Source organism: Camelus bactrianus, chromosome 10 (genome assembly GCF_048773025.1).
Source record: "Camelus bactrianus isolate YW-2024 breed Bactrian camel chromosome 10, ASM4877302v1, whole genome shotgun sequence".
NCBI classification, from domain to species: Eukaryota; Metazoa; Chordata; class Mammalia; order Artiodactyla; family Camelidae; genus Camelus; species Camelus bactrianus.
Genome location: NC_133548.1, coordinates 4,857,464 through 4,963,265, shown reverse-complemented (window position 1 = coordinate 4,963,265; position 105,802 = coordinate 4,857,464). Strand labels below are relative to the sequence as shown.

The following is a 105,802-nucleotide window of genomic DNA, read 5'->3' as shown; positions in this document are numbered from 1 at the left end:
GAGTGCATGCCTAGCATGCATGTGTTCCTGGGTTCAATCCCCAGCACTAAGTAACAAAACTAAAAACAAAGGGGATGATGATCATCACCAGCTGTCGGGGGGTCCCCAGAGCTGGCTCTAAGAGTGACTCCTGGTGGTACCCTCCCAACATCCTCCATCCATCCCCAGCTCTCTGGGACAAGGATGTAACCTCCCAGGCCCCACTGAGCCCCTGTAGCTTGGAAGATCAACAAGGAGCATCCAACCCAGAGAGGGGAGAGGCTGCCCCTGTTCTTCCCCAAGGGCCAGTGCCCCCCAGGGTTAGGACCCCTGGGTCAGGACAGTCCTCTTTGGGGACTTCCCAGGCTATTCCTGAATTCATGACAAGCTCAGAGGATTTCCCAGCCAGGGAGGGGCCCCTCAGGATCCTGCAGTACCCCTCCCAACCACTAGTACCTCCTTAGGTGGGTCCCTGATTTGCTGTGTGGCCTTAGATCAGTGGCTGCCCCTCTCTGGGCCTGGTGCCTGGTTGACGGCTGCCAGGCTCAGCTCCAGCCCGGCCCCGCCTGAAGCTGGCTCTGCCTCTGCCTGGCTCAGCTCCAGACAGCAGGGCAGGGCTGTCACATGCTGAGCCACGTGACAGGCAGCGGCTGGGGGCTCCATCCCACAGAGAGGACGGGGGCCTCTGCAGCCTCTTACCCCTGCCCCAACTGGCTGAAGCCTCCAGGGGCTACCAGAGCGGGTGTGGGCCAGGAGACCTCCCCTGCCCTCCCAGGTAGGCAGGGGCAGCGGGGAGGGCGAGGGCGGTGAGCAGCATCTCCCAGGTGCCCAGTCGGCTCAGAGGCCCTAGGCCGGGATCCCGGGCAGACAGGGCACCAAGATGGGGGGAACAGCAGCAGGCCCAGGGCAACAGGCGTGGAGCAATGGCACAAAGGATATTCCTGTCCCCACACCTGTAACCTAATCGTCTGCTTGTGTGACACCAGACATTGCTCTGGGATCATCCCCCTTTGTGCTGCTCTGACAGGTGTGCCCAGGATGGGGGCTGGGGTGAGGTAGAGGAGCAGGAACACAGGACACTTATCACGTTGGCTGTCCTAGAAGGCAGAGGGTGGCATCCTTCCCCAGGAGGTGAGAGGTGACATCTGGGGATGGACACAGCCCCTGTTCTGGAGTGACAACCTTCTGGGGTGGGTCCCAGCTTGCCACTCATGCCATGTGTGGTCAGGTCCTGTCCCCTCTCTGGACTTCTGTTTCCTCATTGTAAAATGCCAGGTTGCAGGGATGACAGGCGCTGTGAGTGGGGTGCTGGATGGGGCGGGGTTGATGGACACGGACATGCAGGGGGCAGGGAAATGAAGCCTGCAGTGGGCCTGGGCCCTGAGATTGTACTTCTGGACTCCAGCGGTCTTTAGATATGACTTTTTCATCTTGCAGATGGGAAACTGAGGCTCAGAGGGGCTGAGGGAGGGAGGGGGTCAGGCTTTTCATGCTACTCCAGGCCACTCCCCACACCCCACCCCATCTCCCCAGGCCACTGCCCTGGGCTCTCCAGCTCCTCCAGCTGGGCCTGGGCCCCTTCCCATCAGGCCTCAGGATGGACCCCTCTCAGCTCAGAGCTCCCTGGAGACGCACTGTGTGGCCCTGGCCTGGTGCTGGCTCTCTCTCTGTGGTCCAGGAAAGGCTCTAGAGGCCCCTGAGGGAAGTGGCAGTGAGATCCCAGCCTCCCGCCAGCCCAGAGTCAAAGTCTGGCACCAGGCCAAGGAAGCCCCACCCAGGGGCCGGCCCGGTCTTGGACGTTTCATTAAGAAGGGCGGCAGCGAGGCCGGGCAGAGCAGGGACGACCAGGAGGAAGGGCATCTTGGCAGGGTCTCAGGTACGGTGCTCTGCAGAAGCTGGGGATGGAGCAGGGAGCAGTCAGGGCCAGGGGTTGGCTCGGGGACTCCATGCTGTCGTCAGTCCAGGCAGGCCTGGCCACTCGTGGCCACGCGCAGAGAGTAGCTTTGTCTTCAAGGAGCTTCTCTGCCCGCCTGGGGAGAAAGGGGAAGGAAGAAGGGACTTTTCTTTGCCCCAAGCTAAGAAAGCAGAAGAGGGATGGGCCAAGGAGAGGCCTGGGGGGTCCCTGTGGCCAGCCAGCACCCTTATTTCATCTGAGCTGGGTTGTCGTCCCTCCTCTCCCTGAGGTTACTGTACATCCTTTACGGGAGCCACGGGCTCCAGCTGAGGGCCCAGCCGGCCCAGGAGGGAAGGCACCCTCATCCCTGGCGGTGGGGGCTGTCAAGAATCCCCTAGTAGGACCACTTATTTCCTGGGGACCCGCCACACATGCCCACTGCTGGTGCGCGAGTACACAGCAGGTGATTCCAAGCGACTGTGTTCTTGGTCGTGGACTCTGCCAGGGTCCAGGAAGGAGGGACTAGCCAGACCCGCCCTGCCTCATGGAGGAACTGATATCAGAGGTACTTTGCTGGCATCAGGGAGCCAGTGACACAGACTTTCCATGTGGTTGGCTCAGTTCACAGGCCAAGGGTTGGTCCCCAGCTCCCCACAACCCCCATGGAAGAGAGGGAGCTGCTGCTGGGAGTTGGGGAGACCTTGTGGAAGTCCAGAGCAAGGCTACACGGTGGTGGGGAGGGCAGAGTGGGGAGGTCAGATTAGAGACCCTAAGATATTGGGACCTGTGGGGCCTTCGATGTGGCCCTATGACCTCCATCTCCTGACGACCTGATGCAGGGCCCCTGGGCCCTCAGACCACCATGTTCACCTCTGTTACTTTTGCCAGCTCTGCATCCCTGCCCCTACCTGGGTCGCAAGGTGATGTCTCCGCCTCCCTGGTGTCCACATTGGGCAAAGGTCTCCCGGGGCTCCCACCCCAGCGTCTCCTCCCCGAGACCCCCCTGGCACAGCCGTCCTTCACAGTCTTGTCTGAATAACTGGTTCGGAGCCCGCGTCACTGAGCCCTCATAGGTCTCGGCCTTGCGCCAAGCATTGGACACCTGAGTTCTCCCCACAGCACGACAGGGTAGCTCCAGATACCACCCCCATTTCACAGATGGGAAAAGTGAGCCACAGAGAGGCCAAGCAACCTGCCCACGGTCTCCCAGCTAATAAGCAGAGCTGTTGGGATTCAGACCTAGGTCTTTGGGCCCCCCACACATCATACTGGTTGCGTGCTCTTAGAAGGTGGGTGGTACAGGTGGGGAAACCGAGGCAGAAAGAATGAGAGAGTGAGCAGAGGTTGGGGGTGGGAGAAGAGCTGGGGCCTGTATCATCAGGTAGCTCGTCAGCAGGACCGGCCGGGGTGCAGAGGGCGGGGGCTCAGACAGCAGCTGATTCCTGATGATGCTTTGGAGCCAGCGGACCCAAGTGCCCATCCCGTGTGTCACTCTCCTCTGTTCCACACGACCCGGGCCTGGCTGCCTTCCATGCATCCGCATCAGTCCCGGCTGGCACGGTGCCCGGCACAGCACACTGGCCATCATCATCTTCATTATTCGTATTAGAGAATCCCCAGGCTCATGGCCTTGAGGGAAGGTGGCCGGTCCTAGGGGCCAGGGGAAACAGGCCCCTCCCTTGTCACGTCAAGTGACTTAGCGGCTCCTGGGGAGGTGGACGCAGGACCCCCAGACCAACCCGACACAGGAACCCCCTCATCTGTGTGTCCACAGTGGCTGCCCAGCTCCCTTGAGTTCACAGGCCCAGGGCCCCTCCGGACCCCCCAGCGGAAGGCCACCTTGGCTCCTCTGCTTACTTGGGTAGAGTCCAGCTCCCTGACCCCCAGCGGGTATCCCTTGGGGCCTTGGTCTAGAGTGACCACACTGCAGGGGGCGATATTGTGTGATTTGGCCTCAGTGTTGCCAGGAGAGGCTGCTGGAATATTCCAACCAGAACTCCACCCCCGCAGAGCTCCTCACCCCTCACTGTGCCCAGAAGTGCACCATTCAAGTTACATGCCTTACATTTTTGTGGGTTCCGCAGAGACTGTTCAGAAAGTGCAAAGAACCTTGGGGAGGCGGGAGGGGGCGGTGTTGTTTGCCCTCAGCACCCAACAGCAGAGGTCTGGAGGGGAGAGGGGACTGAGGGAGGGAAGAGGGATAAATATTTGTTGAGTACTTGGTAAAAATAACCACAGCTGACCGTTACTGAGCTCTTATTGTGTGTACAATGGCTAATGCGTCACGCAGTACCATGTCATTTAATCCTTGGAACGACACCAAGTGCTACTAGCATCGCCACTTTCCAGGCAAGGAAGCTGAGCAGAGAGAAGGTGAATAACCTGCCCAAGGCCACACAGTCAGAAGAGGCAGAGAAGAGGGTCAAGCTCAGATGGTGGCTCTAGAAGCAGGCAGGGCTCTTGGCTCCTGCGTCTCAACACTGGCCAGTATCCTTCCTCCCCAGAGCGGGGGTCGAGCCTGGGGCTGCAAGGGGCTTTGACAATGTCCTCCTTTGGCTACACTGTCACCCTGTCTGGGGGACATGATGTCCGCCCTGTGCCCAAGACAACTGCCCAGTTTCTCCTGATCAGAGCAGGAGGTCTGTGGGATCAGCTTGGCCCCCATCATGCTTATGGGGACGGTGCAGGGCTCCAGCCAGGCTCTCGGCACAGAGAGCCCATCGGCCTGGGACATCCTGTTGGCTGGAGCAGCTTGGTCCTCAGTGCCGTGGAGCCCTCCAGAGATCTCAGGGCCATGGTGGCAGTAGCCATTTAACAGTAGCTGGCTGTCTTAGGTGCACTGATGCCCAGCCCTGGGCTCAGAACTGGGTGGCATGGTCTCATGCTTTTTAAAAAATTTTTTATTTATATGTTTTTCTTGAAAAAAAAGATTTTTTAATGGAAGTACTGAGGATTGAACCTAGGACCATCGTGCATGCTAAGCACACACTCTACCACTGAGCTATACCCAAGCCCCAACTCCCACCATGGTCTCATTCTCGATAAACATTCTATCAGCTGGTAGGTGGAAGAGCGACCCTAACGGATGAGAAGATCAGTGCACTAAGACCCAAATTATGAGTTAAGTAGGCAAAGAGGGACCCTACTCCCCAGTCTAGTGGGAGAGGAAAGAGAAGGACAAGGCCAGGGAGGTGGACAAAGTGAAACCCAGTATTTATCACAAGATATGACACAGTACGATGGGGAGCAGAGCCAAGGGGCCCCTGTGAGAATGTGTGAGGGAGTAATCAGGGTGGGCTGCCTGAAGGAGGCATCAGCCAAGGAGAGACCTGAAGGGAAGGAGTCAGAGGAGGAGGGAAGGGTCTCCATGGGTCCTTGGCACCAGGCCAAGGAGTGAGTTTGTCAGAGTGCAGCCTCTGATGAGCTTCAAGTAAACAGGCAGGGGTCCGGGGGAACATCAGGGCCTCTATCCTGCCTGCCAGCCCTGGATTCTGACAGCGTGGAGGTCTGACTGCCCCCTCCACCCCTCACCCACAACCGTTCCCTGCTTCTCCAACGCTGTGGCCGGTGGGGCTGGGGCGGGCAGCAGGGCCTCTGGGAGGCTGGCGTTCTTCTTTCCCTGTCTTTCTGGGGAGCTGGGGCACAGGGAGAGCCCTCTGAGCCACCACCACCAGCCTGGCCTTCCTGTGCAGGGCCCCAGGCTCAGGGCCCTGGGAGACAGAGCATTCTGTGTCTGGAATGCCCCAAAGCGGTGGCTGCCGTGGTGGCTGGGGGACTGTCCCTCCACTTGTCGAACTCCCCCTGGTCACTCCGCTCAGGCCTGCCCAGGGAAGGGCTGTCTGTCTCCAGGAGGGGCATTGGAGTAGGGTGGGGGCCATGGCTTAGGGCTAATTTCTGTGTGGCCGGTAAAAGTGTGACCGCCTGGCTGCCTACCCACTCTCAGGGGCCATGGAGTAGCTGTCCCTAAGCCCATACCCAGTCCCGTGGCTGCCTTGGGGTCCAGGGCCCTCCTGCCCACTGGCTAAGAAGAGTGTTCTGTAGGTCTGTCAGTGGGCATCTAAGTGTGTCCCATGTGTGTGTGTGTCTGGGTGGGGCAGCCCTGGTCCCTGAGGTTACATGTGAGTCCCTGTGGGGGTGTCTGTGGGCCCACACGGGTGCAGGCAGGGGTGGGGGTGGGGCCATGGAGCTGGGGGCATCCCAGCCCACCCTTCTCCCGCCCTGCAGGATGGACCCCTTCACGGACACACTGCAGCGGCTGCGGGAAGCCTTTGGCTCGGGGCGGACGCGGCCGGCCGAGTTCCGGGCTGCCCAGCTGAAGGGCCTGGGCCGCTTCCTGCGAGAGAACAAGCAGCTTCTGCAGGAGGCGCTGGCGCAGGACCTGCACAAGGTGGGTGGGGAGGCAGGCAGGGTGGGAGGAGGAGGGCAGAGGTGGGGAGGCTGGGACAGGGGAGATGGGGTCAGCTACATCCTCCATGGAGGGGAACTGAAGTCCATCAAACCCACGTCCTTTCCTGCGCCATAACCCACTCTTCTGCTTTCACCCATTCACGCATTTCCTCATTCATTCCACAACTATTTTTTGAGCACCTACTATGGGCTAAGTACTATTCTAGGTTCTGGGATACAACAAATCAAAGTCTCTGTGCCCAGGGAGCTAGCCTTCTGGGGAGAGGCACAATTCGACGGTAAATATATAATTACAGAGCATGTTGGGTGGTAATAAATGCTGTGGAGAGACACTCCTGGTGTGAAGGTGGTGAGAGAGGGCCAGGATCAGGGTGCTTTATGTGTGGGGATCAGGAAAAGTTTCTTTGAGATGCTGGCATTTGAGCAGAGACATGAAGAAGGAGGGCAAAGGAGACAATGGGGAAAATGGCAGCAGGCACAGAATGTGCAAAGGCCCAGAGGCAGGAGGTGCTTGGCATGTTTGTGCTTGAGGAGCAGCAAGGAGGCCAGTGTGGCTGGAGGGGAGTTGAGGAGGCAGAGATAAACAAAAGTTGTGGTCCAGGGAGGTGAAGCACACCACTAGGGTTTCATGTGTGTGGAGGACTTCCGCTTTACTAGGTACTGTGGGCATCATGGCCTCTGTCCAAACCCTGGAGGCCTGGGGGCTCAGCCCCTCCCATTTCCAGCAGCAGCTATGGCAGGACCCCAAGAAATACACTTCTTTCCCCTGCCCTTCCAGTGGGCCTGCTTGCTCCACCCAGGTCCTGACAGAGCTGCTGGCACTGGCAGGCCCGGGAGTCCCTCTGCAACCAATTTGGGATCCATCTGATTTGCAGGTCCCCTACAAGTGTCCACCTGTCCCGAGAGCAGTCATGGACTTTGAGATTAGTGTCTCATGGCCTCTGGGGTCACGGATCAGGGAACCCCATTCTATGGGGACAGCAAAAGCTGCCTACAAGGACTTGTCCTGAGGACATGGTCTCCTACTGACACCTACTCCCTTTCTCAGCATCCTCAAACCTTCAATTTACCACCACACTCCAGGACTGTAGCTCCAGGGGAGACCAGCCTCCCTCATCAGCCGTTTCTGGAATCATCTGTTGTCCCTTTATGAAACCAGGATGCCAGACCATACTCTCCCTGGCTCTCCCGCACCTAAGGGGCCTGGATTTGCCTCCCTGTGGGGAGTGCCCATTCACTGGGCTTGGTCCAGGACAAAGGAGGCTCACACCCCCTACCCCTGCTCTCGTTGGGCTCCCTGGGGACTGGCACCCCCAGTGAGCCTCTGTCCCACCCAGCAGCTGGCCTGGTTTGCTGGCCTCTATGACATCTGACCCCACTGTTTATCTGGTCCATTTTCTCCCTCCGGCTCAGGTTCCACCTCCTGCCTCCCAACCCTCAAAGAGCCAGGAGGCTGGGCCCCACAAAGGGAGCAGCAGCCCAGAAAATCCAATCCAGTCCCTCTCTCTGCTCTGGTCCCTCCCTCTGGTCTCAGCAACTGCCCTGCCTGACAGGCAAGAGCCCTGTCACTTAACCCCCACCAGCCCTTCCAGGTGGCAGTGGTCACACCCAGTCACCCCCAGAGGAGTCTCAGAGAGGGCACATTCTTGTCTCTGGGTACACAGCCCTGGCTCAAAACAGCCTACTCTTCTAAACTCATGGCATTCAGTGGGGTCCAGATCGTCCCTTAACCAGGCCTAAACCTCACTCAGGTCACAGGAGACCTGGCTGGGCAGGAGTGTAGGCTGTGGACACAGGCACAGTAGAAGGCAAGCCCGGAGCAGGCTCAGCTCCTAGAGGCGCTAGTGGCTGTGGCTTCTTCCCCCAAGGTCCCCAGGCCCTCCCCAGCCAGGGCTCAGCTTGGGCAACCTGGGCCCATCGTCCTCTCCTCTAGCAGGAAGAGCTTGCACTATAATGACTGGGTCTCAGGCATCAGGACAGCCTGGCCCTGGTGTCTCAGGCCATGGGCCTCCAGCTGCCTGCAGTTCACAGGCTGGGTCTCTCCTCCCTCGTGGGGGCGTGGGGGCGGGGCCAGCATGCTGGTCAGGCCGTCAGAGATCAGGACAGTGTCCCTATTGATTTTTGCCTCTTTCTCATTCCTGCCCTTGAAATCTGCCCTGGTTCCCAAGGCTATGGGAATTGATGGCATTTACCCAGTGACACCTGTCCTCAGTGTCCCCAACAGACTGATAGCCACACAGCAGGCCACAGAAGGCCACACAGACAGTCCTGTTAAAACTTAAGTTAGATCCTGTCCCTGCTCTGCTCAACAGTCCTCACCCTGGCTGCTGGGCCTCATCACTTCACCCACTCTTCTCTGTGTTAATCAGGAACATAGCAAGACTGCATCCACCTCAGGGCCTTTGCACATGCCATTCCATCTGCCCTGAATATTCTGCCTCCAAGTATCCACGGGCTCTCTCCCTCTGTTTCTTCACTGCTCAAATGTCACCCCATCCCAGATGCTGGCACTGACCATCTTGTATAAAATGGAGCAAAGACACACATATGTGCACACATGCATAAACACGTGTGCTCACACACATGCACACACACACTCCAGCAGTCTCTATTCCCCTTAGTCTGTTTCATCTTCCCACTGCACTCGTCACGTCCCAATCCAGTAGTCAGTGTTCTCACTATCATGTTAACTGTCCCCTCTACATCAGCTCCACGGGGCAGGTTTTCTGTCCCAGCCCAAGAATGGCACCTGCGCACTGGAAGCACTCAGTAAACGTGGAGTGAATGAATGAGTGAATAAGACAGGCCTTGCCTGGAGGAGGCTATGCTTTCCCCAGGGCTGTGCCATGTGCTGAGCCTGGGTCTCTGAGCCCTGCCCTGCCCGTCCGCCTCCCCTGCAGTCAGTCTTCGAGTCTGAGGTATCTGAGATCAGCATCAGCCAGAGCGAGATTGACTCGGCCCTTAGGAACCTGCGGGCCTGGATGAAGGATGAGAAAGTGTCCAAGAACCTGGTAAGCAGGCCTGGGGCTCAGGGCAGCAGGCAGCCTCTCTGGGTGGCGGGTGGCGCTGAGTGGCTGGGGGTCTTGTCACCTCACCGTTCACCACCGCACTGGCCCCGGCCCAGGCCACGCAGCTGGACTCGGCCTTCATCCGAAAGGAGCCCTTTGGCCTGGTGCTTATTGTCGCCCCCTGGAACTACCCCGTGAACCTGATCCTGGTGCCGCTGGTGGGCGCCCTCGCCGCAGGTGAGAGGGAGCCTCCACCTTTCCACCCCTGCCTGTCCCCCTAGCCTCGAGGGCTCACAGCCGCCCAGAGCCGGGGAGCACGGGTGAGAAGGCCTGGCTCCCATCTGGCCCACTGCCCCTGGGCTGTGTGGCCTTGGGGCCTGAAGGTGGAGTGAGGCTAGCACCTGCTCTGCAGGTGTGAGGACTGGGTGGAGATGGTACTAGCTACACCTGTCCCAGCTCTCGCCCCACCTGGTCCTGCAGGGAACTGCGTGGTGCTGAAGCCCTCGGAAGTCAGCAAGAGCACAGAGAAGGTCCTGGCCGAGGTGCTGCCCCGATACCTGGACCAGGTGAGCAGGGCCAGGCAGGGCCAGGCAGGCCCCCTGGGCCAGGCAGCCCTTCGCATGGTCCTTCGAGCAGGACCTGAGTTCCAACCTCAGTCCTGCCTCCTCTGGGTTGTGTGGCCTTGGCCAGGTCACCGCCCCTCTCAGCCTGTTTCCCTCTGAGTAAAACAGAGGAGTGGAGCCTGTTCCCAGGGGGCCCCTGTCTGTCTCTGGCCAGCCCTCCAGGCCCAGCCCTGAACTCAGCCCCAAACCCAACCCCATTCCCCACCTCTGCCCATACAACCTGGAGGCCTGGCAGGCAGACAGGCAGGCAGGCCGCACGCTGGGTTCTCAGGCTGGGGTCCAGAGGGAGCCCTCCCCTGCCATCTACCTTGCAGAGCTGCTTTGCCGTGGTGCTGGGCGGGCCCCAGGAGATGGGGCAGCTGCTGGAGCACAAGTTCGACTACATCTTCTTCACAGGTGAGGAGCCGGCTGCGGGTGACTGGTTTTGGGGGGCATGTGGGATGCGAGGGGTGAGAGGCCTGAGCCAAGCCCCGCCTTCAGGGGTCTTGTCCCCAACTCTGAGAAAGGCCACCAGCCAGCCAGCCAGCCAAGGGGGACACCAGGCAGTGCTCTCAGGACCCAGGGCCAGCACCCTCCACTCTTCTCAAGCAGCCTGGGTAGCAGCCCCGGTTCCCTGGGGACCCTCGGGAAGGCTAGGTTCCATCCCACCAATCACAATCTCACATGTCATAGCATCTGCCCTTGCTGAGTCCACACTGTGCCAGGACCTCATTCGCCACCCCACTGCCCCACAACCCTATACACAATCCCACAGCCCTTCCGGAAGGCTGCACAGATGGGAGTTCGGAAGCTCAAGTGACAGAGACGTAGTGCCCACCCCTTTAGCCAGGATTGGGGCAGGCTGGATTTCGCTCCCAGGCCCTTGGTCAGAAGGGGTCTCAGAGGTCACCTGCCATCACCCTGGCATGTGCCCATGTGGCCCAGACACCACCTAGCTTTAAGTGACCAGGATGGAGTTTCCAGAGGAGATGAAAGGGTGGAGGAGGCAGACGGCCACTCTACCTGGCCAGGCCCTCGAGGGGAGAGGAGCAGAGACGGCAGACAGCAGCGCTAAGCCCTTCTGTTGACCTGTCTCCTGCGTGGCACACCTCGTCCACGTCAGAGCAGGGGACATGCCATCTCTGCCTTTCTCCTCCCCAGACCCTGCCGTGAACCCAGCACAAGGCCTGCTGGCCGCCACCTTGGCCAGCAGGGAAGGCGACTGTAGGATCAGAGGGGCAGGGTCCTCAGCAGGTGGCAGGGCTGCAAGATTATGTCAGCAAGAGAGATCCAAATGTCACCCAGCCAGAGAGGGACTCTGGCCTTGGGCGATAGGAGTCGCCATCAGAGGCGAGTGGAGGGGAGGAGTACTGAGGGGCATGTTAGAAAGAGTCGCCTGCAGGCCTGAGCCCTGATTAGAAGCCGGAAGACAGGGTAGGAGGCTGGGGCTCCTGGGTCTCCAGCCAGGCGGTCAGGAGAGGGAGCCGGGGCCTGGCCTGCAGCTGTGTGCAGGGCTCCGCGGGATCCTCTCTGTGTGGGGCTGGTCTTGGGGGATGACACGTGGAAGGTCCTGGTGCAGCAGCAATTAGCCAGGAGAGGCCAGGTGAGGGTGACGCCCACCTGGTGGGCAGGGAGTGAACCCCCCTGGAGAGGCCCCAGCCCCAACCCTGAGGCCATCCCCCCTGATTCAAGTGACCTAGGCCCACTCTGGTTTCCTTCCACACCCAGGGAGCCCTCAAGTCGGCAAGACCGTCATGGCTGCTGCCGCCAAGCACCTGACGCCCATCACGCTGGAGCTGGGGGGCAAGAACCCCTGCTATGTGGATGACAACTGCGACCCCCAGACCGTAGCCAACCGCGTGGCCTGGTTCCGCTATTTCAACACTGGCCAGACCTGCGTAGCCCCCGACTACGTCCTGTGCAGCCCTGAAATGCAGGCGAGGCTGCTGCCCGCCCTGCAGAGCTCCATCACCCGTTTCTATGGCGAAGACCCCCAGAACTCCCCTGATCTGGGCCGCATCATCAACCACAAACATTTCCAGCGGCTCCGGGGCCTGCTGAGCTGTGGCCGCGTGGCCATCGGTGGCCAGAGTGATGAGAGCGAGCGCTACATCGGTGAGTCCCGCCCTCCCTGCCACTGTGTCCCCCACCCCAGCTCAGGCCCCTCCACGCTGGAGGCCACAGCCGGGCTTTGAGTCTGGGCCCCACCTGAAGCCTTGGGCCCTGAGGCTCCCTCGACCCCACTGCTGGAGCCCAGCCTGATCCACGGCTCCGGTGCCACAATTCCATGACACTCGTGTTCCGTGTTGCTGTGGTCTGAGCCTGTGACCCGACTCCACACTCTGGCCCAGGCTCTGGATTCTCCAAGCTCAGACCCCAGGGTTCCCAGTTCCCGAGAGCTCACATTCCAATCTTCCACCCATGATCTGCTGCTCCACGGGGCCATGACCCCGGTCCTGTGAGCCCACAATTCCCGGTTCTGAACTCCAACAGCCTGTGCTGAGCATCCTCTACACTGTGAGCAAAGCAGCCCCAGCCTCCCAGGCTGAACGGCTCAGAGGATGATGCTGCTGCCTGACGGGCTGGGACCTGGGACCTCAGACCCCAGGGGTCCAAGATCTGGTCACCCTCTGACTGTAAGACCGAGGCTGAGTGGTTCTTGGGGCCCCACAGACCCTGGTCAGGCTGGGGAACTCTTCACGGTCACTTCTCAGGGCTGTGGGGAGGCTCTCCTCCCTAGAACATCCCCGAGCCTGGAGCCCTGGGTCCCTGGGCCCTGTCTGAAGCCCCACCCCTGGGGCTGAGCCATCCCCTGTGCCCGGGCAGCCCCCACAGTGCTGGTAGACGTGCAGGAGACAGAGCCAGTGATGCAGGAGGAGATCTTCGGGCCCATCCTGCCCATCATGAACGTGAGGGGCCTGGACGAGGCCATCGACTTCATCAACCGTCGGGAGAAGCCCCTGGCCCTGTACGCCTTCTCCAACAGCAACCAGGTGGGCTGGACAGAGGTGGTGGCAGGTGCCAGCAGTGGATGGTGGAGTCAGGTCAGCAGAGGGGAAGGTGGCTTCAAGACCTCCAGGGCCAGAGTGGACCAAAGGGCCTGGCAGGAGGATAGGGGGTCCATGTCCTTTGGGGGCAGTCACAGAGTTCTAGGTGGCACTCCTGGCTCTGTCCCTCTTCTTTCTCCTAGGAACAGCAGGGCCTCCCCTCCAATTGAGGCCACATTCTCCTGGGCCTTTAGTGGGCAGCTCCCCAGGTCTTCTCTGGGGTCCAGCGTCCCCCATATGTCAGCCCCTGTCTCCATTCTTCCTCATCGTCTCGGCCTAGTGCTGCAATGTCCCCTTTCAGTGTCTGGCTCATGGAAGGCACACACAGGTGGGACGCAATGACTAGGGGAGAATGAATGACTGGAACATGCAGGCACAAGAATGAGCCCTGGTCCCCAACCCCTCCCTGGGGGCCCCTGCCCTACTCAAGCCCCTTGGGGGCAGCCTGGGAGACTCACAGGCAGGCGCACTGGCAGGCGTCCCCAGCTCAGGACACCCTCCCCCTCACCCACACTCGAGATCCCTCAGAGCCTGGACAATGCTGTTTTTAAATAAATGTTTTATTTCTGAATAATTTTAGATTTATAGAAAGGTTGCAAAGATAGTCCAGGGAGTTCCCATATACCCGTTTCCCCCACTTAGGGGCCTTTATGTTGGTCAAAACTAGGAAACTGACATTGGTACATTACTGTTAACCACACTCCAGACTTGATCTGGATTTCGCCAGCTTTTCTTTCCGCCACTGGATCCAAGCCAGAGTCCCACGAAGCAGTTAGTTGTCATGGTTTCTCTGGTCTTCTGGTGATCTCTCAGTTTGAGGAGTGCTGGCCAGCTCTGCTGCAGAATGTCCCCGGGCTCAGTGGTCTGCTGTTCCTCTCACAGCACAGGGCCGAGGGCCCGTCTATGCCCACACATCAGGGGTCCATGAGATCCCAAGATCACTGATGAAGTTGACCTTCGTCACTAGCCAAGGTGATGTCTCGCATGCATCTCCATCAAGGAGTGACGATTTCCCCCTTTCCTTATTCTGTTCCTTGGGAAGAAGTCACTAAGTCCAGCCCACTTTCATGGGAGGGGGTGTACTTAAGCTCTTCCTGCTGAAGGGGGACTATGTACATGTATCACCTGGAATCTGGAGGGCTCTTGATTTACTTTATATCAGCATGGACTCTATCTGCTATATCCTCCAGGTTACAAGCCGGTACCACCTTATTTGTTTCCTTGTCAAGTTGTCCCAGCTTCGGGCATGGGAGCTGCTATGTCCCCAATACCTGCCCATCCTTTTGTCTTATTTTTTATTATTATTATTCTATTTGAAGGAGGGTAATTAGGTTTATTTATTTAATGGAGGTACTGGGGATTGAACCCAGGACCTCGTGCTTGCTAATCACACCCTCTACCACTGAGTTACACCCTCCTACCTTTTGTCTTCTGACCACTGCCTTCCTTTCTGGAAGCTACTTGGGGCTCATGTGGGATTTTCCCTACCTCACCCTAGAATCAGCCATTCCTCCAAGGAGCCCTGGTTTATCCGGATAACGTTAACTTTAGAAAATGCTACACAGGTGTTTTGGAAGGGGAGGGGGTCATCAGCAGAGTGGCTTTCAAGCTTTTTGACTGCCCAGCACTGTTCCCAGGACACAGAGTGACACTTGAGACACACGCCTCATCTCACATGACCTGCCCTGACTCCTCACGAAGCACTGATGCCTCCTACTCCATCTTCTGTTGTCGTTACCGCTGGTCTCAAAGGAATTTCTGAGTCTGCTGGTGGCGGGTCCACTCCACCTACTAGTGGACAAACCCTGACCGAGCTGTAACCTGAGGGTCACACTTTGTAACTAACTACAGCCAAAGTTTTGTGCTCCTTGTTTTGGAGACGACTCTTTAGTGTCTACTAATTTTTTTTCCCTCTCATTCTTCAAATACACCTATAGACTGAAGAGGAAGAGCCTTCATTAAGTCAAGCAAGGGCCAAGTTCATGTTTCTAAAATACAAATCTTAACATCCTCCTGTGCTGCACACCACATGGGCCCCCGGCTGTCTCCCTGTCCCTCGGCCTCCCCACCTGCCCATCACTCTGCCTGAACACCTCCTGCCCTCCCACCTGAGACTCAGCAGACACATCACCTCCCTCCCCTGGGACACCTCCCTGACTACACACACCTCACCCAGCACTCTCCATGTCCCCAGGAGGATGCTGGGTTTCCCGCCTCTCCCTCAGGCCTGAGTCTGTGTCCGCAGAAGCCCTGTGCGGGGCCACACCCAAGATGCTCAAGAAACATGTTTGGGTGGGGAGAGCGTGGCTGGCTGCGACAAAACCATGCCCAACCTGTCCCATCACCCCCTTCAGCTCACACAGTGGGGTGGCCTCAGACCCTGCAGTGGGTCCCGAGGGACACCAGGCAGAGCCCTGGGGACCCGGCAGCTGGTGGGCTTCGTGCTGCTCTACCACAAGCTTCATTGCTGCTTCTCCCCCAGGTGGTCAAGCGGGTCCTGGCACAGACCAGCAGCGGGGGCTTCTGTGGAAACGATGGCTTCATGCACATGACCCTCAGCAGCCTGCCTTTCGGAGGAGTAGGTAGGTGCCGCCTCTCACTGTGACCTGACTGAATAGCACCCCAGCTCCTCTACCCTGCTCCTCTCTGCAGGTCTGAAGTGGACCTTCCGTACCTGTCTCTGTGTTTACATACGTAGGTGGACCTACCAATACATAATTTAGGTTTTTAAAAACATCACTGTGAAGTGATCACTGTCCACTGTGCCACTACGGCTTTTCTCCTCGACAGCAGGCCTGTCAGCCTTGCGTGTCCCCTTTCCTCCACAAGGAAGCCACACGCTGCTCCTCTAACCCCTCCTGTGTCCCCTCCGTCCCATGCTTGGCATGTCACACCCCATGGGGATGGGGGCTGCTGCCAGCTCCCCTGATGCTGACGGAGGCCTGGGCAGAAGAGATGCCCCCTCCCCTAGGCCCCAGCAGCCCCGTTACTGCTGCGAAGTCCTGGCCTCTGAGGCTGGTCCCAGCAAGCCCGATGGCTGTGTGATGTGGGCAGCCACCTCCCCTCTCTGAGCCCAGCTCCTCCTCCTCAGGGGATGAGAGGGCCTGAGACTGGATGTCCCACCACCTGCCAAACTTGGCACCAAAGTAAGTGACTAGCAGGTCCCAGCAAGCTTCCGTTGGGCCTGGATGCCCCCTGGGAAGCAGCCAGGGCCACAGGAGCGCACGGCAGGCTGACATCAATGCCGGGGCAGTGCAGGCCCCAAGGGCTGGGCATCGCTGCTGTTCCCGGTTCTGGAACCCCCTTCCTCCGCCCATCTGGTTGCCTCATCTCCAGTCCCAGCCCCTCCTCCTCAGGGTAGTGTGGGGGTCTATCTGGGGCTAGATCTGATCCTGCTACTCTCCTGACAGAAACCTCCCATAGCTGCCAGGCCCCTGACTCAGTCTCCTGAGGTCAGCCCTTCCTGCTGGGAGTCCTGCCCCAGCCTCCTTTCCCACTTTCCTGTCTGCTGCCCCTGCCACACTGAGCCCTGCCTTCCGTGGTCCTGACACACAGATCACCCCCTCCAAGGCTCTCTGAGTTTTCCCCATACATCCACTTTATCTGGTCAGCTCTACATCCCTCAGGCCTCACTCACTCCAGGAAGCCCTCCCTGATTACCCCTGCTTCCACCAGGCTGGGTCCCCTGGAATTCCCAGTGCAGAAGCTGCCTGGTCCTTGACGGCCTCCCCACCGAGACATTATATACTCCTAACAACACAGCACTTACTGTATCCATGGCTCAGAACACTCGCCCAATCCCCACAACTCTAGGAGGTGGGTGCCACTGTCACCCCATGTCGTAGAGGAGACCAAGATGAAGTCACTTGCCTAAGGTGACACAGCTACTTCAGAGCTAGGATTCAACCCTGAGCAGTGGCCCCGGAATCCACTTTTTTTGTTTTCAAACGGAGGTACTGGGTATTGAACCCAGGACCTCGTGCATGCTAAGCATACACTCCACCACTGAGCTCTAACCTCCCCGACCCCCGAATCCACCCTTGACCACTGCCTACCCATCTTGCCCACCACCTGGCATCCCCAAAATTTATTTGAGTGGGTGCCGGTGCCAGACTCGGGGCTAAGCCCTTTACCCACAGCACCTCGTGGTTAGGCCACTTGACAGATGGGGAGACCAAGGTTTGGTGGGTAAAGTAGCCCACTCAGGCCATCCTGTGTGACTGGCAGAGCTCAGGTCTGTCTGACAGCCCCTCAGCTGGCCACCGGGAACCTGACTGCCATGTTCCCTGCCACTGTACAGGTGCCAGTGGGATGGGTAGCTACCATGGCAAGTTCTCTTTCGACACCTTCTCCCACCACCGTGCCTGCTTGCTGCGCCGCCCTGGGCTGGAGAAGATCTACGCCATCCGCTACCCACCCCACTCTCCACGCAACCTGAGGCTGCTGCTCCTGGCCATGGAGGCCCGCGGGTGCAGCTGCACGCTGCTCTGAGCCCACCTCAGGCGCTGGGGCACCGAGTGTCCTTCCCAGCTCACGTCTATGCGTTCTCCGCTGCCGCAGCCACCTGGTGAAGACCTGGCCCGGGGTCCACGACACAGAAGGAAAAGACCAGCCAGGGCTGTAGCCCAGATCAGTGCCTGCCCTCCTCCCTCCTGGGGTTTCTCTTGTCAGGCCCTCAGCTGCCCATCAGCTAGGATGGGCCGAGTTGCGGAAGTGTGGGAAACAGAGCAATAACCTGCCCCCCCCACCCCGCTCCCCCACTGGCCACCGTGTCCTGGGAGAGGAGGGCAGACGTGAGCACCTCTGAGCTACCCCTCTTTCTGTGGAGGGTGCAGAAGGGGCCCTGGCATCTGGTCCATGCCACATTGTGGACCTCTGTGACCTGGGTCGTCCCTGCCCTCTCTAACCCTGTTTCTCTGGCGGTTGTCCGAAGTAGGTGACTGACAATACCTTCTGGGATCACTGTCAGGATTAAATTTCAGAGCTTAATTGCTGACTGCAAGCTCCAGGCGTCCTGTCTCCTCATTTGGGTGGGGAGGGGCTGCCTCCTTCTTTCTTCCCTCCTCTCCCTCCAGGTCAGGTGATGAGATGCCTGCAGTAGGATCTCCCTTCCCTTCAGCTCAGTCCTCTTAGGAACTCTGGACATGCTCCTGTCCCCCAAGTGGCCGACCCTGGGCCCCTTCCCCTGACCATGTCCCATGCTGGACCCATCCTCTTCCCTGTCCTCCTGCTCATTCTCCTGGGCCCTGATGCCATGGAGTGGTCCCCCATCCATTCAGCCGCCAAAACCAAACTCCCAGACCTCCTGGGGACACTCCCTTCTCACCTTCCAAATCCCATTGTGAGCAATTCCTGATAATTCTATAAGGCCACAGACCTTCCCCGATCCACACACTAGCTCTGCCCAAGGCCATCCATCACTACCCTCTTCCCCCAGGCCCAGCCCTTCTCCTCAGCGTACCCGCTGATTTTCCCAAAGCTCATTGGACCATGCCAGCCCTCAGTTGGCTCCGTCTGGCCCACAAGTCTGGATTGGTAACAGTCCTTGGGAGGCTCTGCCACAGTCCTGCCCGCTTCCCCGCACTCAGCCTATCCTCGTCCGCTTCTAAGGCACATGATGTGTCCTCCTTGGATGAACCTCTGCTTACACGCTGGGCATGTATGCCCTCTGGCCCTTCTTGTTCTCACCAACTCCTTCTCGCTGTCTGCTTGGACATCACCTCCTCCAGGGAGCCGTCCCTGATCACCTTCCACTCCCCCCAACACACAGGCGGCCTCAGAGGCCCTTCTCATTGTCCGCAGTCTCCAGGGTCCCTCTCCCACACAATTCACGGGTCTCCTCCGCCCGGGGTACTCGACCCGACCTGGAGCCACTTCCTTAAACGACGCATCGGATGTCCCGCCTCCAGGGGCTCGTGAATCCATACTTACCAGCCTATCCAATCCAACCCGGCGGCGCTCTACCTCGCTAGCCAATCGGAGAAAAGACTGTTTTGATCCCGCCTCTTTCGGCTGCGCCACCAGCCAATCAGACCACAGCATAAAGGGTACGCGAGGAAAAGGCGAAACCAGCCGGCCCAATGGCAGCGTCCCGGAATGTTAGGCTCCGCCTCTCGGCGGACAGACCGCTCCTCACAGGAAGGAACGGCAGCGCTTCAAGGTGGGTGTTCAAGACTCAGCTGTTAAGGCCCGGCCTGGGCAGGGCAGTGTCGGGGGCGAGTGTGGGGCCCTCGCTGGCCCCGCTGGCTCCGCGCCCGGGCTTCCTCTCGGCCCGCTTGGGACCCGCGGCCTCTGTGTCCTTGAGCGTGCAGCGGTTGGACCGAGAAACCGGCACCTTCCGGGCGCATGCGCCGCCTGCGTCCGTAGGGTCAAAGGTGATGAGGAAGGTCGGGGAGGGTGCAGGATTGGGCGCCTGGCACTGAGGTCAGCGGTCAATAGAGATGAGCCCGCTAGAGGTCACAGGTCACGGGAGGGGCACTCGAGCTCTGGCTGAGTGCCAGGCTCTGAGCTAAACCCATGGCATCTTCGAACTCCCTTCATTCTCGTGACCTCCCATTTCACAGATGAAAGAACAGGCCCTAGGTCACCGGCAGGCTGGGAGACAGTTCCCGAAGGGCCTTGATGCTGAGGAAAGGAATTTGATCTTGAGGGTTATTTAAGCCTTTAAAGAGTTCCAGCAGGGGAGGGCTGAAGGTGTAGAGGGAGGGGTCTGGCCTGGGTTCACTTCTTGGTCCCACCCCCTTCGTGTGTGACTTAGGGCAAATCACTTCACATGACCGACCCAGCTGTGGCTTCTCATCTGTGCCTCCCTCGTGGGGTCGTCATGAGGACAAAGCGGCAGTGCATGTGACCCCAGCACAGTGCCTGGCTCAGTGAGCTCTCAGTAAATGCTGGTGGCGGTTGGCAGTGTTATCTGGGTCAGGTTGGAGGCTTTGAGGGGCTGCAGCTAGGAACAGGAAGGCCGTCTGCCCCTCTGACAGGAATGGGGGTGAGCAGGGGACAAGATAACACAGTGACACTGGGATCAAAGTGCTAGAGTTCCTGGGGGTGTCAGTCTGGGACCCACCTGTGCCTGCCTCCCTTTTCATGCCCACAGATGCGCTGCCTGACCACACCCATGCTGCTTCGGGCCCTGGCCCAGGCTGCACGTGCAGGTAGGACCAAGGGAGCCTTTTCTGGGTATGGGCCCAGCCCCCGGCGTGAGGTCACATCTGCACAGCATAACCCCTCTCCTTGCAGGGCATCCCAGTGGCCGAAGCCTCCACAGCAGCGCGGTTGCAGCCACCTACAGTGAGTCCCGGGGCACCTCCAGCCTCCAGCTTTCTGATCATGGTCCTGCTAGAGGCAGGGGAGAAGGCCTGGGTTCTAGTCCTGGCTTTGCTGGGGCTCCCCTTCTCTGAGCCTCAGTTTCTACTCTGTAAAAAGAGGATAGTGATCAAGACTGAATATGATTCTTGGAGGCACATTCTCATTGCAGGGGGCAGGGGGCCTTCTCTGTGGCTACACAGTGTGACCCAGATCCTCCCTGCATGGGATAAAGAGGGACCTGCCAGGTGTGAGCCTTGGGTGCCTTTTCAACAGGATCCCAGCACCCAAGCCTCTTCCCACCCTCCTCAGCTACTGGCTTGGATGGCCACACAGACGCAGGGAGAAGCAGGCAAGGACTGCTCAGGGCCAGAGGGGTGCTTGCTGAGGCAGGGAACATTTGGTGAATGAACAGGCCCATCTGTTGTGCCTGGGAGGGCCAGGCCTCATGTCTCTGAACTGAATCTCTTGGGGAGGTCCTGTGTGGGGTCCCCAACCATGGCCTCTCTGACCACCTTCCCTGCAGAATATGTGAACATGCGGGAGCCCTCGATGGATATGAAGTCAGTGACCGACCGGGCAGCTCAGACCCTGCTGTGGACCGAGCTCATCCGAGGTAGGCCCTGGGGGGAGAGGGGAGGTAGGCTACTGTGGGTACAGATGTGTTAGGGAGGAGGGGCCCTTGCCAACCATGCCCATGCCGCCCACAGGCCTGGGCATGACCCTGAGCTACCTGTTCCGGGAGCCAGCCACCATCAACTACCCATTTGAGAAGGGCCCACTGAGCCCCCGCTTCCGTGGGGAGCACGCACTACGCCGTTACCCGTCAGGGGAGGAGCGCTGCATCGCCTGCAAGCTTTGCGAGGCTGTCTGCCCTGCCCAGGTGAGCCCCTGGCCCTAACTGATTGCCACCCCAGCCCCTGCCATTGGGAGAGGGAGGCCGTAAGCGTGAAGCAGGGCAGACCTGGGCTCAAACTCTGGGCCCCTGCTGGGTGTGTGTCCCTAGGAAAGTCCCTTTCCCACTCTGAGCCACTTCTCTCCGTGAATGGGAACGATGAGGCCTTGTTGCTAGAGCTCACTCAGAGGCGGTGAGTCAGGGGAGTGAAGCTTCCATCCCTGAGCAGGCCACGTGACACGTGAGGGTCCTGCCTTTGGAGGTCTGGTCAGGGGCATGGAACCCAGGCAGTGAGCCACAAGGTGGCACCCGAAGGTCTCCACTTTTACGTAGACATAGTAGCAGTTTCTGGAGCCCTGCCTGTGTGCCCTTCAAGGGGCTGGACCCAAAGACACACGCCACAGCCGAGGCCCTCACTGCCCCTGGTTGCTGCTCCTTTGAGGCCTGGTGTTTGGTTCTGTCTTTATAGATGAGGACACTGAGGCACAAAGAGATGAGGCTACTAGCCAAAAGTCCTACTGTGAGTGGTGGGCATTACACTCCTGGAGACATCTCAGGGCCTTTGCCACCTCCCTTTGAGCTTCCAGCTGTGGGAGACCCCAGGCCACCCATTCCCCAGCTGGTGCAAGGCTGCACCCAGGAACTGAGAGTTAAGGACGAGTCTCTAGTCTCTGCCCCTCACTTACTGTGTGACTTTGGGCAACCCCTCAACCTCTCTTGAGTCTCAGTTTTCTCATTCATTAAATGGGGATAGCTAGATGTAATCGAGAGGGTTGTTCAACTTACAACCAATAGTAATTGAGCATTTTTTATGGGCTGAGACCCCCTTGGGGCAAGTGCTATGGTGAACAAGGCAGGCAACAGCCCTCCCCTCGTGGAGCTTATTCTTGGGCAGAAGATGCCAGCAGTTAACAAACAAGAGAATGTCAGCTAGGGTGTGCCCTTGGAGGCCAACGAAAGCCGTGCCATGTTAGGAGAGGAGTCAGCAAAGGCATGTGCGGGCTGAGAGTGGATGACAGGGTCCGCTCTGTAGGCCCCCGGGGAACCAGTCCCCCAGGAGTGGGAATCTTGTGCCCAGGGGCTATTGTGGCTGGCAGGTGACAGTACCCTGCCCACCTCCCAGGCCATCACCATCGAGGCTGAGCCACGGGCCGATGGCAGCCGCCGGACCACGCGCTACGACATCGACATGACCAAGTGCATCTACTGTGGCTTCTGCCAGGAGGCCTGCCCCGTGGACGCCATCGTTGAGGTGAGTGGGCCCGGCGGTGGGGGAGGCCGGGGCGGGAGCTCCTCGCAGGGGTCCTGACGGGGCAGCTGCACCTGCTCCCCCACTCACAGGGCCCCAACTTCGAGTTCTCCACGGAGACGCACGAGGAACTGCTGTACAACAAGGAGAAGCTGCTCAACAACGGGGACAAGTGGGAGGCCGAGATCGCCGCCAACATCCAGGCTGACTACCTCTACCGCTGACTTGCCCGGCCGGCCGGCCCATGGCCCCTCCTGCCCAATAAAGAAGCTCTGATTCCCCCACTGCCTCTGTCATGAATCTGCTGTCCAGGTCGGGACCGTCCGCAGTCCAATCACGGCCTGTGGGTCCTTCCATGGGGCCAGGTCCTTGGACAGAGTCGCCCCCCGTACATATTCCCCAAGGCTCACCTGCCAGAGGGCAGCTCAAGTCAGCTGTTCTCAAAATTCTAGGTATCCAAGGGGTGGGGTGGGGGCCTCCCCTCTCCCGAGGGCCTCCCACAACTAAGCCCCTAAGGACATAGAGCCTCAGGCGGAAATATATCAAGCAGCAGAAACTCACAAAGGCCAAGGCATTCTCATTAGGGAACAGGGGGAAGCCTACTCTGGGGGGTGACAGTCATGAGGAGGTGACACAGGCCCTGCTGCCCCTGAGCTGGCTTTGCTTCTCCAGCCACATCCCCTTTCCTCCCCAAGTTCCCTAGACCAGGCTGCTGGCTTGGCTTCTGCTGCTCAGGACTTCCTGCTTGTAGTTTCAGCAAAGTGATGTGGTTCCCTCTAGGGCCGCACACAAGCCCAGTGCCAGTAGAAGAGGCCAAAACAGCCTCCTTTAACTTGGCGCTGAGCAGTGTGAGGGGATTTCAGTGATTCTCAGCAAGGAGGAAACTGGCTCAGAGGGGTGAAGCGACTTGCTCAGGATCACACAACATACATCAGGTGAAAAAACTAACTCAAGTCTGAGATCTCCAGGTTCCCTTTCTCTGTCAATTCCAAAAGTGCTTTTTACAAAACAAATCTCCCAAGATTCTTCTTGGAAAGAAGGAGGAAGGGTGCTCTGTGGACCAGTAAGTGTGGGAAATACTCCAAGTGCCCTTTCCCCTCTGAGACAGGCACTGCATGTTAGCACATTCAAGGCTCGGAGAAGGCCTGCAGCAAAGAAGCCTTTGCCCAGTTCATTCCCAGGGAGCCCCTTTTCTCAGATCACCAGCTGATACCTGGGCTTCCTTCCCAGGCCAGGCTGGATCATCTGATGCAGAGGTAGCCCAGGACCTGTGTGGTCCCCACCACTGGCCAAGGTTTTGGGGCCCCTACAAAATGGCACAGAGGTGAGAAGTGTAGGCCCAAAAAGGAAGACTGGAGGCCAGGAAGTGTCCACAAGTCTAACACTGCTGGTCCTGGTGACTGCCAGAGGCAGGAACTCTCCAAAAACAAGGCAGTTGTAAGAGACAGGCTTTAAAATCCTGTATCACCTCATTTTGCTTTTCCCAGACAACTGGTGTTAGATACTTGACATGGAGCCTTTGTAATCAGGTAAATGGAATACTCAAAGTGGGTGAGACTGCAGCTCCTGAGTTGATTCTTCCCCCTACTAACAGGTCAGGGTGCAGCTCTAACACCATTTTATAACACAACAGTTCCAGTTTCCCCTGACCTGAGGCTCCCACTGGTATTCAGTATGGTTGTGTAGAGGTTCCCCCTTGAAAATAGGCCTCCCTGAAGACACTAATCTTGGCTGTGGCTGTTTTCAGCCCCTAGCTGTGGGGTTCCATTTGCCTGCCCTTCCCTGACCCTTCAGTGGCCCTTCCCCTGTGGGGGTTCAGGGATCATCAGAGTTATGATCCCTGTGTTGCTCTGGTCCCCAGTGGGTACAGTCTTGGCCTGTCCAAAGTGCAGGCAGTGGGTCAGTCATGAGTCCCAGGTTTGGGTTGCTGGGATAGGACCAACTGCGTGGAGCTAGTTAGGAGCAAGGTGACTGGGACACACAACAGGGGAGTGACAGCTGGGCAGAGCATTGCCCAGCCCCTGCTGGGTGCGGGGCCTGTGTCCTGGCCCTGTGTCCTGCCATTGAGGAAAGACGCCCAGAAAGGGGCAGCCACCCACCCAAGGGCACAGACAACTGGGCCTGGAGTCCAGGTTCCTGTCCTGGGTGGTCAGAAGCCGGAAGATGTAAGGACCTGTGTAACTGCGGACTCACGCATAAGGGTCCCAGAGGTGGGGACACGTGGGGCTTGGGCCTCAGGCCTGAGCATACTGGGGTCCTATAAGCCATAGGCCCTGTGAGCCCTCTAGATGGTGGAGATCCTATCCCACAGCCGCCGAGCTGGGCCTGGGCTGGACATCTCCCCGCATCCAGGCCGTGTAGATGTGCCCGGTTGGTGTTAGTCACTGTCTCCGCTCCCGTTTCCGGGCCTCTGCCCAGATTAAGCGGCCCACGGCTCCGAATGGTCCCGCAGTCTGAGGCGAGGAAGCGAGGCTGGCGCGAGGTCTTGGAGCTAGGTCTCAGCCCAGGGCCTGCCTCCCACCCTACTTCTGCCGCTGCGCCGCTGCCGCGCTCCTCCGCCCAGGATCCCGCTCCCACCCCGGCTCCCAGGACTCGGTGAGGAGGCTCCGGGAGGGCCAGGGGCGGGGCTTCCCTGGCTCCGCCCCCGGCCCCGCCCGTCGGGGAAAGTGAGTTGCGTGGGCGCCGCGGCGGGGAGTGAAGAGCTCAGAGAGCCGAGCGGAGCAGAGCTGCGAACGGCCGACACCGGGTGAGTGCCCCGGCCGGGGGTGAAGAGCTCCCAGCTCGGCCCGCCACCCTCGCTTCCCTCTGCCCACTCCCCGACCCCGGAAGTGGGTCTTGGCGCCCCCACCCAGCTGGGTTAGTAGTTGCAGTTCAGCCCGCCGGCTCACCGGCCCGATGGGTGTCACGCCGTGCGGGGGCCGCAGAGGCGACTAGGAGGAGGAGGAGTAGAATGAGGTGTTAATAGCCTGTAACAGCAATTATTGAGCTCAGCTGTGCCAGGCTTGAAGGCCCTCAGAACTTTCTCTACTGCATCTTCCAGGGAGGGAGGGACCCATTTTACAGATGAGGAAACTGAGGCCCACCCAACTAGGAAGAGAGAGCTAGAGGAGAATGCAGACACACTCCTCCAACCCCGCTCATCATGACGGGCCAGGGGCTCAGAGGAGAGATCTGGTGGGTTTCTGGAGAATTTGGCCTTAGCCTCCAGCCTCCCAAGGGACCAGGAGGAGGAGAGGGGCACAGAATGTCTAGAGTCTGGACTCTGAAGACCACAGGACTGAGGCATCTTCATTTGCTCCATAAATGTTGCTGGGGTAGCGCTGGGTTCAGACAGGGGCCAGGGAGGATGAGGGGGAGGGGATGAGCAAATGGTCCCTGCACACCGTTGCTGACCACAGTTTGTCTCAGCCGAGGGAGGTGCCCAAGCCCAGGGGCCTGTGAAGCAGGGATTCCAGGCTGGAGTTGCCACAGCTACTGCCCCGGCCTGCTGCCCCACCCAGATTCCCAGACTCAGGTCTCTGCAACCCCCCATTTGGCCAGACCAGCCTTTTGGGGTGTCCAGGGCAGAGAACAGCCATCCCCTGAGCATATATGTGGGCTGAGACTTCCAAACCTGCAACCCAAGGGTGTGGCTCCTTCCTGACTTGGCCATCTACTGATCAATGTATAAAACAAGGCTACGGTGGCGACCATCCCCCCCCCCCAGCCCAGGGACTGCTGTTAGATTTAAATGAGGTAGTATGGGTGAAGGGATTACATGGAGGCCCTGGTTATTTTTACCTTCCCACCAGGTCCTATCTCTGCTTGGGTGGTCAAGTCCCATTCACCCAAAGAGGAAGTGGAGGCCCAGAGAGGGTGAGAGACTCCCTCAGGGTCACACAGCTAATCATAGCTTGGCCAGGGGTTGGAGCCCTTGTCCCTGGCCCTCTTGCCCACCCTTCCCTGTTTAGGGCCCAGTACTCCCATGGCCTCCAGCTGTCTCTCTCCAGCTGTCTCTCGGCATTCTCTCTTCTCTCCTGGGCCCAGGCTGGGGAAGGGGCTGCATTTCCTATTTATACTTAAGTAAATGAGGCCCAGGGGAGGAAGTGACCAGCTAGGTGGGCCCCAGCCAGCCCAGGTAGCAGTTGGGGCACTCTGGCACCAAATGTTCACCCTCAAAGTGGCCCCCTCCCCCTGTGCCTGCCCCCTCCCCCTGTGCCTGTCTCCTCCCACCTCGGTTTGAGAGCTAAGAAAACTGAGTCCCACAGAGGGACGTGGCTGGCAGTGGGCCCCAGAGCAGAAGCCATGGAGTCCTGGCTTGTGGGCTGGGTGTCTACAGCCCGTTGGAGGCCCCTGGCCCTCCCCTGCTGGTGTTTGAGCAAGGCCAGGCCTGGCCCTTCCTGCCCATTTCACAGTTTCCACAGTTTCACTTTTGTTATTTCGACACCTGAAGGGCTCCTCCCGCCCCACCCCTCAGCGGTGGCTTCCAGGCAGTCCAGGCCTCAGGGGAAGGTCCCTCTTCATCAGCGCCCCCTGCCAGTCCTCTCTGCTGGGGTCCTGGGGAGGCCCCCACCCCTCAGCACACACAGATGCCACAGGGAGGGAGGAGGGCTCTGGCTGCCTGTGGAGACAGGCGGACATCAGCCCTGATGTTCCTTGTCACAGATGCTTTGTGGGGTAGAAAGGAGGGCTCCTGGCCGTGGTGGTCAGGAGGCCAGTGCTGGAGGTGACCTTTGTCCTGGGGCCACTGTGGGTGTATAGGATCTCCGGTGAGGGCAGGTCATAGAGGAGGGATAGCAGGAGCAGGGGCCAGATGTGAGAAGAGCCAGTGTTGCCAGGAGCCACCAGGGGTGGGGGGCAGGGGTCTCGGACAGGGCAGAGCCAGCTGGGAAGGAGCTTGGAGCTGGACTGTGGTTCTGGCTGTGGGGTCAGCCAGGCCAGGCTCCACTCCCAGCAGCACTGCTTACTTCCTGTGTGACCTCAGCACCCCATTGAGCCATCCTGGGCCTCAGTTTCCCCATCGGTCAGGTCGGGGTGGTAGCAGTGCCTTCCGGGATTGTGTAAGCACAGAATTCCTACCCGGTAGGGAACTGCCCGTGACCCACCTCAAACTAGACTCCCGCCCCCTGCACACCCCCAGGGCCATGGGCTCCATGTTCCGGAGCGAGGAGGTGGTGCTGGTCCAGCTCTTCCTGCCCACAGCTGCTGCCTACACCTGTGTGAGCCAGCTCGGGGAGCTGGGCCTTGTGGAGTTCAGAGACGTGAGTGGGGCCGGGTTGGGCATGGAGGAGGCCTCGTCCTTAGGTGCCTCAGATGGTGGACCATCTCCCCACTACTGGCCCCTGGCTCTGCTTGAGTCCTGGCAGCGTCTGCCATAGATACTCTGCTCTCAGGAAGGCAGGCTTTACTGCCCTATCCTGGGTTCACCAGGCCTCCTGGGCTCCAGGTGGGGGGCCTCCTTGGCCCCCGGCCTAGAAAACTGACCCCTCTGTGTGGCAATCACAGCTCAATGCCTCCGTAAGTGCCTTCCAGAGACGCTTTGTGGTGGACGTTCGACGCTGTGAAGAGCTGGAGAAGACCTTCAGTGAGTTGACCCCAGGCCCACACCCCAGGTGGGCTTCCTGGAGGAGGTGCCAGTCGAGCTAGGACTGAAAGGAAGCGTCTGGGTCACCCAGATGGAAGGCAGAGATGGGAGGTCCAGGCGAGGCCCTGGAGAGACAGGACAGCTGGGATCTTGGGGTGTTCTTCCATAGGTTTCTAAGCAGGGGAGAGGCATGGACAGGACTCTGCAGCAGATGGACTTGGGTGGGCAGAGGCCCAGGAACTAGGGTCAGGTACCCTCAGGAGCAGCTCCTTCTTGGACCAGGGCAAGAAGGACCCTTGCCCTGGGTCCTGTTCTGGAACCCCCCCCCCCCCGGGAGGACCCTGCAAGGTGGGAAGATGGAGCATGTCTGTTTAATGGTTAGCTTGACTGATAGGCTTTAAGTAGTCAGGCAGGTACTGCATGGACCTCAGTGCAAGCTCTCATCCCAGGCCCTGCAATGCTAGGGCTGGTGCCGGAGACCACTGTGGGACCGAGGCCTGAGGCCTGGAAGTGACCCAGGGACTTGGGACGGAGAGGGACTCGAGCTCAGAGAGAGGGGAGTAGACCTGCAAGTTTGGCCTGGGGTTTTTCTGGTATCTTGGACTCAGTGAGTCAGCTAGCTGGTGGCCAGTGGAGTTTGGGGTAGCATTTGGAATCTCCTAGATGTTAGCTAACCCTTGGCTGACAGTGGCCATTAGCTGGTGGTGGCCCCTGAGCGACCTCCCTCTGCACCCAGCCTTCCTGCAGGAGGAGGTGCGGCGGGCTGGGCTGGCTCTGCCTCCACCCGAGGGGGTGTTGCTGGCGCCCCCGCCCCGCGACCTTCTGCGCATCCAGGAGGAGACGGATCGCCTGGCACAGGAGCTCCGGGATGTGCGGGGCAACCAGCAGGCCCTGCGGGCCCAGCTGCACCAGCTGCAGCTCCACTCAGCCGTGCTGGGCCAGGGCCACGGCTCCCAGGTCAGCCCCAGCCCTGGTTGGGGGCGTGCGGGGAGGGGAGGGGTGCCAGGTCCTATCTGGGCCAGGGCTCACGGTGCCTCTCGGCTTCTAGTTGGCAGCCACCCACACAGACAGTCCCTTGGAAAGGACCCCCCTGCTCCAGTCCCCTGGGGGGCTGCACCAGGACCTGAGGGTCAAGTAAGTGAGGGACAGCTTTGTTTTCTTTCCTGTCAGCACAGGAGTCAGCCCGGGCCCCGCTCTGACTCCTTGTCCAGTGCTCTCCTGCACCCACCCTCAGATTGTCCCCTGCCTCCTCCCTCAGGCCTGGAATTTTCCTTGCCTATGGGGGATTCTCCTCTCCTGGCCCTGTCTGGTGGGCTCCCGCCTGCCCCATGGGGTGAGGGCAGTGTGCCTGGTTGACCCTCCTGGGCCGGGCCTGCCCGGGGAGGAGGCGGGGGAGGTTGGCGCAGCCCCTGCCCAGCCCTGCCTGGACCCGCAGCTTCGTGGCGGGTGCGGTGGAACCCCACAAGGCCGCCGCCCTGGAGCGCCTGCTCTGGAGGGCCTGCCGTGGCTTCCTCATTGCCAGCTTCAGGGAGACGGAGCAACAGCTGGAGGACCCCGTGACGGTGAGCGGCCTGGGGGTTACTGGGGCCAGGGAGGGGCGGGGGTGCATCCTGGGCGTGGCCTGGACGCCAGGGTAAATGAGGCTTTGCTCCCGCAGGGTGAGCCTGCTACCTGGATGACCTTCCTCATCTCCTACTGGGGCGAGCAGATCGGGCAGAAGATCCGCAAGATCACTGACTGGTGAGCCCCCGAGGAGGGCTGGCCACCTGCTGCCCTTGTGCCCAGGCCCCTGCGTGTCACCTCCACTGAGCCCGCCCTGTCCCCCTGCCCTGCCCCATAGCGTCCCCTTAGATTCAGCCTCTGCACAGCCTGGACTCCCCAACCCCGACCCCCAACCTCACAATACCTCCTCCCCACCAGCTTCCACTGCTACGTCTTCCCGTTCGCGGAGCAGGAGGAGGCCCGCCATGGGGCCCTGCAGCAGCTGCAGCAGCAGAGCCATGAGCTCCAGGAGGTGGGCACCTGCAGCCTGGCTGGACCCCGGCCTTCCCCCTGCCCCTCTCCTCCTGACTCCCCCACCACCATGCCCAAGTCCCGCTCCTCGTTCCTCCTGACCACCCACTTTGTGCTCAGGTCCTGGGGGAGACAGAGCGCTTCCTGAGCCAGGTGCTGGGCCGGGTGCAGAGGCTGCTGCCACCCTGGCAGGTGCAGATCCGCAAGATGAAGGCGGTGTACTTGGCCCTCAACCAGTGCAGCGTGAGCACCACACACAAGTGCCTTATCGCAGAGGCCTGGTGTGCCACACAGGACCTGCCCACCCTGCAGCAGGCACTGCAGGACAGCTCGGTGAGCGTCGGGGTCTCCCACCCTCCCTGGCTGTCAGGCCAGGGTCGGTTTTCCCCTCACAGCACATTTCCCATTCCCAGTGCCCAGAGCACCGTGCCTTCATGGGGCTTGCCCTCCTCTAGGAGGTCCCCCATGATGGCCCTGGCCCAGCAAGCCCTCTCCCTGCCCCGACTTCCCAGAGGCCCTGGGGTGGGCCTTCATGCCCTGGAGGCTACACTAGGCATTAAAAGTCGGAAATGGGGTCCAAATCTGGGCTCCGCAGGCACTGGCCCTGTGACCTTGGGCTAAGTGGAGGGGGCCTCGAGCTCATCTGTGAAGTGGGTGTGCTGACCCTGCCTCCAAGGGTCACCTTAGTAGGTGCTTACCTGTGGCGACGGGGCTCCCTCTCCCAGGCCACCTGGATGGGAAGAAGGACACTTCCATTTCCCAAATGACTTCTGGTCCAATCTCTGGCTCTCCCTAAATCCCCTAAATTGGAGCAGGTGGGGCTGGTCAGGTCATTCTGTTTCACAGAGAGAGGTAGGGCTGTCCTGGGTGCCCACGGTGCTCCCACGGTGCTCCACATCTCTAGCTGGGCCTGGCTGGGGGGGTCTGAGGGTCCCTAAAGGCCCCTGCCATCAGTCTCATCTGTCCGTCTGTCCCTCTGCCTGCCGGATGCCCCAGAGCGAGGCGGGCGTGAGCGCCGTGGTTCACCGCATCCCCTGCCGGGACATGCCCCCCACGCTCATCCGGACCAACCGCTTCACGGCCAGCTTCCAGGGCATCGTGGACGCCTACGGTGTGGGCCGCTACCAGGAGGTCAACCCTGGTGAGAGGCACAGTCTGCCACGTCACAGGTCTCCAGGAGGCTCAGCTGCCGCCTTGGGTGGAGACCTGGGAGGGCTGCATCTCTGCCCTGGGCAGGTCCTGTCCTGTGACGAGAGGTTGGGATGCTCCCCATCATGCTCCCGGGGCCCAGCACTGGGACTTCATCTTTGCCCCTAGAACGCCTCCCTTGTTAAGCTTACAAGGGAGCCAGCAGAGTTGTGCAAAGAACAGCCTTGCAGTAGGAATGGCCCAGATTGGAGGTCTTCCTCGCCTACCTTGACAAGTTTCTTAGCTTCTCGGAGCGTCAGTTTACTCGTCTGTGAAATGGGGATACTGGTACAGCCCTCAGAGCAGTGTTGGAAAGATTAACAATCGGCAAAGGCTGCAGATCAGCGCACACTCTACCACTGAGCTAGATCCCCCCACCCACATACACGCATTGAGTTTTTTGAGAGATTAGAATTTGGTGCCATTTTAGGTCAGGTGGTCCCAGAAGCAGGCCCTGAGATGGGCACTCTGTTGCAAGTGGTCTATTAAGGGAGGTGCTCCCAGGAGAAACCAGTAAGGGACCTTGGAATGTGGGAGCAGGTAGCGGGGAGAGCTGAGCAGGGCCAGTCTTAGGTGAAGCTTGGCCTCGGCCTGAGCTCGCAGAGAGCTCTGGAATGTAAAGGACACTCCCCATTTTGCCTGCCCATGATTCTGCGTTAGGAGGTGCCAGTCCAGTTAGAACAAGCCTGATCGCCAGGTACCCATGGGCGCTGATCGCCGTCAGCTCTCAGAGCAGTAGCTTTGGGGAGGTGTTAGTTTGCTGGGGCTGCTGTAACAAACCGCCACAGCAGGTTCCACACTGATGGAAGCTGGAAGTCTGAGATCAAGGTATTGCAGGGTTGGTTCCTGCTAGGAGCTGTGAGGGAGAATCTGTTCCAGGCCTCTTTCCTTGGCTGTAGAGAGCTGTCTTCATGTTTGTGTGGCATTCTCCTGTTGTATTGTCTAGTGTCCAAATTTCCCATTTTTGAAAGGACCCGAGTCGTATTGGATTAGGACCCACCCTAATGGCCTAATTTTCACTTGATTACATCTGTAAAGATTGTACCTCCAAATAAGGTCACTGTCTAAGCTATAGGGGTTAGGACTCCAATGTATCTTTTTTGGGGGGACACAATTCAACCCATAACAGGGATGTACATTGGAATCTTAACACCTACAAGAAATTTTTTCCATTTTAATAAAAGGAAACTGAGACCCTAGAGGTTAAGTGAGCAACTCGGCCTTCTGGAACTTGCGCCACTTGCCAGCTAGACTGCCGCTGGGCTCTCTGTGCTTCTGCATAAAGCTCTTCTTGTAAATAAGAATAGCTAGAACTGGTAACTCTGTATTGAATGTTTATGGTCTGCCAGGTACTGTGCATGGATGAACTCATTTATAATAATGACCCTATACAGTGGTGGTATTGTTATCTTTATTTTGCTGATGGGGAAATGGAGGTTCAGAGAGGTTAAGACACTAGCCCAAGGTTGCACAGCTAGTAAGTGGCTGGCTCTTGAATGCAGGCAAATGGTCTGGCGTCCCTACCTGGCAAACACCACCTTCGCATCTCCTGAGGTCCTGGAGTCTGGGTTGGGGGTCTCTGTGGCATCTTGTGCAGGGATGGGGGTCCTGGCTGACCGCGTGGACCCTCTGCCCACAGCGCCCTACACCATCATCACCTTCCCCTTCCTCTTCGCCGTCATGTTCGGTGATGTGGGCCACGGGCTGCTGATGTTCCTCTTTGCCCTGGCCATGGTGCTGGCTGAGAACCGGCCGGCCGTGAAGACGGCGCAGAATGAGGTGAGGAGCGGCGGAGGCTTAAGAGTCCGGGTGCCGTGGGAGGGGGCCGGGCTGGCTCTCATAGCGCCCACACCCCCAGATCTGGCAGACCTTCTTTGGTGGCCGCTACCTGCTCCTGCTCATGGGCCTGTTCTCTGTCTACACCGGCTTCATCTACAACGAGTGCTTCAGCCGCGCCACGGCCATCTTCCCCTCGGGTTGGAGCGTGGCGGCCATGGCCAACCAGTCGGGCTGGAGGTGAGTCTGGCCCTGTGGCCCTGCCGCTGCGCAGCCCCTGAACCCCTGACCAGCCCGCCCCCTCTTGTCACAGTGACGCGTTCCTGGCCCAGCACCCGCTGCTCGCCCTGGACCCCAACGTCACCGGTGTCTTCCTGGGCCCCTACCCCTTTGGCATCGACCCCGTGAGTCCCGTGCCCACTAGGGGTGGTGCAGGTGGGGACATAGGTCTTGGGCTCCCTCCTCGCCCAGCCCCTCCTGAGCCCCAGGCCCAGGTTGGGTGCAGGAGGCATGGGCCCCACTGACCAGGGCCTGCCTGGCAGGGCCCACACTGTAGCCACCTCAAAAAGTAGAGAAGCGTGTTGTAATAAGGGCAGCATTCTGTAGCCCCCTCTGTGCCAGGATCCCTTGGAGCCCTCACTGAACTGATTTTATGTCTAGTCCTCGTGACAGCACCATGAGGTGCACCAGCATTGCCCCATCTTACAGGTGAGGAGGCGGAGGTTCCGCACCCAAGGTCACCGAGCTAGGAAGAACTGGGGTGGGGCCCAGGGTGTGTTAACCATTCCTCTCTGCTGCCCCCTGGCAGGCGGACAGCAGATTGTGTTGAGGCCCCAGAGGAGGCAAACAGGCTGTTGCAAGCGACTGGGGTTGGGGGGCCCCCTTCATGACACTGCCCCTCCCGCCACCCTAGATCTGGAGCCTGGCTGTCAACCACCTGAGCTTCCTCAACTCTTTCAAGATGAAGATGTCCGTCATCCTGGGGGTCACCCACATGACCTTCGGGGTGGTCCTGGGAGTCTTCAACCACCTGTGAGGGAGGGGGTCCTGGGGGGTGGGGGGCTGAGCAGGGCCAGGGTAGCCTGGTGACCCGGCTCCCCTCCCATCCCAGGCACTTTGGCCAGTGGCACCGGCTGCTGCTGGAGACCCTCCCCGAGCTGGTCTTCCTGCTGGGGCTGTTCGGCTACCTCGTCTTCCTGATCGCCTACAAGTGGCTGCGCATCATGGCCGCCGGCGCTGCCTCCGCCCCCAGCATCCTCATCCACTTTATCAACATGTTTCTCTTCTCCCGCAGCCCCACCAACCAGCCGCTCTTCCCTGGGCAGGTAGGCTGGGGCAGGGCAGCGGGCCCCCACCGCGCCTCAGGGTCCCGGGTCACTGGGCCACTCGGAGCTGCTGTGTCCTTATCTGAGAACCAGATGCAGGCCTGAGGCGGTGAGATGGGGAGGTCCAGGGACTGCATGTAGCTCTCATCAGGGGTGGCCCACCGTGGGTGCTGGAAGCCTGGGTGCCTTCTCCCCCAGAAGACTCCACACGGAGTGGGTTGCAGGCTCCTTGGACCCCATGAATCGTGTGGCCTAAGCTGGCGTTTGGCTCACAAGGGGGGCCCTGACGCTCGCCCCTTCGCCTGCAGGAGGTGGTGCAGTCCACACTGGTGGTCCTGGCCCTGGCCATGGTGCCCGTCTTGCTGCTCGGCACGCCCTTGTTCCTGCGCTGGCAGCACCGCCGCCACTCACGGAGGAGGCGACAGCCGGTAGAGGCTGGGGTGGGGAGGGCACGGGGGTTGGGCAGTAAGGGTGGCATCTGGGGCTGGGGGCCTTCTGATGCTGCTGCCCCCACCTCCAGAATGAGGACAAGACCGGGCTTCTGGACGTGCCTGAAGCATCCATGGCCAGCCAGGGCTCCGATGAGGAGAAGGCAGAAAGCCCTGGGGACCAGGAGGAGGTCGAGGTGGGTGTGGAGCCTTCCCGAGTGGGGGCCGGGGCCGGCCTGGCTCACCTCTCACTGCCACCTGTCCCCACAGCTTGTCCTGTCCGAGGTGTTCATGCACCAGGCCATCCACACCATCGAGTTCTGCCTGGGCTGCATCTCCAACACGGCCTCCTACCTGCGCCTCTGGGCCCTGAGCCTGGCCCATGCCCGTGAGTGACCTGGCCCACACCCGTGAGTGACCAGTGGGTGGGCTGGCCATGGGTGCAGACCTGGATCTGTCCCCCGCTCCACACACACACATGGCTGCTGACCCACACGGCGTGGGCGGGTCACTGCTCTGGGCTTCCGTCTCCTAGTCTGTAAAGGGGTCGTCAGAGGAGGCGCCCTGCCAGCCCACAGGAAAGGAGGGCTTCAGAACCCGGAGGTGGCTGGGTGGGCTCCGCATTGCTCCTGATCCCCAAGGTTGCCTCCTTCACCCACAGAGCTGTCGGAGGTGCTGTGGGCCATGGTGATGCGTATGGGCCTGAGCATGGGCCGCGAGATGGGCGTGGTGGCCGTGGTGCTGGTCCCCATCTTTGCCGCCTTCGCTGTGATGACCGTGGCCATCCTGCTGGTGATGGAGGGGCTCTCCGCCTTCCTGCATGCGCTGCGGCTGCACTGGTGAGTGGTCTGGCTGCTGACCTGGGCAGCACGGTGGGCAGGGGGTGCTTCCCTGACCAGCTCTCCCTTTTCATCCCCAGGGTGGAGTTCCAGAATAAGTTCTACTCGGGCACTGGCTACAAGCTGAGCCCCTTCGCCTTCGCTGTGGAGGATGAATAGTGTCCACCTGTGGCCCCAGCCCTGACCTCACTGAGCAGGAAAGGAATAAAGTGGAGGGAGGCCCAGGAACTGTGTCTTGGTCTTGTCTGGAGGGCCAGTGGCCAGGGAGGCTGGGTGTGAGCTGGTCCTGCCCCTGGGAGCCTCTTGGTTAATGGACACCATGCCAGCCTCTACCCCTGTCTCCCTTATACCTGCCTTTGCAGCTGAAGCTGGTGTGAGGTGTGGGGAGGTGGGAGGCACTGGCTTGGGGTCTGGGGCCTCAAGAAGTCAGGAGAGATCTGCAATGATCTCAGACTCCTGGGGTGAAGGGCAGAACTAGGCCCAGGGAGGGGTGTTCCCAGCATATTCTAGCTCAGAATGAGTGTCTTCTCAGGCTGGGCTGGGGGAGTGAGCTCCCCATACCTGGGGGTATGCAAACTGGCTGTGAGGTAATGTTTGGGATACCCTGGGTGTGGAGGGGGTGCCTGGCATGAATCAGCCAATATGCTCATGTCCTTGTGCTGGCACTGGCCCAGGCACTCAGGATGCTCTGGACCAGAGAGCAGCCTGGGACACCTGAGCCTGACCTGGCACTCCAGTGTGGGGCAGCGGGGTCACACCTGAGGCCACCTCCCTCTGGACAAGGGCAGAGGCTGTCCAGGACAGCCCAGGACAGGCTGATGGTCAGGAAAAGTGCCGAGCCAGGGGCCAGCTTTCCCCCATCCCTCCCTGGGTGGGCAGTCCTGCTCCCCTGAGGCTGGCCTTCTGCAGGTGGGGTGGGAGGTGCCGTCCTGCAGGCCTCTCCAGCTGGGTTTCCCCTGCCCCGGCTGGGAGGCAGAGCCCGTGCTTCTCAGAGGCCTCACTTTCTCCCACAGAGGAGCTGCCAAGTGGTTCTTCCGGCTGGAGGCCCTGGGAACAAAGGCTGCCTTGAAGGCAGAGACACCCTGGGCACAGCAGGCAGAGAGGCCTGGCCCGGCACTGTGGCTCTCACCTGGCAGCTGCTGGGAGGTGCCTGTCCCTCAGGTCCAGGACTGCCCTGCTCAGGGCCCCAGAGGCCGGGTTGGGTTACCAGGGGCTGCATGGCAACCCACGGGCCTGGCAGAGATATGGCTCCGAGAAACGTTGGTCACAGCATCTGGTTAGGAACAGATGAAGCTGTGTGTGTGACTCAGGAGGGCTGTGGATGGGTTGGGACCCAGCCCAGGGCCCCAGGCTGTACCTTCCTGGGGAGTAGAGCTGGGCAGAGAACTGAGGGTGAGGCAGCAGGGAGGCATGGTGACGGAGGAAGCAGACGCTCAGCACCAAGCGTGGCACGGCTTTTGGAGGGAAGCAGGTGTGATCACAGGGAGACACTGGTGGGCCCTACCCTGGTTTTGACACCCGGATGGCTGGCAGCCTGGCTGGACAAGGCTGGTTGCTGGGGAAGCAGCACGTGTAAACACACTGGAGTGGGCACCCTGGGACATGGAGGTCATCAGCAGGAGATACAGGGACAGGGGGACACCTGCAGTGAGGACCAGCCTGATCCCTGCTCATCTCATCCAGGAGGATGAGTGAGTGGTGAAATCCCAGGAGCTCCACACGCAGAGAACCAAAGCGACGGCCAGTGAGCACGTGGGGCAGGTGGCCAAGGGGCAGTGCCACGTCAGAGGGGGAAGGTTTAGAAAGGCCTGAGAGGGGGTTCCGAGCTGACCGTGGAGGGATGTGAGTGAGCCTGTCTTAAGGAAGAGAGGGGCTGGGGCAGAAGATGGGGTGGAGGGCAATGCTGGCTGGGCCGGGTGACCACACGGGCCTCATGGGCACAGGCAGGAATTGGGAGCTTTATTCTAAGTGAGCTACACAGAGTGCAGTATCTTTTATTGCTTGGATATCAAAACACACTCACCTTGCGATGTCTAGAAGGACAAGCAGTGGAAAGTCTCCCTCCAGCCCCGGCCCAGCCATTCAGTTTCCTCCCAGACATCCAGTGCTCCCCTCCACCCTTCCAGAGGTCTCCACATCTGGGGAGCGGCACTGGGAGCCTCGCATAAGCACACTGAGGTAAGTGGAGCCCTTCCTGAGACTCAGGACACATTCAAGGGTGACAGTGAAGGACAGGCTTTTATTTTTTTATTTGTATATGGTACAGTCTTTGTGGTAGCAGAAATGTATGCACAAAAAACAATTCAAATAAGAATTCAGAGTAAAAAAAAAAAAAAAGAATTTATCCCAAAGGACATTTAATATACATGGATTTCACAGCTGTTCTGTGTCCCTGCCCCAACGCTCCACATTCGGGCTGCTGTCTCCCATCAGAACGACCACGGGAGGGACACTGGGGAGCAGCGGCGGCAGGGAGAGCTGGCCTCAGAGCCGAGGCCAGGGTGTCCCTCTCCCCACCTGGCACCAGGGGCCTCAAAAGGCTTCTGAGGGGCCTGGGGCCTGGGGCCTGGGCCGGGCACAGCCGTGTGGCAGAGCCCCCAGCTCCAGGCTGAGTGGAGATGGACAGGGAAGGCTTCAGAGGGCAGGACAGAGCAGCCCGCGCCCCGCCAGGAGAGCAGCCAGGTGGGTGGAGGCCTGTGTGTCCACGTGTCTCCCCGACCCCCCGGCCAACAGTTGGCTCTCTGCGGCCTCGGGGTTAACAAAGCACATTCGGTTAGCAGGCTTGACAGGGGTCGCGTCCAGTTAGGGCAACAAGGAATGGACGGCAGGTACGGAGGAGCCCCATCCACCCTGACCTCTGGGGATGACAGCTCGCACCCCGCATGGCTGGGCAGTCTGCACCCAGCCCTGGACCAGGATGGCGAGGGAACCACATTCAGGGCCTCCAGTCAGGCCGCAGGGCGAGGCCATCTGCCTCTGACCAGCGCTGCCCTCAGGAGTGAGCGGAGTCTATACGCAGTTACCTGCAGGGAGCCTGGTCCATTAACATCCTGCAAAGGCCAACGTTAACCCCAAAAGGCCCCTGCAGGAACACTCTACCTTGCCGTTCGCCACAGCTAACCAAAAGCTTCAGGCCCCGAGTAGAAAGCGCCTTCTCTAGATTAGGAGGAGGCAGGCGCTGCACTATTGCACTACTGTACTCTAATTCTGCTTCCCGGTCTCAGGTCAGGGTCCTAGTGGAGTCGTAAACAAGATATGAAATAAATGTTACTCAATTTTAATACAGTCTTTCGTATCATACACGTGTGTTCGGCAGCGAGATGTCCACGCCTTCTTGCCGCAGGCACAGGAGTCGGAGCACAGCGGGGCCCTCGGGCTCGGCCGCCCACAGCCCAGGGAGGAAGTGTCTGAGGTCCTCCCGCTGTCACACCCCAAGCTTCCTCTTCTGGTCGAAATAGGCGTCGAACCTCGCCTGGGCATACTCCTAGGAGACAGAAGAGAGGGGGCTCACCAGGGGCTCCCGCCCACCCCACGGCACAGAGCAGGGCGGCGCCCAGCTGCTGCGGCTCCCAGGAGCCCTCTCCCGCTGCCGGCGCCGCGTGGGCCTCACCTGCACCTTGAGTGTCTGCAGCCTGTCGGCTGGGCCAGCCCAGCCCTGCCAACCAGGCAGAGCCGGGACTCCTGTCTACGTGTCTGGCACCACCGAGGTTCACGGTCTCACTGACCCTGAACCCTACAGACACTGATGAGAACAAAAGGCTCCTCCTTCAAAGCACAAAGCCCCCGGGGCGTTAGCAAGTGGAGAGAGGAGGTGAAAGAAAGGGACGAGCGCTGGAGGGAAGTGAGACCCTGTCAGGCCACCACATCCCTGGGTCTGCTCCCCGCCTGTCCGTGAGTAGGGGACCACAATCTCTTAAGACCCCTCCAAATTGAAAAGTCTGCAGTGCTGACTGCCCAGAAGATTACATCATCACTTAAAAAAAATGAACGTTGAGGTATAACATATACCACAAAAATGAACTCATATTAAATGCACAGTTCTCGCCAGTGCTCACGGCCGGCTCACCGCCAGCACCGCAATCATGGTCAGCAACACCTCCGGCACCTCGCTGTCCTCTCGGGGCCTCTCTGCAGGCGAGCCACCACCGATCGCAACAACACTGTTATGTAAACATCACCATCCAGTGGGTACCCTTTCGTGTCTGGCTTGTTGCTGGGTTACGTCCGCTCACCGCTGAGCAGGCTCCCATTCTGTGGCTCCAACACTGCGGTCATCCGTTCATCTGCTGTTTGGCATGGGGGCTGTTTTCAGTTTGGGGCTATTAAAAATAAAGCTTCTGTGAGCATGTGAATACAAGTCTTGGTGTGGAAAGATGCTTTCGTTTCTCTTGGATCAATACTAAAGAGAGGGACTGCTGGGCTATACGTAAGTGGTGTTTAACTTTTTAAGAGGCTGTCCAACCGTCCTCCACACTGGCCACCCATTTTCACATTCCCACCAGCAGCATATCCTAGCCAACGTTTGGTACTGGCAGTTTTTAAAGTTTTAGCATCATCATGGGTGTGCAGGGGATCTCGCTGGGCTTTAGTCTGCATTTCTTTTATGACTCCTTATTAAGCAGATGAAAAGATGCTTATTGGCCATGTGTTTACCTTCCGAGCAGTGTCCAGATCTTTGGTCCATTTATAAAGTAGGTTGTTTGGTTTCTTGCTTAGTTGTGAGTTCTTTATATATTCTAAATACAAGTTACCTTTAATCAGGTACAAGTTTGCAGTGTTTTCTCCCAGTCTGTGGCTTGCCTTTTCATTTCCTTATTGGTGTCTTTCAAAGAACAAGTTTTACATTTTAAGTCCAAGTTGCTGTGTTTTTTTCTTTCATGGTTAGCGCTCTAGATAACCTAAGAAATCTTTGCCACAGTCCCGAAGCTTTTCTTGTTTTAGCTTTTACATTAGGTCTATTATCAGCTTCAAGTCAATTTTTGTGTATGGTGTGAGTTCAAGATTCATTGTATTTTCCCATACGGCTTATCCAGTTGTTCCCACATCATTAAAAAAAAAAAAAAAAAAAAAACCTCATCCTTTCCCCAACGAGTTACCTTAGCTCTTCTGTAGAATACCAGTTGCCAGCATGAGTAAGAGTCTATTTCTGGGCACTCTATCCCAGTCCATTTGATTTAGATCTGTCTCTACACCAATACCACATTGTCTTAGCTACTGTGCTTGGTCAGTCTTGAAATCAGCTAGCAGAAGTCTTCCAACTTTGTTCCAGCTTTAGTGTTTCAGTGATTCTTAGGGCCTGTGTGTTTTCACACACAGAATCAGCTTGTGGTTGATTTCTACCAAAAGCCTGCAGGGATGCTGATGGGGATCAGAGAGACTCTACAGATCAGTCTGGGGAGAACAGACAGCTTGATGCTAAGTCTTCTAAATCCACATATGTGGTATCTCCATTTATTTGGGTTCTTTTAGTAATGTTTCATAGTTGTCAGTGTGCAGATCATGCACGTACTTAAAAAACGTTGTCCCTATGTATTTCATAAATATCTTTTAGGCCATTGGAAAGACAAGCTTTTTTTCATTCACAACTGTTTCTAGCACAGAGAAATGCCACTGGTTTTGTATACTGACTTTGTATCCTGTGACCCTGATAAACTCACTCAGTAGTTAAACAGCTTTTCTATTGATTCCTTTGAATTTTTTCATGTACATGATCATGTCACCCATAAAATAAAAGCAGTTTTTCTTCTTCTCTTCCAGTATTTTTGCATTTGATTTCTTCTTCTGGCCTCCTGTGCTGGCGAGCGCCCCAGCAGCCCATGGAGGAGAAGCGAGCGTTCAGCAGGCTCTGAGTTCCCACATGTGCCCTGGACCTGGCTGACGGGGTTCCCCTCTGTCACTAGAGTTTGCTGAGACTCTTTCATAGGCAGTTTCGGCCTTTCTCAGATGCTTCCCCTGCAGTCACTGAGACAACTGTGTGATCCTTCTCCTTTATTCTGCTAATACAGTGAATTACACTGATAGGTTTTCAAATGTAACTATTAATTTTGCATTCCAGGGATAAATGCCACTTGCTCATAAAATATTATCCTTTTATATATGTTGGATTTAATTTCAATATGTTGATGCTGGGTTTTGTGCCATGTTCATGAGGAGCACAGATCTGCAGTTTTCTTGTAATGCCTCGGTCTAGTTTGGAATCATGGCAAAGCTAGCCTCGGAACACGAGCTGAGAAATGATCCCTCCCGCTTTAGTTTCTAAGCGTTTGTGTAGGACTGGTGTTGTTTCGTGAGGGTCACCAGGACCTGAAGTTTCTTCTCTAGGAAGGTTTTTGATTATGAATTCCATTTATTTAATAAATACATGGCCATGTCTTACTTCAGTTTTAGTAATTTGCATCTTCCAAGAAACTCGCACATTTCACGCACGTTGTTGGACCTGCTGGCGTAGTTGTTCACGACACTCTTATCCTGTCAGCGTCTAGAGAGTCTGCAGTGACACCGTCCCTTTGTGTCCCCCTGAAATTGGCAGTGTCTGTCGTCTTTTTTTCTTGTTCAGTACAGCCAGTTTATAAATACTTCTGTTATCATTGATTTTCTCTATTTCTTGTTCATCTTCTATCTCAGTGATTTCTGCTCTTATTTTTTATTCTACTTCTGTTTACTTTGGGTTTAATTGGTTTTTCTCTTTCTAGCTCCTCAAGGTAGAGGTTTGAGAACTTTCCTCTTATCCAATACAAAGCCACACGTTTCCAAACACTGCTTTGGCTCCATCCCACAGATTCTGGTATGCTGTGTTTCCATTACAATTCAGTTCGAAATATTTTCTAATTGCCCTTTTAATTTCTCCCTTGATCCAGGGTTTATTCAGAAATATGCTTTAATTTCCAAATAACTGAGGATTTTCTAGACATCTCTTGTGGTGGTGGTTGCTGACTTCCCCCTGAACTGCGCTGTGCTCAGAGGACTTCCTCTCTGGTAGTTCAGTCCTTTTCAGTCTGAGGCCTGTTTCCTAGCCCAGCATGCGGTCCAGCCTGACCAATGCGCCACGTTCTCAGAGAAGGGTGTCTGCCCAAAGCTGCTGGGGCTCCATCAGTGCCCATCGGGCTGAGCCGGTCCTGGCTACATTCTGATCTTCGTCCTTCCTGCCACAGCGCTTCCTGGGTCCGCTCGACAGGAGGAGTGGTCGGTCTCCTTGGTGACCGTGCCCTCTTCCCTTTCAGTTTTGTCTTACGTCTTTTGAAGGAAGACAAGTGCGCACACATTCAGGACTTCCTGTGTCCTCCAGGGGAACCGATGCCTTTGTTACTCTGAAATGCCATGCATGATCTTTGTAGGACTCCTCTGCTGAAGTCTACTCTGTCTTAGAGTAGCATGTGCCCATGACTCCAGATCTGCTCTAAAGATCCAAACTTCCACTTCTGCCTAATGGCACCTGTGCACTACGAACCTTCTGCCCAGCAGCAGCGATCATCCTCACAGAGGACTGAGCAGGATAAGATGAGCCAGTCACTCTCCACCAACTGTTCTCCCTACACTTCTGTGCACCCCACCCCAGGACACACCCCCCCCCCCATTACAGAGCCGCAGAGGCTTCACTGAAGTTAAAACAGTGTCCGTGTCAAGGATAGTTCTGAGGTTAGAATAAAAAGACAGCCTGGTTTGGTATAAACTTGCTACAACAAACGGGGTGGAATTAGGTCAGCACCAGCTTCCAGCTCTAAGTTGGGTACTGGAGGCCAGAGGATGGAGCGGTGACAGATGAGAGAAACAAGGCACAGCAGGAGCCCCCCACGCTCCTTACTCGGTCTCCCTTGTGTCAGAAGGGACTGAGGTCAGGGGCTGGAGCTCCAGGGCCCGGGTTTCCCCATTCCCCATCAGCACCACAGGACCACACAGCACTTCTCTGGAGCAGAGAAGGCAGGACCGCTGGCCCTGGGAGCGAGGGCCACCTCCAAAGACAGACTCAGCACTACCCACAGCATCAGTGAAGATGACTTAAATGATGCGGCCTTTCTTTCCCCCTCGCTGCCCGGGGGCACCCGCTGTCCTGGTGCTGGTCACCTGGTTCAGGCACTCAGAAGGGAACGAGTGACCCACTGTAACAAACAGTCATTTACTGCCAAGCACTCACATACACTGAAGCATTTTTTTCCCCTGGGAGTAGGAGAGAAAAACCACCCCCAAAACATACCATGTACCCAAATTCAATGGATGAAATCTTGGCCTGTACGATGGACCAAAGTCCCCAGAAGAAATGGGACGCAAGGGCAAACCTGTAATCACAAAAGCAGGAAACGGACATGAGATGTGTGGTACCAGCCAGAGGACCGATGACGGCATCTCCTGCCAGCTGGACATTCTGCCTCCTCTGGGAGCAAGCCTCTTGCCTTAGCCAACTCAGGAGGATGGGAAAGCGGGAGACCACGGCCGTCCGCTCCCCACCTCCGGCCAGCGGCAGGTGGGCCTGCAGGTGTGAACACGCTGTGCCGCCACCGGACTCCGGTGGGGGCACGAAGCCCGGGCTGCACGTGGGTGAGCGCGCGGCGGCCAGCGAGAGGAGGAAAACCGCCTTTCCCAGGAGGCAGGCCCTCACCCCATCCCTCCTCTCTGGGAAGTGAAACACCACCGCAGGGTGTGGGCCAGGTCACCAGATACCTTTGGGCTTCATTCAAATGAAGATTAAGCTCTAATTTAGGAGCACAGGCTTCAGTGCCTGCACCAGACCCGACTTGTTTTCCTCACCATCCCTGACCCACCAGATTCCCCTGGTGCTACACTGTCTGTCTGAGTCTCCTCCACCTCCGTTTTTCTCTCTGCATCTGATCAAGAACCAGAAGGGAAGATCTAGGCTGCAGCGGAGGGAGGGGCCGCCAGGGTGGCCGCGCACTCGGTGAGAGGAGCGTGGGCGCTTCTGGAAACCACGGGGGGTGATCTGTGGTGAGGGAGGCGGGCCACAGTCACCCGAGCTGTCACTGCTACCAAATACTCTCACAGAAGACCCCAAAGACCAGGAATAACCGTCAATAACATTGACTGAAGAGATGAGTGAATGTGTATAAACATGTCTAGACCTTTGAGGAATCTGGAAGTTTCTCAGCCCTGCTTTGAGGGCTGTTGAGAAAACAGTTAGAAGCAAGACTCAGAAGCAATACACACAACTTTAAATTATTTTCTGGGAGAGACCGACCATTCGACAGCACCCCTGCCTCCAGGAGCACCAGGGACAAGACGGCACAGGCCCTGGTGGCAGCAGCCGGGCAGACGAGTCGCACCTCCACCCATGCGCCTGACCCTGAGCACAGGCCCTGGTCTCCTTACATGCTATGTGCTGGAATCTGAAGGATCTGAACTCACTCAGCCACGTGGACAAGAACCCAATGTTCTACTGCTGACAGAACTGCAGACCTGGAGATGCATGGTTACGAGGAAGTTCCGAAAATACTCATATTTGCAAGGAGGCGGCCCAAGCACACTCTAGAAAGAGGTAAGCTATCGTTACAAATCAACAAAGGAAAAAAATTACCTATTGACTTCAAGCAACATTTCTTCTTCTAAAATGGACTTTTCTTCATTACTGAGGTTTTCAAATTCATTTTGGAATGCAGCCAAGTAACTGGAAATAAAATGGAGCTTAAAGAAAAAGTAATTACGTTAGGGTCAATGCCGGTTAAAAACAGACGATGTCAACAGCTGTCATGAGGCACACACACCTACTGTGACTCTTTGGGACGACGCTGGAGAAGCCGGGAGCCCTGGCGGGGCCTGCCCTGCTGCTGGCCCAGGGGCACGGGGCCTAGACGCTCACCCACCTGGCTGGGGTACTAAGGAGTCAACTCCATGCCATACTGTTGGCCAGACAAGTGTGGGAAACCACTACTTCCAGAAAATGTAACTGAGGTAGAATTGTTTTTTCTACTCCAACCCACACCTGTGTTTTCCACTGTCTGACCGCAGGGCGGGGAGCGCCCACGTCAGACCTGCCCCAGCCTGGCCAGCGTTCCACACAGCGCTGCCCCCCGGGCACAGGCATGAGGCCCCAGGGTGTCCCTTGTTCGTCAGGAGATGCTCCCTCCAGGCAGGAGCTGCAGTGCCTTCCACCTCTAAGCTGCCATGACTGTTTATACACTATGTCCACAAATGGGCAATGTCTACCTCCGGTCTGGAGAAGACACAGTTAACCCTAAGGGTCCACAAGGTTGCGCATTTAGTTTACACATGAACTGAGATTTATGAACTCTCTTGTTCTTCAATATTTCATGCTATAGCAAAAGGCAACAGAACACAGCAAACCAGTTTGTTTGCTTTTGTAAATAAGAAAACAACTGTCGGTCGTTCTTCCCTATGAGAAACCTTGCTACCTGGCTCCCTGGTTGGAATGCCAAGACCCCATCCATCTTCCTGCTCTAAAATCGGCTTTCTCTCTGACACCCACTCCACCACCAGAAAGCATCATTCAAGTTCAAGCACTGTCCTAGGTGTGGGCCCTTAGATTCTGAAGTAAACCTGGCACAAAAAAGCTGACTTCTGATACCTATGAAATTCTACAAACAGGCAGCATTCTGAGCACTGGTTTCTGCATAGTAACTCACTCCGCACAACAACAAAATAGTTTTGGCAGATGAGAAAACTGAAGCACAGAAACAGTCAGTAGGTTACAACCTGTAATGGCAGATCTGGGATTCAAATCCAGGCAGATTCGTTTTTAAAACCCATGCTTGAACCATCATACCAGGTAGTTTAATTTCTGGGAGACTAACACCAAATGCTGAAGTTGGCAAGTAAAGACAGAATATCTGGATAGACTGAAATCCTAACAAAATGGTAATTAATGACCCTCCTCCAAAAGTTGTAGGCCCAGATGGTTCTACGGGCAAGGTCTAAGGTCTACCAAACGTTCATATATAACATCACCCTATGTAAATTTGTTCCAGAAAATAAAAAGGGACACTCAACTCATTTTGTAAGACTAGTATAATTTTTATTCCAAAAGCAGATATGAATAATTTTTAAAAATGAACAGTAAAGTACTGTCTCACATACATGCACAGATAAAAAACTGCGTAACTGGACCCAACAGAGCATTGCAAAGTAACACAACTCATTCAAATAGTTTATTTCAGGAATTCCAGGATAGATTAACATTTTAAAACATCTCATGAAGGGACTGAAGAGAGAAAAGCATGAGATGACCCCAGTACAGGCAGACAGGTGTCTGATAAAGACCAACACCTATACTGATTTCTAAAACCTCTCAGAAAACAGGAACGGAATGCCCTACAGTGTAGGGGGTTCCACAGCCCTGCCTTCAACTGACATGACCTCTGCCTTCTTCCTAGAAAGCTCCCCCTTACTGGTTTGAGAGTTCTTGCCTCTAGAGCTGCCCAGTGTTTAGAAAAGTCTGATTTCTTCTGAGCATGGCAGGAACCTGTATGGGTACCTGAGGACGGCTGTGTGTCCTCTTCCCCAGGCTCTCCCACCCTTCCTTCTCACAGAGCATGACCTTGAGGTCCAGAACCTTCCTGGTCACTGCTCAGGATACACGCAAGGTCATCACGGTCAGTCTGAAGATGTGGTCAAGAGAGTTTGGGCCTGTTTGGGCCTATTTGGTCCCCACAGCAAGTCTGCATTGGAAGGAGAGCTGCCCCTGAGCATGGCCCCTGTTGGAGACTCACCCTGTGCTCAGATGGGTGCTCGAGAAGCATCCCCTGAGGGGGCTACAGCAGCAACTGCCCGCATTCCTGTCCTTGCCCCTCTGCCCCTGTGGACGCCTCTGACCGGGTAGGGCTTCCAGGGGAAGAGCCTTCCATGGCAGGGCCGCCGAGCACGGTCGAGCCGCTGCTCCGCAGCACAGGCTTGGGGAGGCAGGCATGGGCCCCTCTCCCTGGCCTGTTGGCTTCTGCAAACTGCCTACTTATCCTCAACCCAAGGCTTCAACGGTGGCTGCAGGACGGACTGGAGGGGTTCCTGGGAGGAGATCCGCGCAGAGTCACTGGACTCCCGTAACCCAGGACGGGGGAGGGAACTGTTAACATCGCCACAGCTACTGAACTGTGGTGCCCAGACCAGCTCTGTCTGCACAGAGCGAAACAGACAGAGGAAAGTTGGTGCTCCCCAAAAAGAAGGCCAGACAGCAGAACAGAGGCTGCGCTTTTGGGAAAAACCTAGGAGGAATTACAAAGGAGGCTGTGCTCCTCTCTGACTGAACACAGGTTATCTCTGGTGCAGGGATTTTAAAAATCTGGACCCAAATATCAGGTCTGTATTTTGACACAAAATAACATTTTAAAGCAAGAGGGTTTGCTTAACCATTTCACAATTTAAAAGGGGCACTTTAAAAATGAAGATGTAATCAACCCTAACTGTAAAACTGACGCATGTAATTCACTCATCAGCAAGTACACAAGCAGGACCACCTACCTGTTGCTTCTTGGTGGGATACTTCAGGATGTTTGCTCTGAAAAAAGGGTACTTCTCATAATTATAATCGTACATCCATTCACAGAAGTGATTCCCAACGTCGAACCCCCTGAAAAGAGCAAGAGGCACAGACGATGAGCCGCGCAGCCCACGGCCTCCCCGAAGGACCAGACGAGCACGACAGCTCTGGTGGCGGGACAGCCAGCTAGGGGCCCCCGGAACCCAGCACCCGAAGCTCCCAGAGTATGCCTGACCCGTGGTCTGGGGCAACTGTTCAGGAGCCCCATCCTGCAGTCAGTGCTTCTGGGAGAGGAAATGACCTCTGAAGCCAAGAAAAGGCCAAATTCTGGATCCTGATGGCTCACACCCCTGCGCCCCGTAAGACAGCCAAGGACAGGCTGGGCTGGGACAGGAAGCGCCAGCTCCAGGGGAGACGCTTCCTGCCTAGGTGGTACTGGGACGTGTTCTCCCCTATCGTTGTTTCATACACACACTGAAAACAATGACAGAATACTGAAATACAAACATTTCACTTTGACGTATTACCTGTAATTGTAACTGCTGTATTCAAAGTCGATGAGCATCAGTTTCTGTTTTTCAGAATTCTCTCTGCCTTCCAGCAATAAGACATTGCCTGCAGAAAGGTTTGGACATCACGACCTTTACTCTGGGCATGCTCTGTCATCAAAGGCGCAGGTCCTCCAATGGCAGGGCCGAGAGTGGTTCTGACCCTCCCAGGAAATCCTAATCACACGGTGAGAGCACGCGGCCCTACGTCCAGGGAGAGGGCGCCCGGAGCAGTGCTGTCCCCCGACGCCCGGCCCAGGAGCCCACTCCCAGCAGCCAGGAACAGCACGGCCCTGGGCTCTGCAGGGAAGGAGGACAGGCTCCCCGTTTTCTGGGGCAGTGCTTCCCACGTTTCCCACGTGGGGCACAGAGGGAAACATCTGCTGGGCGCACAGGGGGCTGGCAGTGGCCCCAAGTGGGAAGCTGTGTCCTGCTGTCTCTGCCATGAGGATGCCAGGGCCGAGCCAGGCAACCACGGGTTCCGGGGCCCACCCCGGGCCCTCCCCACTTTGCCCTCAGTGGGCTCCCCCAAGGACAGCACTCCTATTACCGGATTTCCCCTTGAGGCCGAATTCTGGGCCAGAAGTGGGCTGGCCGGCCTACGTCCCGAGACCCCCATATTCTCGGGGATGTGCAGCCCCTGGGGGCTGGCAGGTGAGCCTGCCTGTGCTAGTTTTTTGGCCCTTCTCTCTCCAGGGTGTCTGTAGGAGGCAATTTCAAGGCCTGTCAGCACATACCTTCCATTGCTGGGAGCCAATAAAGGGAGAGCCAGGGACACAACCAACTTGCAGCCCCCACCTCCCTCTGTCCTTCCCGCTTGCCGCCATCATGGACTGCTGCCCTCCCTCAGCCCCGTCCGTGCCGTCTGCTGTCATCCGCCAACACGCGTGGCTGTGGCCCCCTGGCTACACCCTGTTTAACTCCACCTGCCCAGCAACAGTCCGCTAATTAGCGAAAAGTATTTTGGCTCAAATAACATCTTTATGGATGACAAGTCTTCACCAGGAACTGTTCTCAAAACTAAAAGGAAACTGGAAAGCCTGAGAAGGGCCCACCGGTGGATCTCAGCCGGCTGTGCCGGGCAGGACAAGGACAGCAAGGCAAAGCCAGGCGCTGCGGCAGCATCAGGGGCAGCCGAGCTGGCTGCTATCTCTGATCAAATTGTTACGTTTGAAATCACATCAGGTAAAGTTTGGTTACAGTAAGGGGTACAGGATACTGAGTTGTCTAAAGCAGAGAAACCCGAAGTGATTAGCAGCCCGCAAACCGACGCTGGGAGAGCAGCGAAGCCGCACGTGCGGAGGGCAGGCGCGGAGCCAACGGAGGCGGCCGCCTCACTCTAGCACGCGATCCCAGAACATATATTTACCGAAGGGAGTTAAACGCTGAACAATTACGTGACAGAAAGTTTCAGTCCTTCATCCCAGCTCTCACTTTAGCAAGTATTCTCAGATTTTTTTCTTACAGAAATGGGATGATACTCTACATGATATTCTAAAACTTTCTTTTTCCTCTTAACGTATCCTGGAGCTTGCTCTGTGTAAAACCCTACCCTCCTTCCCTTTCTGGTGCTACAAGCCTCCGTGGCACGGCTGCACCGTGACTGTGTATCTGGTCCTCTCTCTGTGGGCACCCGCATCTGTCACACCCACTGGAAGCGGTGTTCTCAGCAGACACACAAACCCCGGCTTCAGCACAACAGGCACAACTCTTACCTTCCTGACAGTCGTTGTGACAAAACACAACTGGAGATGGAGTGGATTCAAGTAGTGATCTGGGAAAAGAAGGTTTTGCTCTTACTGATGAGACTTATAATTAGATGCTCTCTCCACCGGCCCCGCACTGTATCAGTGCCCCAAACCAACCCATGGCCCAATATGAGGTTTTCCCCGGAACTCTGAAGATGGCCGTGCCGTGGTGACAGCTCCAACCAGGTATACCCAGGCTGGGCACGCCCAGCGCCCTCCTGCCACCAGATCCCCACACACACTCTCCCCTTCCAGAGAGCTCTCCTCAGAGCCGTCTGACTGGGGGCCCCAGGCAGAGTCCCCTGTGGGTCTGTTTCGACCTCTGGTTTCCTTCACAGCTATTGTCACAACTTGTATGATTTTATTTACTTGTTTCCTCTCTCTCCTAACAAAAGAGAAGCTCCTTGAAGAATGTGTTGGTCCCCATTTCCTCAGCACCAATCAGGATGCTGGCACAGCAGACTCAGGTATCTGAGTAATTAAGGGGTAAACTCACTCTGACCTGAATACCCTGTACCCTGGGGACACCAAGGCGTAGCCTCTACTCAGAAACCACTGTCAGATTTCTTACTCCATCCCCCAAAGCTCGGGCTGAATGGCTCCCCTCAGCTGCTGACGCCCCCTCACCCCTGCCTGCCCCCACGGTTTTTGTTTTGCTTTGTTTCAGAAAAAACCTCCCGCCCTAGTCACCGGTGAGTGCTCCGTGGAGCGTGCCTTCCTGGATGACCAGAGAAGAGGCAATGCTGTGTGTGTAAGACTTTAATTCCAGGTGACAGAATAAATCTGTTCAAACTCACCCACAAAGCCAGCGTCAAACACCAGGCCTGAAGCGCAGCCCTGTGATGTGCACTGAGAGCAGCATGGACATTGTGGACAGACGCACTTACTGCGCCAGGAAAGGACGCAAATACTCACCTCAGGTTTCTTAGCTCCAAAGGCAGATTGTAACTGAGGAATTTGTGGAGCTGCTTAACTTTGGATTCCCCAGTAAATTTAATTCTCAGCACTTGATTCAGATATCTTGCAAAAAAAGAGGGGGAAGAGGATCAATGCTTCATCCCCTGGGGCTGGCTCCTGGGGCTCTAGTTCAACGAAATCGCATCAAACCCGCAGGGCCCCCCACCCCCAGATGGAGGCAAGGGGGAGGGCCTGGGGCTCAGCAAACTCTAGGAAGTGGATTTTCTGCCCTTTCAACCTGTTTGGTAACATTTGTACACTCTTGTTTCCTGGTTTAAGAATTGATTTTTACACGCAGGAAAGATTTATTCATGAGACGAACACTGCCAGTGGACAGCCTGCCTGGGCACCAGTGGAAGGGGAAGGCCTCTGGTCAGCACAGTAAACAAGAGCTGCTCTGGCGCCTCTGGGAGCCACTGATGGAAAGCTAGGCAAGGGCCGAGAGGCCCGACCACTTACTTTTCCATGGTTCCAAAAAGCCATTTTGGTTCCTTATTGAATGGCATCTTCATACCATGAAATCTGGCCATTTTCTCAGCTATTTCTGCAGAAATATCTGGCAAACTTAATTCTTCAGTGTCTAATCGCCGGCTCTGGGATAAAAAAGGGAGTTAGAAAGTGCCATTTATCTAGTTAACCCTGAAGTGTGAGATCACATAATCCTAGAGCGAGAAGCCAGGTTTGTAGGGCACCTAAGTCTCGTCCAGAACACAAAATTCCTTCCGGATAGGCACGGGGCCCACAGACTGCTTCTCAGAGAGGGCCAGCCACTTCCCCAGGTCCATTTTGCTTTGCACCCCTTTAACTGCAAGAGAGTCCTTCTCATGTACAATCATAGCATCTACGGTCCTGCCCTCTAGTCTCTCTCCCTGGTACTAAGAGAAGGCTCTCTCCCTGGTGAAAAGCACTGGGTCCTCAGCAGTTTATGATGTGACCGGTGTCCAGCAGGGATACCCCCTTAGACAGACGGCAGGTGAGTGGAGTGCTCAGTGCAGATTCTCACCAGACGGGGACATCTCCCCCCCACCGTCCCCTCGGTGCCGACCCGCACCCAGCCCAGCCTGCAGCAGGCTCTTCGGGCAGAGCTGCACAGAGGACCAGCCTGAGGCCACGTGCATGCTGGCTGCCCTCATAGCCCCCATGGGAGCTCCTACCTCCCTTTTCCAAGCAAACCTCTTCCTTACAGAAACCCCAAGAGACAATCCCAAGCGGTACAGCACAGGGGTTAAGAGTGAGTGTCCCGAGTTAGAGAAACCCCACCTCAATTTCTGCCTTTAATACCCATTTCAGAGCTGCACAGCCAAGGGCTGCCTCCTCTGCACCTCGTGTTCCAGTTTCTGTAAAATGGGAACCAGCATCAAGTCCTCCACGGGGCTCTGCGCTGGGGCAGACGATGCAGGGAGGCCCTGGGCTGTGCCTCACTGGGGGTCCCCACAAAGGCTCACTGCTCCCTTCAACCCCAGAATCCTCCAAGTGTGATGTCCAACCAGGACAGGGAGCTTGGCGTGAGGCAGCGGGACACGGAGGCCTCCTCGGGCAGGTCCCAAGCCCTCACTGGGCTCCGTTACAAAATGCCAGTAACGGGTTTGGCAACGTGGACAATTTAAAGCTAACGTGCCCCAAGATGAACAAATCTTGGACTCCAAGTGCCTTTCTCAGCACAAAGAAACATGAGACTGGCTACCACTCCTGGAGGTCACTGTGCTCATGTGTCCTCTGAAGGATGGCGAAGGGACAAGCGAAGGGGCAGTGCTCGAGCGTAAACTGGGAAATAACACAGGTATTGGGGCCAAGCCAAACGAAATCGCCACTTCTGGCGGGCAAAAACAGCTAAATGTTTGCAGTTTCATATAGTTCGGCCTAGTATTTTAAAAGAATTTTTAAAAAATCTTTACTATGTAGTACACACATATGCGAGAGCACAGAACTTCACACTAGCAGAGGATCAGCTCCACAGACATGATAACCTGCGTGCCATGATCCCAGCTTCCTTATCCACAAGACACCTCCATTATCCTGAGCTGTGTTTGCTGGACCCCTGCCTTTTCTAAAACAGAAGTCTTACCACATGTGTATTTCCTTATTAAACAATTTTTAACTTGTTTTTTATTGGGCTTTATAAAAACAGTGATCCCACTTGCAGTCTTCTGCAGTTTGGTTTTATCACTCAATATTATGTCTCTGAGACGCATCCACGTTATCACTTATAACCACATGAAGTGTTCTGTATTTCCAAAATTCTAAGACCTCACTAACTCATTTGATTCTCAAGCTAAATAGATGTCACTATCTTCACTGGGAAAATTATAAATAAAACTATAGCGAGGTACCAGGGAAGAGACTGGCATACTCTGGTACAGGGAGGTAACACCTATTCGCTTAAACAGACCCCCAGGCTGGTGGCTGGCACAGGTGGTGCCATGTGGGTCCCCCTCCCCCATCCTCCAGCCCCCGCTGGACATAGGGTGGTGAGCAGAGCACCCCACTGGCCAGGTGTCCTTGTGCTCTGCACTGTCTGCACAACTGTGCAGGGTGGCCTTGCACACTGAGGCCGCCTGTGGCCAAGACACCACATGAGGCAAGGCATGAAAAGGAGCTCATAGGGGCTGAGAAGGGAGCCCTTCTGCCAGTGGGAACACAGGCCAGCCAGGCTCAGCATCTCCACCCAGACCAGTGGTCACCAGGCCAAGGCGCCCAACACACACTTTACAGGGAGGGCTTGGGGCTCCAAGCCTTCTCTGGGGCGTGGGGGCCGAGAGGACCATGCACACGTAAGTCTAAACAAGGCACGCTGGGAGACGGCACAGCAACACCAAAAACACCTCCGTACAGCAAGAAGGGACAACAGCCCAACTCTTGGAAACAGGATCTGAGCTGGGCTGTGAAACGTGAGAGGAACCCAATGGGCATATGAGGGGAGGGGAGACTCTGAAGTGAGGGAGGACAGCGGGAGACAAGGGAAAGGACAACGGTGGTCCCCTCAGGACAAAGACCAGAGATGTGGGTGGCACCACGCGGTCAGGGCCGAGGCTCTGCAGCAAGCTCTGTATCGAAGGCCGAGAAGTTGAGAGACAAGGTAAGGGGGAGGTTTCAGGGCACGCAGGTTTAGGGGACAACACAAGTTAGGCTGCACAAACAGGCCCACCCGGAGATGCTGCGGGTTCCATTCTGGACCTCCACAATGAAGCTGGTACCACAACAAAGTGAGTCACACGGATTTGGGGTTTCCCAGTGCATAGGAAAGCTATGTTTACTCTCCTGTAGCCTATGAAGTAGCAATAGCCTTACATCTCAAAGAATAACATACATACCTTAATTAAAAACACCTCATCGCTCAAAAATGCTAACCACCACCTGACAAGGCAGGGCCACCACAAACCTTCAACGTGTAAAGAACGCAGGGTCTGCAAGGTGCAACAGAACGAGGGAGGCCTGTGCGTTTCTGATTTGATCTTTTGCAAGAAAGACAGGCTTTGATGTGAATTCAGTAGAAATTTTCCTTTTACTTCTGTGATACTACAGATCACGTTTCGGACCATGGCATCTCGGGCTCCCGCGGTGACGAGACAAAGCCCCATCCTCTCTCCAGGGCTCCAGTCTCCAATATATCTTACCGGGATAAATTGCTCCAGGCGGCCTTGGGGAAAGATGCCGAAGAGCTTTGGGCCCAGGGACCTCTCTGCGAGGATGGCGAACATCACGCTCTCCAGAACCATGGCCTCGGCGCTCTGAAACAGATGGCAACAGACCAGATGTTTACTGAGTGCTGCCCATGTGCTGGCGTCAAACGCTCCTTCCCGTGGGCAATGTCACCTACTCCCACAGCAACTCTATGCCTGGGCGTGATCGATATTATTATTCCCACTTTTAACATGAAGAAGCAGACTTGTAAACTGCAGGACCCATGCTGAGCACCACACTCTACTGACAAGATTTAAGATTCAAGCTGAATTTAGGTCACTGGTTCCAAAAATAGAACAGTATCAATATTTTACCACTTCTAATTATTTTAAAACGTACATGAGTCTCAACCCTTGGCATCTTATCAAAGGCCACAGCAATTCCACCCCTTCCCCTGAGGGTTGACCTTGCTTTCAGGTCTCGAGTGCCCAGTGATGGCCTTGAAGCTGGTCTGCGGGTCCAAGATGCTTAAGGACTAAAGATCAGATCTGGGTGCAGGGCTGTGTTCCAAACAACACCTCGCATAGAGCACTCACTCACGGTTTCTGTTTTCTGCTCTCATTCCCAATCTTCCCTGGCATTCAGTGTTTATCTTCTTATCAAAATCTCTTGGATGCTCCAATGTTCTGCCTTTAGTTATTCCTAATAACTAACATGGGACCTAGAGTCATTTTGCCCTCAAAATCCATCCCTTAGTCCCCTTCTCTTAAACAGCAAATTATAGCTTAAGAGTTTCCACCTGTTGGGGTGAAGAAGGTGGAAGAAAGTCCTTAACCAGAGCTGCACCCCAGCCTCTTAAGGAGCTTTTTACAAATGGAGCTTCCCAGTCGATGCGTCAGGAGGGGGCCAGCAGGTGTGGTCTGGAAACACTTTCAGATGATTCTCATCCACCCCTTGTTAAGAAAGGGGCTGTGGGGTATAGGATCTCAGAGAAAGTGTTTAAAATAAAACAGGGCTCTTTAAAACACACTCATATCGCAAAAAGCGGACTAGGAGACTTAACAGGACAAACTCATTAGGCAGTGACAGAATTCTAAAGTTAGTGAGATGAAAACAAAAAAGTAAAAAGAAAAGCTACTTACTTCTGGTATGTGGCCTCATTAAAATAAAAAGAAATTCAGTCACTTCTACCTCTGGCGGGGGGAGGTGGGTCTGCTGGCAGTCTAGCCTCCCCCTCGGGTAACCCCACAGTTAAGACCTGACCATTGTCACCTTGTCAGGCCCGATCTCTAGTCACTGACTTGCAGTTCTGTACATATGATTGCTATGAACAAAACAGTGTCCTCCCAAAATTCATCTGTCGAAGCCCTAACCTCTAGTGTGATGGTATTTGGAGATGGGGCCAGGGGAGGTGACCATGTTCACGTGAGGCCATGAGGATGGCGCTGTAACAGGATCCATATTCTTACAAGAGGCTCTGGAGAGCTCACACACTCACTCGGTGCTCCCTGTCTGTCTGTCTCTCCCTCCACCAGATGAGGACACAGGGAGAAGATGGCACCTGCAAGCCAGGAAGGGGCCATCACCAGAACCAGCCTTCAGAACCGTGAAGAATCAATGTCTGTTGTTTGCACCACTGGACAGGTTTCTATGGCAGCCTGAGCAGACTGACAATGACAACCCAGACACAGCGTCCACGGATTTCAGCAGAGGAGCTGCTGGCAGACGGGTCTCATTTCTTTTTTTTTTTTTTTTTTTTTTTGAATATGCCTTATTTTAATTTCATTTAGTTACATGTATTTTGGAATCTCCTTTAAGACTTTCTTTGTGTCCCATGGATTATTTAGAAGGGTATTGCTTCATTTTTAAGTATTTAGATATTTTTCTGAAGTCTTTCTCTAATTGATTTCTAGTTTGATCCTATTATGATGAGTGAACACACTGTATGATACTAATTTAAAAAATTTGTTGTGGGCTGTTTTATGGCCCAGGATATAGTCAGTCTATCCGTGAAGGTCTTACGGATGCTTGAAAAGAATATGTGTTTTGCTGCTGTTTGAGTGAAGTAGTCTACAAATCAATTAGATCATGTTGGTTGATTTTATTGGTAAATTCTTCTGTATTCTTGCTGATTTTTTGTCTATAAGTCTATCAATTGCTGAGTCAAGGTTGTTAGACGGGTCTCATTTCTTAAACCCCCAGAGAATAACAAGTTCCTAACAGCTCGAGTTAGCTGGCAAAATATTGTCACTCACTTGTGTACTCTTGCAGACGTGGTGGGTACGGTCACTACTGGCCCCATTTATCTCCCGCCTCAGAGACACCCCATGGGGATTGAACCCAAAGGTCTGCAAAGCGTCTCTAACTCTCTGCTGCCGAGTGGAGGCCGGTTTCACGGGCCCAGCCTGGGTGGGTTGCCGGCAGCAGCTCCTGACAGCCTCGTGCCCTCTGTACAATCTCCCTCCTCAAAATTCCAACCCATCCTCTGACAGTTTCCAAAGAGTAGGACCAGGATTTCTTCTGTCCTCGTATCTGGAATTTTGTTGGAGTTAAAATTTGGTTTTCAACTTCTGTGTAGAGTGACTTAGCTGAAGGGCACTGGGGTTGGCCCCGTACAAAACACACACATGCACCCAATCCCAAATATCCTTTTGAGTTTGAAACGTCTAGTTTCATACAGAGATTGAAGCCCCATTTTACAATTTCAGTACGTTTAGCATTTTGCACATCATGTCCACCCAGTACAAAGGCTGCCAGGGACCGACTTCACGTGCAGTGCTGTTCCTGGTACCTCGGCAAAACACACTGTCCAGATCGTCCAGAGCAGTCAGCCCATCACCAGGATGGTAGGGAGAAGATGGAAAGAGATGTAGGAACTTTCCAGCTCTCTTCAGCACTGCTCTGAACACTGAACAAGACACACCTCTGCTCTTATGTGATATCACAGTTCAATATTTATTCACAGTGGGGAGGGTGTTGGTTGTGGAGGAAAAAATTTGGAGAGGAAGAAAATGAAAGATGCCAAGTCACAAGCAAGGAAAACTGACAGGTTACGAAGAACAGCAGGTGATCTGAGAACGAGGACATCACTGGGTCTCCTGATATGAGGAGAGCGAGCCCAGGGAAGGACGGGCGGAGGGGATGGGACTGGTCCACTGCCCACCACGCCCACTCTCGGCCTGGGCCATCCAGGCACAGCTGGCCCTGCTCTCCCAGGAGAGATCAACACCTCAACTAAACTATTTACACAGGCTTCAGAAATCTTCATTCATATATTCACCCCCAAAATATTTACTGACGTGTACTCTGTCCCTGGGAAAGCCCTGGGAAACACGAACAAGACACGTGCGACCACTGCCTGTGTGAAGCCGGACAGAGAAACAGCCGGAGCCAAGCGAGGCCATCAGCAGGCCGTGGCACCTGCAGGGAGGAGCAGAGGGCTCGTGACCGGGCGCGAGGGGGTGGCCACCTCCAAGGAGCTACCTGACGCCTGAGGGGTGGGAAGAGGGCAGTGGAGCCTGAGGGATCAGCAGAGTCACAAATGAAGCAGAGGACAGAGTCAGCCTGGAGCAGCTGGTGGGGCTGTGGAGGGTCTGAGCTATCAGGAAGGTCCAGGCTGGATATCCAGTCCTTGGCATACGGAGAGCATTTAAAGCTAATGAACTGGCCGAAGAGGGGGATGCAGCACAGAGCCTGAGAGCTCCCAGCACTTACAGCTGAGCTTTCATCCGACTGTCCCTGCAGTAAGCGACACACATGACACGGCAACCATACACACACACACACACACACACACACACACACACACACACACACACACACACACACACACACACACACCCATGCCACAAACCTTACCTGCCCACAACCATGAGATACTGTCTACTATTTTCTACTCTATTTCACTGACAAGAACGCTGACATCTGATGCCCCATCAGAGGTTTACAGCCCGCCCGGTGAACCTCCACTTGCAGGTGGGGCGGCAGGAGAGGAGGCAGCTGAAGTGAGGGCACCGAGGTCAGGATGGGGAGAGCGTGGTGCTCTGTGTCAGGTGCCGTGGAGGCGACGAGCAGAGGGCAGAGGATAGTGGCTGCTGCATTTGGCAAGACGGAGGTTGTTGGTGACAAACCAAGAATGGCTCAAGGAGTGAGGGGGCAGGTGGAGAGCGAGTAGAAGAGGGAAGGAGACGGGGATGAGAAGGTGTTAGGTTGACTTTTCATTTCATGCTTCTGATTTTCTTTCTTAAAAAAAAATTAAAGTCCACTAATAAGAACACTGAGATTACTAACCTCTTACGAAGACATAACAGCTTCTTTTTGGTATTCTTGCCAAAAATGCAAAACCTCATCCAATCATGAGACAAGATGAGCCAAACCTAAACTGCGAGATCACCCCTCTCTGCACAGGCAGCGGCCAGTGCACAGCACGTGGGGCACGAGGGGAGGACCAGTCAGTGGGAAAGACTGCTGTATCTCCAAGTGGAAAGATGAGGGATGAGAAACCAGCAGCCATCAAAGAATGAGGTGACAGCACCTGCTCAGGGGACAAGGGGGACGTCTGATGAGAAAAGATAAGTCGTGACAGCCTGGGTTGGGGAGGTGAGCCCACCGGAGAGACCCCCTTCTGAGGCTCAGAATCACAGATGGAAACGGAGCCAGTCCTCCCGACAGGGTGACTCTTCTCTACAGTGTTCAGCTGCTGGGGTGCAGGCACGGAGAAGGCAAGGAGGTGTCTGCGTTCAAAGACTGGGCCAGAAAGGACATCTTCATGAACCACGGCAATTGCCAGGAGGGGTGGGGATGGCAGAGCCCCAGGGCACAAGCCTCAAAGGAACTGGGGTTTTCAACAGAGAAGCAGCAACGAGGAAGGAGCAAGAAGATGCCAAACCCACCAGTGGTCCAAAAGCACTTGGCAGGTGATGGGAAAACGTCCTCCTGGAGAGGGGCTGCGGGGGAGGGGCCCCGGGGCCAGCGGGGCTCCAGAGAGCGCGAGTCAGGGGAGGAAACCTTCAGAAGGGGGCAAAGACCAGCCATCCAAAAAGGCTCAGACAAGACCAATCACCTTCCCTGCTCTGACAGCCAACTGCCTACATCCTGACCCAAAAGAATCATAAACGAAGTCACAGCACCTCTGACTATTAACTGCTGGGCCCCAGGCGGAAGTGGAAACCCAGCCAGCTTTGGGGGGAAGTGGCGTGGGAGTGACTCACAGGTCACCTGAAGCGAGGGCATCTTGGACTGATGAGAGGAAGGGATGAGAAGTGTGTGCACCCACAGGCAAGGGGCAGAATATTCCAGAGCTGTGGCAAGCTTTCAACGATTCTGTACTGCACCCCTCACACCAGGCAGCAGAGCCAAGTGAGACCACAAGAGGTAGCTAGGTCCCGCCCTGAGTTCACTCTCACAAGAGCAGGCAGACATCAATCACATAATACTGAACACTTACATACAGCCCTGAAAGTACAGAGGAGAGGCAAACAGTGCTGTGGGAACGTGAAATGGAGGGGCAAGCCTAGTTTGAGAGCAGGAAGGGACTCCCTATGGATGCAACCTTCAAGCTGAAGTCCAAATTATAAGTGGAAGTTGGAGTGGGAAATGGGTGCAGGATGGAGCATTCCAGCCAGAAGCAGCAGCACCTACAAAGGCCCTGGAGCAGGAAGGAACCACACAGTTTATGGCAACATGGCTGGAGAGCAGGGAACAGGGGAGGACGGTGTGAGATGAGACTGGAAAGCTCCACAGGCCATGGACCTGGTAGGATAAAGCCCACCTGACTTGGCCCAAGGCAGAGTGACCACCAAAGGATTTTAAGCAAGAGGCTGACATGATCAGGTAAACAGTTCAAAAGGCTGACTCTGACAATGATGAAGGAAACAGTTTGTGGGTAACAAGAGTGGACATGGAAGCCCAGAGGGGAGCTGGTGGCAGCATGGACTAGGCAGGTGGCCAGTACAGATGGAGAGAAAGTCAACAGAGCCAAGGTCCCAGGAAAACAACCAAAAGACTTGTGGCTTGGACGTGGGAGTGGCGGGGGAGGGGTATCGGAGATGACCCCTGCTTCCTGGCCTGCCCAAGAGGATGATTTTGACTTTGCTGTTGGGGGAGGGGAGAGGAGGGGAATGTGTATTCAGTCTTGGACGTGGGGAGACACCTCAGGAGACGAAGAGTAGCAGCTGGCATTCGTCCCAAGCAGGGGTGAGGGTTGGAGGAGCGGGGCTGCAAACCCTTGGTCTCTAGGAGAAATGCAAGGACGAGACCGGGGAGAGAGGGCAGCAGGGGAGCAGGCCCTCGGGCTGGGGACTCCGAGCACTTAAGACAAGAGAAGAGCCGAGAAAGAAGACAAAGAGGAGGGGATGAAAGGAGAGGCCTTCACTTTGTGTCTCTGTCGTAGCTCCCTTAGCTGCTAAGTCAAGATAAAATGAGAATTAAAAGTATACTCTGGATTTAGTGTCACGGAGGCCCTAGGACCCAACAGTTTAAATGACCCAGATGGACGAGGGTCTCCACACGAAGGGTCCCGAAGGGTTGAAGATGGAGTGTCAGTCACTTCCCACCCAACGGCCTCTCAGTCGGTGTCACCCTAGACAGCACAAGTCCCAGGTCCTCCAGACCACAGTCCCCAGGAGCAGAACACCCATGGAAACGAGAGGGGGAAGTATCAGCATTTTCATTCCTTCACAATCTCACCTTTTCTTAATTTCTCTTTCTCAGTCATTTCAATAACTAGTGTACAGTGAGTAAAGTCAGTAGATCTCATGGTGTAGATACCCATCTTATACCCACCCGCCCGTTATATACAAATCTGCACGTACTTGGAGAGTGTGGGGATCACTACTCCAGACTCCCCATTTCTGAGCCTCAAAGAGGGGAAGGTCGATACCTCAGTGCTCTCGGCCTCAAGCTCTTCTGAACACATGCATTTCAGAGAGCAGGGTCATTTTCACTCAAATCTGGTGCTTTAGGAAGAAGCCTTTTGGACCTGGGTACCACACAGAGGAAAAAACACTCCTTCTTGCCCGGGGGAACAGGGGCCACTGGGACAGCTGGGCAGTGACACGGTGGGAAAGCCAGGTCGCCTTCACATCAGAGAATCACACACAAAGGTTACCCAAGGCTGCCACCTCTTAGCACCCCAAAAGCTGTTCAGATGGCCCTAAAGACACCAAACGTCCGTTCCCTAAGCTCTCAGTAGAGGATGGGAACCCCTGTGGCTCGCTGGGTCTCCCTGAGGTGGCGCCCAATGTACCGAAAGCCTGTCCTCTCGGACAGACACAGCAGGGCTCTCTGGGGCCGGGAAGAGGCGCTGTCAGAGCAGAGAGCGTACACCTCACACAGACGCAGAAGGGACTTAATTACTTACTTGAAATTCATTTTCTTTCTGAGCTTGTTCGGATCCCTCCTTATTACAGGACCTCTATGAATGAGAAAAAGCAAACACTTCCGGTGAGAGGGGGACACTGAGCAGACACTAACTTTGCAACCATCAGAACAGTCAGGGTTTACACAACATCACTTTAGCGAGTGTTTCTCAGCCCCCCGATGCCCTCAGGACGGTCTAAATGCACCACCAGTGCCTAGCACTGGTACCTACACCCGAGGAATCGCTGCTTTTCTTTACAAGGAAAGGGGTGTGCTGCTGAGACCACACAGCTGTGTCTCACCACCGCCCTGAGTACCTTTTCACAATTTCATTGTTGGAGGAAAGTCACTGGGGGGCGCTCTCCCAATCAGGCCTCCTCAAGACAAATGGCCAGGCCGGCTCACCAGTTTAGCTGGCTGGTTCTTTTGGGTCCACGCTGTCCCCAGGAAGGCTCTTTTCCTGCAAGGGCAGGGAGCGTGCCCATGCCTGCAGCAAGCAGTGGTCGGCAGGGCCCGAGGACACCCCACACAGGCAGGGAAGTCAGCACAGGAGCTGCGTGGACAGGCCCGCCGACTCCCGCTGTCCAGCCCAGCCCTGCTGTCAGGCTGTCCCTGGCTCAGTGTCAATTCTTCCTCCAGCAAAGAGGGCCGTGTGGATATAATACAGTCCCTAAACTTATTTCATATCTTAACATACTTAGAGATACTTTTACATCACTTTCCTCAATGAAATTGCAAATTATTGGTATCGAGGATTCTATCAATAACACAACTGGACTGTTAATACCAGGAGCAACTCGCTGGCTACATCCTTTCCTCACGGCAGATCTTACCTTGTAAAAGCAACCCCCCCACCACAGGTGCTTTGAAAACCTTCATACTACCTTTAATTAGGGGGTGGGGAAAAGTCAGAAACTTACATGTCAGGTCACAACGTTACACTCAAATACCGCCCCTAGAAACACGTTGGTGCAATTAAACTAGTCTGACAAAGTCAGACACCGACGGCCATAAAGGAGGCTCTTTAAAAATTTTAAGGTAAGAGATTCTTAAACGTCCCATGAAAAACATACCTTTCCACTCCACAGCTTTATCAAAAATACCTGTGCCAAGGGTAGAAAGTGTGGACAGGAAAAAAAAATGCCACGTTAAGCAACACCAGCTACTCTAGCACCATCAAAAACCTAGTGATTTAAAGCAACCACTCCATTGATTACACACAGAAATAACATTCCACAGACGCTTTAATGCATATTTTGTTTAAGCAGTACATGTTCTAGTTTACTTGATATAAAAGTAAACAAAATAAATGTCTACGTCCATGTGAAGCTATCTGCAAAAGACTTGCACCTATACATACTCGATAATATCTCTAACACACAGTTAAGTACATTGTGTACGAAGTACAGAAAGTACAAGTGGGGGATATATGATATTTTCATTTGTGTAATCTGCATTTCTCTGATGAAAAGATGTTACAGGTTAAATCCCGTTACAATGAAAGCTACAAAAATGAAAATGTGCCAGAAATACTTTTAGGACTTTGTTGATGGCTTGATGTATGATGTGGCAAGACCAGGGGAGGAGTAAGAGTAAGTAGGCGCCATGAAAGCTTTACTCCTCCCTAAACTCCAACACTCTCCTGAGTGCATCAGACCTATATTTGCAAGTTCCTAATGCATAGGGACTCTATCTTTTAATTTAATGTTGGTCTTCCCCCAAAGCGCCAAGCAACTCCGGGTGCTAACCATACTGTTTAGACAGCACGACTAAATACACACTCCTGCGCTGTGAAGCTCAAGGAGCAACCAAGGGCGATGGAGACAACCGGCCATGGGCAGACTCACAGCCATCCCACTAGCAGGGGAAGTGGCTACAGCTAATTAGAATGCCGAATGTGGCTGAAATGTCCCCCAAATATTAAATCCTTCTGCTTTTTCTCCCCCAAAGAAAGTTAAGGACAAAAAAGTCCTATAATCTGGTATACTGTATATTGATACTTTGTAGGAAAAGACAAATAAGGAATTTGGACATTCTGAAATGTGTCATAACGGGATTTGACCTGTACAAAACTCTCAATGACTATGGTTATTCCTCTGCTGTTATTACTTGAACTGTATCTTCTTAGGGAGATACAGTTAATGGGTTATTGAGTCAACAGAAGTCCCTTTCCCTTGTCTAATGGTGCTCTCAAAAGCAAGTCACCTCATCCAATTTACAAATTGGCTTAGTTCTCAAAGCCATTCCTTTTTAACATATTAGCACCCTGAGTAGAGATGAAACCCATTAATAACCTCCTCACCCCTGCCCCCTCCAACCCACCCCCAAGTGAATGCATTACTTATCCTGTAAGAGCACCATCATGAAGGCAATATGGACTTCTGCCATGTCCAGCCCTCTGTTCTGTTTCCTCAGTACAGAATGTTCAGATCCCTCAACCTTGTAGATAAGACCAGGAAATCTCAAACCCAGCACGTTGAAAGGGGAGAGGAGAGGCCTCCTGCAGAGCTAAGGCAACAAGAGACAACATCACCAAAAAACAGGCCCAAGGACTCTTGTGTCCAGAAAGACAGGAAGTAAAATATAACTTGGAATTTGTGGGATTTTATTTCCGAAGCAAAAATTTGAAACAGTATTAAAACATACTGTACAAATATTTAACATGACTCCAAATTCCTTGCCAACTAACTTGTATATTAATAAAAATTAGCTTTCAAAAAGTTGTAAAATAAAACTAAAATTTTTTTAACATTTACTAGAAATTTGAACACTAATTGGTTATTTAATATTAAATTATTATTTAAATGTTTTATGTGAACATTATTTTGGTCAATTGGGGGGGTAATTAGGTTTATGCATTCATTCATTATGTTTTTAAATGAGGTACTGGCGATTGAAGCCAGGACTGTGTGCGTGCTAGGCATGTGCTCTACTGCAGAGCTATATCCTCCCGCTCCATTGTTTTTTTTTAAATCAGCTTAAATAGAGACAGACTGAAACCTTCATGGAAGAAATATGATGTCTGGAACTTGCTTCAGAATAACCCTGGAGAATGAATGAGGGTAAAGATGAGAGAAGGCTGGTGGGAGAGAAAGATGGGCAGTGGGCCCTCAGGGCTCATTACACTCTTCTTGTCAACTTTTGGATGCATCTGAAATTCTCCGTAATAAAACATTTCTTACACACTGCAACTTTAAGACCTGAGAAGTCAGAATGCATCAGGTATGCTTAAGAAGACACCCAATTCTATGAACATACTAAAACCCACTGAATTGTACGCTTTAAATAAATAAGTGAATTGTAGGCTAGAAAGAGGATACAAAAACAAAAAAGAAGAAACCCAATGATGATTAAAAATATATTGCCACTGACTCCCTCCCACCTTCCCTGTTCTTTTCTTCCTATTTCGGGCTTGGCTTCAAGAGAATCTGCAAGTATTCATTACAATCCTTGAGTTTCATTAGAATGCGATGTAGAAAACAGGCTAAAGTGGTAGCAATAATAAAGGGGATGTGGTTTACATACTGTTTTAAAGTTATAGAAGATTTTTAAAGCTGAAACATATTTTTGATTGACCACTTTTTTAATACTTTATTACTGTATTACTTAATTATTTTATTTTGGTGGGGTAGGGTAATTAGTTTGTTTATTTTTAGAGGAGGGCCTGGGGATTGAACCCAGGACCCCATGCATGCTGAGCAGGTGCTCTACCACTTGAGCTATTCCCTCCCCCCAACCAATCACTTTTAAATTTAAAATCTAAATTCCTAAAAGCCTAATTCTATTAGCTGGGACATAAGATGAGCCAATAGAGGACTTTCACTTTTTACTTTACTTTAAAAGGTGTTTTAAAGTAGATGTTACTTTCACAATAAATATATTTGGTGCAAGTTTTCAAATGTTTCTTTTCTGACAAAATTGCATTTAAAGGCTTTTGTACTTTAAAGAAGACTATGAAAAAAGTAAGTTACAGGTGATCTTCCACAATATAACAGGTTTATTTCTTTAAATTTGTTTAAGCCAAATAAACTCTCATCATTTCAATAGGTTTAAATAAAAGATTCTGCTAATGATGAGGGAACTGGTTTCATGATTAAACTACTTTAATAAAACCATATTTGTGAGATGAAACAGACAAATGATTTCTAACATTTTATGTGAGTCTCTAGACCTTATGCAACCTACCCAAAGAACAACCTAAAACAATGTGACCCTGTTGGGCTCTGCAAAATCGATGCCCTGATGAACAGCAACAAGAGCCTAGGACTTCTAAAGGCTCTAGGCAGACACAGTCTAGTAGAAGGGCAGGTGAGTGGAAGCCCAGGTAAAGAAGGCTCCTTTCAGGGATGTCTCAAAATTTGTCTGACCCAGGGTAACCTTCCGCCCCAAGACTCCAAAGGCTTCCGAGCACCTTGGGTGTAAGCATCCCAGGGGCTGACTTGCAAGCAGCGCGCTTCCAGGCAGAGTGCCCTCGCTCCTCCGGCCTGTGTCTACTTCCAGGGCCGAGCCGTGCCACTGAGCTTCACGGAGGTACAGGGTGGGGGAGGACACTAAATGCTAAAGACAAAGAGGAAACTGTCTTTCTAACTCTAACCCAAATATCAATACTTGCATGGTGTTTCCTTAATGCTGAAAGTGGTAAGAAGGAAGAAGAGGCTAAATATTCCTTACGAATTTTCAAGTTGAGGGTCCATCAATTTCTATAATTACTGAACGTTTGTCATTTTCTACTGAGGAAACAGAAGAAAGGAGTCTGATTTGCCTTGGACAAAAAAATAAAACAGAAAAAAAAACCCAAAACAAAAGGTGATATATTTACTACATAACATTCTGAAATCTTAACCACTTACATCTTAAACACGCACAAACTGTAGCTGGTGCTACTTAACGAAAGCATCACGACTTTCTCTTTAAAGAAACATTTCTTGAAACCAAGAACTAAAAGAAAGAAATTAAAGCTGTAGAGAATGCTCCAACTTCAGAGGACTCATACTATACCGTGAATCGTGTCTGTCACCTGGAAACCAGAGTGCTCCAGGCACGACCGCATGGGCAAGCCTGCAGCAGAGAACACATGCACAGACAGCTAAGGTGGTACATTACCCCCAGGTGCCCTTCACGCCACCCAACAGACATTCCTTCCCAGGAGGGCAGGCTGCGGTCACACCAGCGTTCCAGGGACCAGAAATCTGTATTGGCTTCATGCTATAAATCCCAAACATTTAAGACCAGCAAGACAAAGACACTTTGCATATGTCAAAATTAGACACGGTAGTCTGTGGTTTATTTAGTTATCAAAATGAGGCACCAAAGCAGGTATGGAAGGACTATAGACAGTAATTTGGCAACTGTCTTTGGAGAGTCTTAACTGAAGAAATACTAGGTGAGACTAAATGGGAACATACAATACTAGAAATATGTTTTACTTCTGACAGGGTAGTTTAGCCTACTTTAGAAATAATGATATCATACTCAAAGTGCAAGGGTTTTGTTGTTGTTGTTGTTGTTAAGCAGAGTAAACAAAATAACTGAAACTCACAATGACCCTAACACAATGAGGAAAAGTCTCGAATCCACCGTGTTCAGCCAGCAGGGATGTGTCCCCAGCTGCTCGGGACAGAGCGGGGCTCAGCATGCAGAAGCACGGGTCCCACCGCCTCAGTTCTGGAGGGAAATGCTGTCAGTAGCCAGCTTCTCAGTAGCCAACAGTTTACTATCTGCGGGCTGCTCTGTATTTTACTGTGACTGAATTTTTAAATAAACTGGGGTTACGAGAAAACAGGGAAGATAACATTTTGTTTTCTGGATTCAAAAAAGACTATGTCCCAAATTTTATCTTCTGAGTCACTAATACATATCTGCCTTGTGCCTTGATGCCTTTAATTTGATTATGGTTAGTACTTCAACAAGCACTAATATTAGCCTTCTATTACTCAAAGAACAAAACAAAAACATTTTCCCAGACAACACTCGAGAGATCTTTGGTGAATTATAAACGTTCATGCCTGTGAGACTGTTCAGAACGGTGAGGCCCAATCTCTCCATTCATGCACAGAAGGGACGGGCTCAACACAGTCACTGCTCCGACAGAGGGAAGGACAAAAGCATCCTCCGAGGTTCCGCCTACTGGCACAGGTTACGTTGAATGAACAATACGTACTGACATTTGTGTCTTCCACAATTCATGATAAATAAGCAAACTGGTTATTTGTAATCAGCCAGACTTGCTCCTGTGAAAGGCTGCTACTGGACGATGCAGAGCTCACGTTCCTTCCCAGTACCAGAAAGGAAAAAAATCAAGTTACACGGACAGCGAATTCTATCATTTCACGCTCTCTTCTAGCAACTATATCTCTTTGCACAACGGCAGAGGCTAAACTAGTACTCCTCAAAACTCCTACTCAATTGTCCTACCTACTTTAGTCATGGGTAATTTTAGAGTTGCATTCGGTTTCCATCGTCTGCGCAGCTGAATGAGGATGACCTCCTCCTCATTAAAGTTAAAGCGAGCCTACGTGAAAAACAGACCCTAAATTATACCGACCTGCGTTGCTTTCAGATCAGACCAATAGTTTTGTTTAATAATTTCCTACAAATATTGTATAGCTGTTTCTCGAACAGCTGTGTGTGTATCTTATCTTGTTCAAGAGGACCCATTCGGTCCCTTGTCCAACACGGGACTTTTCATAAAATTCCCCGAAAATGAATACAAATCCTAAACACCTGGGAAGTCTGTGGGTGTCTCATCTTACATAGAAACGGGGGCTGGAAGAGACAGATGTTTGTGGGGCAGAACTGTAAGCTTAAACCAGAAGGTTTTGCCTTGGCTTTCTGCTACTTGACCCTACATGAACTGCACCAAAGAGCAGTCTTATCAGTGCCGCTACGGCAATGAAAGAAGTTAGACATCTCGCAGCACTGAGATGAAGAAAAATGAGAAAGTCGAGAGGTATCAAATGATTTTAAACCAAGTTACTTGTAAATGATTGTAAATGTAAATTAAAAAATACTTCTACTTAATATCTGATTCCTGCAGAGGTAAAAAATTCAAAAGCTCAAAACGAGAAGGGAAAGAAGGGACACACTAAGCTAAACCAGTAAGCAAAACAGCTACATATTCTGAGAAAATACGTAAGTCTATCCTTATGTACAAGCATCAGTTAACATTTTTCAAGGCAGGAGCTTATCCTAACCCACCTTGCAGGAGGCCACGACTGCATTTATCAGGCTGGTTCAGGAAATACCAGCTACACTTGTGTAAGTGCACATACGTGTCCAGGAACGTGCCCTCCTCCACGGTAGAGGAAAAATAAGGAAAGCATAACATTTGAGCTGTACGATATTTTTGTCTTTAATCCATACATTTATGAAAGTAATGTGATCTATTATTTGGGCTCCGTATTTGCTCAGTCACATCTCTCAGCTGATGCAAATCCTGACAAGTTACCATCAATTCTGGCCATTTTTTGTTGTTGTTATGATAGGAACCAAAGTGTTCTTGTACACTGTAAATATCCCTCCTTCCATTCTAGGCCAGATTCACTGCAAAGAACTGATCAGCAATATGACTGAACCCAGGCTCCAGCAACAAAATAAATAACAGCTATTTTAAATCTGAGTTGAAAACAGCTGAAGAGGAGTTTAAATGTACTGTCAAATCCCTGGTGCAGTGCTGTGGAAGCCCAGGCGCATGCCGCCTGGCTCAAGTCTTCCTGGCCCCCTGGCCTCGGCCTCCACCTTCCTCCTTCCCTAGACCGAAGTCCTTTCTCAGAGTTCCTGAATTTGTTCTTCTCCTCACGCTGCCAAAGTGTTCAAGTGGCCAAGAGTTTACAATGGCCAGTAACATCTGAAACTAACTGGCAGCAGGGCCCTGCCAACCCTGAAGAACTTGGGAACCAAAAAGACTTGAGGCTGTAGGTTTCCCAGTTTTATTAAGTTCGAACTTCAGCAAAAAAGTTCAGCAGTACTTGAACCAGGGACTCGATCAACTGAGTAATTATACTGATACAGAGTCCCACCTATACAGCAAAGGAACGGCTTTTTTTTTTAATATATAAAAATGAGTTTACTGTCTCATAAGCCAATTGGGAGACTGTCAGACGTGCCGCTTTTCTGGCTACTGAGCTACTTGCTTCCCTCTCTACCCACATGCTTTCAGGCGCAGCTCCTGCCCTTCATCAGTAGCTGTAGCTTCAGGAACAGAAACTAACAGCCTAGTAAAAATAGAATCGAGACGCTAAATGTGGAATGTCACCCACAGATCAGAGCTGCACATAAACATATTCTGTCCTATCAGTTTGGTAAAAGTTAATTCCATTTTAAGTGGCTTCAGTCATTCTGTTTTTCTGAGTTACCTAATAGTCTTTTTTTTTTTCCCACCCTTAACAATAAATAGGGATGTAGAATTCTGTTAAAACAAAGTCTATTTCCAGACATTTCTATTGCACTTAAGTACTGTAAGGTAAGAATTCCAGGCTGCTAAAATTTCAAATAGGACCAAATAATAGCTACGGATGGTGAATCTTCATTCGGGGGAAAGGAACCTGCGAAGTCGCAGGCTGTGCTGCAGCTGGCTCTCAGGACGGGACCGAGCCCTAACACAGCACGCTGGAGAGCTATGCTGGCCAACACAGCCACTACCGGCCACGTGCAGCTGCTTCGGTTTAAATTAATCAAAATAAATAAAATCGAAAACTCCATTCCTCAGTGGCACTTGCCGCATTTCAAGCCTTTGAGAGTCACACGTGGCTGGTGCCCAGCATGCTGGACAGCACGGACCCAGAGCATCCCTCGTGTCCATGCTGCCCTGCTGCTAGAGAGCACGGCCCAACGCCTGGCTCAGGAGGAGTGCGTGGTGCACGTTTAAAACTCTCCTATTTAAGTTATAAATGGAAATGAAAGCCTGAGAAATCAGATTTAAACAACAGTCTTATATCACATGCAATTCCAGCAGCTGGTTATTAAAGTATTTTTAAAGTATTGCTTAAATGAAAGCACATAAAACAAATGAGCAGAAGTGGCACTTAATTGTTATAGAAAGTTCTCCAAAAAGAAGGGGGGGGTGCTAAAGATTAATTTTATTAAAAGTGCCAAGAGGACATTAATTGGGTATTTCAAAAACTTCTTTGAAACTGCAACTTGATTGAGTAAAAAAACTAAACTGTGTGGTAAACTCAGACCCTATTCTGCTTATGCACTGTCGTCAGGGGTCCGGGTGGGCTGCGAGTCAGCCTGTGTACCTAACTACACGCTGATTGTTTCTAACACTCTCCGGGCCTAACCACTCTCGTAGCTTGACAGGGTTAAGGAAAAACTATCCAGTGAAAAGGTTCAGTCACATTATGACAATTTTTTAGTTGAGTTAACATCCAGAATGCCATTTTAACTTTAATGTTTCTAATTGAAAAGACTAGCATTTTTAAAAAACTAAGAAAATTATTCTCCATTTCACGAAGATTAAAAATGGGCCCTTCCAAAGAAGATTTAAATGGAAACCAAAATTCTAACGTAGAAATATACTCACATTTGTATGTGTGGTCAGTAAAATGATAAATTCAAGGTATAAATAGTTTCTAAGAAATTCAGACATTTGGGAGATCTTATATACTTACTTAAGATAGTTCAACAAATAAGGCACTCTAATTGAAAATTAGATTCAATTTTTCAGTAATATAAAAATTTAGAAAGATTAAGAATTTAACAAATTCAAAGTTTAGAAAGGGATCTCAAAGGGAGGTAGTTAATAAATTCAGCCTTGATTCTTTTTTTTAGATTTTTTTTTTTTAATGGCGGTACTGGGGATTGAACCCAGGACTGTACATGTGCTAAGCACACACTCTACCCCCGAGCTCTACCCCCACCCCCAAATTCAGCTTCCCTGAGATCATACTCTTCCACTGGGACTATCCTGTAAACTCTTTTTGATTGTGCTATAAAAACAACACCTTCTCCACATAAGAATTTTACAAACTAAGACTGCACTGAAAATTTCAATGTGTGGAAAATCTAGGCACCATCAAACATGATTAAAGATTTAACCAACATTGTACTTTCTCTGGATAGAAAGCTGGAAATATGTGTACTAGTTTACTAACAGCAAGTAAAGATGGGATTTCACTTAGAATATAAACAAAAACCAAGTTGTGCAGCCCCTTTAAAACAAAAGCAAGATATTGAAATAGCTTTCATAACACCACTAACATTTTAAATCTCTTCCCGGGTAATTTAGGAAAGAGTATCAGAACTGCAAGCAGGTCCCTCCCGTCCCCAAGCAGCCGAGGGACTCACCATCTTCAAAATCGCCCCGTACAGCCGCAGGAGCACCTTCCGAGGCTCGTCACCAACGGTGGCCAGAGTGTCAGGTAAGGAGCACTGGAACAGCATGTTACTGAGGCCACCTCTGTCGGAAACAAGAGGATGGTGAGTATCTATTTTGAAAGCAAACTAAATCATTCTTCTTGGATAACCGCGGATGAGAAGTCAGGATCCAGCCCCCAAGAACTGTTCTAAATATTCACTTCACCTCTCAGGACACTTGCAACATAAATGATTAACCCTATGGTTTGCAGATCAATTCCATGAGTCACATTAAAATCAGGCAGATTCCCAATCTGTTCTTCTAGAGTAGCGTTAGGGAAGTTTTTTGTTGTTGTTATTGTTGCATGTGTGCACCTGCCTGGGATAATGACAAGGAGTGAGGACCCTCTTCAGCCCTGGGAATGGGGGAAATCCCAGACGCATTCCTTCCAGCCCACATTCATCTCTGATGCAAAAGTTCCATCACATTCCTAGCATACAAGGTTATAATCTTGGAGTAAGACAAACCATCCCCTCTAGGACTTTTCAATTGAATTATGGTTCCAAGGTCCACCCCTCCTCAACCAGTTTTGACAAATGGCATTTTCAAAAAGCCTGCAACATGAACTGGTCAATTTTATTGGAGCTTTCAAAGGAAATGGGACACCTCAACACTCTACACCTTCCACTCTGACTACCAAAGATAAGGAAGCTAGGGTAACACAAAACTGAAATATGCTCTGCTCCTTGCCCTTAAGAAACTTCTACTCTAATGAAGAAAGCAGACATAAAACTCCACGACAGAATTCAAAAGCGTGGGACAGTGTCTGGACTAGATGCTTCAACAATGTCGGGTTCATCAGTATCACACGGCAGTGGGGGCGGGTGCAGCTCAGTGGTAGAGCGCAAGCTTAGCATGCCTGGGGTCCTGGATTCAATGCCCAGAACTCCCAACAAAAAATAAATAAATAAACCTAATTACCTTCCCCACCCCAAAAAATTTTAAAAGGAATAACTACAAACAATAAAGTTCTATACAGTTTTTATGAAAAAAAAATATCACACAGCAGTATACACACAACTTTTGGAGAAAAAGCTATCAGCAAACTGAAGCACAGCTTTCTAGAATGATGTCCCTCAGTCACAGGAGCCACCAGCCTCTTTCCCTGTTCCACCCATGAAAAGTCTTGTGAAGCTGTGCTCCCCAAACTGAGGCTGAAACACGAAGCTAAATTCCATTATCACATGCCCAACCACACAGAGGGTATAGTATAGCCCACGTTGACCAGCACGGCCAAGAACCAGACCAAGCAAAAGAGCTCAGTTTGTGTGGGGAAGAAAGATAACAGGGAGAACATTTATCTGGAGGTTGTTACTGTTGCTGTATTAACGTTGGCACAAACATTTTCAAAGTTCTGCTCCTCATTCGCCAGCTGCCATTACAGCGAGGAGGGCCTGTGAGACCAAGTGCTGGCAAATAAAACATAAAGGAAGTGCTTGTGAGGCTTTCGGGAAATCAGGTTAAGACATGCTTTGTCCCCGCTTCCCCGGCCTCCATCCTGCTGTCTGGAATGAGGAGGCGGTGGTGTGTCAGGACTAAGCTACGGCCTCTGAGCTCCAGGTCCACACTGCAGGTCTCTGAGGTGATGCTGGGCTGGGACCCCGCTGCTTACACGCCTCCTTTATCAGCTGCTTCCGTCACGGGAAGGAGGCTGGAAGGCAGGAGGAAGGTGGTGTTTGCTTGCTGCTCCTGTTCCCATGAGGCCGTAGCAGCACGTCTGTTCCAGCCCTCACCTCGAGGGGCAACCCCAGCACCAGCCTCGGGGTCCCCTCTCAGGGTCCAGCTCAGAGGTCAGGGTCCCAGCAATGGCCAAGCAGGGCCCTCTCCGTGGAGGTCAGGGTCCCAACTCTGTGGCCCCTCCTTTCAGCTTCCAGGTTCTGATCACCCTACTCTTCCCAGGGCCCTCCAGCCCCAGAAGCCTGCTTTAATCACCTGTGTTCCCTTTCTGCTTTTTCGGTTCTCCACCCACTGCTCACCCAACCCCTATACTAAATTCTCTAGGTCTGCTGAAACACCTAGTGTTGTTTCCATTTTCTCACCCGGGTCCTGACCAGTGCATGTGGCCAGAGCTTTAGCAGCTTCTTAGATCATGAGATTAAGAGTGAGTGACATCCTAGGAACAGCAGAGCCTACAACCCCATCAGGCCCCTGGAACGGCCATACTTGCCCAGCCTGGCCACTTCCAGCCTCTTTAACACAGGAGGGAAATAAATCCCCACGTTGTTTAAGCCTGGGGTCCTCGTTACAAGCAGCTAAACCCAGCCCTCCCCGATACGGCTTGTCACCACAACCACTTACTCCTGCTCTTCCTGTCTGGAAACTCCTCACTCCTCCCTGCTATCTAAAAACTGCCTACTGTTTAAGACCAAGTTCAAAATCCAACCTCCTTGAGAAGCTTTCGCTGACTTCCCGGCTGGCTCCTTGAAGGCAGGGGTAATGTCTAATTTCAATTCTAAAGGCCCAGTGGCCCCAAATGGTGGAAGCTCGATAAAGACTAACCCTTGTCCCACTGAGTCTCCCTCTCCGAACTCCTCCCTGCTCCGTTTGAGAACTCACTGTCTCTCACTGGTCTCCAACAGGTTCGGTGCATTAGTCTTGGCTAATTAGACTGTTAGCTTCTCAGAGGACAGCCCCATCCTCCCGGCAGAGGGCATCATGCTAAGAGAAACCATAGGCTTCAGAGACCGGGAACCAGGGATTTAAATCCCAGTTTTGCACTTTAATTGGCTGTGGAATCCTGGGCACGTGGCTAAACCTCTCTGAACCTCAAAAATTCACTCCTCTGTAAAAGAGCCATACTTCACTTAGTCATGGTAAGAGCTTAGAGTCATGGCGCCCTTGGGCTGCAATGTTGTGTCCCCAAAGAGGCTTAGAGCATGTCATCCTCCTGACAATCTCCAGGGCAGATGCTGGTACTGCCTCCATTTCATGGAGAAGGGAACTGGCTGAGCCAGGACTCAAACGCAGGTGTCTGGCTCCAGAGTGTTTGCTTTTAACTCTGATGCTGAGAGACACGAGACAAAGCAGGAGGGCACCAAGTGCCACCTGAACACACTGCAGGTGCTGTGGCCACTGCCCAGTCGACTGCAAGGGCCTGACATCAGGACTGGTCTGTACTGACCTGCATCAGACACATGTCTTTGCTCCCATGGCCGCTGTAACCATCACAAACTCAGTGGCTTAAAACAACACAAATTTAACATCTTGCAGTTCTGGAGTTCAGATGCCTGAAAATAGGTCTCATGGGGCTAAAATCAAGGTGTCAGCAGGGCTGCATGTGAAACGGACATACTGCATTCCAGGAAACACATATGAAATAACTAAAACAGATTTGGACTGAGCCAATGAATTTCAAACAGGGGGTCTACAGGGTGGGGATGAGGAATCAGTGTTTACTGGACACAGAGGTTCAGTTTAGGAAGATGAAGTCATTTTTGAGATGAATGGTGGTGACCTTTGAACAACAATGTGACATACTTAATGCCACTAAATTGTGCACTTAAAAATGGTAAAGATAGTAAATTCTACACCATGTATATTTTACCACAATTTTAAAAAAAGGTATGAAGTCCTGACGCATGCTACATCATGAACGAGCCTTAAGAACGTGCTCAGTGAAAGAAGCCAGTCACAAAACACAGATATTATAGGATTCCATTCACATGAAATGGCCAGAACAAAGACATCTATAGAGACAGGGATTGGATGGCTGGGTGCCTAGGGCCGGGGCGGACAGGGGCTGGAGGGGCAGGGCTTCCTTCTGAGGTGATGAAAATGTTCCAGAATTGATTGTGGTGATGGGTGTACACACCTGTGGCTATATTAAAAACCATACATTAAAAACCACTGAATCCCGTTAATTTAAATGGGTTCACTGTATGATGTGTGAACGATATCTCAATAGAGGTGTTTTATAAAAAGAAAAAAATGACTTTTTTCCCCATGTAATGAAACTTGAATATGCTCTACAGAAACATTTCACAGATGTAAATATAAGTCATTTTTAACAATATTTTTTCAATAGCTTATTTAAAAGAAGAGCAATCACAGTACCTGGGAACGTCTGCAAGAATAAGGACCTATTTCCCCGAAGGCAGAGGAGTGGTCTGGCCAGTTAAGGAAGGACAGGAAGGCTCAGGTTCTCCCTGAAGGGAGCGCACAGACAGGAGGGCCCAGGGAGCCGTGACCTTTCTTCTCTTTCTCTTTCTCCCGGGGTGCCTCAGGTGCACAGCTTATCAGAACTGCCCTGCCACGTCCAGTCACAGCCAGCACGGCTCCTGGCTTCCAGGCAACAGGACAGACATTACATCAGTTAGGAGCCCTTGTTTTCCTTCCTGTCACATACTCTTGAAAGCTCAGGCCTCGGCGAGAGCAAACAGATGAACCACTGTTCTGAGCTGTGTAATTCGACCCAAAGTTTATCCCCAGACTCCGAAAGAAGGAAGGAAGGCCAGCTTGGCCAGAAGCAAGCACACACCCTGGAAATCCTTCATCCTTGTGTTATCTGCAGCCTCTTGCTCAACAGGGTCTAATGGGAGGAAGTAAATCATCGATTATTTTTTAGGGACAACCAAAATATATGAAACAAGGTCATGGTCACAGATAACCCCAAATGGGAGAAACCACCTAGATAAAAGCCAGTCACCAGCAAGTGAAATAACACAACCAAGAAGAACACATGCTGGGACAGCAGGCCACAGAAACGACAGCAAACATCCAACAGCCCAACTTCCCGTATGGTTGGTCATGGGTATCTCCCAAGTAAAACCCCAGGAATGCTTAATAAGGATTCCAGGAAAGTCTGAAACTTCAACCTTTTGATCATGTGGCAGAACAGCTTCGTAATAAACATACATGTCATCATTAAATTTAGGCAGCATGAGATAGTCAAGTAAGTAAGATATCAAATAAAAAGAAAATAACTCATTTATTTCATACTCAGCACATGTAATAAGCAAGCCTCGGCAGGTAGGGGGCTGAACCACGCAGAAGTCACGGCTGGTGGGAATCCTAACCTGCGCCCTGGGGACCTGTCGAGAGCGCATCCCTAAACCCCACCCACAGGTCTCTCAAAGGATCCCGAAAGGATAACAAGCAGAGGAAAGAGCTGCTTTCACAGACCGTAGATTAGATAGGAAAAAAGTCATTTCAGTTTCTCATAGCTTATCAAGAATCAATTCACAATTAAGAATAATCTGATGCTAGCAATGACAATGACAACACACATAGAACATAAAGGATATTTGAAAAAGACATGCAAAAGCAAAGCAAAGAACAAGCCCCAGATCAAAGAACCAAAGGCTCACTGGTTTATACACTGAAGAAATTGAATGTGTGAAAGCGGATCCACCAAGCTGCCCCCGGGGGGAGCTGAGCTGCTTCTGCACGTCCAAGATCATCTGCACACCTCGAGTGACAGAGAACCTGGCTGATCTGGGCAGGTAGTCAGAACCTCAGTTAAGTTCATCAGTTTTGCTGAAGAACTAAACTAGGCTGCTTTAGCATGTATCACATTGTTTGACTTTCAGATTTTAGAATCCAGGTTCCAAAAACGTGTGTGCACGTGGATTAGAAAGACCCCCAAAATAAAAAAAGATAACTAGTTACCCAAATTCTACCATTTGAACACAACCACTCGGAACACTGTGGTATATATATTTTTTCTGGTCATTTTCCTGAGCTCCTTTTTCCTATTTCTCTCTTTTTATTAAAATTGGGATCATACTGATTATATTGCTCTATAAAGTTCCTTTTTCACTTACGAGCATTTTCCATCAATTCAGCATTAAAAATCTGATTTTTACTCATGCAGAGAATTTCATCTTAAAGATATAGCATGGTTTAATCAATTGCCTACTGCTAAAGAGTTTTTCCATTATCTTTCACTTCTACACGTAACTCTACAATATGTATACCTGTATGTCAGTCTTTATGCACAATCTGAGGAGATCCTTTAAAGCTGGGTTTTCTGGGCCAAAGGGCACCAACATTTTAAGATTTCTTGATGCCTGCTGTCAAAGTGTCCTACAAAAGAGCCACACCAGTTCATTCTTCACCCATCAGTGGTGTCAGAATTCCTGTCTCCTACCTCAATTAACTTGTTTTTTTAATCAATTAAAACTTGATATATCAAAACATATTTTTTAAAACATTAAATTGCTAGTGAAGACAACTAAATTTTTTATTGCTTCAAGGCAACCAGTTTAAGTCTATGATATACATAAAGACAGCAAGTGGTATGAAATAATAAATGGCATGAAATATTTTAAAGCTAAAAAATTACTGCAAAATATTTTTAAGTATATCAATATGGGAAAATAGTTAAACTAGGAAACATACTGAAATTTAGCAACTTTAAATGGATTTCTTGTTGATACACCTTAGTGATTCTAGGCTAAGTAACTTCCCTCCAAATTGATAAATGTCAATTCATTACCCCTTTAAATAAAGCTATACCAATTAATTGCACTAATTATTAAGAGTCAAAAAGAAAACTGGAAAATGGAAAATAATAGATAATCTAAAAATCTGGTTGATCCAGAAATGGGTCAAAGATAATATGTCAGAGTAGGCAAAATATTGATTACAATTAATTTTAAAACACCTTGGCAAACTCCACGAAATCATTTCAAAACAAAAACTACTCCACAAAACTAAGATCTGGCATTTGATGCTACTTCCTCCCAAAGTTCCTTACAGTAGGAAATATCAACATTCCCTCCTGGTGTGAAAAGTCTTCTTAAAGTAGAAGCCTCAATGACAACTTGCTCTGCACAGCCAAATATGAACCAAAATGTTCCAAAGCGCACAGGACTATCAATCCTATATATTCTGTTACAAGTATACCTGTCATGAAAAATGCTCTAATGCTTTAGTACTTACACCAAATACATAGGTTATAAAAAGATTTCAAAATTCTGTTCGAAAGATCAGAATCTTATTTCAGAATGAAACAAACAGAATCTTAACACCAATTCTAAATGGCAGTTACATCTGGACAAAGGAAGGGAACCTGAGACCAACTTGGCAAAACGTTCAGATTTGATAAAGCTATTTTATTCTTTACTACTTTATGTCTGTCATTTTTAATAAATTATTTCACACAAAACTATATAGCATCTAATAAACAATCACCAGCATATACTTCAACAAATTCTTCTCAAAAATCACTTGGCAATTTAGTACATGTACAAAATCAAGATCACTGGTAACAAGGGGAAAAAAGGCGCTGGTAAAAGATCACAATGGGTTAAAGCAACAATAATCTTGTCCAATATCCTTTCAGTCACAACAGGGATATCTGTTGGGGTCCGTGGAGATCCTCTGACACTGGCCTCAAAAGACCAGTGACGTCTTCAAAAAGTTAAATGCTGAGTCACCACATGACCCAGCAATTCCACTCCTAGATATATACCCAAGAGAAATGAAAACATATGTCCTCACAGAAACTGCACACAAATGTTTATAATAGCCAAAAAAGGGAAAGAACCCAAATGTCCAACAACTAATGAATGAATAAACAAAATGTGGTATATCCCACAATGGAATATTATACAACCATGGAAAGGAATGAAGTACCAATACATGCTACAATATGGATAAACCTAGAAAACATTGTGCTAAATGAAAGAAACTGGTCACAAAAGGCCATACATATTGCATGATTCCATCTATATGAAATGACCAAAAAAGGCAAATCCATAAAAAGATTAAGTTAGATTAGTGGTTGTCAGGAGAGGGCAGAATGGGGAGAGACTGTTAAGAGTGCAGAATTTCTTTTTGAAGTGATGAAAATGTTGTGAAAAGACAGCAGTGGTTGTTGTATAACTCTGTAAAAATACTGAAAATCACTGAACTGTACTACTTAAAAGGGTGAATTTTATGTCATGAGAATTATATCCCAATAAAGCTGGTTTTTTTCCTTTCTAAATCAGTGATAACTTGCCTTAAGTAGTTGTGATTGAACACTGATTTGCTTGAACCTACGAATGACCACCCTATGAACATACAGCTCCATGTGTGTGACCCTTGGCAATCACCATGTGATGAAAATCTGCTCCCAACTACTGGACATGTCCACCGGGACTGCTAGACCCTAGGAGAAATCAAGCCCACAAAGATTCCTCTGGTTTTAGGATTCGGAAAAAAAGCAGCATTACCAAGGGCTTTGGAATGAGAAAAATGAGAGTTTCAGGAAGGCTGTATGGCTGCGCTGAGTTTCCAGCTTCCCACACCTGCGACTCTATTTAGAGGTGGTGCTTGTCCCGCACCTGCACCTTTCCTTGGGGCCTGGCCATACACTTCTTTTTCCCTCCCCACGTATCTTTCTGCCACCTTTCCTTGCCTCCTCAGTGTGAACCCTGTCAGACAGGGCCCTCACACAGACACAGCCCACCACCCTCCCCTCCACTCTCCCCTCACGTGGGCTCCACAACCAGGCACCTTCCACAACCCAGGTCCACAGGCTGCTGTAAAAGCCAGCAAGAGAAAACATCCCAGAATAAAGCCTGTGGAGGGAAGGTGTGCCCACGCCTGCAACCTCTGCCCTTTGCCCTCCTCCTATGGACTGACTCATTTCCGTGCTGTTCATAATCTCTGGACTTTTCAAAGTTTTTAGATTATACTTGGTAGTTGTGAACATCTCTGCACCAGGCACTCTATACAGCACTCTTAAATGCAGCATCCTGAATCCCACCAGCACGCTGGCAGGCCAAACGCGGGCAGGAAAACTGAGAAGCAGAGAAGATGACTTGGAAGAGACAAAATTTTCAAGAGCCTGTGTGCAGGGGAAACAAGCCACAACTTTAACTTCAGGCATTAATTACCCACCCACACTAGGTACTCCCTACATAGTCCTGAGCATCCCTACTCACAATCCACAAATGGACAAAGGGCAACTTACACACCAGGTCTGTTTGCGCCTCTCGTTAGTAAAATAGGGTCCCCCAAAAGGTCAGACACCTGGGGGGACCCTCGCCTTCTCCACATGACTCGTCCACGTGAACGTCACTTGGCCCTGGGCTATGACAGGATGCACGTCAGCCTGGGGACCATCGACTGGATCTGAGGGTAGAGATGTCTCCGGACTTTACTGCTTGTCTGAAAGATAGGACTCGTCATCATGCTTACAGTCATCTGAAGTCCCTGCCGGAAATCATACTTCTGCACGTCCCTTACAAGAAACAAGTACTGCTGCAGAGAACTGCTAATTACAAAAAAACCCGGGCAAAGATAGGGAAAGGGGTGTGTAACCACTGCCAAAACTGGAGTGCATACACGAGTGACCAGCTGAGACAGCCCTCATAACGTGTTAGGACTGGACCGGAGCCACCACTTCCTAACACTTTAACTTCCCTGAGCCCCTGGGGTTAAGAATGCCTCTCCCCTAGGCCCATGGCCCAGATTGCCTGAGATAAGCGTGATCAGTATAGAATCTGGTAACAATAGTCACTTAATAAATAGATTCTTTTATTGGTGATTAACTTAAGAAAGTAAATGCTCTGGTATTTAAACTGTCCTGGAAAGATCAAAATGATATTTCAATTAAAGTATAACACTATATGGCTATTCAAAGGAATAAGGCAGCTCAATAAATACCAATATAACACAATTGCTAAGACACAGCACTGCTTTTAGTGCAAAACAAGAGATCTGCTGTAAGTACTCAAGAGGGAGGGGAAGCTACACCTTCTCAGACCCTCGCACAGTGCCTGGCAATTGGCAGCTCTCAGTATATGTTGAAGAAATGGATATCCCCATATATACTAATAAATCATAACACCTCTCTGGAAGAACCATGAAGAACAGAGGAACAGTGCTGGCTTCCAGGGAGAGGTGCTGGGTGCCAGGGGCGGGAGAAAGAGTCCCTTTCATAATGTTTGGATTGTAAAACCAGTACATTGATTACCTACTCAAAAAATTATTTAAACAAAATGAACAAAAATAACTTCTTTTCCCAACTGTCCTTCGTAATCACTTCACGAGTAAAAAGAATGCTCAAGGAGGGAACTATCCCACTGAACTGAATCTTCTGGTTCGTCATCAAGTAGGTATGATGTACCATCCTAACTACAAGATAACTTCAAGGAGGGAAAGAGAAAACGGACATTCCCCTGCTGTGAGGCAGATGAGGAAATCCCATTGACCCCGAAGGCTGCTCAGCTCACCATCTGTGGCTCAGCTGTTCTGCACCCGGGAGGCCAGAGGTGCAAGAGTGCCCTGTGGCCACACAGAGCAAGAAGAGCCCATTGCAACGTGAGGAAGTAAGGGAGGGCGGCCTGAACAGTCCAGGAGACGTGATTTACTCGAGTTATGCCATGTGGGCTACTCTGACGTGGCAGCAGGACCGGTCTGCACGGCACAGATCTCAGGCACTCGGGGATGTCACGTCCTGGCAGGAGGTAGCCGGCAGCTCCAACCACAAGTGACATGGAGCAGGCAAGGAGAGCCTCTGTGCTTGCGGCACTAGCGGCTTCAGTGTTTTCAACTCTCTGTACCACCTAGATAATTTTTTTACGGGTTTGGAGTAAAATCACTTTACTAGGGTAACGGTTTACTGTATAGTATAGTTTTTATTTCAGCAACATGTATCTAAGCAGCTTTACAAATGGCCTGTATCTTTTCTCTGTAGACTTGCCAGGTCTTAAAGAGGTTATCTGTTTAATTCCACGGCATTCAGAGCAGGGCAAATCCACGCTGGGGGGATACCTGACTTGGTACAGTGCCCAAGGTCCTGAAATATGCCACTCCTAATATCAAACATCTAGATTGTATTTGCTCCAATTTTTAAATTGAGGGAAAATATACGTAACATACAATTTGCATTCTTAAACATTTTTAAGCGTACAGTCTGCTGACATTAAGTACATTCACACTGTTGTGCAACCAACTTGTCATCATCATCTACCTCCAGAACCTTAATCTCACAAAGGTGAAACTCTGTGCCCTTTAAATACGAACTCCCCATCCCCCTCTTCCAGCCCCAGGCACATCCCCCCCCCATTCCGTCTACTCTGTGCCTATGAGTCTGACTGCTCTAGGGATCTCACAGAAGTGGAATCATACAATATTTGTCCTCTTGTGACTGGCTTATTTCATTTAGCATAATGTCCTCCAGGTTCATCCAAGTTGTAAGATATCAGAATCTCCTTTTTATCAAAGCTGAATAATACTTGACTGTATGTATGTGCCACATTCTGCTCATCCATTCATCCACCAAAAGCATCTATGTAGTTTTAATCACCTGGAAAAGGAGTCACACCTAGGTGAGTCAGCTCAATGCTCAGACAACAGGAAACCTGCGACACTGCCTGCTCCAGAGAAACCTTTAACACAAAGGTTTTTCATCTGCTAAATTGAGATGGGAAGCTTCTGGTCTGCACCTAACCAACTGTGCTTCGCTGAAAACCAAAAAAGCCACTGAAACCTCTGCAAACACAAAGAATAGGGCACAAAGCCCGGCACACACAGGACTCAATCTCTCTGAGGCTCAGGGCCTGCACCCAGGAGTTTCAAGAGCATCATCTAAAAGTCAAAATGACCAGAAAACAAAACATAACCAGTATCTTAGCAGAAAAATCATCCTTAAGCCCATAGGGCTGCACACATGGGAAAATAGAAGACAGCATAATACCAAAACAGCTACTAACTGAGAACACAAACTGAGTAAGAAAAAAAGTGGATTTTTGCAAAATTTCTTCTAATCATCTAAAACTCAATTTGAAACAACCACAGCTCAGGGGAAAAATACAACACACACAAGTGGGTTGTGGCTCTGCAGACAGCTATGTGGCCTCCGTAAAACAGGGTAATAGTATCTGGTAGGGGTCTGTGACAATTACATGAGGGAATTCAGTTGCTCATTATCATCACCAATTGCAAGGCAAAGGTTAACCTTTCAGAGTGTGCCAGACAGAAAAAAGCCCAGTTTTGAGTCCTCTACTCCAGGGCTGCTCAACCGCAGCACTGCTGACATGTAGGGCCCGACAACTCTTTGATGGGGAAAGAAGAGGGGGCTGTCCTGTGCGCTGCACGATGTTTAGCAGATGTTTAGGATGCCAATAGGACAACCACCACCACTACCACCGAATCATGACAGTCAAACATGTGTCCAGACATTACCAAATGTCTAGCAGAAAGTGTTCTAAAATATCCATTTCAAGCCACCATCCTTAGCATCCCTGGGACACAGCATGCTTCTGCCCCCTCTTCCACCTTTCAGAGGGCAGGGATGCTCTCGCTGTCAACACAAAGTGCCCCACATCCCTGCTAGACCACACTGAGCTCCCAGGCCTTGCTTGTTTATTATTTCATCATAAGCCCCTGGACTACTGTGATACTCAACAAAGAAAGTACTCAGTACAATGAGATATGTAAATGCTGATATACCTGGAGATCACAGTCTCATTGTGGATGCAAAATAGGCTTACGGAGAGCTAAAGATGAGGGCTGTCCCACGGCAGAACAAGATTTCCTGACAGAGGAGAGGATGGTGAGATCATGGAGGAAGCCTGGGCTGGCTGCCAGGGCTCCGCTGGAGGGGAAAACCAGGAAGGAGACCAAGGGCATCAGGGTTGGAGCTGAACAAGCCAAGAGACTAGACTGAAAAAAACCTCCTGGAATTAATGAGCAATTATAGCAAGGTTATAGATACAAGGTTAATATATAAAGTTGGTCACTTTCCCATATACCAGCAATGAACAAGTAGAAGTGGAAATTAAAAACATATTATCAAATGACATAGAATGACGTACATTTCACTAATGTCAATTTCCTGACTTAGTGTATTTTAGCTAGACAAGATGTAAATAACCACTGAGGGAAGTAGGGTGGAGGGTACATGGAAACCTGTACTGTATTTGAAACTTCCTGTAAATCTACAAATATTTAAAATAAAGTTTAAAAAGTTGAAAAAAAATACCATTTACATTAGCACCCCCCCCAAATTAAATACTGAGGCATAAATCTGACAGATTATGTACAAGACCTATATAGGGAAAACTATAAAATTCTAATGAAAGATCTCAAAGAAAAACTAAATAAATGGAGAGATATTCCATGTCTGTGAACAGGAAGACTCAATCTTGTCAAGATGTCAAGTTCTTCCCTACCTGATCTATACATTCAATGCAATCTCAATAAAAATCCCAGCAAGTTATTTCGTGGATATCAACAAACTGATCCTAAACTTACAGGGAGAGGTAAACGACCTAGAATAGCCAACTCAATATTGATGAAGAACAAAGTTCGAGGACTAACCCTACCAGATTTCAAGACTTACTATAAAGCTACAGTAATCAAGACAGCGGAACAGAATGCAGAGCCCAGAAACAGACCCACATAAGTAGAGTCAACTGATCTTGACAAAGAATCAGTCAACTAATCCTTTCTCCATATCAAAGAAAATACCGTGGAGAAAGGATAGTCTTCTCAACAAATGGTGCTAAACCACTTGGACGTCCCATACGGGGAAAAAAATGAAATCTAGGCACAGACCTTACATCTGCACAAATTAACTCAAAATGGATCACAGACCAAAATATAAAATACAAAACTATAAAACTAGAAGATAACATTGGAAAAATCTAGATGACTTTGAGTATGGTGATAACATTTTAGATACAACTCCAAAGACATGATCCATGAAAGAAATAACTGATAAGCTGGATTTCATTAATATTACAAAAATTCAGCTCTGCAAAAGACACTATCAAGAGAATGAGAAACAAGCTACAAATTGGAAAAGAATATTTGTAAAACACACAACTGATAAAGGACTATTATCCAAAATATTCAAAGAACTCTCGAAATCCAACCATAAGAAAATAAACAACCTGATTAAAAATTGGCAAAAGACCCAAACACCTGACCAAACATATACAGATGGTAAGTAAGCATAGGAAAAGATCCTCAACATTGAATGTCATTAGAGAATCACAAATTTAAGCAAGATACCACTACACACCTACTAGAATGGCCAAAATCCAAATACTGATAAGACTAAATGCTGGTGAGGACGTGGAGCAACAGGAACACTCATTCACTGCTGGTGGGAATGCAAAATGGTGCACCACTTTGGAAGACAGTTTGGCGGTTTCTTACAAAATTAAACATACCCTTACCATACAAATCCAGCAACTGTGCTCACTGGTGTTTACCCAAATGAACTGAAAACTTATGTCCACACAAAAACCTGCACATGGAAGTTTATAACAGCTGTACTCGTAATTGCCAAAATTTCAAAGCAATCAAGATGTCCTTCAGCAGACAAATGGATAAAGTGTGGTACATCCAGAAAATGGAACATTATTCAGCACTAAAACAAAACATGCTATCAAGCCATAAAAAAGACATGGAAAAAGCTTAAATGCATATTATTAAGTGAAAGAAGGTAATCTAAAAAGGCTATACTGTATGATTCCAACCATATGACATTCTAGAAAAGGCAAAACTATGGAGACACTAAAAAGATCAGGAGTTAGGGTGAGGGAGGGATAAACAGGCAGAGGACAGGGGATTTTTAGGGCAGTGAAACTATTCTGTCGGATATTACAGTGGTGGATACTATACCATCATTATACATTTGTCCAAACCACAGAATGCACACCACCAAGAGTAAACCCTGATGTAAATTATGGACTTTGGGTGATAAAGATGTGTCAAAGTGGGTTCGTGGACTGGAGGAGGGATGATGTCAATAGTGAGGGAAGTTGTAGGGGGGAGAGGGAGGTATAACAGGAACTCTGTACTTTCTGCCCAATTTAGCTGTAAATCTAAAACTGCTCTAAAAAATTAACTTAATTAATTCTTTTTAAAAAAGAAGTAAGGCCACTGGAGGGACCAAATTTTCACATTAAGTAGTAAAAACAAAGTGTAAATGAAACTTTGTCTTGAAAAAATGAAACAGAATTATTTGATTTTATGTGCAAAACATAACAGGTTATAAATGCAACTATGTACATACAAAGGAAATCAAGCAGGGAGTTTGGGCATAATTTTTCCAAAAACCTTTACATGGCACCATAAAGCACAATCCACTCCTTATTTGACTTTCACTGTATAATTTTGCAAGTATAGCTGAGGACCTCGCCAGTCTTTTCAAGGGCCTCTCTGTCTTTTGATATTTAAATGATTCTGCTTTGAAGGGCCCATGGTAACACCCTGCCCATCAATTCTCAACTGGTAGTGGGCTTGTGTGGGCAAGTGTGTGAAAAGTTAACAGTCCTCGTTTTCTTTCATCAAACTTCATGATATCTTGCATCTTCTGAAAGATTTACAATTTCACTTCACAACTCACTGTGACTATTCCATCAATCAGCAATGAGAGCATCCCAATGTTCATAGCAGCACTATTTACAAATAGCCAAGACATGGAAGCAACCTAAATGTCCACTGACAGATAACTGGATAAAGAAGTTGCAGTCTATTTATACAATGGAATACCACTCAGCCATTAAAAAGAATAAAATAATGCTATTTGCAGTAACATGGATGGACCTAGAGATCATCATTCTAAGCGAAGTAAGCCAAAAAGAGAAAGAAAAATACCATATGACAGCACTCATATGTGGAATCTAAAAGAAAAGAAGAAAAAAGCAGACACTATGAACTCATCTACCAAACAGAAGCAGACTTGCAGACATAGTAAACAATCTTATCGTTACTGGGAAAAGGAGGTGGGAAGAGATAAATTTGGGAGTTTGAGATTTCCAAACATTAGCCACTATGTAAAAAAAAAAGTTTCTTCTGTACAGCACAGGGAATTATGTTCAATATCTTGTAATAACCTTTAATGAAAAAGAATATGAAAATGAACATACGTGTGTATATGCATGACTGGGACATTGTGCTGTACACCAGAAACTGACACACTATAACTGACTGTACTTCAATAAAAAATTTTTTTAAATAATGATTTCTTAGCATCAATCTTAAAAAACAAACAAACCAGCAATGAGAGTAATAACAAACCTCAATTTGGGAGACAGAGACAGAAGCAAGTGCTAAGCTGAGATGTCTGGGCATGGACGAGATTTTCAAGTGGTCAGTTCATTAATGACAATTATCACATTACAACAATTTTTTTCTTTCCCTATACCATACATATCTGGAGGGACTCAGGCCACCAGTAGTCTAATAACAAGGACCCCTGTCATCACATTAGAAGGATAGCAAAGAAGCCAACTTAAGCTAAAACCCAGTGGCTACAGTCAGGCAGGCACTGTTCTACTGCTGGAGATACAAAGATGAACATGACACTCTCTAGGAATTCAATCTAGCAGAGTTGAACGAATAAACACAAACAAATGTGGTAAGTGCTGGGATATAAAGGTGTGTATGTATGAAATGCAATGAAAGAAACATACATGAGGAAGAAATTAATTCTGACTGGCTCTCTAAATTAGGCCTTGAACAAGGTATTCTAGAAGCAGACACCAGGCTGCCAAGGAAAGTGTAGAAGCAAAGAAAGGCCTGGAGACTGAAAACACAAAGCTCATTCAAGAAATGCAAGGTCAAGTGTAACTAGCTCACTGTTAGTTGCTTCTGGTTAGAGGAATGGAGTGATTTTAAGACAACAGCAAAAAAAAAGGAACCACTCTGAAAAAGTAGGCTGGGGCCCAAGCATGCAAACAAATTTGGATTTTATTCTCTAGCTACAGGAAGCCACAGTAAACTTAAACAAAGAGTAAGGTATTTGAGAAACCCCTGGCAATGGGACATAGGATGGGGGTGGGGTGGGGGATGATGTGGAGGACTGAAAGTGCCAGGGCATCCACAGGCACCTCCTGTAACAGTGTTTAAGCAAGGACAGCGGGCCTGGACTCCTGGCCTCGGAAACAGCAAAGCGGGCACACAGCAGGGGTGGGTGCAAAAGCGGTTCACCAGGTTTTAGTTGCCACCGAGCACTGAGGAGGGGTTTCTGAGGGAATGCAAAGAGTTAGAAACAATCCTGGGAATCCAGCCAACTCCTGTTAATAACTCAATGGAAAAAAGCAGGAGCAGCATATTCCAGGGTGGGGAGGAGCAAAGGGTTAAACGTGGGACAGACTAGACGGATGGAATTGAGGTGATGAGGTCTCCTAGACCAAAGAGGGACCAGCACTCAGCAAAAAGTTGGGGCTGGAGAAATGGATCCAGAAGTGTCAGTAACGGCTGAGCTGGAAGCTGTACATACAGCTGCCTACTGAGGGCCACTGAATTTCAACCAAGAGCACCTCACTTTGAATTGCCTCATTTGTCTTTTTTTTTTTTTTTAAGCTAGGCATCGCTCACTTTCCCATATCCTAAATCACCTCTTTTCTGCTTATTAAACTCATTCCATAACTACATTCTATTCTAGAAAAGAGGGCTGAGAGACAATGTACTATATATACCATACAACATTATCTGAAAAGGTCCACCAAACCAAAAGGAAAGCTGAGTTTCCAAGACTACTAATTCCTGGAGGAAAGAAACAAAACATCTTTGATGAAATAGAAGTTCTTATCTTAAGGTAAGACAAGAAAAATTTAAACATAAAACTTTTTCTCTGCCCTTTGGCCTCCTCCATCCCCTCTGGTGTGCAGGGTGCATCTACATTATGCGTCAACCAGACTCCTCGACAGACACCTGCTCAACCACAGACATCAATTTTCCTTCTTCTGGCACCAACCACATGACTCCTTAGAAGATAACTTTCCTTTCTCAATCCTGAAAGGGGTCACGATGACCCACCACTCACCATGCACGTGAACTTTAGGCACAATGTCAACATATCATTTCCCTTAAAGATAGAGATGGGCCCAGAACAGACTGGTCAGACCACTCAGGGAGATACTGAGCCACACTTAATGGAAGTTCTTTGTTTAAATATTTATTCATGACCTTATTAATGTTACTAGCTATATACTTGTACTTTATTTTATAAGATTATTGTTTCTTGTATTACCAAATGTGTGACTGAGCCTCCAATAAAATTAATGATGATTAGGCTACTTGAAATGATCAACCAAATACATAGTTTTATAGACCCATGATTGTCATAGCGTAACTCTAGACATGAGAAGAAGGAACAAGAGGGAATTTTTTCCTAGAGTTTAACGGACTAGTAAAGTAGGCGGTCCAGAGACTTTCGGCTACTGTTAACAGGGCCTAGTCAATGAAATCGGCACCTGACCTGGGAATGAGCATTCCTAGAGCAGTGGGACAAATTGCTCACCAAATGCCTCTCAAAACTTGGTCAAAATTGAGACCAAAAGTGAAGGGAATGTAGAATACAGAATGTTGCCCACCATCCAGTTCTACAAGAATTAAGTCATTAGCCACTGCAGTCACTGACCTGACCGGCTACAATGCACCCTGAAAGGAATTCAGGGCAAAGATCAGGACGAGGCACATTGTACTTTGGGAAAACTGACAGAACTGACCCTCAGACAGATATTTTCAGGGGAAATTTTTTATAAACCTGGATTCTTGCATCTTCCCATACTTAAAAAGGTGCTAAGACCATTAACTAAAATGTTTGTTCCTCGTGACTAACAGCAACCTTCTACTACAACCTTCTACTGAGATGTGTTTGATTGCACGTACCCCCTTCACCAAAACTACATGTCCACTGGCCTCCCTCTTTACCTCTTCAGAACAGTTCTCAGGGGTCTCTGAGAGACAGTCTCCTGGGTTACAATCCTCAGTCCAGCTCAAATAAGATTTTCCATTTCTTTCTTAGATTGACTAATGTTTAATTTATTGACATCCTCAGTGCTTTTAGAATGTCAGGTTTGAGCAAAACACAAAGGTTTATCTAATGAGTGACATTCCCCACGAGAGGGCCACAAAAATGTCTTAAGGCTGGATACAGGGTGTTCAAATGTTTTCACAGGCAACAGGCAGGAGCACTGGAGTAGGAGGAAGTGTGTACAAGAGGCCTGGCAGCTCACTCTGCCGTGGGCACATAGCCACTGACCTCAGGCAGGTCACTGCCCTTCTCGGTTTTTCATTTTGATGATCTAGGATCATCTTGATGGCCTAGGATCATCTTCTCACTGAGAACTTTCAGGCCAAGCTAAATGTAATCATTTTGAACAGAGTTTCATGTTTTAAAAAAAGTTTCATTAGGCAATTCAGGGATTATTTAAACACCTTTGGCTTTCTTTTCACTTTCTACCTTCTGGCTCTCACTGCATATCTTTAAGAGGGGCCACAGGCACAAAAAAGAAAGTGAAGCTCAGTTTTGCTGCATTTGCAGCTCTAGTGAAAAACTGGGCAAAGAAAAGGAGTCAAATGACTAAAACTGGATTTGGGGATTATCGACTGCAGCCAGCCAGCAAGTTTCTAGATACTGCACCCAACCTGGTCGACCAGTTAAAAGAAAATTAGTAGAAAAAGATAACACATTTTTAAAGGTCTAAATAGAAGGATGCCCACTAAATGTTAAGTGGTTATCTCATGGGAGCAGTGGTGACAAAAATCAAATTTATGTTTTCTTTTTAAATCAGTATGTACACACACGCATTGTTTGTGATTTAAATTTGTGATTAATTTTTTTAAGCTTATAAAAGGCAGAAAAATCTTTCTACCTTACTTAGTATTTTTGGAGCCACTCATCCTAACTTTGGCTGGTAACACACCTACATGTCTGAACAGTATTCGAGGGGGAATGAGCAAATGTCACCCCTTCACCGCTAACAAATGTCTCTTTCGGTGGGAAAAAAAATCCAGTCATGGACTTGAGGAACGAGTGAAAGTTAGCAAGTGATCTTTTTAAACCAGCTACAACATCCCTCCTTTATTCAAGGCCCGAAATCGCAAAGGGACTTTCTAGGCACATTATAAGCTTTTGTACAAAATACAAGTTTGTGATGGAACATTGTTGTTCTCCTGACAACAGACCCGTTACCCCATGAAACCCATTACTTTTTTCAACAGCTTGCCTTCTGGAGAGTCTTGGGTGGCCGCGGGGCCCGTCCCACGGAATTTGGTTTGGATTTCACAAGGGCTGGTGAAAGGAGGTTCTGGCCGGCGGAAGTGCCCCTCAAACTGCCCGGTGCCCCAACCCAGCCCACCCGCCGACCCCGACCACGACACAAGCCCCGCCCCCGACCGGCGTCACCCGACCGCGTCCGCGCAGCCCGCTAGCCCGCCCGCCCGCCCCGGCGCGTCGCCGCCACCGACCTGATGACACTGATGTGGAACTGGTCCTCGCGAAGGCCCCGCCAAGCGCCAGGCAGGAACTCCTTGCACCACAGATAGGCCCTGCGCCGCGTCCGGGGCTCGGGCTGCTCGTCGGCCGGCGGCGGCGAGGGCAGCGGCGGCGGCGGCGGGGGCAGCGCGAGCGGCGGCTGCCGGCCGCCCAGCTGCTTGGGCTCGAGGTCACTAGCGGCGTCACGCTGCTGCCCTACGCCGGGAGCCGGGGCCGCGCTGCCGCTGCTGCAGCCCAGCAGCAGCCCGAGCGGCGAGGGCTCCACCTCGCCCCCGTTGCAGAACTTAGTCTTCATGCCAGGCAGGCGGCCGAGGAGGCGCGGTCGGCCGCAGCGCGAGAGAGCGAGGCTCAGGGTCTGGCCGGGCGCCCCCCTCACGGAGGCTGGGCGCGGCGGTCCCTCACCGGCTCGCTGACGGGCTGGCCGGGGACGGTGGCGGTTGAGGGCACGCCGGGCTGACACGGGGCGGCGGCGGCGGCAGCGGCGCGGAGGCAGCGAGAGGCGGGCGGCAGCGGCTCTCGGCGGTCCTGCTCGCCGCGGCGCTCGCTCCTATACCGCCGCCGCCGCACGAGGAGCGCCGGCTGCGTCACAGCCCGCCCTCGCGGTTGCCGCTGATTGGCCGCCACCCCTCCGCCCACCGCATCACAACCGCCTCTGCCCTCGCCACGCCGCCTCCCCATTGGCTGCGGCAGCACACCGCCCCTCACCGTCCATGGTGCTGTGGAGAGGGGCGGGGCCTCGCGGGGGGCGGGGCGTCGCGCCAGCACCCGGGACGCGGGGATGAAAGCAAGCAAGGCGCGGGGTCTCCCCGAGAGCAGGCAGGGGACTGGCAAGTGGGCCCCTGAACCTCGTGAGACACCCCCCGAGCTTGACTGGGGGCTGAAACGGTGCCTGGACCCCTCGAAACCTGCAGGACATCAGAGGCTGGGGCCTGGCAGGGGGCAGGCAGGAAGCTGGTGCCTGGAGGCTGGCTTCTCTTTCCGCATGACCTTGGGGCGAGGCACCTCCTGCAGCTCCGTGCGTGTGCTTTTATAACATTTCTCAGCGCCAGGTCAGCCCCCTGCCGCTCCCCGTCCAAGATGGAGCCTGAGAAATTGTCCCCAGGTCAGAACCGAGCCCCGAAAGGGAGAAGTGACTGATTCAAGGCCTCAGAGCCAGGCTGCAGACTCAGTTTCCCTGTCCGTGGTGCTGAGGACACCAGGGCCTAGAGACTCGGGGCGGCCAGGGCGGCATCCGCGGCCGCTCTGAACACTGGCCAAAGGTGAGTGGCTTTGTGGGTGTCGCCCCGCCCGCCCCCGCGCAGGAGGCAGCCCCGTGACTGTGACTAACGCACCTTTGCCCTAGGGGGATGAGGGCCCCTGCTCCCATTACCACACACTGCCTCATGTCCCACACTTCTCTCTCACCTTGCCGCCTCAATCCCTTTCCGAAAGTAAGTGGAGTAGGGATATATTTTAAAATTATGGATCCTATTTTATCCGGTTTGAGCTGGGACAAGAGGTTTTCCTGGCTGCTTAGGAAATTCAGTGCCTGGCGTACAGGAAATGACTTCTGTGTGGGAATTTCATAGTCTTCGGGAAGCAAACATCTCTTTTTAGCAGTGTGTAATTGGCTGAACTTGCTCCAAGAAAAGTGAGTTTATTGAACAAAAGGATTATGATGAAAGGGGGCTTTTATCAAGACAGCTGTGGAGGTGGGCCTGGATATTGGACTGGAGTGAGGTGGGAGCTGTCCAGGCTTTTAAGAGTGTCCAAATAGGAGTCCCATTGGATCTTGGAAAAGCTGAGAAATCAAGGTCTCCAGTCAGGCCATTTAGATAAGGAAACCAAGGACTTTGTCTAAAAATACCAGCCCTCAGAAGGTGGGGCTGTGTCTGTGGCCTGCCCAGGTGACAGGCCTTCATCCTACTGGTCCCTGGCAGTGGCCTGGTAATCTCAGAGGAATCCCAGAAACCTGGCCGTGGGACGGCACTGAAAGTAAGAGTTCAGCCTCTGTCATTTGAAGTAACTCAGGTGTCTGCTGTTTTGGGCTATTAGAACCCACATGCCCTTTTATGGGATTGCAGTTCCCTGTGGGAATAGGAAGTTGCCTCATGAAAGATGTTGGGAAAGTTACATCTGTTATTGCCTCCATTTAGTGGATGTGGAGACTGAGTCCTACAGTGACTGCAGGACTCAGGTGAGGCCCCTTGGCTAAGATGAGGAGCATGGCCAATGTCCTGGCTTCTATGTGTGAAGAGCACCATGTCCCTGTGGAAACATTTCCCCTACAGTCAAATTCAAGTCCTGAACTTGGCTCTCAAAGGCCCATCCTTGGACTGGCCATTCAGGGCCCATCCTTAGCACTGGAATGGTCAATTCCATGCCAAACCTCCCAAACCTTGAGGCAGAGACTGAGGAAACTTGGTATGTAGTAATGCTAATGTATTTGGTTTTACATGAAAAAAGACTAATTCTGCTCTTAGAAGTTGGGGGAGCCTCCCAGGGGTGTTTCATCTGGGCTTTGAAAGGTTGAGAAGGCATGTCTACCAGGCAGTGGAGCCTCAGGCTGCTTAGCTCTGCATTGGCATAATAGTAACTTTCTAGAATCATCTGTGAGGATGTATAGTGAAGGCAAGCAGGGCACGTGGTAGGTGCTTAGGGAAAATGCCAGACATTTCACTATCTAAAGGAGAAACCCAGAAGGACAAATATGCCCATGACCCTTGAGGTGGCAACCTTATTCCCAAGACTTCTTCCCAAGAAAAGTCCTCTGAAGCAAAAAGCCCTGTGCATAAAACTGTCCCTCACTACGTTATCTCTAAGTGAAGGAAGTTGGAAATAACCTAAATGTTTGTCTAGTGCCCTGGACTGGGCTACAAAGGATGTAGGTGTATCAGGAGGAGTTAAACCAAAGTCAAACCAATTAGCAGAGTGAAGTTGGTAGGAAGAGTTCATTTTGCATACATTTCTTGAGTGCCCTCAGTGCACCAGTCGTAGGGCTAGGCCGCACTGGATGGTGAGGAAAACAGCTATGCCTGGTCCTGCTCCAGTTGAATAGCATCACTGCCCACCCCACCGCCGCCGCCCTCTCCCTCTCCCCTCATCCTTGTTTGTTGGTTTATTGTGCGTTGTCTGTCTCCCCTGCAGACTGGAACGTCCAGGAGAGCAGAGACCTTGAGTGTCCTGTTTGCTGCGTGCCCAGCAAGGCCTGATGTCTGTAGATGCTCAGAAGTATTCACTGAATGAACAAAGTCCTGGCTCAGCATTTACTAACTGTATGGCTTGGGGTTGAGCCTCAGTGTCCTCTGCTGTAAAATACAGATTATAACCCCTGGGGCACAGGGTTGTCATGAGGGGTGAGAGGATGCATGCGAAGTGGTTGGGAAACACCCCCCGCCCCCCACCACCCACCACTGTATTGCTGTTCCATGCATTGCGCTGCATGGCTTGGCTTCTCTGCCAGCAGCTGGCATTCAGGGATGAATAGTGCACACACCTGTAGTAACTCAGTCTCGGAAGACAGTGTTGTGTAAGAAAAAAATTCAGACTAGAATGTACATTCTGATCGCCAAAAAGTGATCATTTGTGCACATGTGGATGAGGCTTGGAGAGAAATTGGCTATGACAGGCACTGGAGAGTGCATTCCAATTATGGAATCTGTTCTCCGAGGACATCAGAAAACATTTTCCAAAAGCTCTTTGATGCTGAATTCTGAAAGCAGACACGGTGTGGGTGATGGGCCTAAGGAGGGATGTGGGGAGAGATCGAGCGGGAGGTCCCTGTCCAGTCTCTGGCCTTCCTACAGACTGGTTCCCCTAGTCTGACCTGCGGGGCCTGGTAGGGGAGTCGTCAGGGCCACTGGGCAGAACAGAGGGGTCCTCTCTTGGGCCCCAGCCCTGCCACCAGCTTCAGCTGCAAGGCCTGTTCCTAGGAAGGGCTTTGTGAGTCTGCCTCCCTTCAAAGCGAAGGGCCGCTTGTCAAGCCCTCGGTAGGAGCAGGCCCTTTACTTGTAGCTCAGCACTTGTGAATTTTCCCTGCCAGCAGTGAGGTGGGTGTAATCAGCACCTAACAGTAAGAAGGCTGAGCTTCACTAGGAAGTGAAACTATTTGTCCAAGGCAGGTAGCAAGAAGGACAGTACCCAAGGACCCACCCAGGACTCCTCTCTGAATGTGGGGGAGCCCCATTCTTCTGCACCAAAATCACCTTTGACACAGGAGGTCCTAGGCACTTGGCATAATGCAAGTTCCCCAGAGGACTGGAGAAACAGACCTGGGCTGGGCTCACCGCCTGCTCCCAGGCTGTACTTGGGACCAGACATCCCAAATTCAGTTCTGACCCTTAAAATATTGATGTAAGCGCAAAGAGGCTGATGGGCTGAAATCCTGCATGCTCAAGATTGGGTTACAGCCCCCACCAGCAGTGTAATGTGGAACAGGGCTTCTCACTGAGTGCCTGGGTTTGGCCCCAGGCCAGGATGCTCATCAGCTGGAGAAAGCCAGCAGCTTCCTAGAGGTCTCCAAGGCCAAGCACGACCTTTCTCAGAGGCGCCCTTCTACCATACCCCTAGCCCCAGCACTTCAGGGCCACAGGCAGGACCTAGAGCCCAGAGTTTAATGAAAGCAGTGAGTTGTATACCCACATGTCTTGTGGGTGGGACAGGCCCTCGCCACATTCCCCATGTGTAGCATCTTTGGAGCTTATGCCTCCACCAGCTGTGTGGCCTTGGGCAAGTTACCTACCCCTCTAAGCCAGACAGAGATCATTATTCCTACCCTACAAGGTTGCTGGGGAAATCGCGGGAGCCAGCCGGAAAAGGGTGGGCTCAAGTTCAGGGCCCCACAAAGGGTAGCTGCGCCTTTCTATTGATTGTTAGCTGGATTCCCAGAGGCTGGCAGAGAGCAGTCATTACTGGTTGTTAGTAAGGGTGGCCCTGCAGCACGGGGCGGGGGTGGGGGTGAAGCAAGAGCAAAGCCTGCAGGAGGTCTGGCAATTGGCAAAGCAGGAGGGCCCCCCAGAGGCCTACCAGGGCCTGGGGCCACTTCCATTCTTTGAGGCTTCTAGCACTTTCAAAAATGAAGAAACACAGGCATTACTTGTTTTATTACACCTCGTAGATACTGCATTTTTTCCCAAATTGAAGGCTTGTGGCAACCCTGCATTGAATAAGCCTATTGGTAGCATTTTTCCAACAGCATTTGCTCACTTCATGCCTTTGTCACATTTTGGTAATCTTGGCAATATTTTCATCTTTTTATTATTATTATTATTATATTCATTTTTGTGGACAAAAAAATATTGTTACGGACATGACAGGCCAGCCAAGAAACAAGCACCACTCGGAGGGTTGGAGTACTCAGATTTATTACGCCGGGGGGCTCAGAGGGGCTTCTGCTCCGAAGCTCTGAGCACCTCCAAGACGTGCACATGAGGTTTTATAAGGTTAATTACAAGTATGGGGCTATTAGCCAATAAGGTTCAAACAACAAAAAGCTAGGAATCAGTACACTGGAGCTTATCAATTTGGAACAGATCACGTTACTGACACTTGTTGAGCTTGGATTTACGAGTTAGCTTGTTAGCCCAGTAAACTGACACTAAACTTTAGATTTACGAGTTAGCCCGGCAGAACTTAGATCAGTAAACCGACACTTATCACACTTAGATTTGTGACTTAGCTCGTTAGCCCAGCTGGGCTTTTCCTTCACAATATTGCCTGGCATTTCAGTAAACAGCGAATGTTGCCCGCCACCAAGCCATCAGCCACTGCACCCAGAGGGGAATTCAGCAAGGAGAGAAACAAGATAATGGCCCTGGACAAGATGCACAGCAAAGGAGTGATTTCAATAAGCCCAGACTCTTGCATCTTCCCATGCAGAGAAAAGCACTAAAATCATTAACTTGAGGTGTCTGGGTTTTGTGATTAGCAGTCATCTTTTGATGTTCAACTACAAGTTTGTTTGTTTTCCTGCAAAAACTCTTGTATATCCTGGCTCCTCCGTCTTGGGAACAGTTCCTCAGAGTTATCTGAGAGGCTGTTTGTCGGGCTCTAGTCCTCAATAAGTTCCCCAAATAAAACCTAACTCTCCAACTTCAGTTGTGTGTTTTTTTAAGTTGACCATATATTACAAAAAGATTACCACTTGCTGAAGGCTCAGATGATAGTATTTTTTGGCAATAAAGTGTTTTTTAATATTTAATTTTTACGGTATGCACATTGTTTTTTTAGACATACTATTGCACACTTAGTAGACTACAGTACAGTATAAACATAACATTTATATGCACTAGAAAACCAAAAAATTCATGTGATTCCCTTTATTGCAATATTCACTTTATTGAGGTGGTCTGGAACTGAACCCGTAGTATCTCCTTGGCACGCTTGTACCTCAATAAGATTATCAAAACTTTGAAACACTTTAGCTGAGCAAATCAATGCCTTTAACACACATGCAAAAGATCCCATACAAGATGATTTTACTCTTCACAAGCTAATGGGATTAATTTAAAATAATTACAGTTCATAGAGCACTTCAGTGGTGTGGTGTGAAGGACATCTTTCAAGCCTGAGCAGATCTCTCTGTGACAATCTAACTCTCCTTGCTTAGAAATGACACCAAACACCTAAATCTGAGGCCTTTGGACACACGAAGGGCCCAGTGGTAGGCCTTGGCAATGACTGTCCATCTACTAGAATTGGTCCCTGGGGCCCCCAGTGTGTCTTCCCTGTGTCCTCACAGCCTGCGTTTTAAGCCAGGCCTTTCAAACTCATCTTTCAAATTTGGTGAAAACTTGTCTTGTGGTTCTGTGCCCTGAATACATTACTTTTATAATATAATAAATGCAGTTTTTCAAAAAGATCCCAGTTATGATGGAAGTCACACTGCAGGGACCAGACTTCTGGGCTAGGAGTGGGGAAATCTTGGTTCAGGCACTGCACGCCACTGTCCTCCTCTCTCTCTGTCAGCCCTGGGCCCTGCAGGCTGGACTTGTGCCAGGTGGCCTTGGGATGGCTCTCCTTTCTATGGAGAAGAACCAGCAGGACCCAAGGACCCCTTGAACAGATGGGTAAGCTGACGCCCAGGGGCGCAGGCAGGAAGCAGCGGTTCTGCTTACCCAAGATGCCTTGGCAGCGCTGGGCCATCCCCTTCCCCATTCTCCCAACTCAGGATCTGGTTCGTGCCTCCTAAAGGATATCCCCTCCCAGGAGAACTTGCCGTCCCCAGCCCAGATGCCCCTGACCCTCTGTGTGACCTTGGCCAGTAGCAGAGCTGCTCAGAAGGCTATCTAACAGGGCAGAGGGAGGCTTGGTGGCAGAAAGGGGGAAATGGGAAAGAAGAAGGAGGAAGGTGGCCTTGGAATCCACTTGGTCCCGGGAAGCAGTGGCCTTACTCTCCACTCCCAGCCGTGCTGCCAGGCCAAATTCCAAGGCCAGGGGCTGCCCTGGAGGAAAGGAATCTGGCGGGACTGGATTCCTGAGCCCTTCTTTTCTCTTTCTAGGGCACTGGGAGGAGGGGCAGGTGGGGGGCAGGTGGGGGGCTGCTGGGGGCGAAGGGCAGACATGGGTGGGGCCTGCGCAGGGCCCCAGACGTGCCTCTGCAGCTGCGCCTCTGGACCGACCCCCCACCCCCACCCCCTGCCTCTCAGTGCTACACATCCCTTCCCTCCCTGGCTTGGGACCTGGTTGGAGCTTCCCCACCATTGGGCCAGGAGCAGCAAAAGGCTTTTCCGGTTTCCTCTGACCGGCTTGATGAGGCGGCTTTTGGCAATTAGAGCTTATGTTTACAATGATAGCAACAAGGAAATGCCCGAGGCAGCTACGCCAGCCTGGAGGGGGGCAGGTGGGGAGAAGGGCCCTGGGCCATCAGCAGCTTTCCAGCAGCTTGCACCTGGTGATGGAGCAAAGGTTCCGGTGCCCGAAAGCAGGACCAAGGACCCGTGGCCCTGGCGCTTATACCGTGAAACCGCCCCCCCCCCCCCCGTCCTGGCCACCTGCATCTGCAGACCCCTCAGTCCCTCTTCCTCCTTCAGTGCCTGCACGTTGCACATGTGCAATGAATGTGTAAATAAATGAATGAATAGATTGGGATTCCTGAGGTGGTGGTGCAGGGCAGCCCCAATTCTAATCTCACCTCCGTCACTTATTTGACATTTGGCGCTGGACAGGTGATTATTCTCTCTGTGTCTCAGTCCTTGCCTGCACAACGGGAACCATTGAGTACCCACCTTCTTATGGTTGTTAGAAGGATTAAATGAGTGAATCGTTACAGAACGTTTAGAACAGAGTGTGGCCGGCCGCTGGAGTGTGGAAAGAAACACAGTGTGCTCCAGGCTTCGTCCACCTGCACGACCACCCTCACGGCCTCTGTGCCCTTGACCTCTCAATTGGACCCTCTCTTCCTCCAGGGATGCTGCCCTCACTATGCGCTTTCTCACCACCAGAAATAGTCCCATCCTGACATGTGTTACCAGCACCCTGCTTTAGATATGCCAGCTCCTATCTTTTGAGCTTAGGGCTTTCCACTGGGACCCTCCCTGGCTCCCATTTCTCACCCTTTCAACCCTCCATTCACAGTTGTAATGACCACTTTCTCCCCTCCAGCCTTCACTTCTCTCCATCCCCAGTGTAGATTCCACCCCCGCATAAACAAGCTGGCCCCTCCTGGCAGAGACTCCGTGAGTCCTCCCACTCCCTGGGTGCCCTCCTCCTTCCTGGAAACACAGGAAGATCACATTTCCCGGTCCCCCACCCCTTGCGATGGGTTAAGACAATGTAACTCCTAGAGTCGGTCACTTGTCACTTCTCCCCCCTGGGAAAGCCTCTTTGCCCTCCTGCTTCCATGAATCCAAGGCATCCATGGATTCCAAAGTGCCTGGGTCCCTGGATCCCCGCATGGAAAGAAGGCTGCTTGCCTGCCATGTGAACGGACCAGGACAAGCACAGAGGTTAAAGTCGTCCCTTCAGAGCCAAGGAGGTTAAATATTTGATATAATATTTGATGTGCCTTCCTCACACCTTCCTTCCCTTCCATGGTGACCGGTGGGGGGGGGGCTGCAAAGTGAAGAACAGCAGCGTCACAAGAAGGAAGGAACCTGGACCCCAGAGTCGCCCTGTGGAGGAGAGATGCCTGACCAGGAGCACATGAAGGATTTTCAGTGAACCAGAAGCAAAGCTTTGCGGATTCAGCCAGAGCGGTGTGGGGGCTCTTTGTTATAGCAGTTGACCTATCCTAACTCATCACTCCCTTCCTCTGCTATGTCTGCCTGGCAAACCCCCACCCCAGGCAAACCCAGCTGGCTCCTTTTCACCTGCCCCTGAAAAGCTGAATGATCTGGAGGAACATTCCATGACTGGTTCAGCTGGTTTTCCTTTAAACTCATGACCATGAGCCCAGTGGGGTCCTTGCCCTCTCCTACTGTCTGTCCTAAGAAGTTGGTCTTTCTCATCTCAGGTGACCAATCTTACCATTTAAAAATTGTTTAAGTGTACGGTTTAGTATTGTTAAGTGAATTCACACTGCTGTGCAACCAGGCTCTAGGACTCTTTTCATCTTGCAGAACAGAAACTCTGTACCCATTAAACAACCGCTCCCCGTCCCGCCCTCCATCTGGCCCCGGTGACCACCTACTGTCCATCCAGTCTAGGGACCTTGTATAGTGAAGCTGTGCAATGTGTGTCCTTCCGTGTCTGGCCTATTTCATTTAGCACAATGTCTCTGAGGTCATCCAGGTTATAACATATATCAGAATTCTGGTCCTTTTTAGATAGACCTCGTTTTAAAGATCCACTCATCTGTCAATGGCCACTGGTTGTTACCACTTTCTAGCTATTGCGAATAATGCTTCAAGGAACACTGGTGTTGAGCATCTTTCCACAAACTCATTGGCCATTTGCATACCTATTAAAGCTTTTCATAGAAATAAACACCCACGCATAACTTGGTGCCCTGTCTCTTCCTCTGTTCCCTTCACCCAAACCTCATCTCAGCTGCTGCTTGTGGTGAGATTCTCCCGCTCTTACTGGTCAACTTTTCAGCTCAGGGCGGAGCCCCCAGAGCCCTTCCTTCACACTTCTCAGGGTCAGGAGGCTTGGGGGCATTGTGCCTCTGTGTCACTCACTTCCTTCAGGCCCCTCATTTATCCTTCCGGGAGCTTGGGCCACGTTTCCAGGACTGAGCTCTGATCCCCACATTCTGAAAGTGCCTGCTGGACCCAGAAACCACCAACTGCCCAGATCCTCTGGGGCTGCAGCTTCAGCTTGGGAGCCATTCTTTCTGCCCCTGCGGGTCCCTGGTAACCACACCTCTGTCTTAGGGAGAGGCAGGCGAGGGCTTTGCCCAGGACTGATGGTCCTCCCCCAGCCTCCTCCTCTCCTTTCTCCAGCTGGCACCTGGTTCCTCCCTGGGCTCTTCCTTTGTTTGAATGGGTGCAGCCACCCCTCCCTTCTCCCATCCTCACCCCTTCCCATCTCTCCCTTGCTTCCTTCCCCCAAAGAAAGAAATTCCAATCCTATAAAAGACAAAGGTCCTTTTTAATTTAAAATGTTTTTTCTTGATCAAAAAAAAAATTACTAGAAGTTTATTGCAGAAAATTTGGGAAATACTAAAAAGAAAATTTTTTTGTATTGTATAAACAGAGATTGCTGTGGCCACCAAGGCTTTGCTGCACTTCCTCCCAGCCTCTCTGGGTCTATAGCTTTTGGATAATTTTGGACCCTGCCTTTTTTTGGTTAAGATTATGTTGTTGCAACAATAAAAGTAAATACGGTAATGGATGGACAGAGGGATGGGCAGATGGACAGAGAGACCACAAAGTAGTTACAGTAGAATGTGACTTGTGGAGTGTGAGAAGACAGACCAAAGAGTTATACACTGATCCCATTTATAGGAGGTTCTGGAACAGCAGAACGAGTTGACCACAGAAGTCAGGATCATGGTTTCCTTTTGGGAGATATTGTTTGGGAGGGGGCACTTGGGAGCCTTCTGGGGGCTGGAAATGTCCTATGTCCTGAGCTGAGTGATAGTCACACATGTATACGTCTTGTCCAAAATAATTGCATTGTATATTAAAAGCTGTAGACTTTATGTAAATCATACTTCAACTGAAACACTGATCACGAGCACTTTCCCTGTTCTTTGAAGATACTACCTTCAGTGGCTACACATTTTCCTGTCCATGGATGCCTCCAGTTCACTCTCACCGGTCCTCCCATCCTCTCCCAGCACTGATGTGAGAGCCTCAGCCACAACAGCTCCAGGCAGAGACAACAAAGAGCCATTCAGGTTAACTTTAGAAGTAAAAGAATTTATTGGGAGGCTCTTGGGAGCCCACGGCCTGGGTTCTCAGGAACAGGCTGCTCTAGGGGGCCACTGTGCCTGTCATGGATACCATGGATGCCTCATGCCACCAGGGGCACTGTCACAGTGGGATTCTGCAGCCACAGCCTCTGGGAGGACTCCCGGGGTCCCTGATTTTTTGCAGAGGGATGCACAGGCCTGAGCCTAGAGCCCAAGACCCCCACAGTGGAGAAGGGCAGAAGGCACAGCGGAAGTGGGGCAGCTAAACCAAGCAGTCAGTGACTCCTACCCAAGTAAATATCATGTAATCTAACAGCAGCTGGTGCTTGTTGAGAGCTTCCTGAGTTCCAGGCCCCCCACCCTCTGCGCTAAGGTTTCTACACAAGTTACTGCACAGCCTCCTCATGTTAGCCCTGTGGGCTGGTTGATGCAGAGGCAGGCATGCCCAGGACCATGTGGTGGGTCCCAGAGTCCCCAGCAGCAGGGTTCTGGGTTAGAGTCTGACCGTCACAGAGATCTGAGAGGCTGGAGGGAAGCAGCAGTGGTGGAGGTATGAGCTTTGCCAGATGTGACACTTGGCCAGTGACTTCTGGGGTCTTCCTGGGGCTCACCCCCTTGTGGTACAATTCCCACACTTCCCGACTTCCAAACACCGGGATGGCGGTACTGCCCAGCCTTCATTCCAATGGTTTTGCAGCCCCTCAGGGCCTGGGTTCAGTTCCTCTCCGCTGAAATCTTGTTTCCCTGGCTGGATCCTGCCTGAGACAGGACCTGGTAAGGAGGGAGTTAAAGGAAGAAGTTGGGTGAAATTAACACAATATTGTAAATCCACTATACTTCAATTAAAAAGAAAAAGAAAAGAAAAAGGAAATCGTTGGAGACACTGGCTTTAGAACAGAAAAACCAGGGTTCAAAACTCAGCTCTGTCCATTCTGTGGGTCCCATTGTCTAGGAATGGGGAAGTGACATTTTCCAAAGAAGGGAACTGGCCTCCAGGAGGTGGGGGTGTCAGACGACCACAACAAGGGACCCGTGGGCCGACACCTGTCCTGTCCCCATCCTGCTGACAGCGGCCGCCTTGGTTTCTTTACCCCCCTGGCAGCAGGGCTGGTGGACTTTGGAGGAGGCGGCAGAGACGTGCTAGAGCAGCTGACCCTCAGTGCAGGTCCAAGAGAGAAGGCATGTTCTCTGGGGGGGGAGTTTTCTGTTCTCCTCCCCCACAAACACTGAGTGCCTGGGGCTAGCCTTCATTGCTGGGGCTGGGGAGGGTGAGAGGTGAGGGACCTCCCTCTCAGGGGGCCTCCTCCAATAGCCGAGATCTGGGCCTTGACAAGAGCAGATCAAATGCTAAGCCCATGATCACCATGCTGAGCCCACTAAACCAGGCATCTCATGTACCCTCACCTGAGCTCCACAAGCACCCATTTGACAGATGAGGAAACTGAGGCTCAGACAGCCGAAGATTGCAGCCCGCACATGGCTGAGTCCAGGCTCAGACCCAGGTCTACCCGACTCCAGAGCCTGGTTCTACGATTCCACGATTCCACCAGGCCACCACTTTATCTGCTTTTTGAAAGATCATCGATATGTCCTTAAGGCTGCTGTCCTTGTGGAACAAGGTGGTGTCAGGTCAAGGGCTGTATGTGAGGCTCAGCTCTCAGCCCTGGGCTGAGGCTGTTGTGAGGGGTGCAGTGAGAGGCGGGCGGGGCCTTGGCTTCTGAGGGGGCAGCTGAGGCTCATCCCCACCTCCCAGCCTGGCTCCTTCCTCCAAATCCAGCTCCAAGGATACTTCCTCTGAGAAGACTTC

The 105,802-nt window shown here is 51.8% G+C and overlaps 4 protein-coding genes and 1 long non-coding RNA gene across 14 annotated transcripts; 4 read left to right on the top strand and 1 right to left on the bottom strand.

Moving 5' to 3' along the window:
- The first annotated feature begins 618 nt into the window (after positions 1 to 618).
- On the top strand, positions 619 to 17,939 carry ALDH3B1 (aldehyde dehydrogenase 3 family member B1). 2 transcript variants are annotated; one of them, XM_010956746.3, is made up of 10 exons: positions 619 to 754; positions 6,098 to 6,260; positions 9,181 to 9,291; positions 9,405 to 9,525; positions 9,769 to 9,854; positions 10,226 to 10,307; positions 11,619 to 12,005; positions 12,717 to 12,883; positions 15,420 to 15,519; positions 17,238 to 17,939. In XM_010956746.3, exons 2-10 carry the CDS (start codon positions 6,099 to 6,101, stop codon positions 17,426 to 17,428), a joined length of 1,407 nt encoding a protein of 468 aa, XP_010955048.1. In that variant the 5' UTR covers positions 619 to 754; position 6,098; the 3' UTR covers positions 17,429 to 17,939. The 2 variants fall into 2 exon arrangements, with proteins under 2 accessions (XP_010955048.1, XP_010955047.1); XM_010956745.3 differs by lacking the exon at positions 619 to 754 and adding an exon at positions 1,720 to 1,855.
- Positions 17,940 to 18,999: 1,060 nt separating this feature from the next.
- NDUFS8 (NADH:ubiquinone oxidoreductase core subunit S8) lies at positions 19,000 to 22,670 on the top strand. 3 transcript variants are annotated; one of them, XM_074371621.1, is made up of 7 exons: positions 19,000 to 19,097; positions 20,034 to 20,091; positions 20,177 to 20,227; positions 20,769 to 20,858; positions 20,953 to 21,125; positions 22,261 to 22,389; positions 22,479 to 22,670. In XM_074371621.1, the coding sequence occupies exons 2-7, from the start codon at positions 20,034 to 20,036 to the stop codon at positions 22,608 to 22,610; spliced, it is 633 nt and encodes a 210-aa protein (XP_074227722.1). In that variant the 5' UTR covers positions 19,000 to 19,097; the 3' UTR covers positions 22,611 to 22,670. The 3 variants fall into 3 exon arrangements, with proteins under 3 accessions (XP_074227722.1, XP_074227724.1, XP_074227723.1); XM_074371622.1 differs by lacking the exon at positions 19,000 to 19,097 and adding an exon at positions 19,104 to 19,311; XM_074371623.1 differs by lacking the exons at positions 20,034 to 20,091; positions 20,177 to 20,227 and having other exon boundaries at positions 19,019 to 19,097.
- Positions 22,671 to 25,000: 2,330 nt separating this feature from the next.
- On the top strand, positions 25,001 to 35,742 carry TCIRG1 (T cell immune regulator 1, ATPase H+ transporting V0 subunit a3). The gene is made up of 20 exons (XM_074371612.1): positions 25,001 to 25,132; positions 27,506 to 27,626; positions 27,871 to 27,949; positions 28,686 to 28,906; positions 28,998 to 29,083; positions 29,385 to 29,511; positions 29,607 to 29,689; positions 29,870 to 29,963; positions 30,083 to 30,295; positions 30,959 to 31,103; positions 32,790 to 32,929; positions 33,009 to 33,166; positions 33,240 to 33,330; positions 33,840 to 33,958; positions 34,038 to 34,251; positions 34,560 to 34,679; positions 34,772 to 34,876; positions 34,950 to 35,067; positions 35,341 to 35,518; positions 35,599 to 35,742. Exons 2-20 carry the CDS (start codon positions 27,510 to 27,512, stop codon positions 35,675 to 35,677), a joined length of 2,487 nt encoding a protein of 828 aa, XP_074227713.1. The 5' UTR covers positions 25,001 to 25,132; positions 27,506 to 27,509; the 3' UTR covers positions 35,678 to 35,742.
- Positions 35,743 to 37,737: 1,995 nt separating this feature from the next.
- Positions 37,738 to 93,294, bottom strand: CHKA (choline kinase alpha). Of its 7 annotated transcripts, XM_074371616.1 has the most exons (13): positions 92,693 to 93,290; positions 72,475 to 72,586; positions 63,261 to 63,290; positions 62,189 to 62,242; positions 54,822 to 54,935; positions 51,667 to 51,800; positions 51,166 to 51,270; positions 50,218 to 50,276; positions 48,482 to 48,569; positions 47,936 to 48,044; positions 45,042 to 45,148; positions 43,710 to 43,791; positions 38,775 to 39,002 (listed from the first exon to the last, which is right to left on the bottom strand). In XM_074371616.1, exons 1-13 carry the CDS (start codon positions 93,013 to 93,015, stop codon positions 38,943 to 38,945), a joined length of 1,377 nt encoding a protein of 458 aa, XP_074227717.1. In that variant the 5' UTR covers positions 93,016 to 93,290; the 3' UTR covers positions 38,775 to 38,942. The 7 variants fall into 7 exon arrangements, with proteins under 7 accessions (XP_074227714.1, XP_074227720.1, XP_074227716.1 ...); XM_074371613.1 differs by lacking the exon at positions 43,710 to 43,791 and having other exon boundaries at positions 37,738 to 39,002; positions 92,693 to 93,291; XM_074371618.1 differs by lacking the exon at positions 63,261 to 63,290 and having other exon boundaries at positions 92,693 to 93,289.
- An 88-nt stretch (positions 93,295 to 93,382) lies between these two features.
- LOC141578811 (uncharacterized) lies at positions 93,383 to 98,789 on the top strand. Its single transcript, XR_012509503.1, has 2 exons — positions 93,383 to 93,979; positions 95,847 to 98,789. It is a non-coding gene; the product is annotated as an uncharacterized LOC141578811 (long non-coding RNA).
- Positions 98,790 to 105,802: the final 7,013 nt, after the last annotated feature.

Coding starts and splice junctions, on each gene's coding strand:
- ALDH3B1 (XM_010956746.3), top strand. CDS start 6,099: ATGGACCCCTTCACGGACACACTGCAGCGGCTGCGGGAAGCCTTTGGC. Junction 12,884..15,419: donor CCTTCTCCAACAGCAACCAG/GTGGGCTGGACA, acceptor CTTCTCCCCCAG/GTGGTCAAGCGGGTCCTGGC. Junction 15,520..17,237: donor CCTGCCTTTCGGAGGAGTAG/GTAGGTGCCGCC, acceptor GCCACTGTACAG/GTGCCAGTGGGATGGGTAGC.
- NDUFS8 (XM_074371621.1), top strand. CDS start 20,034: ATGCGCTGCCTGACCACACCCATGCTGCTTCGGGCCCTGGCCCAGGCT. Junction 20,092..20,176: donor GGCCCAGGCTGCACGTGCAG/GTAGGACCAAGG, acceptor CTCTCCTTGCAG/GGCATCCCAGTGGCCGAAGC. Junction 20,859..20,952: donor GTGGACCGAGCTCATCCGAG/GTAGGCCCTGGG, acceptor TGCCGCCCACAG/GCCTGGGCATGACCCTGAGC.
- TCIRG1 (XM_074371612.1), top strand. CDS start 27,510: ATGGGCTCCATGTTCCGGAGCGAGGAGGTGGTGCTGGTCCAGCTCTTC. Junction 28,907..28,997: donor GCCAGGGCCACGGCTCCCAG/GTCAGCCCCAGC, acceptor CTCGGCTTCTAG/TTGGCAGCCACCCACACAGA. Junction 33,959..34,037: donor CTGGGAGTCTTCAACCACCT/GTGAGGGAGGGG, acceptor CTCCCATCCCAG/GCACTTTGGCCAGTGGCACC.
- CHKA (XM_074371613.1), bottom strand. CDS start 93,015: ATGAAGACTAAGTTCTGCAACGGGGGCGAGGTGGAGCCCTCGCCGCTC. Junction 62,243..63,260: donor TAAAGCTGTGGAGTGGAAAG/GTATGTTTTTCA, acceptor TCTCATTCATAG/AGGTCCTGTAATAAGGAGGG. Junction 48,570..50,217: donor TCACAACGACTGTCAGGAAG/GTAAGAGTTGTG, acceptor ACCTTTCTGCAG/GCAATGTCTTATTGCTGGAA.